This window comes from Quercus robur, chromosome 7, assembly GCF_932294415.1.
Source record: "Quercus robur chromosome 7, dhQueRobu3.1, whole genome shotgun sequence".
In the NCBI taxonomy this organism is placed as follows: domain Eukaryota; kingdom Viridiplantae; phylum Streptophyta; class Magnoliopsida; order Fagales; family Fagaceae; genus Quercus; species Quercus robur.
In genome coordinates this window covers 3,535,747-3,675,553 of record NC_065540.1, presented here as the reverse complement: position 1 = coordinate 3,675,553, position 139,807 = coordinate 3,535,747, and the positions used below count along the sequence as shown (strand labels likewise).

The following is a 139,807-nucleotide window of genomic DNA, read 5'->3' as shown; positions in this document are numbered from 1 at the left end:
TGTAAATATATGCTTGTATTTAATACTAGCGTTGGCTGCACGTGCAAGGCACGTGCTACCCCAGTGAGAAAATTAATATAAATTTTGTGTGTGAAATCGTGAATTTTGGCTCACCTAATTTGATTATATTAAAAAAGAAGTTTAAGAATACAACAAAATATCACAATATTTTCACAATATCTTCATTTTTAAGATCCGAATAGATTTTTTTTTTTTTTTATTTGAGAGAAATGCTACATTCTTAACATTTTTAGAACAAATTCTAAATGACAAATTATTATTGGTTTTAAACTAATAACATTGTTATTGTTATTCTCAAAACATTTATTTTCAGTTATGGTTGGTCACAGCCTCATATTTTATTATTTTATTTCAATTTGTAAGAAATTGATACTTCAATATTTGTAAAAATATTGTGATATTTGTTGTGTTAGTATAACAATATATATGCCAGCTTACATAAATATTTAAAAGAAAAAATAAAAAATAAAAAAAAAAATAAAAAAAAACAAACCGATTGCTAGAAAAAAAAAAAAAAAATTAGGCACGGTAGAAATTAATGTTAAAATGTTGTGGACTTAGCATTTTTTTATTTGATCTATAAAAAACTGAGATTTCAACAATTGTGAAAATATTGTGATAATAATAAGTGTTGTAACATTTTCTTAAAACGTTTATTTTCAATTGTGGTTAGTCATAGTCTCATATTTTATTATTTTATTTCGACTTGTAAGAAATTGACACGTCAATAATTGTGAAAATATTGTGAAATTTGTTGTGTCAGTATAACAATATATATACCAGCTTACATAAATATTTCAAAGAAAAAAAAACACAGACCGATTATTGGAAAAAAAAAAAAAAACTTTAGGCACTGTAGCTATAGTGCCAGTTGAATAAACCAAAAGCACTGTAACTCCAATGCTATTCATCAATAATAGCTTACCTATGATTTGTTGTGAAATTAATATTAAAATGTTGTGAATTTAGCATTTTTTTTATTTGATATATAAGAAACTGAGATTTTAACAATTGTGAAAATATTGTGATAACAATAAGTGTTGTGACATTTTTTTAAAAACATTTATTTTCAGTTGTGGTTGGCTACAACCTTATATTTTATTATTTTATTTCAATTGGTAAGAAATTGACATGCCAATAATTGTGAAAATATTGTGAAATTTGTTGTGTCAGTATAACAATATAAATGTCAGCTTACATCAATATTTAAAAGAAAAAAAAACACAAACCGATTACTGGAAAAAAAAAAAAAAAAAAAAAAAAAAAAAAAAAAAAAAAAAAAAGAGACTAACTAAACCAAAGCACTGTTGTAGCTACAGCGCTGCACAGTGCAAAAACACTGTATGTACAGTGCCAAGACGTTGTGCGCGCATTCACACTTTTATTATAAACATTTATTTTTAGTTGTAGTTGATCACAGTTTCATATTTTATTATTTTATTTCGATTTGTAAAAAATTGACACATCAATAATTGTGAAAATATTATAAAATTTGTTGTGTCAGTATAACAATATATATACCAGTTTACATAAATATTTAAAAGAAATAAAAAAAATAAAAAATAAAAAAACACAAGCAAATTATTTTTTAAAAAAAAAATTAGGCACTGTAGCTACAGTGCAAAAATAATGTACTAACAAGTGTCACAACATTTTCACAAAACATTTATTTTCAGTTGTGGTCAGTTTCATATTTTATTATTTTATTTTAACTTATAAGAAATTGACACCTCAATAATCATGAAAATATTGTGAAATTTGTTGTGTAAGTATAATAATATATTAAAAAAAATACAAACGGAAGACTACCAAAAAATGCAACTACTGTAGCTACAGTGCCAAGCAACACTGTAGCTGCTGTGCAAAACTTAAACAAAAGGGTTGAAAAAAAAAAAAAAAAATGCAAAGTGCCTCACCAAAGCACTGTTGCCGCTACAGTGCTTGCACAGTACAAACACTCTGAGTGCACAGTACCGAAGTACTGTAGCGGCATTGGCGCTTTTATAATATAAGATATATTTACGTTGTGTTTGGAAGTAATATTTAATCTTTTTTATATGGATTATTTATATTTTATTTTTTTGTATACACTATTACCCTCTCCTAAAAAAAACTTATTTCTCTCTTTTAGCACTTTCACTACTATCCATTCATTTATCCCTCATCTCTTTCTTATGAATGTCAAAACCACCTTATTAGAGATGGTAAAATACCTTCAACCCGCCTACCCTTGACTTGCCTCACTTCTTTTCCTGCCTGCATTGGCTTTCCCCACCCTAAAAGGGGAACAGGACACTTTTGATTTAATCCTACCATGTTGCCATCCCTACCTCTAGTGTCACCCTTCAGCTCTCTCTCTTTGCCATGGGGTCACTCTCTCATCAATTATGATCTATGATCTCACAGTCACACTCTGTCTTGTCCACATCTCAACATGTTGCCTTCAAAGTTCAAACCGGCCTTCTTCAAAGCTTGAAAGCCCAATTTGTTTTATTAGACAAAACAAAAAGGCCCCAACCTAATGATCTAACCTAAATTAATTTGATTATTGTGAGTTAGGTTTGGTTGGGTTGGTTCAATAATTGAAATAGATTGTGTTGAGTTGGGTTAGAGATTTCATAACTTGAAGATGTCAAATAGGGTTGAAACTTGAAAATATCCTAAACCTTAATTCCATTCACAGCCTTCAGTGATAAAGGGGAGGGGGAAGAGGAAGGATGCCATTGAACTGTAAGCCCATTGGCAAGAAAAGTTAAGATTACATTATACATTTGTTGTCAATTTGAAATTCACCAATAGTGTCAACAAAAGAAAAATAGTCTAATCTATGGATGCAAAAGATATAATTTTAAATTAGATAATTATTGTATTTGTAAATTAATATGAATTTTTTACTTAATATTAAGATGGACTTTCAACTTTGCTTAATATATATTACTCAATATTACTTAATAATATAATGTAAATTTTTAGTTTTGTATGTTCTAACACTTTGCATCAATCTTACAACCCAAATGGAAATTAAATAATGATAATAGCTCCATTAAGATCCCGATGATATATGTGATATTACTCATTATCTTCACATCACGTGGTGTAGGATCGATAAGTCTATACCAGAAAGACAAAAACCCCGTTTTTCATTATAAAAAATAATAATAATAATAATAATAATAATAATTAATTAATTTTAAATGCTAATTAAATTCTCTACCTATTAATGAAATCATTGAAAGTCATCAAAGTTTGCATGAGTTTCATTTACTATATACCTAAACCTGATTACTACTCCACATCATATAAGTCGTGATCAATAATATTTTCAATGATGATCAGATCCTAATCGATTCAGATTTACAAGGCAAACAACATTTGGAAGACGGCACCTGACTACTTGTACAGAAACATCATTTCAGCTATGGATTGTGAGTTGCCTCTCTATATCTCCAAGTAATCGATTTATATTTCAGTTTTAATGCCTTAACGCTTTGGGTTGTGAAATGGGGCAGAAATGTTTCTTCAGACAGTTCATTCATTCAGTAGCAAAGGTTGATTATCTCACTTTGAGACATGGTTTCATCTCGGTAATGAGCTTTCAAGTTCCAACTTTTAGTAATTTTATGAATAATTACACACACAAAAATAAAAATAATATAGGACCAAAGTGCTTCTGCCACTTACACAAGGTGTATATTGTTCAAAAAAATTTCAGGCTCACTTATCAAGCAGGCTTGACAACTTCAATTTCAAAAACTATATACAGCGATCCTTGGAAGAAGATTTCAAAGCCGTGGTCGGCATCAGGTTGTTGATTTTCTAAATATTATTGTTCACAAAACAACTAAATTTTATGGAACAAAAATTGTACATTACACCTTTGATATGTATTGATTATGAAATTGCTTAATTTCCCTCCACTAACGTGTTCTTTTTGACTTAACAGCCCTCTAATGTGGTTTCTGGTTGTTCTCTTGCTGCTCCTGGATGTGTACAGTAAATATTGTTCCCTTTTGTTTCTTTTTTTTTCTCTGAAAGTCAATCTAATTTATCAATTACTAAAAATAAATTTTCATTGAAACTTGTTTGGACTCAACCAGATTGGAATGTATTTCTCTGGGTATCCTATATTCCTCTCTTGGTAAGCATTTTGCAACATAGTAACCACCTTGTGTTGCATCATTAATTTCCGTCTGATTCTTAGTTTCATTCCCATTCCAATTGCTTTTGTAGATTGTACTCGTTCTAGGAGCCAAACTTGAAGTCATTGTTGAAAGAATGGCTCTTCAAACCAAAGATCAGAACAATGTAATTATAGGAACCCCTCTTGTGAGACCAAATGATGGCTACTTCTGGTTTGGGCAGCCACGATTTGTCTTGACTCTTATACATTATACTCTATTTGTGGTAATTCCTCCTCCTCTTCCTCATGAAAGCAAAGTAATAATATAAGAAGAGTAGAGATATTATAGATACTAAATTTTCTTGACCTTCTCAGAATGCATTCGAGTTCGCCTTCTTCATTTGGGTTACAGTAAGTTTTCTTTCTTATTCTTTTTCATTTTCCACACCATATAGTTTTGAACTTTGAAGATCTGGTTTTGGAAATTTTTGTGTGGCAATATCAGATGTCTAATATATTTTTCTTTTGGTTTCAATTCTATTTTCCTTCTTTCTCAGATACAGTTTGGTTTCAATTCTTGTTACCATGAGCACACTACGATCATTATTATCAGGATTGTGCTAGCGTAAGAACAGCCTATCACTTATTTAGTAACCTGTGATTTACATTTTGGTAACTTCATAGTAAGTAAAGTCAAGAACAACTTTTTTCATTACTTGAATCAAAACAACATCACTTTCACTTGAGTGAATTAGTGACATTAATTTTATTATGTAACAACCATATCATGGGTTTATTGGTAATTTAGTTAAGAGACAAGAACATGTTAGAATCCTTTGTTACATCATCTTGATTCCAACTTATGAATGATTCACAAAAGCCCTTGTAATTCAACTGATACCTCTTTTTGTTTCTAATAGAAATGTCTAAAAGTTCAAATCCTTATACCCAACTGTCGAATTATAAAACAAACCTATTAGTGATTCTAATTTCCTTTTATTCTTCAGGGTGATAGTTCAAGTAATTTGCAGCTACATTACTCTTCCTCTCTATGCACTTGTTACACAGGTAACCATTTTAAAAATAGTTCCCATGCTGGTATTTATGTAGCACACTTTCTTGACATCTAGCACATATATAACAAATTGCAAGTGTTTGTTCACAGATGGGATCTAACTTCAAGAGTAAAGTACTAGAAGAGCAAATGGCCAATATTATAAAGCAATGGCACACTGACGTAAGGGAGAGAAGGAGGAAGCAACAACCATTCTTGCAATCTCCTGGCACTTCTTTGTCTGCAGAATGGAGTCCCAGAAGCGTTAGTGCCTCTGAATTTTCTTCTTTCCCAAGACCCACATCTGTACCAAGCGACAGCATTAGGAAACAGGAAATCCTAGAAGAAGTAGAAGAAGAAGAAGAAATAATGAGAGAAGAGGCAGCTGGCTCATCTACACGTCCATCCCGGCCTGTCACTGTAGAACTCTCGACCGTGAGAAGAGAGTAGATTATTGATGACTGGGAGATCAGCTTTTGTGTGTGTGTGCGTGTGTGTGTGAGAGAGAGAGAGAGAGAGAGAGAGAAAGCAGTGTTTTGTAAATTATAATTCACCATACATGCAACTATATTTTGTGTGCCTTAACCGTGATTATATGAAAATGGGAAGACAACTATGTTTTGTGTGCCGTTTTTCATACCTGCAAAATATATTTAAACCATGTTATCATAACCAATAAGTCTAGATAAATTACAAATTTTACAATTATTGGGAAAGTTAATTGTAACAAGTACACAATAAAAATGAAGTAAAAGATGGTCTCAAGTAAAAGTGATGTTACATTAGTCATGATCTATAACTTTGACATATTGTAAAATTTGTTATATCTTTAGTATTTTTGTATGGTAACTTGTCTAATGTAGTGTGCATGGTTGTTCATCCTATATAATTGAGCTTGTGTGTGTTAATTTTTTCTCTTCTCTATTGTGTTTGATCTATTTTTTTTCGTTTTATATATACATATATATATATATATATATATATATTTATATAAAATTCAATTGTTGGAGTTGTGAAGATTTAAAATTTAAATGTCTTAATTAGAGACATCAAGAAGTACAAACTAATTGAGTTACAAGGCTTTTGACTATTATTTGTCTTTTATTTAAAGAGGGGAGGGGGAGCCCCTTTCTAAGTTGCTACTGTCAATTTTGAAATTAACATATTTTAGGAATAATGGACTTTCAATAATGCGATTGAATATAAAGTTTTGTCATTAATGTTCTCAATGGCCATTCACATAATGAATTTGTTCACTTACGTTCCATTTCCTTCCTAGCAATGGGTCTTGTTTTTGTCGTGTACGTAACTGGGGGTATAGCAATTGATCGAACTTAACCAACTGTAAATGTTGCTGTAAGGATGAGTTTAAAAAAAAAAAAAATGAATTACCTAGCTACATTATAGAACTTAATTTATATAGGCTTTGTGGAGATGGTCATGGAGGGACTTACATTTCTAGGATCACTTGCTGTCGAGAAGGGTGATGAGTTTGTGTTGTATACCGGAGAATGTATCCCATGCATCATTTATATGGAGCCTTACTCTTATATAAAATAGATGAGTATCAATCCGATCATGTAATTTATACTATTATAAAAGAAATGGTGCATATATTGGATGAAAAAGAAAATTATTGACCATATATGAGATTGTGCTCACAATATTTTGGGCAAGATAGTCATTTAACATGTAAAAGATGTGGAACAAAGGGAATCAAGACTCAAGGCCACATTTTTAATCGCCCAAATGTTGTCCCATTCTACTTTTCATTATTAATTTCAACAACTTGTGTATGTTCGTTTCTGAAAAAAATTATAGATTATAAAAGTCATTAGACAACAACCACATCCCCTACACATTACAGAGATTTGGATTCTCAGTCAGTCACTTCTTTAAGTTCTCTCTCATCCATGGCCAGTTACTACTCTCTATGTCTTGTAGGAGCCATGGATCGTCTTTGGTTTCACCAAATTATTCTTTTCTCAGAAACAGTCTCAGACCAAAAAACCCCTGAAACTTCTAAGCCCAACACAGTGTCTCTTGCGTATTCGTCTCTTCTAGATGAGGGAGTTTCATCAGACATATCACTCCTTGCAGATGAAGAAATCTTGTCAGACTCATCTCCAATCTCTCCAACGGTACTAAAACATATACTTGTCTGTGTGTGTGTGTGGTTTTTTTTTTTTTTTTTTTTTTTTTTTTTTTTTACTTTAGGCTTACACTTACCTGACTGTGTTTCTCTTCTTGTTGCTGTGACAAGGATGATTCCAACAATGAAGACACAGAGAAAAATACCAGCCAGAAGGAAAAACCAACAAGATTGAATCGGTCACAATCATCATCACCATCACCATCAACTCAAAAACGTCCTAAACGTCTTAGGAATTCGGGCGCAAATGCAATAAGGAGATTACAAAAATCCATGAGTTGCAAGACCTTGGGGGATCTAGAACTTGAAGAAGTAAAGGGGTTCATGGATCTTGGTTTCATATTCAAGAAAGAACACTTAAGCCCACGAATGATGAGTGTAGTCCCAGGCTTGCAAAGACTTTCACACAAAAATAAACAAAGCAGCAAACTCACTAATGATGCTGAAGTAGCTAAAGATGATGAAACTGAAGAAGGGAAAGAGAAGAGAGTTACGAGGCCATATTTATCCGAAGCATGGCTCATAAACAGACCCGACTCTCCACTTCTAAATTTAAAGATTCCAAGTGCCTCTACAGCTGATGATATGAAGAAACATATCAAGTTCTGGGCTAGAACTGTTGCATCAGTAATTCATGAGCAGGAATCTTAGTTCAAAGTTGTTCAATCCCACAAACATCATAGAAGTATAGTGGAGGGAGCAAGCACCAAAAATTGAGAGCAGATTGCATTTCACCGACAGCTGCAACTGTAAAAATAGTTTTTTTTTTTTTTTTTTTTTTTTTTTTTTTTTTTTTTAATGATATGTGTGTATGTATAAGAGGTGTAAAAATATAACATACCATTCTCACTGTTTTATCTCGGAAAAATCTTGTGACGCACTCAATATCAATGTACACTCCATACACATCATATTAAGAATTGCGTGCATAATTTTCATTACAAAGATCTACAATAAAACGTGAATAGTAACCATATGTATGGACAATATACAATAAGTATTATTGTACTGTTCATTTGAACTTTCCTTAAATTAAGGAGGAGAGAAGTAAAATTTCATTTTTCTTATAGAATTACGGGCTTTAAAGTCTTTTCCTTACATTTAAGAAGGAGATAAATTAAATTTCATTTTTCTTATAGAATTACGGGCTTTAAAGTTTTTTCCTTACATTTAAGAAGGAGATAAATTAAATTTCATTTTTCTTATAGAATTACGGGCTTTAAAGTCTTTTCCTTACATTTAAGAAGGAGATAAATTAAATTTCATTTTTCTTATAGAATTATGGGCTTTAAAGTCTTTCCAATGATTGCACTAAAAAAACAAGATGAAAGAGATAAGGCAAATGGAAGATGAGTTCAAGAAATGAGAATCGGGGCCTACCATGATGTGGGTTGAGGAAGAATAAGTAGAATATGGCTTTTAGCGAAGAAGTGTCCTAAGAGCCACGTGATGGTATTCCATGCTTTAGTTAGTTGGTTTGTCTTCATATAAGTTTATGTGCATTATGATCATGTGTTTTTTTTTAGGTCACTTATTTTGAGTTATGAATAGTTGAACACACATTTATTTGTAGAAAAGAAAAGCGGTTGTGTGGCCATTGGAAATCATGGTTTTGTTTACCCAAAAAAAAAAAAGGAAATCGTGGCTTTTTGGGCCACTTTTTATGTTGTTCTCAATGCTTGGGCCTGTCCAAGTCTCTTCTGGAACTGGGTTCTCGGGTCCCCTACTCCACTAAATAAATTTAGAGTAGCCTCCTCGAAGTCTAGTCAAATTACTGAATTAGAATTTATTTTAAATTTTAAAAAAAATGGAGACACAATAAAATTTATAATCTATTAAACTAGTAGATTGTGATGACTGATTAGTAGTTTAGTACAACATTATTTTAACAAGATCATCATTGATATTTTTTTAATTGTACATCAATCCCGACTTGTTGCCTCAACATTATAAAAATATTTTTTGATATTAGACTTTTTTTCTTTAGTTGAAAAAGTAAGAAATATATATATGTAAAATAATTAAGGGGCATTTGTAGTTTATATACATTTAAAGGATGTTCTTAAAAAGGATGTATTTTCTTATGGTTTGTACAAGATACAAATACAAAAATGAGGGGACCGGATTATTATAAGCATGAGTTTTATAAGAGAATTCTGCCCTTTAGTGCCAAATGATCAACACAAAAGTTTGCTTCCTAGTATGTGTTTAAGAAAAAGATTTAGGTTTACGGTCTACCACACTCTTCCAAGTAGTTTCCTATAATCAACTATAAGTACTAGGGTTTTCCAAGGGATCGGAAAAATCAACTCACCCGAGTAACCTGACCGGGACCAATTTGAAACCAATCCAATCTGGTGGTTATGACAATCATCGATGGGTCAACAGCTTCATAATTGGATCTAGTGGGTCGAGTTCAGTTTCTCTCCTCCAACACCCGAACAAACTGGCCCGACCAAAAACCCAACCAAACTCCAGTAAAATATCAACCAAATCCAATGAGATCTTACCAAAACTAGTGATTTTTCCACTATATTCAGCGAATTTTGGCTAATTTGTTGAGAGATCTTGCTAGATCTGGCAAGATTTCCACCAAATCCAACAAAATCTCACCAAATCTTTATCACTTTCCATTGAAATCGAGATCACTGCCACCTCTATTGATTTCAACCAAAACTGATATGACATGGAACAACCGACTCGATCCAACTCATTAAAGTTATCGGTCGACAGTGGGTCTTCCGTTCTACCACCTGCCAAAATTTGGATAGTTCGGGTAGAGCCCAAACTTGACCTATGGACAATCCTAATAAGCACAAATATCCATGGGAGTGGCAAAATGTGTTTAAGCATATAATTTATATACATGTAAATGCTAGATTGGACCAAGTTCTAATATAATGTTCCTATAAGCTTATCCCAAATAAGTTTAAATTTTTTTAAAAGAGAATGAAATAAGTTATACTACACATAATATACTCATTTAAGTAACGTGAGATAATTATCTTCTTCTTTTTTAAAACACACACATGAGAGAGAAGGGACATTGTTCTAAATTTTAACACAAAAATAGAGTTTGCGGTATATCTTTGTATTAGAACCTCATTCCTCTCCCTCCTCTCTATGTGTTTGTTTCTCAAGAATTAAAATAAAATTAAATAATAAAAAATAAGAAGAAAAAAAGAGAGTAAAAATCATTGCGTAGCCCACAATTCGACAAAATATTGGTGTAGTCTAGCCTTTAGAGAAAACCTACCTAGCTAGTTGTGGGCTTAAATGATTTCCAATGAGATCGGCTGCCCTGGTGGACCCTGGATCACCCCCTCGAAAGCCTCATGGTTTTCTTTGAACTTTCATCAATATTAATTTTCACATGTCCCGTTGAAGGAGGTTCTCAAATACCCAAAGGGACAACATGATGGTAGCTAGCTAACCATAGGTCAAAATAGAAATTTTCAAGGTATAGAGTATGATCATTTTTCTCTTCTTATGTTTTTATTATTATTATCAAAGCTGATTTTTTTTTAGGATAAACTTTTGGCTGTTTGCATCCTAAAAATTAAACAATTTAATTTTTTGTCAAAATTGTTTTAGAGTAGAACTGCCAAAATATTATTACGAAATTTTACATCATGGTGAGTGTGGGGGTAAAATCCGTCAGTCGACGTTGGGCCATAGTACATATACTAAGCCCAACCACGACAAGAAGAAAGGGCATGGGCATAGGATATCCCAGCCCAACCATGTTGGGCCGGGCCTGCTTAGGGGCGTCCGAGGAGGAGTACCTCCTCGGACTCGCCAAGTGTGTGTCCGATTCACACCCTATGCATGGCGAAAAGTCATCCAATACGAAGGAACAGTGCATGACGTTCAGGGAGGGGGGCAACCACGATTGCCGCATTAAATGCCAAGAAGCTACTTTTCCAGCCGCATTAATGTGGAAAGGACAGGAGCACAGAATTATCTTGGCCAGTGCAACTCACAGAAAAGAGGGAGGATGTCCTATGGGACAAGCACTCAAGTGGAGGCCCAGATGATTAACAAGTGTAGGGTCGTGATCTTAGGAAGGATGCTATATAAGAGAAGGAGATCCCCATGGCCAAGGCATCGCAAGCAGGAAGAAGAAAAAGATAGAAAAAAGAGAAAGAAGTTAGAGATAAAAAGCAGAAGATACAGCCCCACGGACTGTTATTCCAAAAGTTTGGAGGAATATCCCTACGTCCAACTGGCTGCATGGCTTGTTCATAACTACGTTTCCTCTGTCAAAGACCTAGTTCTGTAACCTACTCTCTACAAATTCATTGTTGAGGGACTTTTGGGCCAGAACCACCCGCCTGTTGGGCCTGAGCCCCAAAAAGCGCCCCTACAATTGGCGCCGTCTGTGGGGAGAACTTGTGTCTCGACAAGCGAAACAGTAAGGGATGGAAGGATCAGGTCCGCGCCAAACCGGACGTGCAGAATCTCAACGACAGGACAACTTTGTAAACCTTGAATGAGCGAAAGACCAAGATAATCAACAAGAGGGCAGTGTGAACACCTCTCACACGAGTAGAAGTCGTTCGAAAGGGAAAGATCACGCGTCCCACCAGCACAACGAACGGAAGGCTCTACAGCAAGAGATTGATGATTTGAAGAAGAAGCTGCGTCGAGCCCAGCAAAAACATCCTTCGCCCATTTCGGATACTAGCAGTGGTGAGAATGATGAATACAGACGAAGGACGAGAACCCCTCCAAGTGAGACGTTCTCCTATGAGGAAGAGCGGCCTCACAAACGCGGTCGCAAGAGCCCACCTTACCAAGGCCTGGTCAATGACGCCATGAGCAAGGCCCTGGATCGAATCTCCCAGTCGCCATTTACCCGTAAAATAGAGAGGGCGGTGCTTCCTCGGCGGTTTAATCAGCCAACGTTTACCCTATACAATGGTCGGACTGACCCAGTGGAGCACGTGAGCCAATTCAACCAAAGGATGGCCATCCACTCCAGGGACGAGGCATTAATGTGTAAGGTGTTCCCATCCAGCCTAGGACCCCTGGCCATGAGATGGTTTGATGCCCTCCCACCGAATTCCATAGACTCCTTTAAACAGTTGACGCAGGCTTTTGGTTCCCGCTTCATCACCAGCACTAGAGTCCCTCGGCCCCTCGACTCCCTCTTATCCTTATCCATGCGAAAAGGAGAAATGCTGAAGGCCTACTTGGACAGATATTGGGAGACGTACAACGAGGTAGAAGGAAACCACGATGACGTCGCCATCAGTACCTTCAAAAGGGGCTTGCCGACAAAGCATGGCTTGAGAAAGTCTCTCACTGGGAAACCAGTCACCAGCGTGCGACAACTCATGGACAGGATAGACGAGTATAAAAGGGTCGAAGAGGACCAGCAGACTGAGAAGGGAAAGGCGAAGTTTGTCCCTCAAGAGAGAAGGGACTTCAGGTCGGACCGCTTCAGTAGCAGTAATAAGCCGAGAAGAGATTATACGGAACAATCGGGATCCACAGGGGCTCAGGTAGTCCACGCTGTGTTCCGAGAACCATTGCACGAGATCCTGGAGAAGATAAAGCGCGAACCCTTCTTTCAATGGCCGAATAGGATGGCAAGCGACCCCTCAAAACGCAATCAGAATCTATATTGTGCGTATCACCAAGAGCCTGGTCACGTCACTGACGAATGTAGGAACCTGAAAAACTATTTGGATCGACTTGTCTGAGAAGGAAAGCTAAGGCATCTGTTGCACCGCCCTGAGCAGTCAAATGTCGATACCAGGCAAAGCGCCTTGAGGCCACCCATAGGCACGATAAACGTCATTCTTGCCGCACCTGGGAGAACCGGTTCCGGCCCGTTCAGAGTAATGTCAGTGGGTAGGTTCCCGACAGAGCCAGGCAAAAGGGGATCCAAGAAAGCCAGAGAGAGGGCCCTGCCATTAATTGGGTTCACGGAGGAGGATAAGGAGGGAACTATTCAACCCCATGAGGATGCCCCAGTCGTGACGATCAGAATAGGAGGTTATGATGTGAAGAGGGTGTTAGTTGATCAGGGTAGCGCCGTGGAGGTGATGTACCCAGACTTGTATAAGGGGCTGAATTTGAAGCAGGAAGACCTGTCGCCATACGATTCACCCCTGCTTAGCTTTGAGGGAAAAATCGTCATCCCGAAAGGCATGATTAGATTGCCTGTGCAAACAGACTCAGAAGTGGTGGAAGTGGACTTCATCGTGGTGGACGCATACTCCCCCTACACAGCTATTGTGGCACGGCCATGACTTCATGCACTAGGGGCTGTGTCATCTACACTGCACCAGAAAGTGAAATATCCGTCAGAGGGCCGAATCAAAGAGATAGTAGGGGACCAAAGAATGGCCAGGCAATGCATGGTATCGGCAATTGCTCGACAATTAAGCAGCGGACCCTCCACTTCAGCCGAGAATAGCTTATAGCAATCAAGGACCCCGGTCCTAGCTACGGGTAATGAAGGACCGGCCATAGAGGTGAGCTGTGAAGAGTTGGAGAAAGTGCTCGTCGGATCAGACCCCGAGAGATTTTTCCAAATTGGCTCGGAATTACCAGCACAGGAGAAGTCGGCGCTAATTAATTTTCTAAGACGAAATGAAGACGTATTCGCCTGGGATCCTTACGAAGCCCCTAGGGTTGACTCAGACCTAATACACCATCACCTTAACGTTAATCCGGCTATTACCCCAAAGAAGCAGCCTCCCCGGCGCCCGTCAAAGGAGCATGCGGACGCTGTGAGAGAGGAAGTCGCAAAATTGAAGAAAGCTGGGGCTATCAAGGAAGTATTCTACCCCGAATGGTTGGTGAACACAGTCGTGGTGAAGAAGAAGAGCGGGAAATGGCGGGTCTGCGTGGACTTCACGGACTTAAACAAGGCCTGCCTAAAGGATCCTTTCCCGATGCCGCGGATAGACCAACTGGTTGACGCAACTGTCGGGCATCCCCGAATGAGTTTTTTGGACGCTTTCCAGGGCTACCATCAGATATCCTTGGCCACCGAAGACCAGAAAAAAACTGCTTTTGTCACCCCAATTGGCAACTATCATTACAAGGTGATGCCTTTTGGCCTGAAGAATGCCGGGTCGACCTATCAAAGGATGATGACTAGGATGTTTGAGCAACAGATGGGAAAAACTGTCGAGGTGTCTATAGACGATATGGTAGTAAAGAGTAAATTGGTGAATGACCACATCAGAGACCTCGACGAAGTGTTTCAAATCCTGAGAAGGTACAAGCTGCGACTGAACGCATCCAAGTGCTCATTTGGAGTGGGATCGGGGAAATTCCTTGGCTACATGGTAACCCACCGGGGAATCGAGGTCAACCCTGACCAAATAAGGGCCATTCATAGTATGCAGCCTCCTCAGAATCCCAAAGATGTCCAGAAGCTTACCGGCATGATAGCAGCTTTAAACCGTTTCATCTCCCGCTCAGCGGACAGATGCAGACCTTTTTTCCTCCTATTGCACAAGTGGAAGGGTTTCGAGTGGACTGAAGAGTGTGATTTAGCATTCCAACAGCTCAAGGAATACCTCGCCCGACCACCGATCATGTCCAGTCCCGAGGCCGATGAGGTGTTGTATGCATACATCGCAGTCGCCGATCATGCGGTGAGCCTAGTACTAATCCGAGAGGACAACGGCACGCAGCGGCCCATGTATTACGTAAGCAAGTCACTACAGGAGGCGGAGACCCGGTACCTCCCCCTCGAAAAGGCAATATTGGTTGTCGTGCAAGCTACAAAGAAGCTCCCCCACTATTTTCAGGCACATACCGTGGTTGTGCTAACCCAGCTTCCATTGAAATCAGTCCTCTGTAGCGCCGACTACACGGGGAGAATAGCCAAATGGGGAACCATCTTGAGCGCCTTCGACATTAGATACATGCCTCGCACCGCCATAAAGGGTCAAGTCCTCGCCGATCTGGTAGCTGAATTTGCGGAGCCTACCTTGGATGGGGTGGAAGTGTCGGGATCACTGAGTGACGATAGGAGACTTGTCAGCACGATTTCTCTGCAAGAACACGATAAGTGGAGAGCATACATCGATGGTGCAGCAAACCAAAAGGGCTCCGGAGTGGGGCTCGTTCTAATCTCTCCCGAAGGTATAACCTTGGAAAAGTCGTTGAGACTGGGATTCCCAGCAACGAATAACGAAGCCGAGTATGAGGCACTACTGGAAGGGATATCCATGATCCGGAGGTTGGGTGGGAAATGCGCGAGCATATTCTCGGATTTGAGACTCATAGTGGAGCAAGTAAGCGGGGAATTAGAGGCGAAAGATGAAAGAATGCAACGGTACCTTGCCCGAGCTAAACGCCTACAAGCCCACTTCGACGACTTCCGTTTAACGCATATACCCAGAAGTGGGAATTCCCACGCCGATTCTCTGGCAACACTGGCCACCTCCTCGGCTCAGCCCCTTCCGCGGGTTATTTTGGTCGAGGACCTCTGTCGCCCCACGGAAGAGAAGGCTAACGGTATTCGGGTACACAACGTCGGTGAGGGGCCAAGCTGGATGGACCCTCTTGTCCGGTTCTTGAAGTACGACTCCTTGCCGGACGACAAAGTCGAGGCTGACAAAATCAGGAGGAGAGCTCCTCGATTCTGGTTGTCCGAGGACTCCAAGCTTTACAGACGTTCATTCTCAGGGCCATACTTGCTGTGTGTGCACCCAGGGGCTACTGAACTCATTCTGGAGGAGTTGCACAAGGGGATTTGCGGAAGCCATACGGGGGGCCTGTCCCTCTCCCACAGGGCTATGACGCTGGGTTACTGGTGGCCGAGCATGCATAAGGAGGCTCTGGAATATGTGAAGAAGTGTGACCAATGCCAAAGGTTTGCTCCGAATATACATCAGCCGGGTGGGGTACTTAGCCCATTGTCCAGCCCTTGGCCATTCGCACAATGGGGCCTAGACATAGTAGGTCTGTTCCCCATAGCTGCCGGGAACAAGAAGTTTCTTCTCGTCGGCACCGATTACTTCACGAAATGGGTCGAGGCTGAAGCGCTGGCAAACATTAGGGATGTTGATGTCAAGAAGTTTATTTGGAAAAATATCGTCACCAGGTTCGGTACCCCACACACCCTAGTCTCGGACAATGGCCTCCAATTTGATAGCAAGGCCTTTAGGGAATATTGCAGTGAAATGGGGATTGTCAACCGATACTCTACACCAGCCTACCCGCAGAGTAACGGACAAGCAGAGGCCATCAACAAAACCATAGTGAATGGGCTGAAAAGGAGGTTGGACGACGCGAAAGGGAGGTGGGTTGAAGAACTCGCCCATGTCTTGTGGACGTACCGCACCACGCCCCGCCGATCCACGGGAGAAACCCCCTTTTCGTTGACCTACGGGGCCGAGACCGTCATCCCATTAGAGATAAACTTTCCATCCCAGAGGACTGCTACATTCGACCCCATTGCTAACAACGGGCTTCTAGAAAAAAGCCTGGATCTCCTCGAAGAGAGAAGGGAATGCGCGATGGTGCATCTAGCTCAGTATCAACAAAAGCTCAAGCGGGGCTATGACGCCAAGGTGAAGTCGAGACCCTTGACGCCCGGGGACCTAGTGCTGAGGAAAGTCCTGGGCAACGCGAGGAACCCTGCATGGGGAAAGCTTGGACCAAACTGGGAGGGCCCATACCGTATCACATCGGTGGCTGGCATTGGAGCGTACTTTTTGGAAGACTTGGACGAACATGTAGTGCCACGTCCGTGGAATGTAAATAACCTGAAAAGGTACTTTTATTAATGAAAAACACTATACTCGATATCGTTCTACTGTACAATTATTTGCAATAAGTGTTAAACAGAACCCAAGTCCTGCATGGCTCCTCGGACCACAGACTTGGGGGAAATTAACCACGCAACGATTCTCAATAAGTGTTAAACAAAACCCAAGTCCTGCATGGCTCCTCGGACCACAAACTTGGGGGAAATTAACCACGCAACGATTCTCAATAAGTGTTAAACAGAACCCAAGTCCTGCATGGCTCCTCGGACCACAGACTTGGGGGAAATTAACCACGCAACGATTCTCAATAAGTGTTAAACAGAACCCAAGTCCTGCATGGCTCCTCGGACCATAGACTTGGGGGAAATTAACCACGCAACGATTCTCATTAAGTGTTAAACAGAACCCAGGTCCTGCATAGCTCCTCGGACCACAGACTTGGGGGAAATTAACCACGCAACGAATCTCAATAAGTGTTAAACAGAACCCAGGTCCTACATGGCTCCTCGGACCACAGACTTGGGGGAAATTAACCACGCAACGAATCTCAATAAGTGTTAAACAGAACCCAAGTCCTGCATGGCTCCTCGGACCACAGACTTGAGGGAAATTAACCATTGTGCGATTCTCAATAAGCGTTAAAGGGAGCCCAAGTCCTGCGCGGATTCTTAGCCACGGACTTAGGAGAAGTCAGCATTGTAATCGTTTTTGCCCAATTATAAAGTATCGATCATTCTAACGTATTCATTCATTATTGCTTGACTTTCAGCAGTAAAATGGCAAAACCAATATCCATTCATGATGAAAACAAAATAGAATAAAACAACGATATATGAGATGAAATAACTTTTGTCATATAATGTTCAAAGTAACTCAGTTCAGAAACATTAGCAAGGATCAAACAAAACGAGGCACAAAAAGCAAAACAGACGAATTCCTATACTACGTCCCTAAGGGCCCTGAGTCGGGGCAAGCTGATCATCCGCTGCTGGGTTCTCCGGGGCGATCTCCTGGGCCTGGGAAAGGATCTCGCTGATGCGAAGACTATCCTCGGGTGACTGGCCCTGCGTAGCTTGCTCCGTGCCCCCAGTCTCGGGAACAGAGGAATCTGCTAGAAGAGGCTCAGTGGAGGCGACCTCGCCAGGAATCTCACGTATTTCTGCAGGGAAAAAGATGTTCTCAGCTTTCCTGAGATCAGAATCTGCGGGGACGGCTGCCCGATCCATGGCCTCTCCCCAGGTCGAGGTGACGTATTCCCTGCAGACGGTGGCGACTTCCTCGGCCAGTCTCTCCTCAGTATCGTGAACTCCACGTTCATACGAAGCCGCCACAGCCTTCTCGGCAACCTCCCTGGACAAGCGAGCTTCCTCCTTGGTCCTTGCAAGCTCAGCTTTAAGCTCCGAAACCGCCTGTTGCTCCTCGACCAGTCTCTCCTCAACATGACGGAGCTACTTGCGCAACTCGTTAGCTTGCTTTTCAGCATTTTTCAAGCCAGCCTCTGCACTCGCATTAGCCTTCTTCACCTCCTTGAGCTCATTACCCTGACGATCAAAATCTCGTTTGAGATCGCCAGCGGCCCTCTCAGCTGCAGAACGGGACTGAGCCTCCTTATGCATATCCTCACGGGCCCTCTTGGCCCACTCCTCAGCAATATAAATTTGTTGAGTGACCTGCGCTCGGACGGAAATGAAGACGATATCAAAACAAGACGATAAGAGGGTACTCAGTACAAAGACAAGATAGAAGATTCCACTTACCACGGCCATATCCCTCTTCAGTGACATGAAAAGTTCTGGCTGACGAATCTTCCTGAGGCCCTCCATGTCACGGGGCAGGAGAAGAGGCTGCTGCAGCGCCTCAGCCAAGAACGAAGCCTGCTCTCGCTGGGATTCCCATAGTGTCGCATCCCAGAGGACTGGAGCGCCGTCTAACTCGATCCGAGGAGACCACGTTCGTGGTACCCTCAGAATGGCCGACTCATCTCGGCTCTCAGTGGACCTGGTCCTTTTCTCTCGGAGCTCTTTCGTTTCCTTGCCCTTCTTTTTAGGCTCGGCCTTCTCACGGGAAACTTCTCCCTCCTCCGTCTCTTCTACAGGCCTTTTTCGCCTTAAGTTAGGCATAGGCTGCAGCGCCGTATCCGATGAGGGAAGGGGAGGAGGAACGGGAGCTTTGGGGACGGTCTGTCCTTTCGAGACTTCTTTGGAGGTTTGCCCCTTGGACCTGTTAGATAGAAGACCCCTAAGGCCAGTCCTCGGCTGGAGATCCATTCCTTCTTCTTCTTCTGTATCTTCGCTGATATCAGGTTGTGCGATGACCAAACCAGTACCAGGAGCCGCTGAGGCGCGGTCTAAATCAGCGTCAGAGTCGGAGAGCTCTACTACCCTGACCGAAGCCTCCCCTTCCTCAGTAAATTGAAACTGGTCTATCTGATCCTCTAAGGATGAATGTGAAGAGCCAGCCTCCTCCTCTGGGATAACTACTGGGGGAAAGGCACGTTGGGGAGGTAACTGAATAGGAGGCAAGTCTGTGGCAACGAGAAACCCTGGTATGGAAACGTCAATGCGTGCCAACCTCGGACTGCCAGCCCTTATAGCTTGTCCGGCTTCCACCTGGGCTCGAGTGAGTGGAGTGAAGTCCAAAATCAAAGGAGCCGACCGTAGTTGTCCGTCCTCGCTAACGAAGATCTCGGACCTCAGGAGGTAATTTAGGGCCGGGATATTGATCAAGCTCAGCCGAGGGGACGTTCGCTCCTTGTCTGCGAAGGCCGTTAAAAGGTTTATGTTAGTCCGAGGAGACATGCAACCAAGCCAACAAGTTCAAAATAAAAGAAAAAGGAGGGGGAGGAGCTTGAAACTAAAGTCCTCCCCACGGAATCTAGTACTACGACACCCCACCTGGCGTTCCCGCCCTAGTCGAACAGTGAGGGTCGTCATACCATGGTCCGGAGACGATCAAATGGTCGTCCTTCAAGCCTTTGCTGGACTTCGGAAGGCAGGATATCAACCTCACTTCGTCAGTCCTGGACTTTAGATAGTACGAGTCACCGAGCCTATGGCATTCATAAAGATGAACCATGTCATGCCATGAGAGGCCGAGGTTCATCTGATTGTTCAGGGTTTCGACACACCCCAGGATCCGGAATAGATTAGCGGTGCATTGATGGGGGGCCAATCTATGACCACGTAGGTAATCCCTAGTTATTCTCCCCATTGGAATAGTCATTCCTCCTTCCACGAAGGCTATCATTGGAATTGCGACTTCCCCTGTACTCCGCTTGAACAAAATGTCCTCCAGATGACAGTACTCTAAACCTACCTCCGGTGGGATACGATACTTCGCCCTGAAGCCCGCCATACCGACCGGAGAATCTACCATTTTCTGAAGCCTACCCATCCCCTCTAATCCTAAAAACAACTTGAAGGCAGTATGATTAATGAAGAATAACGGAGAAGAAGCGCGCACTTACGGGTAAAAAGCTCGAAGGAGTCTTCAAGAGAATGGCAGCGGAAGTGAGAACGGACTGAAGGAGAAAGCTCTGAGACGTTCTGAATATTGGAATGCTCGTCAAAAGTGAGGGACAACTGCCCTCAAAACCTATTATACTCGGAAGAAGTTGAACAGACGCACTTACGTCTAAGGCGAGTGAAACGCTGTCCACCGTAGATCCGGCCTTCAACCGTTGGATTGGACGAGTGTAAAACCTTGAAAGCTGCGGTTACTTTCCCCTGGGTCATTAAATGCCCTCAACATTAATGAGGCACGTGAAGGCATGCTTCCCCCCCCCCCCTTACACGTGTGAAGCAGTGATTCACCACGAACTGTCTAGTGAGTATCAAAATCCCGCCTTTTCTCCTCGGACCCAAAAAAAAGCCAGGAATTTTGAGGGGCTATTGTGGGGGTAAAATCCATCAGTCGACGTTGGGCCATAGTACATATACTAAGCCCAACCACGACAAGAAGAAAGGGCATGGGCATAGGATATCCCGGCCCAATCATGTTGGGTCGGGCCTGCTTAGGGACGTCCGAGGAGGAGTACCTCCTCGGATTCGCCAAGTGTGTGTCCGATTCACACCCTATGCATGGCGAAAAGTCATCCAATACGAAGGAACAGTGCATGACGTTCAGGGAGGGGGGCAACCACGATTGCCGCATTAAATGCCAAGGAGCTACTTTTCCAGCCGCATTAATGTGGAAAGGACAGGAGCACAGAATTATCTTGGCCAGTGCAACTCACAGAAAAGAGGGAGGATGTCCTATGGGACAGGCACTCAAGTGGAGGCCCAGATGATTAACAAATGTAGGGTCGTGATCTTAGGAAGGATGCTATATAAGAGAAGGAGATCCCCATGGCCAAGGCATCGCAAGCAGGAAGAAGAAAAAGATAGAAAAAAGAGAAAGGAGTTAAAGATAAAAAGCAGAAGATACAGCCCTACGGACTGTTATTCCAAAAGCTTGGAGGAATATCCCTACGTCCAACTGGTTGCATGGCTTGTTCATAACTACGTTTCCTCTGTCAAAGACCTAATTCTGTAACCTACTCTCTACAAATTCATTGTTGAGGGACTTTTGGGCCAGAACCACCCGCCTGTTGGGCCTGAGCCCCAAAAAGCACCCCTACAGAGAGGTATGTTTGTTTTCACTCAAATCAAATTCAAGGGAGATAGGAGTAATAAAACAATGACAGAATTTAACTACAAAATTAATTGTAGCCTAAGACTACAACCTTACTTAATAAAATAAATATTACTACATATTTTGAAAATCTAACCGTTGAATTACATGCTATTTACACTCTTAATACACATGTCAAATTTTGTGTCAATTAAATATTATTTATTATGTAATCTATAAGTTTATATTTTATGCATAATTTTAAACTACAAAAACTTGCAATTTAAATAATTTATTGATGACACAGCTATTAATCTTTAATTTTCTAGAAATTTTACAAGTATGGAGAATATAAGAAGAATATATAATCTAATGGTGGATTTGTCAAAATTCGCCTCAAATAAAAAGATATTGAATAAAGTTCTAACTTTAGGTTATAACTAATTTTGTAACTAGACTCTATAAAATAATATATAGATAAGGTCGAGAAGACTTAACCCATTCTCAAAACTTTGAATTCCATAATAGCAATTATATATTTAGATGATTAGTCAAAGATAGGAATGGCATCTACATTTAGAGAAGGATAATGTTATTTAGGAACAACTAATACTTGTTTGACATTTATTTTTCTTCAAGAAAATGCTAGAAAATGGAGAATCCATCTCCCCCCGACTTAAATGTAGAACAAAGTAGAAGCTAAAAAACAAGCAAAAAACAAATCTTGACCCATATATTTTGTTAGGCTGTCTCTAGATCTGTAAGGAGATTGTACGGATCAACTCTCTCAAAATAATATTAATAAGAAATACGACCCAATAACTTGTGGTTAAAGAAGAAGTTATCACATTTTGCATTGACTTCCAATTTTTTTATTAGAAAATATATACCATTAAAACTGAGCTGAATAAGACAAGCCAAAGACACTCATAACCACAACTTGTGATTGAATCGATTATATTTATTATCGAACATGATTACCCACTAATCATATGTGAAACTGTTTCTGTGTTTTCTTATCTCTCAACTACCAAAAACTTACTCATCTAGAAGAAAGAAAAAACTAGCTAGCAACACAAATTGGCCCTGTGTAGTTGAGAAGTGAGAGATCTATTGGTTTCCATATCGATCTAATTATTAGTTCCACTAAGATTTTTATCATTGATCAATGACATTGTACTCCAATTTCAAAGGCTAATATTTTTCCGTAATAACACTAACTTGTAATGAAGCAGCCATCTTATTGCAAAGCTAGCTAATTAATTTTTATTCTTGTGGCAATCATAAAATCTTAGCCCCAACTCAACCTCCCATCACATCTTGCCTAAAATGGACAGCGCAGTGGGGCGGCTGGGCTGGTTAGTCAGTAATCACTTGCGTTGCATATATCTTTTGGGGTCAGCACCACGTTATCATTTCAATATTCTTCAGCCATTACGACTCACGAAACCCAATTTCTATTTTATATTTTTATTAAAGTTATCGTATTTATTTTATTTCTTATATGTTCCTCACTTCCTCTAAATGGATATATTGTAACGCAATTGAATAGTAATAGTAACTATTTAACACTTTATACTATAAATACATGTATGCACAAAAGTACCAAGAATCTTGTAATTTAATTAATTGATATCTCCTCATACACAAAATGTTTGAAGATCTAGAGGAAAAGCATACGAGCTACTATCTCAAAAAAATATATTATATATTGTAAATGTACGCAGCTTAATTAAGCTAAATAAATTATATTAATCTGTTAATGTTCTTCTTTTTTCCAATTTTCTTTTCATTTCCTTTTAATAGGTCAATAATGTTTTTTCCTTTAAAATTTTCCCGGAATAGTTGCTATAGGTAGGGCCATGCGCGTGAGGAATATTTCCGAAAGGTCAAATTAAGAATGTGGCATAGTGGTAGTGGAGTAAAATACTACTAATAAAATTTCATCTTGCACGCTTCAAGAGCACACTGCATTTCTATATAAGACTTTGACAATTTGCTCATAGAGATCACAGAGAGCCTTGGAGTTCGTAGATAATTATAAGAGAGATGGCCACCACCAACAAGCTTCGTTCTAGCCCAAGCTTAATATTTCTTTCATTAGCATTACTCTTTCATTTTTATCTCTGTATGTTCTTGCATTTGTACTCTCAATCTTATGCAACATATGTTCGTAGTTATAGTGTTAAAAATGTCTTATACATCAACAAAATAACCAATGGCCTCATTAGTTATTATTTTCTTAGTTATTCATTATAAATGGAATTTTTGACACAGGTAAAGGTGATCTTCTGCTGAATTACTACTCTGAGAGTTGCCCTAATGCTGAAGATATCATCAAGCAAGAAGTCACTGACTTGTACAACAAACATGGCAATACAGCAGTTTCATGGGTTAGAAATCTCTTCCATGATTGCATGGTTAAGGTATATTGTCATTTAAATATGTACCAAATAATATATATATATATATATATATTTGTATGTGTGTGTGTGTGTGTGAAGTGGTTAACTTATAGAGTTAACTTATAGTATAATTAAGTTGTTAACAAAGTTATTGCTTGTTGGTTGGTGTAGTCATGCGATGCATCTCTGTTGTTAGAGACAGTAGTGAATGGTATTGAATCGGAACAGGCATCTGAAAGGAGCTTTGGGATGAGAAATTTCAAGTACGTTAGCACAATCAAAGAGGCACTTGAGAAGGAATGCCCTTTGACAGTTTCGTGTGCTGATATTGTTGCACTTTCCGCAAGAGATGGCATTGTCATGGTGCATATTTGCTCGTTACTTTCTCTCTCCCACAAAGTCATAATCAATTATATAAACACACACATATATATTGAAACTATAACCTTCCCCTTTATGCTTCATGTTTTTTATCTTCTTGCCAAAACTCTAATATAGACATACAAGATTCGAGATTTTGACAATAATAAATTTTAGTAGTTAAGCTAACCGAAATCCATGCCCAATAGTTTTATTTAACTAAAGCAACCCAACCACTAAACTATTTTATTAAAATAAAACAAACCAATTAACCAACGAATTTTTTTTTTTTTATTAATTTATGTATGATTTTTTATATATATATAAAATCTAAAATTAGTGTGCGTTTGAATACTGCTTATTTTGCTAAAAACTGAAAACAGAAAACAATAAAAAAAATATAATTTAGTTAATGTTCATTAATGAATTTACTGTTTATTGGCCTGATTGCATTATTTTTGTCCCATAAACAGTGCACCAAGCATTGGTCCAAAAAAAAAAAAAAAAAAAGCTGAAAACCAATAAACACAGACGTGGGAAGTGCAAAGGCACCTTATATATAATATTTTTTAAAAATTATATTATTTGAATTTTTTATTACTAATATTTATTAAGTAAATAAGTATCACATATAAATATTATTCGTTGACTTGTAGATAATAAAATAAAGAAAATATTGTTTAATTGTCATATGGCCATGTTACAGTTAGGAGGACCACGCATTGAAATGAAAACTGGGCGGAGGGATAGCAAGGAAAGTTACGCAAATTTTGTTGAAGAGTCCCTCCCTAATCACAACGATAGCATCACCCTAGTGCTTTCTCGCTTTCAATCCATTGGACTCGATGTTGAGGGAATCGTTGCTCTTTTAGGTATGGCATTTTTTTCTTTTCTCTTGGTTCCATCATTTTATTTTATTTCAATCTAGCAATTACACAAACATTATGTCTGGACCGTCTGGTATTTAGGCCTAAACCTTCAGGCTGGCTTTAGGTCTGGGCCTAAGGCTCCTTTAGTCCCAAAAATTTAATTAACTACTAAAATTAATAGCCTTAAGTGTCAAAATATATTAAGCCTCCCTCGTAAACATGATACCCAAAACATAATTGATGGCCCATTGGGTTTGATTGGATGGGCCTTCATAAAACACATAAAATCTTGAAGAATTAAACCAAGAAATAGACCAAATCCTAAAAATAGGAGATGATGTACATAAAATAAAACTTAAGTATAGTATTTTAGATATAGTACATTACGGTTCCCCAATTTTATACATTTTGTATTGATCTATAGGACACAAATAGTGTTTTTTTTTCCAAAGACAATTCAAACTTAATGTACCGCATCTAAGTTTTACCCATATTTTTGTTTATCTAATTACTAGCCTGGTTTCCTATGCAGGAGCTCACTCAGTGGGTCGAACTCACTGCACTAATCTGGTACAACGACTCTACCCCACAGTTGACCCAACTTTGGATCCTCAATACGCCGAATACCTAAAGGGTCGTTGCCCAACGCCAAATCCTGATCCAAAGGCAGTTCTTTATGCAAGGAACGATCGTGAAACACCAATGATACTAGATAACATGTACTACAAGAACCTATTAGGCCACAAGGGCCTACTCATTGTGGATCAACAACTCGCTTCTGACCCAACAACATATCCTTATGTCGAAAAGTTTGCTACTGATAATGGTTATTTCCAAGACCAGTTTGCTAAGGCTGTGCTCTTGCTATCAGAGAATAACCCACTTACAAGAGATGATGGAGAAATAAGAAAGGATTGCCGCTATGTGAATAGCATTTAGGAATGTTAAAATGAAGGATCAATTGTGCATTAATAAAAGAGTGCATACCTAACTGAATAATATTTGTTTGGGGCAATATCTTGTTGATTCTCTTCTCAATATTTTGTTGTTTCATCCCCCATGAACAATCCAAGTAGTCAACAATATTAAAGACACACTTATTTTCATATCTAATTTCATAACTTGCTAACTTGTGTAACTGTGATTGATTGACGAAAAGTGGTATATCCATATAATCAATAATGAAAAAAGTTAGAAAATGTCCACCACTTAATATAGTCACACAAATTAAACAATTTGTGAAATTTAGTGTCTTAAATGTGTTGTAAGCCAAATTGTAATACTAGCCTATTTTTTAATCTTTTATATGAATTAATAAATGAGATTAAATTGGGTCAGGAGCTGGCGTAAAAGGTGTGTTTTATGCCAACCAATTCTGACCCGACACATCAGCAAAATAATAAAAAAACCATTTTCTCTCTTCCTCTCTCCTCTTCCCATCTCCCTCTCTTTTCCAGAAATGTTGAAGGCTTGAAGCAACGTTGAAGGAGCCACAATCCCTCTTTTCTTCATATCTCCCTCTCTTCTGCATAAAAGACCTACAAATTTTACAAAGAAATCCCAGCAAAGGGGCTGTTCACACACCCAAACCAACCATCAATGGAACTCACAGTAAGAAACCCATGCCACAAACTCAAATCCTCCCAAAAGACTAGCAATTTTACTACAATCTTGCAATACCCAAGCCACAAAGAACAACATAGACAACAATATTACTAAAAAAAAACTCAAAACCACAATATAACTTCGCAAGCCTTGCAACAGAAAACCTTCAAATGCATATTTGAATAAAGATAAAAGAAAAAAGTGACCTGTGAATCTTGAACTAAAGAAGAAAGAAAAGGGACCTAAGGAAAAAGACGAAGAAGAAAGAGGTGCTGTGATGAGAGGCGTGAGAGATGAACTAAGGAGTATTGTAAAGAGAGAAAATGGAAGAGAGAGATGAGCTTGTCATGAAAGAGAGAAAAAAGCATCTTGACTTAATTGGCTGATGTGTCAGGTCAGGATTGGTTGGAGTAAAAAACACCTTTTACATCAGCGCCTGACCCAATTTAATTTCTTAATAAATTAAATAGAGAGTACTTCGGCAAATCGACTGCAGTCTCTATTTATTTTATTTTTATTTTTATTTTTATTTTTTTTTGGAGAAAGAATCGACTGCGGTCTTGATTGGGTATAACGTTCAAAGTGGCAAACAGTCAATATTATCATCCAAATTACGAAATAATAAATGACATGCATGCATATATCATGTTCTCTTCTTTTGTTTTTTTTTTTTTTTTTTTTTTTTTGAGAGCTCTCTTCTTTTGTTTTGGTTTGTAGTAAAAGTAATAAAGTATTCATCTACATCCTAATTGCGCCAAAAGTCATTCATAGTTTCTTCTTTTTCTTTTCCTATTTTTGCTGATATTTTAGATTTCTAATAATGGTTGGCTTCTAATTGATAAAATAATTTTTTGAGATAATAAAATGGGATAGGATAGCATTTCCAGATATGAATGCTCTTTGGGGCCAACTTGTAAAATTTCGGGTCCCTTAGGTAATAAATATATAAACAAAAAAATGCTCTATGTCCAACCCTTCAGGCCAAATAAAGTAAAAGCAGTAGTCCCTTATTGCCATATTAAAAAAAAAAAAAAAACAAACAATCAAAAACAAATCTTGAAATCATTAGTATTGTTAAAGAAGCAACTAATTATTAATTGATGATGATGGTGATGTGATAAGCCAATAACCATACCACTCAAATTAATAACTTGACTTCTCTGTAGTGGGTCACTTTCACATGAGACATGAAAAATGTTTTTAGCCAATGCCAATACCAAAGCACAAGTAAAGATAACATTTTTTTTAAGCATGCAATGAGATCGAAGTGCTTAAATGTTCTTGGAAGCCAATAAACTCATTTTCCATTGCAAAATTGCATCATGGTATAGTATTATTGAGTGATTGGAAGCATTTTGGAACATGCATGGGCCTATCGTCGCTGCGTTAAATTGTCCTATACCGACTTATATGGAGTTTTTCCACTTTTTATAAGGTAGAATGCAATTTTCAAATCTTCATGCCCAATTCATCATGATCTTACTTTGGTTGAAGGATGGTAAAAGACACTAATAAAAAATTTTAATTTTTTTAAACACATATATCTACTCATTAATTAGTCTACAAACATAATCATATTTTGTTCACTCTAACAAACTGTGAGACTAAGTCTTTGCAGGTACAGAAGTAGGATTTCATCCTAATTCCAAGATGGACCAAAGCATGAAAAAATAATTACCATTTAAGAATAAGAAGTTTTCAAAGATTCAAGACTAATTATACATGAAAAATATCACTAATGTTTATTCATTATTAACAAATATAAATGAAAGTAAAGATATAATATTTTTTTCTCAATGCATTTCAACTTAATTATATATCAAGATGTTATTCGACATTCTTGTAAATGTCAAAAATTATTTATGACTACTTTTTTATGAAAGTTCTAGCGATTTCCTCAAACTTTAAAGTTAGGGAATACCCTAAATTCTCTTATATAAACAAAATCATGTTGTTATGTTCTATCTGCCACCTAATTAAGAACCCCTCAAAAATAGAAAATAAGAATCAAATTTACATAAGAACGAACACACACGTCGGTTCGAGAACCCCAAAAAAAATTATGAATTATGATAATGAGAGAAAAATATAACTTATTAAAGTGATTGAAGTCTTTAACGCGGTAGCATCACTATAATTTAAGCATTTATTAACTTCTTTTTTTCTTATGGAGTACTATAAATTATAATCGAGTTAAGTATTTTTCTCGCAATTCATGCTCATATGGAGAAATTGAGAGAGTTTTCCTTGATAAGTTGTGCTAATAATCTAATTCAAACGATCAACTATTAGATTGTAAAGTTTTTAATTAGAGATAATTGTTGATGTTGTTATATTATCTCAAACTGTATACTTCCCTAAGCTAAACATTGTAACAAGGACATTTCTGTACTAACAATACGACCTTGTTTTATTTTGGACAATATACTTTTATTAGTATCATCAGTTTTACAAATGCATAAAGGTTGAACTTCATGAATCGATGTATATATTGAATTTCATGGTTACATTCAAGTAAAGTCTTTAAAACACTATAATTGTCATTTCTCATTAATACGCACAAAAAGGGAGTATATTAGTTGTTTTAAAAAGTCTTTTTCTCGTGGGTTCTAGTTAGTTCAACTAGTAAAATCTCTGATATCTTAAATAAGAGATTTGGGGTTCAATCCCCACCTACACCAAAAACCGATTAGTGTATTGGTTTGATGATAAAGAGCTATCATCAGGAACAAACGCCATAGATTGAAACTTTCTTTAAAAAAAACTCTCTCTCTCTCTCTCTCTCTCTCTCTCTCTCTCTACCCCGCTTGTAGGTTTTTATGTTGAAACTTTCTTTAAAAAAAAAAGTCTTCCTCTCTCTCTACCCCGTTTGTGGGTTTTTATGTTTTCACCATTCTGTTTATGGATCTTGAATCGGCCTTGTGGGGTTATGTGTCGCTCTTATTAGTGGCAGTCCAAATCCATGTTAATTTCTTTAGTCTAGATTTGCCTTGGATTGGTTCGAATCTTAACTCCTTTGCACTAAAATGTTTGGATCTAAAGGTTGGATTGATGCTTTTCCTGAGCTTGATGTGTGGTTTTGATTCTAATATTTGTAATTTTCTCTAAGAGTTTTGTTCTCTCTCAACATATACTAATGTTTTTTTTCCCCTACATTTTGATTGTAACAATCAAATTTTATTGTTATTATCATTTATCTCTAAAAAAAATAAATAAATAAAAAATAAAAAATAAAAACTTTTCTATACTCCTATTGTTCTATCTTTTCTTAAGGAGCAAGCTACGAAATTTTAATGCATAAAAAAGTAACAAAACTCCAATTATTAGAAAGTAATTCATACCCCACATAAATTCAACAAGCATAACTTGTCTATTGAGAAGTGTTATATTCATAATATTTTTACAACAAATTTTAGGCGGCAAATTGTTACTGGTTTTAATTTAAATCAACCACTAAAATTACTTTTTTGACTATCCAGAAGTAACAGCCTATTACTTCAAATTTGTTGTGAAAATGTTTTGGGACAATAGTTCTCTTTTATCCATTAGATTGATCATTCATCGAAGGAGCATGAAGAATCTATCAAAGTAGGGTGAAATGCTCTCAAGTACAGAACATCAATGCCCTCCCCAACTATGATCATCTCACCTGGACCGTCCGATTGAACCCAGTAAAGTTTTTATGATTAGATGTCTCCTACATTGTCCACCAAAACATGGGGTCCTAGTAGGATCCCAATCCCCACAACAAGCAATCCCATAAGGAAAAAGGGTCTGATCATCAAGCATACATTAATCATCCATTTTAAGAAACGTTTTATAGGAAATTAAAAAAAGTTGTCAATAGTTTTCTAGTTAATAACTTTTTATTTTTTTTAAAAAAGTTTTCTAAAATGGTTTACTAATATATGTGCTAAAGGCATACATTAATAAAACCCAATGAAAAATGTACAACAATGTACTGTACACACACTACAAAGTGGCAGATTGGGCATAACGTTCAAAGCGGTAGACAGTCAATATTGTCATCCAAATTACCAAATAATATTGAACGACATGCATGCATATATCATGTTCTCTTTTTTGCTTTTATTTTTGAGAAACCTCTTTTTTGCTTTGGTTAGAAATAATAAAATTATTCATCTACATCCTAATTGCGCCAAAGTCATTCATAGTTTTTTCTATTTCTTTTCCTATTTTGGTTGATATATTTCTAAATATGGTTCGCCTCTAATATAAGTTAGAACTTAGAAGTTATTCGATCACTGAATTGAGGGCATTTCATAATGCCTCATCAATTTTATCACAGCTATAGGTCACCCTAACAGGCAGAAACCCCTAGTGACATGCTTTCACTGGGGGCCAACTAGTAAAATTGATCATATTAACAAAAAACGCTCTTAAGTCCAACAGTTTAGGCCCAAGAAAGTAAAAGAAATAGTCACTTATTGTCATTAAATCTTGAAATCCTTAGTGTTAATGGTCATTTTCGCGACAAATTTTACGTTTTCGCAAGACAACTAAGCCCAATTGCTTAACGGGCTCAATCCATGTATCTTACCTATTTTATTTTGTTTTGTCGCTTGGCCCAAGCTCATGCAAATTAACAGTTGGAAAATTGAGTAAGAGTGGTTTAGAGGGTTTGGATTAGTTTTTATCGACATGAGCCCAATCCATATGTGCCATCAAGCGGGCTAGGGACGCTAGAGGCACCTAGGGCCCATGAAGGAGATCCAGTACCCGAAATTTCCACCCTAGAAATGGCTCCATGCTCTGGCTAACTGTGCCCCTAATTTTTGGCTCAGCTCCATTTTCAACACAAAATCATAGCTGACTCTAAAAAACACTGAATAGCCTAGCCCACTCAACCACTCAAATGTAGTTTCCAAGGGCCAACAAAGACCAAAAGTAGTAGTCACCTAGAGCAAACAATTTTGTTTCCAAAATTATGTAAAAAGTAACCAAACCCTTTCCTAATTAAGCATAAAGCAAAATACACCAAATCATAGAAATAGCACCTGAAATATCCAAAGCCTTTCTCCCAACTAAAAAACGGATCATAAGCATCTTCCAAAACTTAATATAAATATTCATCAATAACCCACAAAAGGGAACCACGTTTTCCCACAAACCGGAAACTTCAATAAATGCCCAGACAGCTAGCAAGTATTCTTACAATTCCAAAGCCTGGAGGTGGAAGTACTGGTACAGGGGAACTTTCCCTCTTTTCCTCAAGATCTCTCTCAATTTTCTTCTCTTGTTAACTGTGGGTCGAAACTTCAAACATGTATGTTTTTCTACACTCTCTTGTGTTTTAGTTTGTTTTGATTTTTCTTTCCACAAAACACCATTAGCCTTTATTGTGAATTTTGAGCTTGACTCTCCGCTAACAAACAAATCTAGCAAACCCAAAGGGAGTTTTGAGCTTATTTTACAACTTTGGCCTTTCTCGCAAAACCTTCCCCGACACTTAAGTATCAAAAGAAAAAACAAACAAGCAAACAAAATGGAATCTTGAAATCACTAATATTATTAAAGAAGCAACTAATTATTAATTGACGATGATGTGATAAGCCAGTAACCATACAACTCGAATTAATAACTTGACTTCTCTGTAGTCTGTAATGGGTCACTTTCACGTGGCAAATGAAAGAGAAGAAAATAAAAAAATTTAGCCAACGCCAAAGCCCAAGTAAAGATAACATTTTTTTAAGCATGCAATGAGAAGTGCTTAAATGTTGTTGGAAGCCAAAAAACTCATTTTTCAATTGCAATATTGCATCATGGTATAGTATTATTGAGTGATTGGAACATGCATGGGGGCTTATTGTCGCTGCGTTATCTTGTCCTATACCGACTTATATGGAATTTTCTACTCTTTAACAGGTAGAATGCAATTTTCAAACCTTCATGACCAATTCATCATGATCTCACTTAGGTGGAAGGATGGAAAAAGACAATAAAAATCTCAATATTATTTAAATCAAATTAATTAAAAAAAATATTGGTTTTTTGAAACACATTTATCTATTCATTAATTAATTAGTCACCAAGCCATTTTATTATATGATCATCATAATTTGTAAATGGGGCGAAGCATGAAAAAATAATTACCATTTAAGAACAAGAAGTTTTCAAAGATTCAAGACTAAATTATACATGAAAAAAATCACGAATGTTTATTCATTTTTAACAAAATATAAATGAAAGTAAAGATACGATATTCTTTCTTAATGCATTTCAACTTAATTATATATCAAGATGTTATTCGACATTCTTGTAAATGTTTAAAAATTATTTATAACTAATTTTGTACTAAATTTTTAGCAATTTTCTCAAACTTTAAAGTTAGAAAATATCCTAAATTCTTTTATATAAACAAAATTAGATTTTCATATTCTATCTACTAACTAATTATAAACACACAAAATTGAAAGAAAAAAAAAAAAGAATTAGATTAAGATAAGAACAAACACACACATATACTTAGCTTCGAGAACCCCAAAAAAAAATATGATGAACTATGATAATGAGAGAAAAATATAACTTATTAAAGTGATTGAAGTCTTTAATGATGTAACATCACTGGAGTTGAGGTATCTATTAACTTTTTTTTTCTTTTTTGCTTATGGTGAACTATAAATTATAATCGTATTTTTTTTCTAGCAATTCATGCTCAATGCTCATATGGAGAATTTGAGAGATTTTTCCTTGATAAGTTGTGCTAATAATCTAATTCAAATAATCAACCAATAGATTGCAACGTTTTTTTTTTATTTATTAATTAGAGATAATTTTTGATATTGTTATATTATCTCAAACTTTATACTTCACTAAGCTAAACATTGTAACAAAGACATTTCTTTACTAACAATACGATTTCCTTGTTTTATTTTGGACAATACTTTTATTAATATCATCAATTTCACAAATAAATAAAGGATGAAGTTCATGAATCAATGTATATATTGAATCTCATGGTTACGGTCAAGTAAAGTCTTCAAAACACCATTATTGTTGTTTCTCATTAACACACACAAAAAGTGAGTATATTAGTTGTTTTAAAAAGTCTTAATCTCCACATCAAAAAAAAAAAAGTCTTAATCTCTCTACCCCCGTTTGTGGATTTTTCGGTTTTCACCGTTCTCTTCATGGATCTTAAGTCAGCCTTGTGGTAATGCGTGTCTCTCTCATTAGTGATGGTCCAAATCCATGTTAATTTCTTCGGTCTAGCTCTGCCTTGGAACGGTTTGGATCTAAAGGTTGGAGTTCTAACGCCAAATGGGTTCTTCCTTAGGAGAGCTTTGGTTTTTTTTTTCCCCGATTTGTATTGAAGCTTTTCCTTATTTTGATGTGGTTTTAATTCTAATATTTGTAATTTTCTCTGAGGGTTTTGTTCTCTCTTAACATATACTGATGTTGTTTTTTCTTTTCCTATGTTTTTATTGTAAAAATAAAATAAAAAGTCTTTCCTGTACTCTATTGTTCTATCTTTTCTTAAGAAGTAAGCTACAAAATTTTATTGCATAAAAAAGTAACGAAACACCAATTATTAGAAAGTAATTCATACCCTACATATAAATTCAACAAGCATAATTTGTCTAATAATCAATAGTAATAATAAATAGTGTTATGTTTATAATATTTTTTCAGTAAATCTTTGGTGACAAATTGTTATTGATATTAAGGGTCTGTTTAGTATATAAACTTAAACACATGTTTTTAGTTTTCAAATAACATTACACGTATTTCTATACAGTTTTTCATCCACATGTATTTTTAAAAAAATTAAAAACTATTATTTAAACACACGTACAAAACGGGCTCTAACTACCTACGATTGACATTATTTCAAATTTTTAATTTATTGTGAAAATATTGTCAAACAATGCATGTACTTATCTTTTATCCAATAGATCGATCATTGATCAAAAAAGCACGAAGAATCTGTCAAAGTAGGGTGAAATGCTCTCTCAAGTACAGAACATGAATGCCCTCCCCAACTCAGATCAGCTCACCTGGACCGTCGGATTGAACCCAATACAGTTTTTCTGATTAGATGTCTCCTACCTCGTCCACCAAACTTTGGGTCCTAGTAGTACCTTAAGTCCCCACAACAGGCAATCCCATAAGGAAAAAATTGTCCAGCAATATGCTGTATACACACACTACAGTACTGTACAGCAATCTCTCTCTCTCTCTTCTCTATTCTCTATTATCTAAGGTCCAAAGCAGCAATCATCATTATTCATACACAAACAAACCAAACTCGTAACTTGCAAAACCCTCAAACCCACGCACAAAACAAAAAATTCCCTAGAGGGTGTGCGCCCTCATCATTCCAATGTGCTCACGTGGAACAAAAGAGAAATCTGACGTGGCAGGTGTGCGTATTGCACACTAATCGTACAGTGCATTTTTTTAAATAAAATAAATAAGTTTTCGAGATAATCGACCCTACGTTACGGAACGACAATAAATAATATTACGTGCATGTTATAGTTAAAACTGCTCCTCTACGGGTACAGAAACAAAAACTCTACTATCAAGTTACACACAGGCGTACTGTGTAGTTGCATAGAGGTGCCGACTATCTAGCTAGGCGTAGTATTGGATTTTTGGTACACCCTACATTGAGCTTTGTTGACTAAAGTCACGTGTAATGATACGGTTTAACTCTACTTCGCTGGTTAACGCTTGCCCCTTTTTTGTCCGTTTAGGTAAAACATACCCTCACACTCACGTGAACTCCGTGTGAACACGCTCCTGTCAGGAATAAAATAAATAAGTTTAGGAACACCATTTAAATTCATCTTTAATTTATAGGTTAGGAATAAAAATTAATAAATTAATCTTTTAATTTCCAAAAAATAATCAATTAAATCTTCTTCTTTTTTAAGTAACAAGGGAAATTGTATTAAAAAAAGTAACAAAGGAAATTATGAGGTTTTGATCAAAATAAGAAATTAGACCACAGTTCATTTAAGTGCTAACATTGTGTTTGTGGTTTAATATATAATGATATAAATAAACCGAGTTGTTTAAAAACAACTCAAGAAAAATAAAGAGACTTGTTTATATTTTTTTGATTTAGCATAAAAACCAAACTTAAGTCCAATTTTAGGGTCTATTATAAAATAAGCTAAGTTCAAAAATATTAATATTTTTCATGTACAGGCTAGTGAGTATGAGGATCAATTTAGTATAAATAATGTAATATGTTTAAATGTTTACATGTACAACTAAAAATACTTATATAGTCTTGAAATTGAATTGTATAATTTTATAAATAAGCTCATAAATATCATATTATTATTTGTAATTTTATCGATAATATAAATAGTCAATTCTAATACATGATTGGTGAATCTAATTTTTATAAGTCCATAAACAAAATCATTCTATCTAATTAACTCTCATGATATATTTGAACTATAATTTAGCTATTAGTTATTTACTTAGTGTGTGAAAGAACAAAAAAAATAAAAATGTCTTGATGCTTACCATATATGAAAATAAAATAAGTTAAGCAATTAACACGTGAACAACCTTAATTACTTGTTCAACCTTAATTAGATTCTCAAAAAAAAAAAAAAAAAGAACAACCTTAATTACTTGTTCAATAAAAAAAAAAAAAAAAAATGAACTAGGTTTTACCATATAATTTAGTTTGGTGATGAACTTAAGTTCGGTTAGTGTTTGAAATAAAATTAAATAAATAATCTTGAACTTGTAATACTTGACTCAACTCATATACAGTACTATTAATATTGCTTAAAGGTTTAATATTTTCAAAACCTCAAGGTTTAATTTATTGATTTTTTAAATTACAAGGTTTATTGTCTTACACCCTTAATAACATAGTGTCATTGGTAGACTTTTATAAAAATGATGTTGTACTAATCACAATATATCACTTCCACAAGTTGTGTCCCTAACATTTTTCTTTTAACAACTATTTAAAAATAATAACCCTTAAAGATCTAGAATAAGAGGCTTTTAATAAATTTTTTTAACTGGAAATATAAACTGGATTTAGAGGACATAAGTTTAATATTTGCAGAAAACCACCAACTAATTACTACTTTTAAATTTTAAAAATATAAAATTTATGCTCAGAAAAAACAAAATATTTTTATACATGTCCATTGTCCTTTTTCTCCCATTTTTTAAGTTTTTTTTTTTTTTTTGAGAAGAATTTTTTTTTTTTTAAGTAAGTTTAATGACGACAAAGGCCAATCGCCTAATCAATTATATCAGTTAGGTAGATTGGCTTTTTTTGAATTAAATACATACGATTGATGCTTGAGGAGAAACATGCTTAATTTCAAATCTTTTGACATGGTCAATATGAAGTCCAAATCAATTAGCTAATGAAATCTGAGTTAGGCCAGTAAAAAAAAAAGAGCAAACTTTTAGACTATATATTGAATATCTATAATTTAATAAATGAAACCTTAAGATGCAAAATAATAATAAAAAATCACAAATATCAAATAATGATGACCGAATTGGGATTTCAAAGTGCATCTATATATATATATATATATATATATATATATGTAGGGACACGATTTTTAACGACCCAAGGATGACGCTGAGCTCATGTGTAAAGGGTCCGAACAATATGATTTGTAGAGAGTGGGTTTGGAAAGGCTGGACCTTGGTCGTTGGGCAACGGTTTAGTCAGGATTTTCATGGAAGCTCATACGAAGATGGATTTGGCCTATATTGCTAAGCCTTACACGGATGTGGTTTGAAAGGTCTGACTCCTCGGAATTAATCCGAGGAGCATTATCTTCTCACCATTCTTCCTCCTTTTTCTTCCTTCTTTCTCCGGGGCCCCCCCTTTTTTAGCTCTCTTTTCCCTTTTATACTAGTATTCACTTCCCCTTCTTCATTTACGTGTCATTTTCTCCTTATTTGGGGTAATTACTCGTCCTATCAATCCATACGTCAGAGTGGTTGGGAAAAGCTGGATAGCATGGTATGGAGTATGGGCTTGTCAGGCGCTGGGCTCCACATTATGGTGTTGGCAGCTTTCTCGTTTGTACTGCTCTTGTACTGAGTTTGTCATTTTCCCACAGACGTTTTGTGAGGTGTTGAGCGTGAGATCGTCCTCGGCCACATTTTTGGGCCGTTAAGGGGCTTTCGTCATACGTCCTCGGCAGTAGGCTCCTCGGCTTGTGTTTTGGGCCCTTAATGTGAAGTGGGTTGGGATTTCAAATTTCAGGCCCCACAATATATTTTAGAATACTAAGTACTTTTAACACACATGGAGAGAGAGGAGAATGTTTTTTTAAAGAAATTTACAGTGGTATATATCCAAAAGGGCCTAAGTGCATCAATATATTTAGTTGATCAGATCAAATCAAATTTGTATATATACTATAGTTTGTATATGTAATGCATGAAAAAGTTTCAATATAGTATAATTTGTTCTCTCTCCTTTAGATATAATAGTTGATTCTCAATATATATATGATAGTTATTAATATAATAATTTATTATGATTATATTTGTATGTGAGACTAAATATTCTACAATTAAGCATTTATTATATTTGTGTTTATATATGTAACTATATACAGAAAATCTAATACCACCAAAATAAAATGCACAATTTTTGCCACTAAACCCTTATGTGGCTAATTGTGATTGGTGGAAAAAAAAATAATGTGTCCATATGAAAGTGATAAGTAAACAATCACAGTCTGACACATAAGAGAGTTGTAGCAAAAATTGTAAATTTATTTGTGGCAATAGAAGAATTCAACTATATATTCTACAATTCTAAAAAAATGATGTGTTAAGATTTTAATTTTTTTTAGAATATACCAAGATTTTAATTGAGTGTTTAAATATAAAATGAAATTTAAATTTAATTAAGATAAATATTTTAGAATAATGATGTGTAAAATTTTGTGGCCTCAAAAGCTAATATGGCAAAATATTATGAGGTCAACCAAACGCCAAACATCTTCGGTATTACATAATAAGAAATATATAGTTTTACCTGATATGTAATATATAATATACATACATATTACATAGAAGTATAATAAGTTTAAATTGAGTCTTTTTTGTATTTTCTGAATGTAGATACAAGAATTCGGAAACATAATTAACACTTTGTATATTTTGACAATAACATTTTTTTTGAAAAATGAATCATTTTTCAAAAAGTATTTTTTAGAAAACTATTTTATTTTTCAATGTTTGGTAGCAATTTTAAAATGAGTTGAAAAACTATCTCTTAACTTCTCTTATTTAACTTCATGTGAGATAGAGTTGTTTTCCAAAAAATTTTAGTGAAAAACAACTATTTCTCACGTTAAGCTAGATAAGGGAAGTTAAGAGATAGTTTTCCTTAGACTCATTTTTTCCGATACTCAAACACAAGAAAATGCAAAAAATTATTTTCAATAAGATTTTTCATTGACATAATTAAAATCTAGTTGGAAGGACATCTGGCATGAAATTCAAGTTTAAAATATAGAAATACATGGAATCAAATAATAAGACTATTAGAATGACACTTGACACAAAATTGGTATGCAAGTATAATTTAACCCTTTTTTTTTTTTTTAAGAATCACTTAACTTGAATTCTTAATTGAATTTTCTCAAACTTTCATTTTATTATATTTAACATGATATAATTTAACTTTTGATGTTCCTAATGAGATAGAGTTGTTTTCCATAAAATTTTAGTGAAAAACAACTCTTTCTCACGCTAAGCTAAATAAGAGAAGTTAAGAGATAGTTTTCCTTAGACTATTTTTTCTGATATTACCAAACACAGGAAAATGTAGAAAACTATTTACAATAAGACTTTCCATTGACATAATTAAAATATAGTTGGAAGGATATCTGGCATGAAATTCGAGTTTAAAATATAAAAATACCTAGAATCAAATAATCAGAATATTATGATGATCTTGCTTGACACAAAATTGGTATGTAAGTAGAATTTAACTTGTTTTTTTAAAGAATCATTTAACTAGAATTCTTAATTGAGTTTTCTCAAACTTTAACTTTAGTATAATTAATTTGTATGATATACATAACTTTTGGTGTTTCTAATGAAAACATTTTGGTTCTCCTAATTATGATGTATCAAGAAAAAATCTCGGTTGCATTCTAAAATGGTTATCCATCAATGGATGTAGTTAAATATTGTGTACTTAGATCAAGAGAGAGCCTTTGATAAATTATTGAACCATAGGGTTTACCATAAAGTGCAATTTTTATTAACAATCTTAGAAGCATTCACATCAATTCTTGCAAAAAAAAAATGATGTTTATTTTAGCATAAGAACCTACATTTTGTGTTTTACACAACTACTTCTCAAAAGCACCTATATAATATTATCTATTATACACTAGATTTCATTCAAATATTATTTCTTTATCAATTTTTTATTACTCTAAGATAAATCTATCTTTGTATATATGAGTAAAGAAGTATTAAAAAATATATTTGCATGTGAATAATAATCCTATATATTTACACAATTACTACAACTGTTTTTTTTTTTTTTTTTTTTTTTTTTTTGAGAATCAAACAATTACTATAGCTTGCATCTTATTTCACACAAACTTACATAGACTGATATGGATAATTTATTTAGGTGTGCATAACTTACCTCGTATTCTATTATAGATCGATTGACAAATGTGATTTCTCTTATAAAACCATATATTTATCTAAAATGAGAAGTTCTCAAGTCTCAAACTCTATTCTATTGTGACTAATAAAAGATTAAAACCATGAGCCAATTCAACCCAAGGTACTAGGCAGTAGGTAGCAAGCAGTACCAAGTAAAGCAAAAAAAATCCAAAAGAGCGTGAAGTATACGTGACATTGCAACCACGTGCAAGCAAAGCAAAAGTCCCCGTGTAGTAGTGTATTCGTAAAAGGATATGTGAATTGAAGGTAGGAAATAAAAAAAGGTTTCTTTTATCACCGAAAAAAATAACCGTTATGAAAAGAATACGTGTCGCTCTTCCTCTCCACCTGTCTTTTTCAACTCTCCTTAGGATTCTCTCTCTCTCATTGTGTATTCTTTGTTTCTTAGCTCCGCTTGTTCTGTTTTTTGGCAAAGAACCCAATCCACTCCCATCTCTCTCTCTCTCTCTCTCACTCTCTATCTCTTACAGTGTCTATACAAAGCTCGTGATTCAATCTTCTTTGTGTCTTCCAAACTCTCTCTCAAACACCACTAATCTGAGCCCCACTAAGGCCAAAGCAAGACCCTTAAACTCTGTGTAATGGCCATTCACTAAAAAAAAAAAAAAAAAAAACTGAGCAATGTTGAGACTTTCCTGCAAATTTTCAGGCATTGTCTTTTTTCTCTTTATTACACTTTCGCTTTGCTATTTCAACATTCCCATTACCAACGCCTCCACTGAGTTCGACTTCGGGACCTTAGCTATAAGCAACCTAAAGCTCCTCGGCGATGCCCACATGAACAATGGGAGCGTAAGGCTCACTGGCGACCTCCCCGTTCCCAACTCCGCCGCCGGCAAAGTCCTCTACAGCTCGCCGGTGAAGTTCCGGGAACCTGGGACGCACGTCCCGGCGAGCTTCTCTACTTTCTTCACCTTCTCCGTCACGAATTTGAACCCCTCCTCGATCGGCGGCGGGCTCGCTTTTGTAATCTCGCCGGACGACGATACCGTCGGCGATGCAGGTGGGTTCCTCGGGCTCGTCAACGCGACGGGTTCGCCGTCTGGGTTCCTGGCGGCAGGGCCGGCTCAAGGCCTAGGCAAGTTAGGCCTAGGCCTAAGGCCCCACCCAAAAAAAAAAAATTCCTTAGGAAAAAAAGGCCCCATTTTTTATAGTTAAAAGTCCAAATTTTTATACAATCATATATATTTTCTAAATGTTGTACATTTTTTTTATTAGTGATATACAAATTTTACTATTGGCTTACAAATTGCCATGTTATTAATCACAAAAAACGTGATATAAACATTCATTAGTTAAATTGATGAAGTTTATCAATGAGAGACAATATCACATTATATTTTGAACATTTTATAGTGCTTTTAATTAGCGCATTTTTCTTTTTCATTTCTATTAAGACCCTCAAAGTACGAGACCAATAGAATCTTAACTCAATTGAAACCCTAAAATATTTCAAAAAGATGTTGCAAATGTGTTAAATCATCAATTATAAATTAATCTCCCCTAAGAGTTTGAGACTTTGATTTTTGTAAATTAATATCCTACATAACCATACACCAAATAATATTTATCTCTCTCTCTCTCTTAAAATCAAAACATAAAATTAAAAATTAGATTACAACTTTATTTAACTATGCATCGTCTTATATCCAAAAAAAGTATCTTTTTCAATCATAATATATTTTTATTTCTTTTTATTAATATTTATAATTCAACTATGATATTCAATTCTCTATATGAAATTAACATTAGTCTAGTTGGTATTATTTATGTATTTAATGTATCAAATTAACCTTAATTTGATTAGTATTAAATAATTTTGTTTAATTAATATTTACATATTAAAGGCCCCATATAAATTTTTCGCCTTAGGCCCCAAATTATGTTGGGCCGCCCCTGCCTGGCGGTCGAGTTCGATACCCTTATGGACGTTGAGTTCAAAGACATTAATGGAAACCACGTGGGGTTGGATCTGAACAGCATGGTCTCGACGCAGGTCGCAGATTTGGACGCCATGGATATCGATCTTAAGAGTGGCTATGAGGTTAACGCGTGGATCGAGTACGACGGGTCGTCTGGAGTGTTCAACATATCGGTTTCGTACTCGAATCTGAAACCGAAGGAGCCTCTATTGTCGTTCAGTCTGGACTTGGATCAGTACGTGAATGACTTAATGTACGTTGGGTTTTCAGGGTCGACTCAAGGGAGCACAGAGATTCACAGTATTCAGTGGTGGAGTTTTAGCTGTTCGTTTGATTCGACTTCTGGTTCATCAGTTTCTTTGTCACCTCCACCTCCAACGACTAGTTCCATGAATACAACGGCTACTGTGAGGTCACCACCGCCTTCAATAGCTCCATCTGGGTCCAATTCAGAATCGAGTACTCCTACTTCACAAAAAAACAGTAAGTCTTCTTCTTGTCATAACCAGCTCTGTAAACAAGGCCCAGGAGCTGTGGCTGGAGTGGTCACTGCTGGGGCTTTCGTTTTAGCTCTATTTGCAGGTGCTTTTATCTGGTTTTACTCTAAGAAGGTCAAGCATGTGAGGAATTCTGATTCGCTTGCTACGGACATTATCAAAACGCCAAGGGAATTCAGTTATAAACAGATCAAGTCAGCCACTAAGTGCTTTAATGCCAATAGAATTATTGGTCATGGTGCATTTGGGACTGTTTACAAGGGTATACTGCCGGAGACTGGTGACATTATTGCGGTGAAGAGATGTAGTCATAATGGTCAGGGGAAGAATGAATTTTTGTCTGAATTGTCTATAATTGGAACTCTCAGGCATCGAAATCTTGTTCGGCTTCAAGGTTGGTGCCATGAGAAGGGTGAAATTTTGTTAGTCTACGATTTAATGCCTAATGGGAGCCTTGATAAAGCTTTGTTTGAAGCTAGAACGCCTTTGCCGTGGCCGTATAGGCGAAAAATTTTATTTGGGGTGGCCTCTGCTCTTGCTTATTTGCATCAAGAGTGCGAAAATCAGGTGATTCATAGAGATGTAAAGACCAGTAACATAATGCTGGACGAGGGGTTCAATGCCCGGTTAGGGGATTTCGGATTGGCGAGGCAAATTGAGCATGATAAATCTCCTGATGCAACAGTGGCAGCTGGAACAATGGGGTATTTGGCTCCTGAGTATTTGCTAACTGGGAGAGCTACAGAGAAAACTGATGTGTTTAGCTATGGAGCTGTGGTTCTTGAAGTGGCTAGTGGAAGAAGACCGATTGAGAAAGATGTTTCTACTGCTGGTAAAGTTGGGGTTTGTAGCAACTTGGTTGAATGGGTTTGGAGTTTACATAGAGAAGGGAGGTTGTTATCTGCAGCTGATGCAAGACTTGGGGATGAATTTGATGAGGGGGAAATGATGAGGGTCCTAATGGTCGGATTGGCTTGCTCTCATCCTGACCCATTGGCTAGACCCACAATGAGAGGGGTGGTCCAAATGCTTGTGGGTGAAGCTGAAGTTCCCATTGTCCCAAGAGCAAAGCCCTCTATGAGTTTTAGCACTTCACACCTCTTGTTGAGCTTGCAAGACAGTGTCTCTGACTGTAATGCTATGATTAACATCTCCACCTCCTCATCAGAGAACGACTTCAATGGTATTGATTTAGTATGATCACAAAGTTCATAACCTCAAGGGTTTGTTTATTGGTTCGTATAGTATAAGTATTCATTTGTTTATGTATATTTAATAACACCCATGACATGCACTGTATAAGCAAGCAAAAAGTTCAGTGGGGGCTTGGGGAGGTACAATTTTGTTTATGAGTGATAATATGTATAATCCATCATACAATTAGAGTGGCTGGCTATTAAGAGGGGTAGAAAAAGAGGCAAACAAAATTGGTTATGGTGGATGTCATTTTCTTCCTTTCCTTGGATGGGTTTCTTTGTGGAGAGAGAGAGAGAGAGGTGGGCAGTGGTTGCTTTCTCAAGGAATCCATTAGTCAAAAGTAGACATTAGAGTTTGAGTAGGGATTTGGTAAAGCATAGTGTCAAAAGGAGTGCATATTTATCAGACACTTTTCTGAGAAGTCTTTTATAATTGTGGCTAGTGCGGATAATGTAACAATAATATGAAATTGAGTGCACAAATTCTTCTTTAATAACATATCTTGGTTTCTTATTTAATCCCCCACTTTTTTTCAAGGACGTTTTATTATCTCTTATATCATAGTACCCATTAATGATATATATATATATATATATTTTTTTTTAAGTGTCAATCATTCTTAATTGGAGTGAGCACCCTAAACAAGCACTAATCACAAGAATCTTGACTTATATATTTTGTTTCTTTTGGGAAAAATTAAAGACAGGAAAAAAAAAGAGAATCGAATTTAAAACATCTTTTCTCGAAAGGAAAACTAGTAGGCAATTGAATGGTTATCCTTGTAGAAAAAGACTTGGCATAAAGTCTAAGCTTAAATGTTTTAGCTAAAGCTTAGAGAACAGCAGCCAAAAACTATGTCAAACTAGCTCAATCAGCCAATTCGACCGACGTTTAGAACAAATCATTGGACATTTTTGAACCGAAAAAGACTTTCATTTTCACAATATCTGCAAAAAGATGGAAAGTTCATAGTAGCGTGGTTGGTTGGCGACTTGGCGTATGATGTAACAATGTAGTAATGGACAATTCACACTGAAATTACCACCATGCACATTATGCTACCAGTTTCCTAGTCTTATGGCCCAGATCCAGCACACTATGTCGGTTTCTAGTAAATCGAATGGCCCTATAATTCTGCTATGTTTTAATTCATTGTCTAAAGGTGACTGGTTATAGAAATTATTATGTACACTGTTATACGAAAAATATATATATATATATATATTAAATGATACCACGTTATCCGTATCAAAATTCAATAAACGAGAGACATATATGCAAAAATAACTAGTATATCTTTCAATTGTTAGTAAGTTAGTTATTTTTTACTGATATGTCTCATACTTATTAAATTTTAATATAGCTAACATATTATCATTCGATACCAAATACCTTCTAGTGTTATACACATCTAACCTTTTTTACTTAAAAGTAGGATGGTGAATTGAATAACTTTAACTTTGCCTCTTGCCTTTCAAATGCATTAATTAAAGGGTGCAGACAAAATTTTCTTATATGGTTGTAGACTATTAGTACTAGTGCCTCTTTGTCTATTCTGTTGGGACCCGAAAATTTATATGAGTAACCTGCATTTGTATAAAGAATTCCAACTACAATGATAGATTCTTTTCAGCTCTCATTCATGTACAATAGTTTTCTTGTTGAGGTTGTGGCTTTTAATAGAACACTGCCAAAAATTTCTTATCATGTGATAATGCTATAGTTGGATTAATCAGTTTGCATTATTTTTATCCATATCCAATCAGAGAGCCCAAAATCTTAGACATAGTGAAGCGTGACTGTTCCTGACCTATATATACAACGCATAAGCACGTTTAACCCCAGAATCTTGTCTTGAATCTCTTGATTTAACCCACAAAAAATAATTGTCTGCTACGAAAATAATTGTCTGCTACGAAAATTTTAAATTACATGTTGGTAACAGATTAGGTACACAAGGATGCAATGATATTGTTGGATAGTATAATGGGTTTATACTCGTATGGCAAGCTTGTTTTGGACGGTGCCAGTGAAATGGGTGGCTGCGAATTTAATTGCCAACTTATATGATGTCGGATAAGACATGGGAGATAATTTTATGGTTTGGTCATTTTATATATATAATTATATAGTTTTAGGATTTTAGTCAATTAAATGACTTTAATTTTCTAGTAAAAAAATATTTCTGTTAATATATTCATTGCAGTTAAAAAAAAAATGCTTCAAGACATCCAACAACGGATAGCCTTTTTTTTTTTTAAATCAATAAATCTAGGGTTATAAAAAATTTTAAAAAAATATTTCACAGCTATTAAGGTGAATAATTGTTAACTGTAGATTAAAAAAAATTATGTAAGTAATGAGAAATAAGAACAATTAAAAAATCGCCAACTCAAATGTTGTGAAATCCAATAGCATATTAACACATTCGGCATCTCATGTTGTTTGTAAAGGTGTTAAGGTTCAAATTCCTCTCGAAATAGCAATTTTATTTTAATTAAAATTATTGGGTCTAAAATTACTCTTTTTCGACACTCGACCCTACCTACCTAGTTTTAAACTGGACTATTTGAAGTTTGAACGTCTTAAACCAATAATTTGGGCCTATTAAGAAGGATTTTATTAAACTCACTATTTTTTAGTTGAAATTATGGTTTATCTTGTGTATAAGATCTATTCTTAGCTATTATGTGGCCCAGTGTGTCGGATGTAAACAGCCTAATCTTGAGCAATAAATTTTCGTTTATAGCACCTGGCTTTTCATTCTAATTTAATAGTTACAAGTTACAACAATAGGAAAGAATGATTTGAATCGTGGTCATTCTCATAAAAAAGAACAACTAATACCAATAAACTACAAGACTCTTAACAAAATAATTTAGTTTTTATTTTACGGCCAAGTGATGTTTATATTTTGTACTGGACGAGATGAGATGTTGCAATTGTGAAAACTCCTCTACCAAATCCAATACTCCGTGTTCTCTCTTGGAAACTTGAACTCCAAGCCTTGTCCCTCCTCTCCCTACCCCACAAAAACTTTTTCTTGTGAAGTGGTCATCACATTAAGGGTGCACGGTGGTTATAAAGCATGCCTTTAAACTTTGGTAGATCAAGCTTTTTCAAAATGTTCCCATTTTTAACAATCAATAGAGGAATCCATTAATCATACATCGAATCATGCACATCATCCAGATATGAGAGGAGAAATACTATTAAGACAAGATTGCCAGGTTATCCAATTAATCAGAGTAATAAATTTACAAACCCACAAATTCATAATCATTTATATATTTGATGAAGGCAAGACACATGAACAAGTTATTAAAAAAAATTGTATATTTATTTGCTTTTCTTAAGAGTGCCTAAGACAAGTTAAATTGTTTTTTTTGGATAATTTGAGAGTTATCTTCTATGGTTTGTATGGATGCTTTGTCAAATACAGCTGATGACAGCAGTTAAGAGTTATTTTAGAAGATGTTAAATAATTAAATAGTCAGTTTGCATTTTGCAAATTCGCGTGGGTGTGCAAATCTAAGAATAGTGTAGCGCATGCCCTGGTTAAATGGGCAGCCAATAATAAGGATTTTGTTGGTGCTTTGTTTTCCCGTTCACTCTCAGAGGCTGTGCTAGTTGCTCTGGATAGAGAGTAGAGACCTATGTACTTAATTTTGATGTAAATGAAATGCTCTGTCAGCTACCAAAAACAAATTAGGGGAGGAAGATTTGATCCTGAGCGTCTCTATTAAAAACATCGAAAGTTTTAATTAGGTTTCAATAATCTTGACAAGTTAAATTGTATTTAATATTTTACTTAAACGATGTTTTCATACATATATATATATATATATATATTATATTTTAAATAAAGTCAAATTATGTACCATTATCCAGAAAAACACCCAACTACAATGATTTGTATGTATATGTAGCAATGAATTATGATAAAAGATACTTTTCTTTTTTCAAAAATGTTCATGGCGATTAATAATTGAATGTCTTTTTAAGTGTAACCCACTAACCCCAATATTTACTTTTTTTAACTTTCACGACACTTCTTAATATTACTATTTTGCTAAGCAGGACACTTATTATTATTATTATTATTATTTTGATAAACAGCAGGACACTTCTTAATAGGGTGCGAAGAAAAACTCATAGAGGAATGGGCCTATTTGAGTTTTTGTGGTCCTGGACTTTTTCGGCCGATAATAATGTTTCTGCTTCTAGCAACAGTTTTTAGAGAAAATTCGCTGGCCCGTTTTCAAAATCCAATAATGGCCCAACTCCCGAGCCTAAAGGGAAAAAAAATTTATTGGACCATCACCTTTTTTACTACACAAGACTATAAATTATAGAAAAAAATAAATAATCAATGTGAAAATGATAATCATCCAATTACAATCTGACACATTGAAACAATGACAAAGTTATTAAAGAAGAAGACTTATTTAATAATAACTCGTCTCTGAAAATGGCACAAAGAAATTGAGAAAATTTAGGGACACAAAAAAAAAAAAAATTGATGTATATAGCAAATTGTCATCCATAAAATAAAAAATTGATATCATATAATAATAATAATAATAAGAAGAAGAAGAAGAACTAATAAAAACCTTACCAAACTCTCAAAAATGGTCAAATTTTTTGATGTGCTTTACTCTAGAAATTACACCAAGTCTAATAAGGCAAGCACCGAAATACATGAAAAACCAAGGGCAAATTTAAAAAATATTTTATTTTCCTCAAAACTCACTGCCTATAAAATCAATACACGACCGTTTCTTTTTGACCCTTCTGCAGCTGAGTCCAATTTTGCAATCCCTAAGATCTCAATTTCTGTTCAGTTAAACTCTCTCCCAGGTGCTCATCGCAGAGCTGATCTCTCTCTACCACTGAGTCACAGCCATGGACGAATCGTTCGAGTTCGACGGCAAGGTCCCTCCTTCCTTCGATCGCATGGTACGCAAATTTTTCACTCTAAATTTTTTATTTTTTTACGAGATCTGTCAAAAAAATATTAAATTTTGTATCTTTATGTCTCTAATTCAAAGATCTGCCAGTGTATAATTTTAGATAATTGATATTGATATCGGAATTTGCTTTTGTTTGCCATGCATGTTCAATGGAGTTCAGGAAATTGAAATTCTGTATTTTTTTTTTTTTTTTTTTTTTTTTTTTGTGTATAAACAAACATGGGTAAAGAATTAGTTTTCAGTGAATCGAAATTTTCGGATTATTGTGCTCTTTTTTTCGTTTTGTTTATATTATTCAATGAAGTTGTGATTTTTTATTTTGGCCAAAATTCTTATTCAAATTCAACAAGGTTTGCATTTGGCTTTGGGGATTTAAAATCAAGGGGTTTGAAGAACCGTTTTTTGTATAAATTGATTGATATGAATTTTAGTAACTATGACAGATTTTAGGTTTTAGGATTTTAGTTCATGTTATGAATTTTGAAATAATATATTACGCCTAATCATTTCAAATCCATATATTAATCAAATACAAATTAGATTGGATTGTCGTTTGGTCCCTAATGTTTTGTTTTTTTCATTTTGGTCCTTAAAAAGAAAAGGCATTCCTGTCAAGTTGATTCTTGAATCGTCATTTTGGTCTCTAAAGTATTTTCATGTGTGATATGACAACTGCTTTAAACAGCATAATTAGCACCTCCCCCATGCACAATGTGCTTAGGGATCTAGGGGGGGGGGGGGGGGGGGGGGGGGGGAAGGTTTGAGCTGTAGAATTAGCAGCATATTGTAATTATCTTTAGAAGAAAAAACATATGTGATATGACGACTTTTTTAGGGATGACAAAAATTCTCTATTCCGGGCTTTCCCCACCCCAAAAAGGTGACAAGTCCCCGCCCTGCAAACCATATGTTTTTATTAAATATATAATTAAAATTATTAAATTTTCTATATGTATAATATAATTCAATATTTCTACACATAGATTATCTATAATTTTTTTTTTCTTTTTTTTACATATTCTATAAACTATTCCCTAAAATACTTGCTTTCTCACTTTCATGGTACTCTCACGACTACTACTTCCTTTACTCATTCAACTCTACCACGTTAATGTGGAAAGCACCTCATTAGGGATAGGATAATACCTCCAATTCGTCCTGCCCCCGACCTGCCTTGCTTCCAACCCACAAGGTGGCCCACCCTGAGGAATGGACAGGGTGCCCTTGATCCTAGTCTGCCCTGTCCCTTAGATGTTTTACTCTACTTAACAGAAATTTTATAGACAACAATGGATGAAAGGACCTATTTGACAGAAATGTTAAAGTTTAAGGACCAAAATGACAGAAATTAAACCTTAAGAACAAAAATGACATTTCCCCCAAATTCAAAGGGTGTAATTTGGATTTTGGCCTTAGGTTTAAACGCACACATGAATTTTATCAATAGAATTATTTTTTCTTTCATATTTTATGAATGCCATTTAAAATAAAAAGATCTCAAGCCAAATGATCCTCCATATATGCTAACATTTGAATGAATTGCATTTGGTCTTTTTCGCTTACTTATTCAATGAAAAATGGAAGTCATATATTCATGTACTGTTCATATAAGTTCAACTGCAGACTCCAGTTGATCTGAACCTTTGGAAAACTGCATAATACTTCTGTTCATTTCTCTGTTTTTTTCCCTTTACAATTAATCTTGCATGGTAATTTATTCATTGAGAAATTCCAGTATACATGAAGATGCTCACCTATTGTTTAGTAATCAATTTGACATTTAGCTTTATATCAAAAATGTTCACTTGCCGATGATGTCTGTCTACCCTTCAATAGTGTTTTAGATATAATTAAGTGGTAGGTTATGCACCAGAATCTCTGATCAGAAGTAAGAATAGAACTGGAATTAATCTTAAAGACTGGCCATTTGTGTATGTGTTCAAATTAACTTTATTAGCAAAATATGCAAGCATTATTTCCTTAGAGAATAATGTACTAATTTGATGTTTTTCTTACATATGCTGGATTGCATAATTGTTGTGTGGTGGTCATGTCCTCTCTCAGATTCTTATTTTAGTTTGCTTTCTGATGTGTCAAGGATGCCGAAGCCAAAGGGTTAAACCCAGGATTGATAGTTCTGCTTATTGTTGGCGGGCTGTTGTTGACATTCCTGGTTGGAAATTATGTACTTTACCTGTATGCACAAAAAACCCTTCCTCCAAGGAAAAAGAAGCCAGTCTCCAAGAAGAAGATGAAGAAGGAGAAACTGAAGCAAGGTGTCTCTGCACCTGGAGAGTAGAAACTTAAGACGTGCCTTCTCTTGTTCCTCTCAAATCTCAATGTTGAACTCTTTTGTTCAGAAATTTTCCTTTGGTGTTGAGAGTGTGTGCTAGTTACTTTCATTCTTCCCCCATAATACTTGTTGGATATTTATAAGTTTCTAATTAGAATTAACCCTTTGGGTAGACTTAAGAATTTAGAATGCCTTCTTTGTTTACTAGTTGGAGTTTGCCATTGCTCATTTTCCTCTCATTCACTTGTCTTTTCTGTTTGATTCTGAGGGTATGAAAGGGGGTTATCTGCCATATCTAATTTGGTTGCTTCCATGACCATGTGAAGTAGCCCTCATCGTTGAACTTCAACCCGAGGGACCGGAAACAACCAAATAGCTATTGCTAAACATGACAGTCAAAATGATTAAACATGTTTTAAGGTTGGTTTTACACTGTTACTAAGTCTTCATACCCTACTGCTTTCCAACCTAGCCCCCAGGTATGGCCCATATAAGGTTCAGGCTGTTCAGCTTGTGAGCAGTTCAGACATTGTATCAGGTGCATGCAAGCAACTGAGGCAAGTGAGCAGGGCTTAGCATGTACTGCCACGAGACTGTCGTGCAATTTTTGTGTAAGATTTTTGTGCCTTGGTAAGGCACGTTGTTCGTTTTTATAATTAAGTGGTTGGTTTAGCCTGTTAATGATTAAGTTTATACACTTTGCAATCACACAAACATGGTGTAAATATATGATGAGTTTACTCATTGCATCTACCGTTATACTTATATATGAGCTACCCAATTGGAAAACAACCTCAGAAGCGAACTATATCCAAACTAATTTTAAACAACTTTAATAAATCCGAACCTTATCTTATCCTAAATCTAACTTTATTAAGATAAAGTATAAATCATAACTTAAGGATAAAGTTAATTTAAGTATGACGATAATGTTAAAGTAGATGGTGAGAGAATCAGAGAAAGGAGGACAGGAACAAGAATAAACACCCCAACGCCCAAATTCACTCTCACAATGACCTGGAGACCGCAATTGAGGTAACTCATCCAAATCAAGCCCAATTTTCTCTGTGTGAGCTTGTTTTTCAAATTGGGCGTCCTTCAATTAGGCATTAGACCAAAAAGGGCAGGTTTCATCACTCTATTTTGACCATTCTTAATTTTTCTTAAAATATTTTTTGCAATTGTGTCATAATAATGCCGTTTTATAAAAGAGACAACAAAATTGAGTTTTAACTAAGAGAAATGATATGTTTACAATATTTTTACAGCAAATCCTAAGTGGCAGGTTGTTACTGGTTATTATTGTTAAGGCAAAAAAGTAATCTTAGTATTAGTTTCAAATTTGAACCAATAACAACTAATCACCTGTGATTTGTTGTAAAAATATTGTAGACGTAGCATCTCTCTTTAACTAAATATATGACCGCCTAATCGAGTAAGAATTATTCTATTTTACAAGAGCATGAAATTGTCCTCATTTTAACTATTCATGAACAAAAATCAGACTTGAATTAAATAAAATATCGCGAAATTGAGAAAGCTACCCGACTTACAATTTATTCCATGAAAAGTCAATAGTTACGTAATTTTCTTTGGGAAATATACTGAAATTCCATTAAAAAAAATATGACGCAACTTCCTTGAAAAATTATTCCTAAAATACATTTTTGGATCTTTACCAAGATAAGTATCATAATCCATTTAAAGTGTGCATTAAATTGATTGAAGAAATACTTGATTTTCATGAATTGCGTGTCATTAATTTCATTGGGTCCAATTGTTTTCAAAATAATTCCCATATATGACTATAGTGAATGCAAACAATTAAAATTAGACACATATAATACCAAAGAGCCATGCATGGTGACACATGTTCTCTACATTAAGCCCACACATTTCCTTGAGCATCTACAACCATATGGTTCTCTATAAAAGGAGGAAAGACCATTTGGAAAATAGGATGTTCTCCACCATCACTCTCTCACTTTCTCCTCCTTTTTAATTCTCTTAAAGCTCTAACCCTTTGAGGGAGACTTTCCGGAACACTCTCTTAAACACTTCCAGGTACTCCCTTTGACTTGGCTGAGGTACATTAGGGAAAGGACTCCCTTTGACCAAAGAGACTTCCCGAAGCACTTTCTCAGACACTCTCAAGTACTCCCTCTGACTTGGCTGAGGTGCATTAGGCCAAGGACTCCCTTTGACACTCCAAATTCTACACTCTTTGATCCTATTAGGTACACACTCTAACCTTTTTAGGTAACTTCTATCGAGGACACCCTCCCAATGACTCAACATGTACTTAGTTTCAACAGAGCCTTTTTCAAATAAGAAATTTATTGTAGGAAAGTCAACACAATCATATTTTTACCCACTACAATTTTTATCAAGATACATGTAATTTATTGAAAAGTATTAATTACAAAACATGTCAAGATTTTATCATGGATAAAATAATCTATCGCACAAGGTCAGCATAATTCAAATTATGTCATATACCTGAATTAAAAAAAAAAAAAAAAAAAAAAAAAAAAAAAAAAGATTCAATTATGCATGAACTAATGCCCACCAACATAGTCTAAAGATGATTTTTCTCATCATCAACATAATAATAAAATAAAATAAATAAATAAAAAGAAGAAGAAGAAGAAGATGATGATGATGATGATGATGATTTTCAAATACGCATTTGTGAGTTTCACCATAGTCTATAAAGGACTTTCAAAGGACAATAATTGTGCAAAAGTTATGTTCATTGCAAATTCTTTTTTCTCATCAAAAGGCAAGTCCAAGGGACCATGTTTTTACAAAATCCCATAGTCTAAAGATGATTTTCAAATAGGCATTTGGGAGTTTCACCATATATAAAGGACTTTCAAAGGACAATAATTATGCAAAAGTTATGCTCATTGCAAATTCTTTTTTTCTCATCAAAAGGCAAGTCCAAGGGACCGTGTTTTCACAAAATCCAAATACAAATTTATGAAACCATTCGTAACCATCACATTCTTCATTCAATTATACGCAATAATTTGTTCGATTAACAAATTTCAAATCATTTGTGTTTGAAAAGTATTGACAAAATTATTAGAGTATCCATAGAGTAAGACAGGGAAAAAAAGGAAAAAATCAAATTTTAAAGCAAAATCAAACTTGAGCTAACTAAAGAGAAAACAAGATTCTACTTTATTCAAACAAAAAACTAAAGGAAAAAAAATTTTATAAATAGAAAGGAAGAAATACACCAGATTCTACTTTCCCCAAACGACTTGAATTTGCTTCAAAATTATTGCTAAAGAAGAATCGTTTCACACAATCCTACAATCTTAAATCAATCCCACACACGCATAAGATTTCTTCAAATTAAAAAATAATAATAATAATTATTATTATTATAAGTGGTGGAACTCTAGGGAGCTAAGGGAGGACGATTTGGTAATAACATCATGAACTACATGTGTTGAGTTTGGTTTTAAAGCTGGTCCAATACTGGAGTCTATTGAGTATTGGTCGGTTCTGGAAGCACTCTGAAGCTCAAGTCAAGTCAATTGCTTTTCTTAGAGAGAGAGACCACAAAAGAGAACCCAAAACCAACTGGTCTTCCCTCTTTTTATAGAGAAATTTGTGGTTATAGATAGATAGAGAATTGTGTGATTGTAGTTGTTTTATTATGAGTGAAACCCCCCACAATAATAATAATCTTAAACATACCAATTATGTAAAACATTTAGCTCCAACTCGAAGTAAAAAAGAAAAATGGTCTAATATGCCTTTAAGGCACACATTAATTGTTTATTTTATGAACTTTTTATGAAAAATTGAAAAAACCGACAAAAAAGTTAATCATTTTTTCATTTTTTTTATAAAAAAAATTCTTAAAATAGTTTACTAATGTATGCCCTAACCCCCAAAAACACACGTTAGTAAAATCCAAATAAAAAATAGGAAAAAAGGAATGATAGCTGAGCAAACAAAGACTGGGACAAAGCAAGAAAGCTTGAATTTGCCGACGTTGGCACTGGGCATGAAAAAAAGACAGAAGACAGCAAGTGTCCAATTTGGGATTCCCGGAGGTGGACAAATCATGGGCTTCTCTTATAGCCAAAAGCCTTTCGGTATGAAGAATTATGTCATCACTATGAACAATAAAGATTTTATTTTATTTTTTTGAAAAGATGAACAATAAAGATTTAAATGTTTATTGTTCATTTTGTTAGTAATCCAGTAGTTAAATGTATGGTGGCGTTCACTCATATAATGTTAGGCGTCAGAAGATTTCTAACAAAAATTAACAACATGACCGATGTGAAAAAAGAATCCTACATAAAGGGTCAAAATAAAAATGTTGCAATATAAATAGCCAAAAAAAAAAAACATCCTTAAGCATAAATGGTCAAAATATATGAGTTAATTTATTGCTATATGTGAGGGCCAGTTAATTAGAAAGTATTGTTAAGGCAGTATCAACTGGGCCTATGGCCCGATCCGAGGACGTTAGACCATCCGAGGAGGTCCAAATAAGATTATGAGGAGAATAGAATGAAGAGAGAAGTAGAGACAATATGAGATAGGCCCAATAATCATCCGAGGACAAAAGCCCTCTCGGCAACATGTGTCCGAGATCGATCTGAGTGCCATATCATCACGGACTTGCTTCGGAGTTACATCATCACTAAGGGTTAGACGTCGGCCAAGGGATAAAAAAGGAAAAGGATAACAAATATCTTCAAAAAGCTGCTACCTCCGCATTAAATGACTCCCAACTAATTCTCTGGCCGCATTAATGTGGAAGTGACACCTGAACAGTGATCAAGCAGCCTTACAGCTACTAGTTGATGGTTCTGGGAAGTGCTAGATGGGACAGAAACAAGTTCCCCGAATCTAACATACACGTGTGTGGTAGGGACGACACCAAGGCTGGGATATATAACATAGAAAGACATACTAAAGGGAGAGGGGGAAAAAATCAAATATCAGGACTGGAACTCTTGTACAATTTTATTATTCAACAAATCCATATGATATAAACTATTAGCTATTTTCCGAGGATAGATTTTCTAATCTTACTTGTATCTAACAGTCTTGAACCGTTAAATCTAATCGTTTTTCTTCTAGGATAGATCTAATTCTTCTATCCACGCTCTACAAATTTTTGTTTAGGCCACCGGAGTTTGAGCCCAATCCATTTTTGGGACCAATCCAATTTCAGTTCTTACACTATATATATAAATTAGAAAATAACATGACAGGAGAAAATTACCACCAAACTAATTAAATGTTATTTACTATTCAATCCATAAATTTATTTTTTATATAAATATTTAATTGATAACATAGTTATTAAATTTTATTCTCTGGAAATTTTGCAAACATGCATGATATAATAAGAAAATGTAATATAATAATAGATTTATCAAAATTCTCATCTAATGGAAAGAAATTGAGTGAAGTTGTAACCATTAATTACAACCATGTTTGAGTGAAGTTGTAACCATTCTTTTAAAATTAAAGATAATGTTATTGTGTGTGTGTGTGTGTGTATAGAAGTAGGATCAAAATTGTATAATTTTGAAGAATTTTTCAGCTGAAAGAATTCAAATTCTACAGCTACCGAACTCCTCAAGAAGCAACTTATCAAGCAGAACCTGAACTCCTCAAGCAACAAATTATCCAGCACCTATCATTTAACCAGTTTCGTAAGGCAAGAATTTGCACTTATTCTATCCACTTTACAAACTAAATTACAACAAAACGCAAGAAAGCCTTTTGGTATCTAGAATTATGTCATCACGATGTAATGAAAACAATAGACATCTACAAACATCATGTATTATAAACATAATATATAGGTTAAGTGCACATTCTCTTTGTATCTTATTTATGGGTGTTCGACAAAACAAAGCAGAGAAGCCTAAGTGGCTGAGATAATGCAAATGCAGTTTAAAGAGTTCCATGTTATCATATTGCACTGATGCTACATATAGATAGTAAAACTCCTTCACGCTGAGACAGGAAGCTCTCAGGCCCCACGGCCCATGGCCTGCTCCACTGGAGGAATCATAACCAAGAATGGTTGAGCATTGAACGCAGGATGAGGCATCCTACGACGGATCTCACGACCTTCCTGACAAAGAGAACATTGGTGGCAGAAGACATGAGTCACAAAGTCACATGCAGACTCACATTGTTCACGCTGCACCTCATCCTCTACAAAGCTTCCGCAGCACCCACATGTACCATGAAACGCCTCACAGCTGCCCTGTTTATCATTTAAAATGAATACATGAATCAAAAGCTCTCCTTCATATATATACAAGTAACAATAATTTATTAATAAAATAGATTATTAATGCTCATGATGATGAGCACACCATTACCTAAAAGAATTATGCACAAAATTTGAGAGAATATGTGAAATCTAGAAGGGAGTTACAATTTTCAAGACCGCACACATGAGATCAATCAAACCGTGCACAAATCAAGAAAAACTCCAACTTGGGCTCTCCTTTATAATTCTTATTGTTATTGTTTTATCAATGAGAATACAATTATAATTCAAATAGCTTACGTAAAATAAGGAGAAGCAAAACTACAAAGCCCAAGGATAAAAATGTTGAGAATTGTACACAAACTAACTTTTATTGAAGTGCATGAAAGAACATGACTGAGAGGCATTGTCCATCAAATTTATTAACATTATCAATGTTGATTTTATTGTTTTCTTTTACCAACCAAGCTATGTAGCACCTTTGATCCAAGAACATTCAGAGAGATATTTACCTAGCTATGAAAAAATACATTGATATCCAATGATTCTGTGCACGCGCGTGTGTGTATATATTTGATGGAAAAACAGAGTATTTATCTAAATAGGTTCTGTAAGACAGCCCACGCAAGTTGATGTAGATCAAATATAGAAAATAATCAGAATATATGTAACACCCAAATCTGTGTAGCACAAGACCATGATCACCACAAGAAAATACCAATGAAGGCAGTTGCTTACATCCTAATATGCTAAAAAATGTGTCAATGACAAGACATATACTCTATAAAAACCATATACAAAGAGAGTATTAATCCCAACTCCAACATAAAATGCAATGGACTAACCCAAATTTTAGAAAACATCATAATCCCCCCAAAAAATGTGCTGGAAATTTTTCAAAAAGAATTGCTTCATTAATGACTTAACGAATTCAGTAACCATAACCTGCTAAATGAATTCTGAATTCCCTAATAGCAAACTATAAATGATATATAGAACTATCTGCATCTCTGAATCATTAATAATTTCAGCTTACACAACCAGGTTTAAGTTGAGATGATTTAAGTCTAATGATAAGTAACCAATATTACACTTATCAAAAAAAAAAAAAAATATATATATATATATATATAAGTAACCAACATTACATAATTAAAAGGACACCTTTTGATATTACTTTCCATCTATTAAACATATGACTACCTAAAATAATAGCCTTTTGAAAATTCAGAAACCATATGTTGCTAAAACAATTCTGAAATCATTAATAGCAAACTACAAAATGATATTAAGAACCAGAAGCAAGTCTAAATTGTTATAATTTCAGCTTACATAACTAGGTTTGTATTGAAACTGATTTAAATTTACCGATTGGAATTGAATTTTTTTTTTTTCCCCCAATGACACATTGATACCATTTTCATAGAAATAAGTGATATTTATCAGAACTTTAAGAAAGATAGAAAACTCAAACGAGAGACAACGATTGATACCATGCATCTCATAAGAATATACAATAACTGTCATTGCTCACCTCAAAGGCAGACCAAGACTGCCACTGCTCATATCAGGGATTTTATTTTTTGTTTTTAGAGAGAGAGAGAGAGAAACTTGCCTCAAGATTGAACCTCCGACGAATAGCAGTACGGCTATTATATGAAAAACACGGCGCAAGGCAGTTCCAACCAAAAACAATTTTTCCAATCAAATATAGAGCAGTGTAGGTTGAGCAGTGATTAGCAAAAGTCCCAGGATTAGATCCAAGTCTCTCGGCATTGCTTCCATACAGCACGCAAGGAGCAAAACTTCCAAGAACACCTACCCCAACATCATATCGTTAAAGAAAGAAAGGAAAAGAATAATTGTTCAAAAAAATGGCAGTTGAAAAACATATCAATTTACAAAGAAAATCTCATAATCCAAAACTGTTGACATTCCCAAAGCATCGAAAGATTAAATTGCAACATAGTACCAGGTTCAGAATTTTGTCAAACAACAATCAAGATCAACTCATGTAATGTATTATTAACAGGATTGCAAGCTTTCTCATTTATCCCTACAATTAATCCAGGAATGTCCAATTCTTCATGTTCTTTTCAAAAATATAACATGGGATTTCCTAAAGAATCAAACACAAAGACAAAAGATACAATCCGAAGTCCGAGCTTGATTTCTTATACTTATAACATATAAAAGAAGAAAGGATTATAACAAAAAAAAAAAAAAAAACTGTCCAAGCAAAAATTACGATCGTTGACTCCACAACACTGATTCAAATCCGATTGCATTAAAAAAGAAAGCATTATAAATTTGTTTTTAAATTATAATTTGCCAATATTTTAGCTTCAAAATGCATAATATTTGTCCGTTGAATTACATATTCCATCCATAAATTCAAACATTTTATAAAAGAGATAGTTATTGATCCGCAATGAACATGAAAATTTTGCAAGTATGAAAGACATAACGGGTATTTGTTAAAATTAAGAAAGAGAGACTTACAAACTTCAAGATCGCTGCTACAGAACTCGTCGTTGCGACCGAGGCAACAGCAGAGGCTGGAGTTCCATTGAGAACGGCCCATGGGCTCGCCAACGACGCTGCCGCCGTGCCTTAACGGAAGCCCATCGGCGGTCCAAGCGTACCCGCCGACAAATCCGACTGCCGGGGCCGGAGCTTTCGCATCAGTCTCAACCTTATCAGACTTTTTAGTCTCAACCTTATCAGACTTATTAGTCTCAACTAGCTTGGTGGTTTTCTTTTCATCTTCTTGTTGTTCTTGCTTAGCCAAGAGAGGGCTAGACTCCTCGTGATTATCGTTCTTGTTCAAGTCCTGAGCAGCAGAAGCCATTGGATCTGGACTGTCCCTCGAAATTGATTTCACGGAGAGAGAGAGAGTGGGGTTGATTTTGATTTAAAACCTTAGGATTTGGATTTTTTTTTTCTTTAATAATCAAACGTTTGAAGGATTTGATTTGAAACAAACAAAAAAAGAAAGAGACAGGTGAGAAATCGTCAAAGGTAAGAAGGTTCCGAGAACAAAACAAAGCATTGCATTGCATTTGCTTTTGTTTCTAATTCTTCGGTAGGTCCCGGAGACTCTTCAGCAAACCGCGTACTCTCGTACGTGTCAGTCACGCATTAGTTACCTCTCTGGGACGTACCTCTTAAGTCTTTTGACTCCCAAACAAGCTGTGACAGATATTTTTCTTTTTAGTAAATAATACTAATATAAATATTAGAATAAAATAGAAATACCAGTGACAGAGTCCAAACATGTTTTAAGCGAAAAATTACCTCTGAATTTAATGAGTGGATCTGGTTACACCTAATGACTGGGTAAGGCTCGGGCGTTTTGTGCACTACACCTAAGTTGGAGTCCCGTTACTAGGTTTTCATTGGTGGGCATCCTAGGTGGGAGTTGACCCTCCCACACGTTAGTTAATCCTAGTGGCACCCTGTCCGGGGGTGTAATATAACCATAAATCCCCCCATTTTATTTTACCAAAAAAAAAAAATGGAGTATCATTTTCCGTGTTTCGAGAGGGATTCAAATCCTTTAGATTTCCTAGAGTACTCTACCAGTAGATTTCTTTAAATCCTAACTACTCTTTTATGATTTAAAAGTCTAAATTCTAACATGTCAATATTTCATTAATAATACTCTTAAAATAATAAAATAATGTTGCAAACAAAATAATTAAGAGTATTATTAGTGGAATGTTGACATGGCAGAATCTAGACCCTTAAATCATAAAAGAATGGTTAAGATTAAAAGAAATCTATTTGGTAAAGTACTCTAAGAAATTTACAAGATCTGAATCAATTCCAGGAGGAAAATTATTATGTATTTCTGGAATACCATAAATGTGTACACCCTCCTCTCACATGAATGGTGGGTTCCACAATAAATTTAATTAGTGGGACTCACCATTCATGTGAGATGAGGGAGTATACATTTATGGTACTCCGAAAGTTCACAATAATTTCCCAACTAAGAATTACTCTAAGAATATAGTGAAATAGCGCTATCTTCTCTCACATTTATAGTATACCCAACTACAAATATAATAAGTGGATCTTACCATAAATGTGAGAAAAGAGAGAATTATTTAATGTGATCCGAGAATACCTAAAAATTACTTATTTTAAAACAAACATTTTCCTTTATAAAATTGTCTTTTTCAATTTGGTGGAGAAGTTAACCAGGCTATTCCTATCCTGTGCATGTGATGATGTGAATCTTGTAGGATTCACAGTAATGATGAATGGTTCTATTAAGAGGGAAAAAAAAAAATTGGTTAATAAATTTTGGCATTCATGATATTTTAGCTTTTTTTCTTCTTTTGTTTAATAAATAGCTTTTTGTCTTTACCCATTATGAAAACTGTAATCTATATTTTCTGTTTAAGAGTTGACAGTATTAGAGGTGTAGGTGGAGTTGGAGCCTTAAAAATAAAACTCCACCAAAAAAAACATATAGGTAATTAAAGGCTGTGTATGTATATAGGAAAAAAGTTTAGTTATAAAATTAGTTATAGCCTAACTTTCTCAATAAAATAAATATTGTTACATACTTGAAAATCTAACCATTGAATTGTGTATTCTTTATGTTCTTAATATACATGTCAAATTTTGTGTCAATCAGATATTATTTATTACATGATCTATAAGTTTATATTTTATGTATAATTTTAAACTACAAAAACTTGTAATTCAAACAATTTATTGATGACATATTTATTGGTCTTGAATTTTCTAAAAATTTTGCAAGTATAGAGAAAATAAGAAGAAAATGTAGTCTAATGGTGGATTTGTAAAAATTAACCTTCAATAAAAAGATATTAAGTAAACTTATAACCTTAGGTTACAACTAATTTTGTAACTAAACTTTGTCCATATATATATAAGAAGAAAATAATTGATATTTAAAACTAATAATAAAGAATAATTGAACATTTCAAAAATATAAAAAATCTATTGTCCAAAAAAATGATTTTATAGGTTGTCTTTTTTACCGTGATCAATCCACGGTAGAGTATTATAAAATTCTGTCTTTTGAGAACAAGATTTAGAGACGCAACTTTTGTGCCACTATTTTGTTGTAGTTACAAATTTTGAGTAGTAATATATATATATATATATATATATATACAAGTTCATACATAAATTGTCTACCACTCATGATCAATGACTTCAGCTAATTATAAAAAATATGTAATCCTAAATGAATTGATCTTTAATAAGCTAAATTGATATTGTAGGGACTGACCCAAAATAACAGGTTGGGCATTGGACCCATCCGAGGACCCCAGCCCATCCGAGGAGTCAACGTGACTCAAGCAATCCATATTCAAACGTCACTGGGAACAAAGACAACATGTCCGAGGAGGAATTTCTCCTCGGACACTAAAAATCCGGAGCGAAAGTGCATCCCAACCACCGAAACCCCTCTCCTAAATACGTGAAAAGGAAGGAAACACAAAATATCTAAGCAAAAACTGTCACCACCACATTGAATGCACTACAGCTACTCTCCTAGCCACATTAATGTGGAGAAGACCCCTGAACAGTGCTACCTTAGCTACCGCAACTCACAAGGAACTGAGAAGGGTGTCTGATGGGACAAGTGCTCAAGTAAGGGTTTAGATGATCGACAAGTGTAAAGCCTAGATGATAAGAAAATGCCTATATAATGTGTAGAAGTCCCCGTAAGAAAGGGGGGATGAAAAAGTAAAAAGAAAAATACTGTTACATGCAAAGGAATCCTGTTGCACTAACCTACATCCAGAAATTATATTTTACCCCTATCATTTTGGATGATTTTTGAACACAATGGCTTTTGTTCTTGTTCATGTATTCTCTCAACCCATGCAATATTCCATTTAACTTACTTAAACATAGTTCTTAAATCCACACTCTACAAGAATTCATTGTGTTGGGCTTTTTGAACCAAGACTTGAACAACAAGAACTGGGCCACCAAATTATTCCCCTACAGATATGTTCCTTTTGTTTCCCAGTTAATATTTTCAACAATTAACAACCTAAATCAATAAACTCAGAAATCAATACTTATTTTTAGCTGTAACAGGAATTTAGTGTAATGTTATTGGTGTCTTTTGACAAGCCCGAGCTGAGCATTAGGAATATACTTGGTAAACAAGTCTTTCTTTTTTCTTTTTCTTTTTTTCTTTTTTTTAAGAAAATTTTAACCTATGGCGTCCACTATTGATGATAGCTCTTTATTATCAAATTAAGAAATCAGTCGATTTTTAGTATAAACAAAGATTAAATCTCGGATCTCTTATTCAAATATTAAAAATTTTACTAGTTAGGCTAACTAAAACCCACTTTTTTTTTTTTTTTTTTTTTTTTTTTTTTTTTTTTTTTTTAACAAAACCAAAGTAAACAAGTCTAATTGGGTGAGCTTGAGTATGATTCAATTGGGTATGTATTGAATTGGTTTCGGATTTAAAATGAGTCCAATTTAAAGGGGTTACAAAACTGCTATGATCTTTTCTCAATTTTGACCAGTCAAATCAATCTAATATGACCATTTTTTTCCCATGTACAAAAATCTATATATCTATATCATATAATTTATAATAGCTTAGAAGATAAGGTTGCACTAAGCAACTACTCTCGCTAATTATTAAATTGATTATATATTTTTTGTTAGGATATATATCCTCAGTTAAGGGATAATAGTAACAAAAGTTTAATTTAAGTAAAACTTTAAAGAAATACTATTTTCACAACATTTTCACAAAAAATTATAAGTGACAAGTTGTTACTGGTCGCTATTGTTGAGGCAAAATAGTAATCTTTGTGGTAAGTTCAAATTTGAACCAATAATAATTAACCACCTATAATTTGTTATAAAAATATTGTGGATGTAGCACTTTTCAAAACTTTATTATCTAAATTTACTATATAATAAAAGGTGAGCTTAGAAGTCGTGGTTGCACTAAATAACAATTCTCACTATTCTTTAAAAAAAATGGCTACTCTCACTAGTCACTATTTGTAAATTAATTTTATATTTTTGTTAAAATATATTTCTTTAATTAAGGGATAATATTTAACAACTGTTTGATTTAGGTAAAAGTTTATCGTTTAAATTTCAATAAATTTAAATTCTATTCAAACTAAAAGGCTATTATAAAAAATTTCTAAACTTAAATCTCACACACAACTCACGTTTTCTTTCTTAAATAAATAAATAAAACCTTTTAACTAAGGGATAAGATTTAACAATAATTTAATTTAAATTCTATTCAAACTAAAAGTCTATTATCAAAATTTTCTTTTGTTTTTTGTTTTTCCCTCAAGTTTCATGATTTAACAATGATTTAAAACAAATTTAAATTATATTAAAAAAGGTCTATTACAAAATGTGGGGGTGAAAGGCCAAGGAGCCCATATCTATGTATATGTTGGGCCAAGGGTCCAATCCGGGGAAGAACCCCTCCTCGGCTAGGCAAGGCCGAGGACAAAGGGAATGGTTTGCCATTAAGAGCAACACTTCGGACCATTCCATGGAAGAGGATAAGTATTAAGAAAGAACAGGACAAAGGAAGACATGAAAATATCTAAGAGAAAGCTGCTATTGTCACTTTAAATGCTCTGCAACTAATTGAACCATACTTTTTTGCCTTTACAACCATTCCCAAAGACTTTAGGAAGGGGCTGATGGGACAAATATCAGCACTATCAATCTAAATCTATACGTGGACGGTGGAAATGAAAGGAAGATAGTATAAAATAGAGGAGAAGGGAAAAAAGAAGAGGAGCCCAGAGCAACCTGGGTGCTAGACTTGTAACAAAGTATTAAGAGCAATATTTAAGAATCAACCTCCTCGGATAAAATCCGAGAACATCTTTCCCTAGTAAACTTTTGTTATCTTTCTTTCTTTATCATCAAAACCTATTGGTCGATCATCTAATTTGCAAAAGTCCAGGTTTCCAACCCATTCTCTACAAATTTATTGTTTGGAACTTTTTTGGGCTTAAGTCCGTATCTCTGTTATGCTAGAAGCTCAAAACAAGGACCTTACATAAAAAATTTATAAACTTAAATCTTACACAACCCACATTTTTGTCTTTGTTTTTTTGTTTTTCCTCAAGTTGCGTCTTATTAAATTAATATTTTATTAGGATATTAAGTTACAAAGCTCTTGACTAAGGGATAAGATTTAATAATAATTTAATTTAGATAAATCTTTATCAACTAAGTTTTAAAAAATTTAAATTCTACTCCAACTAAAAGTCTATTATCAAAATTTTCAAAACTTATATATATTTAGCCATTGCTTTTCGATACAATCCTTCTTAACCAATAAGTCGTCCTTATAATTAAAGTCTATAATTTATGTTTTAATCTAATAAACTCATCTTACTTATCGTTCTTTGTTTTTGAATTTGCATGCATGACATTAAGCCAAAGGAAGTTTACTATAAAAAAGCATAACAATGGACTCCCATTGAAGTTATTGGTTCTCTTATATAAGGTTTTATTTATTTTTTTATATTCTCGATTTTTGAACTCTTTTGTGTATGTTTTGATTTTTGGTTTCGGTTATTGTATTTAATTTGTGAGTGTGTTGATTTTTTCAATTAGACCATAACTAGAAAAAATATATATATATATTGAAGAACTATTTTGTTTATTATTTTTTGTACTGGTTATGGCATAGATTAAAAATAACCCAAATGGGAATTGATCAAAATTATTTCGTATCTCATATTAAGAAATTAAAACAAAGCACAAAGAGAATTATAAATATTTTTTTTTTAAAAAGATAAATACCGATATCTAAACTCTAAAAAATATAACTTAAAGTAAATTTTGTTATTAAAATTATTTGCTTATTTTATAATTTTTATTATTATATATTTAATAATTTAGTTTTGATTATTTTAAAAATTTTGAGCTTACATATGAATTTTCATCAAGTTGTGTATTGCAAAGAAATAATACAAGTATATAATTAAAGCCAAAATTGAGAGAAAATCCAATTAGATTCTAAATTGGATTCCAATTGTTGTATAATTTTGCGTCGTGTCCATCAAAGTTTTTTTAATTTTTCTTCTAGGTGAGTCAATGTTGTAAAAAAGACACAGTCTAATATAAGTAAACTATCAAAAACCCAATAAACCAAAAAAAAAAGAAAAAAAAAGAGTAAACTCGTGTGTATTTCTAAACAAAAAACAAAAAATTAAAACTCATGTATATTGATGGTGTCACAGAATCCCCATACCCATAACTCGTCCATATGTCTCGTCCAACGAAAGAAGCAACAATAGGCGGAGAGAATTGCAACCGTACCAGCGACCCTCGTCCGTATATGGACGGGCTTAATACCTCAAGATCTACTCGTCATTTATGGACGACAAGTCTTCCAAGATGATCTCGTCCGTCTTTCACTAAAAGTGGACGAGATCATCCTGGAGGTCTCGTCCATCCTCATTATGGATGGACTAAACGTGGACGAGCTACTCATGAAGGTCTCGTCCATCTTCATTATGGATGGACGAGTTCATCGGCCGTCCGACCTAAGTAACTTCCACAGCGGTTACTCCCAATTCTCCGGACTCCTCGACACTGGGAACGGTTACCAAATAGATAACCGTTCCACACATTATATAAGGCTTCTTCGATGAAGGAAAAAGGTATTCAGACACTTTCTTACTTTTAAGAGAACACTTCTTCGTTACAGAGAGTTCCAAATAACTAACTTGATCATCGGAGGATTTTTGGCCGGTCGACACCGGTCCCCTCTGATTCTGTGTCTTTGGTATTACAGGAGATAGCCCGAAGATCAACGTTCAAGTCTTATCAACCCACTGATAACCAAGGAATCATCAGTTGGCGCCGTCTGTGGGGACGATTGTTTCACAATTTGTTTCTTCGTGACAAAGGGTTGATGGTTCGGACTAGATCACGGGCTACTAGCCCAGGCCATCAGGGTAGCAGCAACCCGCATCGCGATCGCCAGTCTGCGCCGGTCATGCAGTCATCTGCCCAACAAGCACAATCTATGGCAGACGCTATGGCGGAGTTGACTCGCCAAAACCAAGAATTGCGAATGGAGATTAATATGAGGAGGCAAACACAAGAAGAACGTGAAGGAAGACAAACAGATAGTCACGGTGGAAGAGAGAACACCGAAGTTGGAAGTCAGTTCAGAGGCACCACTTCACGAACGGTACCATACTTGAAGGAAGAAATGGACCAAATGAAGAGAGTTATGGAGGAAATGAAGGAGAATATGAAAAAGGCGAATCCGATAGAAGACTTGGTTCACAGGACAGATTCTCCCTTTACGGCTTCCATCAACGGTCACCCACTACCATCAAAGTTCAAGTTGCCTTCTCTGGATTCATATGATGGAACACGTGACCCGTTTGATCATATAGCCACTTTCAAAACCACCATGCATCTTCAAGGAGTGCCTGATGAAATAATGTGTAGGGCCTTCCCAACCACCCTTAAGGGTTCGGCGCGAGTTTGGTTTAGCAAACTACCTCCGAATTCGGTGAGTTCTTTTGAAGAGTTGAGTAAGTTATTTGTTAACAATTTCATTGGAGGACAAAGGCACAAGCGTTCCTCGTCCAGTTTGTTGACAATAGAGCAGGGAGAGAACGAGAGCCTTCGGTCATTTATCACCCGTTTTAACAGAGAAGCTCTCAGTGTGGACGAAGCAGATGATAAGCTTCTACTGGCAGCCTTCCACAATGGGGTGAATTCAGATCTGTTTATACACAAGCTCTATGAAAAAGAGCCCCAGTCCATGGCCGAACTCGTCCATTCGGCTCAGAATTTTATGAATGCAGAAGATGCAATCATTGCTAAGAAGCGGAAGAGGTCCGAGAGAATGGACGCAAATCCCAGTCGTCAGCATGAGCAAGGTACTCGTCCAAAGAAGGGACGGATGGAGGAAAGGAGAGATCGAGAAAGTAAGAAGCCAGGCCCTCCAGTACGGAACCAGCAGTATACCCCTTTAAACGCCCCACTTGAGCAAGTCCTTATGCAAATCAAGGATGATCCTTCCCTGAAGTGGCCAGAGAAGATGAAGGGTGATCCCAACAAGCGCAACAGGAACAAGTATTGTCGCTTCCATAGGGATCATGGTCATGACACGGACGAGTGTTTTGACTTGAAGCAGCAAATTGAAAATCTCATAAGGCAAGGGAAGTTAAGGGGTTTCCTTGGACGAGACCAGAGGGACGAGAAACAGAAGGGAAAGATGGAAGATTCATCGCGACCACCACTCGGGGAGATAAGAGTCATCATTGGAGGAAGTACAACTGGCCAGTCGTCCAAGTCCAAGAAAGCATACTTGAAGGTAGTACAGAGCGTCCAACTTTCTGGACGATCACCAAGAGCAAGATCCACGGACGAGCGGGCAATCACTTTTACGGACGAGGACGCCGACAGAATTCATCACCCTCATGATGATGCCCTCGTCATCTCTTTACTAATTGCAAACTACACAACCAGAAGAGTGCTTGTGGACAATGGAAGCTCAGCAGACATTTTGTATTATCCAGCCTTTCAGCAGATGAGATTAGGACGAGACCAGCTCCGTCCAGTGAACTCCCCCCTAGTAGGCTTTGGGGGGATGAAGGTGCAACCATTGGGAACCATTTCCCTATCCGTGGTAGTGGGGGCATATCCACAACAGATTACCAAGGATGTGAACTTCCTTGTGGTAGATTGTCCATCCTCTTACAATGCCATCATTGGGAGGCCAACTTTGAATAGTTGGAAAGCTGTTACCTCTACTTACCACTTATCAGTCAAGTTTCCAACAGAACACGGGGTAGGACGGGTACAAGGTGACCAACTGGCAGCAAGAGAGTGTTACTTGGCCATGCTGGCCATGGATGAACAAGTTCAAGCAATGAACATTGAAGAAAAGAGGGTTGTAGCAGAACCTACTGAAGCATTGGAAGATATTTCCTTGGATGAAGATAACCCTGAGAGGTGTACCAGGGTGGGGGCAGATTTAGAAGAGAAGATTAAGACAGACCTCGTCCAGTTTTTGAAGAAAAACATCGACGTGTTTGCGTGGAGTCACGAGGATATGCCGGGTATAGACCCTAGTGTCATTACCCACCGTTTGAATGTATGTCCTTCCTCCAAGCCTGTGCGGCAAAAGAAGAGGGTGTTTGCCCCTGAGAGAGATAATGCAATCAAGGACGAGGTTCAAAAGCTGATGGTAGCAAAGTTCATTCGGGAGGTGTACTACCCGGATTGGTTGGCCAATGTAGTAATGGTCAAAAAAGCGAATGGCAAGTGGAGAATGTGCGTGGACTTCACTGATCTGAACAAGGCTTGCCCAAAGGACAGCTATCCGTTACCGCGCATTGACCAGTTAGTAGACTCAACTGCAGGCCACAAATTGCTTAGCTTCATGGATGCCTTTTCAGGATATAATCAGATAAGAATGGACGAGGCTGATCAAGAGAAGACATCTTTTGTCACCAGTCAAGGCTTATTCTGCTATAAAGTGATGCCGTTTGGTTTAAAGAATGCAGGGGCGACATACCAGAGGTTGGTCAACCACATGTTCCGTCCGCAGATTGGGCGGAATGTGGAAGTCTATGTAGATGACATGCTGGTGAAAAGCCAGGACGAAGGAAGACATCTAGATGACCTGCAGGAGACATTTGAGACGTTGAGGCAGTATCACATGAAGCTGAATCCTAGCAAATGTGCCTTTGGAGTATCGTCAGGGAAATTCCTTGGCTTTATGGTATCCCATAGGGGAATTGAAGCGAATCCAGATAAAATTCAAGCAATACTGGACATGAAGCCACCGCAAAATACCAAGGAAATTCAATCCCTCACTGGACGAGTCGCTGCGCTTAACAGGTTTGTCTCTAAGGCTACTGACAAATGTTTGCCATTTTTTAAGGTTCTCAAAAAAGCATTTGAATGGACCGACGACTGTCAGAGAGCTTTCGAAGATTTGAAGGTATACCTTACCATGGCACCGCTGCTGAGTCCATCAGTGGAAGGAGAGGAACTATATTTGTACCTAGCGGTAACCCCACATGCAGTGAGCTCAGCATTGATAAGAGAGGAAGATAAAGTACAAAGACCTGTGTATTATACAAGCAAGGCATTGAAAGGAGCGGAAGGACGATATCCACAAATGGAGAAGTTGGCCTTCGCACTAATCACAGCTTCAAGGAAGCTGAGGCATTATTTCCAAGCACATGTCATTAATGTTATGACAGATCATCCTCTCAAAAAGGCAATGAATAGACTGGATGCTGCAGGACGATTAATCCAGTGGGCTGTGGAGCTAAGTGAGTTTGATATCAGATATCAACCAAGGCATGCCATAAAAGCTCAAGCCCTAGCAGATTTTATTGCAGAGTTTACCCCAAGTCATAACGAGGCAGAGGACAGCAAGAGATGGATCGTCCACGTGGATGGTTCGTCTACACGGCATGCAGGAGGAATTGGTGTGGTCCTGCAGTCCCCAGAGGGAGACAAGCTGAAACATAAAGTCCGTCTACAATACCAAACGACAAACAATGAAGTCGAATATGAAGCCCTCCTCAAAGGGCTAGAATTGGCGAAGTCCGTGGAAGCCAAGTCCATACGTGTCATGGGAGACTCCCAACTGATCATGGGGCAAGTGAATGGGATGTATGAAGCGAAGGAAGGACGAATGAAGAAATACCTTGGTAGGGTGATGCGCCTTGTGAAAAGGTTTGAAAAAGCTGACTTCGTTCAAATCCCCAGGGAGGAGAACGTGGAAGCTGATACTATAGCAAAAGAGGCCTCAGCAGATGAATCATTAGAGAAGTCAGATGAAGTTCAATATATGCCAAGTATAGATGCCCAGGAAGTACAGCAGGTAGATAACAAAGAAGATTGGATGACTCCCATTATATCATATTTGAAAGATGGACGACTACCAGAAGAAAAGGACGAAGCCAGAAAGGTGAGGGTGAGATCAGCTAGATACGTCCTTATGAATGAAGTGTTATACAAGAGAGGTTTCTCTCAACCTTACCTTAGGTGCCTAGCTCCGGACGAAGCAAACTACGTGCTGAGAGAAGTTCACGAAGGGGCCTGTGGCAATCACTCAGGAGCCAGATCACTTGTCCACAAGATCGTCCGTGCAGGATATTACTGGCCGAACATGCAAGCTGATGCAAAAGCATATGTTAAAGTCTGCGACCAATGCCAGCGATTTAGTAATGTCCCCAGGCAACCGTCGGAATACCTCACCCCAATGGTAGCACCGTGGCCCTTCGCACAATGGGGATTGGATATCTTGGGTCCCTTCCCTTTGGGAGTAAGGCAGATGAAGTTTCTAGTTGTGGGCATCGATTACTTCACCAAATGGGTGGAGGCAGAACCGTTGGCAAATATCACACAACAGAATGTTAAGAACTTCGTGTGGAAGAACATTGTTTGCAGATTTGGAGTGCCGAGGGTATTGGTGTCTGACAACGGACGGCAATTTGACAATGCACTCTTCAAGGACTTTTGCTTACACTTTGGAATTCAGAACCATTACTCCTCACCTGCACACCCCCAAGCCAACGGCCAAGCTGAAGTAGCAAACCGATCCTTGTTGAAAATCATCAAAACTCGGCTTGAGGGGGCAAAGGGAATATGGCCAGATGAATTACCAGGAGTTTTATGGGCATACAGGACCACTGTGAGGACCCCTACAGGGGAGACTCCTTTCAAGTTGGCCTATGGAAGCGATGCAGTCATACCTGCAGAAGTGCATATGGCTAATCACAGGGTGATGACGTATCAAGACAAGGATAATGAGGACCAGCTTCGTCTGAACCTCGATCTAATAGACGAGGTAAGGGCAAACGCAGAATACAGGGCAGCAAAGTATAAGAACCTCATGGCTAAGCAGTATGATGCGATGGTGAAGCCTAGGCGTTTCCATATAGGAGATCTCGTCCTGAGAAAGGTCTCTTTGTCAACCAAGAACCCAGCCCATGGGAAGTTGGGCCCAAACTGGGAAGGACCCTATAGAATAATCAACTGTAAAAGGCAAGGATCCTACTACCTGGAGGCCCTGGACGGGAGAAAATTGGAACATCCTTGGAATGTGGAGCACCTGAGGAGGTACTACCAGTAAGAGTGAACCTATGGACGAGACTTGGGTCTTATTTGTCTACTAGCGTACTATTATGAGTGATGCTGTTTGATACTACTATGTTTGGTATTGTTTGTGTGTGAAGTTTGAAACTATGATTTACTTTTTATAGTTGTGTTGTGGTTATGGACGAAGTCATGAAGTATGTATTTATTAAATAAAAAGGCATCAGTGTGCATATGCCTTGTCTGTAAACAATATTTATGTTATGTACAAAATGTTGTGTGAATTCTCCATGATATTATCGTCCAATTCAATCCTCAAGAGGGTTGAAAGATCCAAGACGAACAAAATCTCTGGACGCAGAGATGTAACGTCTAAATTTTCTTGAATAAAAGAAACCACATCCATACTCGTCCAACTCATGGACGAGGTAAAGCCAACTGAAACAATCCAAATTCTGGACGAGACAAAAAGTTGGCAAAATAAGTAGACGGTATGAAAAATTAGTTTGCAAGTCTTAAGACGAATCAAGCTAATTAAAAATACTACCTGCTAAGACGAGTTAGACTACAAGAAAAATATGTATTCTCGACATGGACGAGCTAAGAATAAAATAGCTTAGCAGCATCCGTCCATGCAAAGAAAATGAAATCACTCGTCCATTCAAAGAAAATGAAATCATTTATCCATGCAAAGAAAATAAAACTTCATTCAAAGGGTGGACATCCTACGTCCAAAAACCCTTGATTAGTTTGAAAAGTAGAAATAGTATACTTAAAAAACCCGTCCTAAAACCATGGACGAGTATAATGTATTCTTGTTACATAAAGAAGGTCCAAAAACAAGGGACCAAACACAAAAGTTACAAAAAAAAAAAGAGAAGAAAGAAAAAGCAAAGCTACAAAGTTTAAAATCCCGTCCTAAGAAGGGGGAGCATTCACTGTAGGCTCGTCCTGAGGAGGCTGAGTGCTGGCGTCGTCTTCCACGTTGACATCATCAGAGCCAGTCTGGAGGAGAGAGCTTGTGGCAGCAGCAAGGTTAAGCTTGATTGTGCTGAAGTCAACTTCAGGAAAGTTTTCAACAGCGTCCATTCTGAAATCTTCAAAACCAGCTGCATAATTGCGATCCAAAGTGTCTGTATACTCTTTGGACGACTTGAACTCAGCCACAGCGTCCTCTCTTGCCTTGGAAAGACGAGCATTCAACTCATTGTTCACCTGTTGTAAGTGATCAATGCGCGTCTCCTTCTCCAATGCATCCGTCCTTAGCTCCTCAATCAGCTTGTTATGCTCTTTGACCTCGTCCTTAGCTTTTTCAGCAAACCCAGCCCATTTCTTACAGTCAGCGTTCACCTCCTGAATCCTCGTCTCCAACAAGACTCTCGTCTTGTCCAGCTCCGTTGCCTGTCTAGACGCTGCTATAAACTTCGACATGGCCTGTGAACAGAGAACAACATAAAATGATTAAATGAGGAAAATTTAATAACTAAACAAGGACGAGGGATACTGGCATACCTTGAAAAGGTCATGGACGCCTGAATGCTCAAATTCCTTCAAGCCCATGTTATAGCACATGTTTATATCCTCGTCCTTGACGGCCATCTGGAACCGTTCCCAAGCCAGGTCTTCATTTGCAATAATATTCATAGAAGGCTGGGACGAGCCAGGCATGGTAGATCTGGCCACAGGAGTTCTGGGAGGAGTCTTGGACGGGGTGGACTCAACTGGAGTGGACGAGTCCACATCAACTATTTGGACGGCAGGCTGAGACGAGGGTGGTTTGGACTTGACCACCTTGGACGAGCTTTGTTTAACCCTTTTATCTCTTCGACTGGGGAGCCCATCCAGGTCAATGTTCTTAGGCAAGAACTTTCTTTTGTCCCCAGCCGTTGGACGATCCTGGGCTTGACCCTCAGGACGTTTCCCCTCTCCTGCGATCTCTTTTCCTCGGTTCTCTTTCATTGTTGACATTCCTAGGACGAGATGAACAAATCAGGAATGTATACATAAAAAAGAAAAAGAAAGGAAGGTTAAGTTAAAAACTTACTTCTTCGCACAGTGACTTCGTGGGCTATAGCTTCGTCTGAAGGCTCGGGACCTAAACCCCACTTGGCCAGACGCCTAAGCGTGACAAGGGAATGGAAGCTCCTGTCTGCGTGTAGACGGACCCTGTGGACGCGGTCACGGTGAAATTTGCTCAAGGACGGACGTTTGGCAGCTACAAAACAATGAACAAACAAAGGTTAGAAATTGTAAATGTACTAAATAGAAGAATAAAAGTAGACGAGGGGAAGGGACGTACCTTCTGGACGAAGGTTCCCCAGGTCCCCAGTGTAAGGAGGAAAGGGATCCCTGCCAACGTCCACAGGGTTCCCAGCCCAGAAGCCTGAAATAAAAATAAACTCCGTCTTCCACTTCCTATCAGACGAAGCTAGGGACTTGATCAACCTACAATCATTCCCTCTAGCAGTAAATTGGTAAAAACCTTCAGACTGGCTTATGGCAGAAGGTTTATAACAATAAAGGAACTCGTCCACTGTAAGAGGACGGTCCCTACCAAAAACTTCCCTCCACAAAATTTGCATGGAGATAATTAATCTCCATGCGTTGGGATTGAATTGACAAACACCTAGACCTAATTTGATTAGTAACTCCCTAGCAAAGGCATTTAAAGGAAACCTAAGGCCACCTAGGAAGTAAGATTCATAGACGCCTATTCCAAAACGGGGCTCACAACACCATTCTCCACGGACGGGTAGCCTAGGGTTAAACTCGTCCGGGATTTGATACCAGGACCTAAGGTTACCTAACCTCTGTTCGTCCGTCTTAGAATGGACGCCTACAGCGCAACTGAAGACGGTTTCTACCTCGTCCGTAGGATTGGACGGAGAACCAGCTTGAGAGCCAGAAGCTCTCCTAAGCTGTTCTTGGACGACTTCAATAGGGAGCCCAGGGGCCCCAGAAGAGTAGTTCTCGTCCGTGCTTCCTCCACTCTCAGCACTAGCACTGCTAGAGCTAGACCTATCACTAGTATCATCACAATACTCGTCTATAACCTTATCAAGGCTATCTGTGGACGAGGAAGCAACAGACATCCCTAAGAAGAAACTTAAACCTAAAGACGAGAAAAAGAAGAGTACCTGGCTCTAGACGGAAGAAGACTCTAGACGCAGAGAACTCTTAGACGAGGCTCTAGACGATGGATGTCAAGGAAGAAAATTTCTGGAATGAGGAGGGTCAAGGGAGGCATTCCACTATTTATAGGATGCTGACCTGGGTAATCGAAACGACACAACCAATACAGAAGCAACACGTGGCATCAATCTTGGAAAAATAAATCGACAGAATCAGTCTCTAATAAGAAAAGGACACGTGGTACAATAATTGTTAACCAATTGTGCCCAAGAACGTTCAACCTTTTGGACGACTCACATGGACGAGGGGGCAACTGATGGTGTCACAGAATCCCCATACCCATAACTCGTCCATATGTCTCGTCCAACGAAAGAAGCAACAATAGGCGGAGAGAATTGCAACCGTACCAGCGACCCTCGTCCGTATATGGACGGGCTTAATACCTCAAGATCTACTCGTCATTTATGGACGACAAGTCTTCCAAGATGATCTCGTCCGTCTTTCACTAAAAGTGGACGAGATCATCCTGGAGGTCTCGTCCATCCTCATTATGGATGGACTAAACGTGGACGAGCTACTCATGAAGGTCTCGTCCATCTTCATTATGGATGGACGAGTTCATCGGCCGTCCGACCTAAGTAACTTCCACAGCGGTTACTCCCAATTCTCCGGACTCCTCGACACTGGGAACGGTTACCAAATAGATAACCGTTCCACACATTATATAAGGCTTCTTCGATGAAGGAAAAAGGTATTCAGACACTTTCTTACTTTTAAGAGAACACTTCTTCGTTACAGAGAGTTCCAAATAACTAACTTGATCATCGGAGGATTTTTGGCCGGTCGACACCGGTCCCCTCTGATTCTGTGTCTTTGGTATTACAGGAGATAGCCCGAAGATCAACGTTCAAGTCTTATCAACCCACTGATAACCAAGGAATCATCATATATATCTATGGGTAACTCTTACACTATGTCTAATTTGAATCCATATATGTGTATAATTGTGATTGTTTTTAATTGTACTGCGCATATGCACGGGTTATACACTAGTGAATAAATGATGAGTCTGTTCAAGTTTTGTTCTTTTTTTTTTTTTTTTTTTTTTTGTTAAGCATGCTTGAGTTTGTTCACAAGCTACTTAATTTATTCTTTTATGATATATAATAAGCATCACAGGTAAAATTTTCCATCCCTTCAAAATGGTTTCAATTATGAACTGATAAAAATTAGATTCACCAATAAACTACAAATAATAATTTGATATCTTATGAACTTATTTATAAACTTACATCCAATTTAGATTCTCAAGTCTATATAAGTATATTTTTATACATGTATCCATATAAACATATGGACAAAATTTTATTTCCAACCCTTTACTTGAAGATTCCTAAAGTCGTCATTGTGTATTATTTAAACAAATCACGTGATTCATTAAAAAAATCATGTGACTAAAAATAAATGTTGATAGTTTTATAAATCGTCATGCAGTATGTTGGAGGAATTTTCTTACTTACCAATTTGGAGATAAACTCTGTCCTAACATCCTAACTCCTAAACATATGATATTATGTATATTTAAATCGAATCTCATACTCATGATCTTGTTCACAAACACATTATCATATTTGGACATGAACTGTTTAATAGTCGAGCCTAAATTAGAGCTTAAACTTAGTTCATTTGTTAAATAAACGAATATAAACAAACTTTATTTTGAATTAGGTCCAAATTTTTTGTATACAACTCAGTTGGCTAACTACCCTACCTTCACTTTCAATTTGTATATATCAATAAAGTTAAAAAAAAATTTTAAATAACAACGACATTCAATTCAATCTTAACTCTTTCCCCCAAAAAACAAAAATGTTAATAAATTTATCCATCAATCACATAAACATGCATTAAAGGTCTGTTTGGATACCACTTATTTTACTGAAATTGAAAAGTTATTACTGAAAGTACTGTAAATAAAAGTAAAAGATAATTGAAATAGTAAAATGAGGCCCATAAATAATACCAAAAATAAGCTGAATAGTAAAATAATTTATAATTTTCATCCAAATCCAAACGCACACTAATTTGGAGGGGAATTAACTTTGCTAGCGCAAGTCTTTTGGTCCCTTCCGTAGCCGCCTAATCAACACTAGTAGTTGTATGTTACTATCATGAATAATAATTGTAAAGCCTACTGTCCCATTTACATGTCCGTCACAAATGCAGATAGCCCTAGTTATACGTTTATTTACTGAATGAATTGACATTTCTGATGCGAAGCAAATGAATGCTAAAGAAGAACATGTAGAACACTTCCGTGCTGCAATTCATTGAATAGTTGTACCAGAAATCAAATATATTTGAAGATACTAGAACAATAGTATAGCCAAGCCCAGTCTTATTTTGTGTGCAACCCAAGTCTTCTACTTGTACAGTAAACTTATTAACTACAGTTAGTGAATGATTAATCTAGGATTTAGCCTATTATATACATATTCATATTGTATTTAATATTGTTTATTGTAACACAAGATTTGTACTATATTCATACATTAATAAAAAAAAAAATGTAGCTTTTAAGGGTTTCCTCTATGAACTTAAGTCATTAAACTGAACCACGTAACTCTCATGTGTTTTTGTGTTACTCTATTTTATACTTCCGCTTGTGCATCTATTTTAATTAACATATTTAACAAATAAGATGTGTTAAACAGTTCGATCCTTTATTTGTTAAGATAATTACAATATAGCTACATTGGTAATGTATCTCAATTAAAAAAATTAACTGGTTTTTTTTTTTTTTTCAGACAGAAAAGAAAAAAAAAAATTTAAATTGCTAATGTGATCGAACTCTATCACAACTTTGCCATGTATGAATATGGCAGGGCTTAGCTTCTCTTACAGTGGCCGTGAAAAAAACAAAAGAAGAAGAAGTAGAAAAAGAAAGAGAGTCAAACGAAATCATCTTATGAAAAGAATAAGATTGACTTAATAATGATAGGAATGAAGTTTTTCTATATAATCAAAAGTAAGGGAATGCTAACTATAGATCTTGCAACTTACATTGTTGGTTTTTTTTTTTTTTTTTGGTTGATTAATTTGCTTCTCTCATCTGCATTTCTTTGGTGAGTTTTCTCTCTTACACACTCTTGATTCATGGTTGATCACGCTGCTATTAGGTTAGGTTGATCATGCTGCTGTTAGGTTAGGATCTCCTTTCGTCTTGTTTTTCTTTGCTAGGCTAGGTGTCTTTCTCGAGTACTCCGGTGGTTGCCGTCCCCAAGTAGGTTTATTTGTGTCTCAATAGTGTCCCTTTAGGCCGATTTTGCTTGAGCTTTATCCCTTAATTCGACATTGTCTGATCTGATATCACCTGGCGAGTGAGGTGGTCGAGGAGAGGTTCGTAGGTTCCATGGTAAGGTCGAGTGGGCTGGACATGAGGTTGTCATCTAGCAACGACCATGTGGTATAGAGGAAGGTGTAACGACATCCAGGCCCTCTACTTCTTCTTAGTCTAAGCCTTTCCAGGCTCTAATCGAGGAGTGTTTCTTGGAAAGGAAACAACTAAAAAGTCTTAGAAAGCGTTTCCAATTCTCTGTTGAGACAAAGGTATGTCTCCCTCGTCTAGGGGAAAAGGCTTGCACCTTTGCCCATGGCCATGTGTGTTTATACGAGGTCAATTTTCTTTGTGGTCTTTGTTTTCCTCTCCACCCCTTTATTCACGAGCTACTAAACCATTTTAGGATTGCCCCTGGTCAGCTCGTCCCAAGTGCATGGCGAACAGTTGTGAGTGTCATGTCCATGAGGGTAGCATGGTCAGTCTTGATGAGTTTCTGTACCTTTATTACTTGAAGCCTTCAACCCACTACGAGTATTTTTTAATTTTAACCCTAGGATAGGAACTCTAGGGTCGTCCGTGATTTTCCTTCTTCCTTTCGTGATTGGAAATCTAGGTACTTCTTTGTCTATAGGAAGGGATGGGAAACCGCTTCTGACAAAGTTTGGGGTAAGGTGCCTCCGTTGCCACATACGTGAGAGGTTCCCGCATTTGGTGCGTCTTTTCCTTCTTTTGATTGTCTTCGTTATTTAAGTATTTGCTCGTCCTAACCCCCTTCTTTTTGCTGCGAAAACTCGTCAAAGCTTGAAGAGACGATATCAAGAAAGGGTCCAACCTGTTTTGGACTTTTCTATCAGCATCGAGGATTTTGACGAGTTTATGGATCCTCGGTCATCATACAACCATTATTTAGAACCTGAACCTTTAGCCTACTTTCAAAGGTTGCTTCTTAAGGCAGAGAGGAGAAAGCTTTTGGCTTTGTAACCTACAACTCTCATCATTTTTTTGTTGTTTCTCGTCATTCTTCGTAAGACCTCATCTCTAACCTCATCCAAAAAGTCAACGTCCAACTTACGACTCTCGTCATTAGTTTTCCCATCAAAATGCTCTCTTCTAAGGCTGGACAAACTAACTTCCACTGGGATGACTACTTCTGTGACAAAAGCTAGTTTGAATGGAGTGGTCCGACAATGTCCATTCCCCATGTTGCAAATGGCCATGACGAGGCAATGTTCATCATATTCTCTACAGGAATTCTATGAATATTTCCAAAGTGTTGGCATTTGTCACATTTCTAGACCAAGGAGTATGCATCTTTCTGCAATGTTGACCAGAAATACCCAGCTCTGACGACCTTGTTTACCAATGACCTTGGTCTTGAGTGGTTTCTACAAATCCCTTCTTGAATTTCTTTGAGTGCATAGTCTACTTCTTGTTGGTCTAAGCATCTGAGGTATGGCAATGCATACCCTCCTCTGTATAATTGGCCATTGAGAATGGTGAATCTCACTAAATGGATCCTGATTCTTCTAGCTTCATCAGGATCGTCTGGTAACTTCCCCTCCTTCATCTTAAGTCTATTGCTTTGACGAGGTTATCCGAGCAACCTCATCTACTTCTGAATTCTCTTCCCTTGGCACTTGGACGAACTTAATTTCGTCAAAATGATTGGCCATCTAGATGGCTAACCTTTGGTATTTTTGCATCCGTTTCTCTTTTGCTTCATACTCATGGTCCACTTGTCCGATAATGAGCTTGGAGTCGCTTTTGATCACTAAGCTCTTCTCGTTCAACTGAGCTACGCTGTTCACTACCTAGAAAAGGTTTGGGGAACACTAGGTAGGGCAGATTCTAAAGAAGTTAAGGAAGTCCCTCATAACCCTATCCACAGGGATCCTCATAACCCTATCCACGGGGATCCTCATCCCCCCTGTTGTAAAGGTTTTGCAAGTATGTAGGATACAATAAGAAAATGTAATATAATGGTAGATTTATCAAAATTCTCATCTAATAAAAAGAAACTGAGTGAAGTTATAACCATAAGTTACAACCATGTTTTTGTCCATTCTTTTAAAATCAATATATATATATATATATATATAAAGCAAAGACCTCATATGGGAGTGTATGAGGTCTTGCCAAGTGGCGCTCTAATTTTGCGCTTAACATTTTTTACCTCTTTCATTAAGCTTTTCTATATCAATATGTGCTGTGATGGTTCCAAGCATTTTCACTTTTTCATTTTTCTATTAAAAAGTGAGAATACACAATTTGACCGATTTGCCAATATTTCATACTTTTCTCACAACCCATAATTTTGAGAAAAGTTTGTGTTCTAGAAATTTTCTTAGCACAATCCTTCCGATGGTCCCATTATTTTTTCAAAGAAGGCCTTTCTTAATGCAATCCTTCTATGTCTTCTATGTACAACTCTTTCTTCTTCCCTTTCCCTTCCCTTACTTTTTCCTCTCTTCTTTCTTTTTCATCTCCCTTACAACCAAACAGGACATTAGTTTCCAAATTCAGCTAATAAAAAAAAATGTTTTGAGTATATTAATAAAAAGAGTCTGAATTTGGTAAGAATGGGGTGTAAAATTCATATTTTACACCATCCAATAAGAGACATCACATCAGCTTTTTACTCAAAATTCAGTACATAATACCATAATTAATAACATCTTAATAAACTCCCTATTTGGTTGAATTTTCAAAAATTATTCAAAATTGTTTTTAGTTTTTGTACCAAATAATTCACTTGCTATAAAAATTAAAAAAAAAATTAGATGGGACACATGGCACAAAATTGAACTCCAATTAAAATTAAATTTAAAATCTAATTGAATTTAGACTCTTTGATTTTTGCACCTAATAATTTACTTGACACACAAATTTAAAAATTAGATAAGACACGTGACACAAAATTAGACTTCAATATATAAATGTATAGCAACCTACTATCACTTTATTTAAAACTAGTGTGTAACCCTGTGCATATGCACGGATACATTTAAAAATGATCACAATTACATATATATAATTTAGAATCTAATTAGATTTAGGCTCTTCTATTTTTGCTTTCAATAATTTACTTGCCACAAAAATTAAAAAATTAGATGGAACACGTGTGCAAAATTTAACTCCAATTAAAATTCAATTTAGAATCTAGTTGAATTTAGACTCTTTAATTTTTGCACCTAATAATTCACTTGAAACACAAATTTAAAAATTAGATGAGACACGTGACGCAAAATTAGACTTCAATTTAGAATTTAATTGGATTTTCTCTTAACTTTGGCTATATAAACTTAAATTGTTTTTAGTTATACAAAAAAAAAAAAAGGCTCATAAATATAAAATCATTCAAATTTTTTTTTTATGGTTTATTTATATTGGACTCCTCATGTTTTACACTAAATTAACTCATTTGACACAAAAATTAAAAAACGTAGATTAGATGGGACACATGGCACAAAAATTATATTTTTTTATGGTTTACTTATATTGGACTCCGCTAATTTTTACATTGAATTAACTCACTTGGAGCAAAAATTTAAAAACTTAGATTAGATGGGATACATGGCATAAAATTAGACTCTAATTTAATTCCAATTTGAAATTTAATTGGATTTTCTCTCAGTTTTACCTATTATTATACATATAGATTACATGTTGTTCATGAAATCACAATCCCATAAATGACCCTTTTTTAGGAGCCACTATCTCATCAAAAATACTATCTCATAAAAAAATAAAAATAAAAAAGTATATTTTCAATGTATTTGGAATGGTGAGTCCATCGGTATTTGGAATCAATGTTTTTTTTTTTTTTAAATAAAAAAAAAAACCTTAAATTGGACACATGGCACAAAATTAGACAGTAATTGGAATCCAATTTAGAATCTAATTGGATTTTCTCTCAATTTTGACTTTAATTATATATATAGACTAGTTATTAGTTCGTGCGTTGCACGATTTTTTTTGGTATGATCTTTTTTGGTAAATATTACGACTGGAGAACATTTTTTTGTTATAAAAGCTTCTTTCATTTTTATGTAGTGATTTTAAAAAATATAATGAAGGGTTTTATGATAAATTTTGTTAATTTTATGAAATACATTTATATAATCCTACATATGTTCAACAAATTAGATGTATTCCAGGGATATTAGGAATTCCACTTATGTTTGGCCACACGAGCGATTGGGGAAAAAATTGACAACTCTTATCACCAATATGCTGTGATTGTGACTGTTGCATTTCAAAATCCTACATTTTATATACAATATAATTGCATTTCAGTATACTTAATTTAAACCCATTAGCAACATCTTGATGATAGAAAATAAAGAGTCTTACATTAAAGTTAAAACTCTCATGCATTTCAAGCATACCAAAACCAAATCCCATGGTAGAATTTCCAACCTTGGCAGAATCCTACAAAAGCACAAAATACAAAAGTTAATAATAGTAATAACAATGATTAATTATCCAAAAAAATAAGTAAATAATATAATTATAGCCTAACCTTCTCACAAATTTCCTCAAGAATTGAAGTCTCAACTTGGTTAACTACATTCCCTTCGTTAATTATAGTCTTCATTTTCTTTTTCTTTTCCTTTTCCTTTTTTTTTCTTCACAGCTTGTTCAACCTTTGACATCTTCCTTTTAAATGATGGTCGCCCCTTTTGAGAAACAACCACTGGATCAAGAATTTTTCTAGCTTCTTTTGATGTTACAACACCATTGTCACATGAGGTGGAATCATTCTGAATATCTATAGAAATAGGCTTATTGCTACCACAAGCATTTCCCCCTTCCTTGAGCTCCCCTTTCATTTCACATATTTGTGTCATCACATTCTTATATGCATTTTCAAAATCCGCTGCCAAATTAGCAACCTCGTAACAGGCATTACACATCTTTTCATAGCGACATGCTTCAGGTTTCAAAGACCAATTGTCATAACTTATTCGAACTTTAGTGTGCCTTCTTTTGACATTTTTATTCCATCTATTTAAGATGTACTTGTCTGGTATTCGATAAATCTTCCTATGAATAAACACCAATATTTGATGCCTACATACTATCCCCTTGAACTCAAACAGCCTGCATTTGCAGTTAACTTCACTGTTATCCTCATTAAAATACACATGAAAAATTACGCTCCGCTAACCTTCTCCACGTGATATATCTTCACATACTTCATACTCTGAAAAGTTGTCATGTTCCCTGCATGAAGACAAACTGCAACAAATACTTCCAACTATCTCATTTTGGAAATCTGTAAATTTTTTCAAAGTGTAAGCACTCTGAAATTGTTTCTCCATATCATAAATAGTTATACAGGAAATGCATGAATTGAAAGAATTAAAATCTTCAACAATTTCATTATGCACCTTTGCTACCAAAGCATTCTCATATTGTTCAACAAATTGTTTTAAAGTAGTTTTCTTATTAATGTATTTATCAAAGAAAGCATTCATGCTTTCACTTCGCTGCGTTGTTGACATTCCTGCCCAAAACATATCTTTCAGAAAGGCAGGCACCCAACGATGCCGCTCATCATACAACCCAAGTAACCATTCATTGCTTTCAAGTTGATATTTCTTAATGAATCTGCCCCAACTTTCTTCAAATTCTTCTTTTGTCAATGAATCATGAACAACATTTTTCATATAGAATTTTATTCATTCATAGTCTTTGAACCCTTTAAATTTGTCAGGCAACTTATTCATGATATGCCACAAGCACCATCGATGTCGTGCATTAGGGAAAACAATCTCTACCGCTTTTTTCATGGCTTTGTCTTGATCCGTAATAATTGCATTGGGAGGACATTCAGACATGCACGCAAGCCAAGATTTAAATAGCCATATAAATGAATTTGTATCTTCTCTTAAGATCAATCCACATCCTAGCAATGTTGATTGCCCATGATGGTTCACCCCAACAAATGGAGCAAATGGCATTTCATATTTGTTAACCATATATGTAGTGTCAAATGTAACTACATCACCAAACTCTTTGAATGCTGCCCTACTCCTTACATCAACCCAAAATACATTTTTAACTGACCATCGTCATCAAAATCCATTGCATAGAAGAATTCAGAATTGTCAGCTTGCATTTTCAAAAAGTAATGGTGCATTGCACTAGCATCTCCTTCCCTAAGATGTGAACATCTGACTTTTTCCATGTGATTTCTACAATCCTTTTCTAGAAAAGACAAATTCTCATGTCCCCCTGCTGCAACCACAAATGAATTAAAACTCTTGTTCATTCTAATACCAACTTTGTCGTGTAATTCAAGCTTTTTTTTCACATGTGGTTCTATTATTCTATTGCATTTGTAAAATCTGGTCTTACTAGGACTCAATCCATGATTATGGTCAAGTACCATGGATCTAAGTATCCACTTTCCATTTGGGCATAGAGACAACCTAAGTTGAGCTTTGCAATCTGTTTTTGTTTGAGGTTTCAATTGAATTGGATTGGTAGATCTAGTCCTTTTAATTCCAAGACAATTTAATCTAATCCTTGGCTTTCCAGCATAACTACAAGCAATGGTCACATACCTCACCACCCCATCATTCCCCTTTTTAGAAGTTCTTTTAGCCACCGCAAAACTTTTTTCTTTAGCATATCTTCTATAATATATCACAACATCATCAATGGAGTCAAACATCATTCCCAACTTAGGGTCTTCTGCATTGTTTTCCACACCTTTTGTTTCTACCATTTCATTCAACTCCACTATTTCATTCTCAATTTTATCTTCATTCGACTCCACCTCCACCATATCATTCTCGATATCTTCATTTGAATCCCCCTCCACCATATCATCCTCAATATGATCTTCGTTTAATTTCACATGTGAGAAAACATTTGATATTTCATCTGCCATGCCTATACAATATAATTCATAACACATTATCAAAATATAAAGTCACTTAATCATAAGAAAATTAATAATTCTAAATATTATAATTTATCCTTTCAAAAATTTTGTGCTTCATATAAATGTGTTATTCACATTTATTTTTGCAAAGCAAGTGATGAATTACTTTTATTGTCTATAGCCTCTGGCCATTATTTCAAAAGAAAAAAAAAATCTCATTTCCAAATGCAATAGAAAAATGGAAAACCCAGTTATTACAGGCAACAAATTCACAACTTCAAGATTGCATTTTTTTTTTATATTTTAATTTAGATTTCATTGAAACAGAATAGAGTACAAGGAGAGTATATAAAGCAGTGGAGGACCCTAAAACAAGGAACCTCCCAACAACAATTTAGTTGAGAACAGAACAAACAATTGACAAAGTAAACTAATATCACAACAGTACATAGTGAACTAACAGAAATGCACAATAATTTTTACTGAATGAGAGCAATAATACAGGGGAAAACAAAGAATCAAAGAGTAACAAAGAAATCTAGAGAAAATACTAGGAAAAGCGGAATGAAAAATCACCTCCTTGGATGGCAGATGGTGATCAACTTTGAGATTTGGAAGAGAACTTTTTTTTTTCCACAATAGATGGAGCTGATACGAACGATGGTTTTCGCGGGTTTGGGGAGCAGTGGGTTTTGGTTTTTCGGTGAAGAGGTTATGTTTTTCACGGTTGGGTTTTTATTTTTTGGTGTAGGATGGTGTTTTCCGGAGTGAGTTTTTCATTTTCGCACCGTAGTTCCAATACTCCAGCAACTGCAATCTGTTTTGGCGCTCAAGCTTTTTCACATATGGGTTTTGGGAGGGAGGGAGAAGAAGACTAAAGGAGTAATGTTTACTGTGGAATTTGTTTTGGCGCTCAAGCTTTAAGTGCTTGGGTAATTCTGATGCTATGGTATGTTGGTGGGCCCAAGGAGATGAGGTAGCTTGCCACATGTGAAAGTTGTGCAAAAAGTTGTGGGAGAGGGTGTGGCATTAGAATTACCCACAATTTAAAATACGCATTTGTATTCATTTGGATTTTTTTTTGCTGGTTGTTTAATTATTGCAAGTACTATTAAAGAAAGAAAAATTATTATTGTTATTGTTATTATTATTTTTGGGTGTGGGACCACCAAAAAAAAAACTCAAAAAAGTTCAAAATTTGACCTTTTCTTTGGTTTGATGAACGCTTGAATTTTATCTATTTATTTATTATCCTAATAGATCTTGATTAATTTTCATGTATATTAAACTCTTTTTTGATTATTTGATAATTACAACGGTCAACAAAGAAGGAGAGATTCGATAATTTGATAGTTACAATGTTGAGCTATAAACACTTCTTTTTGGTTTTTTGATCATAATGAATTTTGATTAAATTTCAAATGAATTAATTTTTTATTTTTATAATTCAATAGTTACAATGAGAGAGGGTAGATTTAAATTTTGAATTACAGTATAAAGAACTAGCTGCAAGTCTAAATCGATATCATTTCACCTTACATAACTAGGTTTGTATTGAAACTGATTTAAATCTATTGATTGGAATTGAAAAAATTTCCCCCAATGATATACCATTTTCAAAGAAATAGGTGATATTTATCAAAATAGAGTCAATGACTGATACCATGCATCTCATAACTGTCATGGCTCACCTCAAAGGCAGACCAAAACTGCCACTGCTCATAAGTCATATCAGGGATTTTATTTTTTATTTTTTGTTTTGAGAGAGAGAGAAACTTGCCTCTAAATTGAACCTCCGACGAATAGCAGTACGGCTATTAAATGAAAACCCCGCGAGGCAGTTCCAACTATAAACGTGATATCCCATCAAACATAGACCAGCGTAGGTTAAACAGTTACATGCAAAAATCCCAGGGTTAGATCCAACTCCAAGTCTCTCGGCATTGCTTGCATACAGCACACAAGGAGCAAAATTTCCAAGAACACCTACCCAACATCATATCGTTAAAGAAAGAAAGGAAGAAAAAAAAATGTTGTACAAAATGGCAGTTGAAAAACATATCAATTTGCAAAGAAAACCTCATAATCCAAAATTGTTGACATTCCCAAAGCATCAAGTTCGCCTCATGTAATATATTATTAAAAGGATTGCAAGCTTTCTCATTTATCCTACAATTAATCCAGGAATGTCCAATTCTTCATGTCATTTTCAAAAATATAACATGGGATTTCCTAAAGAATCAAACACAAAGACAAAAGATATAGTCCGAACTTATCCTTAACACATAAAAGAAGAAGGGATTATAACAACAAAAGCTGTCCAAGCAAAAATTACAATTGTTGACTCCACAACACTGATTCAAATCCGATTGCATTGAAAAAAAAAAAGCATTATAATTTTTTTTTTTAAATATAACTTTGCCAATATTTTAGCTTCAAAAAGCATAATATTTGTCCATCCGAATTTCCTGATATTCCTGGGTTCCAGTTAGCTCAACTAGTAAAATCTCTGATGGTTGTATAAGAGATCTAGGGTTCAATCCCCGCCTACACCAAAAATTGATTAGTGTCTTGGTCTAATGATAAAGAGTTATCATTAAGAGCGGACGTCATAAGTTGAAAATCTCTCCAAAAAAAAATTTCATAATAATCGAATGTTATTTACACTTCTATTCATAAATTCAAACATTTTATAAGAGATAGTTATTAATCCACAATCAGAGACGGACCCAGGGGCTCGGGCCCCTTAGGCCAAAAAAAGGATGGCCCCCTTGGCCCAAAAAAGAAGAAAAAACAAATTGGGCCCCTGGCCCAAAGAAAAAGAAGAAAATTTTTAAATGATTATATATATATAGACATACACAGATTTAGAGTTGTGCCTACGCTCTATCTGTTTCAATGTAAAATATTTTCCAATTTTACAATGTTTGTTTTGCAGTAAAATATTTTCAGTCAACCAAATTAACTTAAGCAAATTTATGTAAAATATTTTACACTTAGGCTGCATTTGGCTTTATGTATATCGAATTCCGAGTATAAAATGAATTTATGTAAGGAAAATGAAATCCAAGTGTTTAGTTCTGCAATGGAAAATAGTCCAGAAAACTTTTTCCCGTGTTTGGTAACATTCTGAAAATGCTATTTTCCTACAAATTTTTCACATTTTCTCAGTCATTTTCTCAACCTCCAAACAAATTTTATAACAGAAAATTTCAAAATTTACACTTTAATACAACCAAAAATCAAAATAAAAACATTGAGCAAGAGGAAGAAAGAGTGAGATTAGAGGGAGAAATAGTGACAGATTGAGGGAAAGAGAGATAGATCGGGAAAGAGAGGGATCGAAGTGGATGGAGAACGGCAGCAGCCAGATCAAGTGGGTTTGGGGGTGGAGTGCAGTGGGCTGGTGGTCGATGGCGGTCAGATCGACGATGTTGAACAAGAGGGAGAACGAGATCGGTGTGTCGAGAACGAGCTCGGTCTTGGGTGGGTTGAGAACGAGATCAGTCTTAGGTGGTGACGATCTAGATGGTGGTGCCGATGAGCTTCCAACAGCAACTATGATGGCGACTCTCTCTCTCTCTCTCTCTCCACTTTTTCAGTCTGTAAAATGTGGTTTGAAGGTAAAACAACTAATGAAACGGTTTCAGTTTGACCATATTTTCCATTGGCGCCAAACACACACAAGGGTGTAAAATACTTTCCTAAACCAGTTTTCATTAGCAACAAATGCAGCCTTAAAATTTTGGAAAAACATTTTACATTTGCTTAATCCTTTGCACCCCAATACTTATCACTCCCACTCCCGCACTTTCACGCTAAAACTCTCCCTTTCATATATCTCTCCAAAAAAATCCAGCCACTCTCTCAGATTTTTCTCCAAAAAACCCAACCACCTCCAGTCCCCTCTCCTGCCAATCTCCAGCTCCAAGGTCCAAGGCACCACCAACCATCTCCAGCTTTCACCGGCGCCGCCCATCGCTGGTAAAACCAGGTACTTTTCTGCCTTTTTAAATTAGATTTCTCCTTTTCTTTTCTTTTTTCTTCATCTCTAACCCTTCTCTGGTTTTTCTTAGGTTCAATCTGTTGTTTTATTATTATTATTATTATTATTATTATTATTATTATTATTATTATATATCTGTGTGTGTCGCATGGTCTTGTTTCATTTTGGCTTTTGTGCTTGCTACTTGTTACTGGGTTTTTGGTTTTTGATTTTTAGTTAATACTATGTGCGTGCCTATTTGAATTTTTCAATCTAAAAATGGATTGGTGATCAATGGGATTAGAGTACAATTGATTTAGGCAAATGGGTTTTTTTTTTTTTTTTTGGAAGCATTTATAATAGAAACATTTGCTTCCATTTATTCTTTGAGTTTGTACGTTTTGTTAGCAACTAGATATGTGTTATACAATTGGTTTTGCATTGTTCTGGGTATGGTTGTTAAACTGGATGATTGCTTGATTTTGGGTTTGCCATAAGATACAAAGCTAGTGGTTTTTGTAACAATTCTGAGATTTTGGGTTTTGCTATATGATGTATATGATTGGCTACAAGAGTAGGTTATAATTGATTTGTTCTTAATGGCATAAACTTCTCTCAACTGTGGTTTTATGTTCATTTCTTGGTAAATATATGTAAGGTGAAGGATTCATTGGTTAAGGGTAATGTGGTTGTGATATTTTAAAGGATATAGGGCCATTACAAAAATTATATGGAATGTTTCATACTTGATTCTGATATATTTTTTCTTTGTGTGTGTGTGTGTGTGACTACTTCTTTTTGCATATTTGCTTTGTGTGCCAGACCCTTGTTTTAGTCATTGATATGGTTATTAAAATATGTAATAGATCTGATATGAATTCAATGTTTGATTCCCTTTGAGGCCATGTTTGCACTTTGTTCCTTGGATTAAAGGCTGTTGTTCATATTTTATACCAACCAAAGCATTAGCTAAAATAATCCAAAATAGGTCATATCAATCAGGTGGGTCTAAGTTAATCCATTGTTTATATTTTATACAACCATAATTAGTGGTTAATTAGTTAGTCCTTAGTTTAGGGCTACTTGACAATAAAGCAACAGGGTCAGTTAGAGTATTTTTATACCTCAACTTGTTGAGTTATGAAGTTGAGAGAGTATTCTGATATATGTGTTTTAAGCTATACCAACTAATAACTACTCATGTAGTCAATAATAATTTTAAAAAAATAATTAAAAAAACTTAAAAATCTAGAACCACTCACCTTTGATCCCTTATTTTATTTTATGTTATGTAAACAATTGTAATATACAATCTGACTAGAAGAATACAAATGCATCTTCTTCATTGTGCTAGCCTCTGCTTTTTGGTTGTGTAGTTGGCTTTTTCTATTTTGTTTTGGTTTTGTGTGGCTAAAGAAAAGTTTAAAAAAACCCCATTATCTTGGTTTTGTTATGTAGATGGATAACCAAAAAATCCGAGCAACAGTTCTTGCCATAGTTGCATCTGTCCTTGCTGTGGGAGCTATAATATTAGAAGATATTAGGTCTAGGAGATTTATAATTAGGCAACCTCGTGTGAATCGGGATGATTAAAGATAAGGTTTTATAGGTGATATTCTTCATCGAGGTGATGCATGTTGCAGTTTTATGATAAAAAATGGGACCTGTAGATTTCTATGAATTATGTAGAATTCTTGTTGAGAGAAACTTGGTACGTGAGACTATCTACATGCCTATTACAAGCAAGTGTTGATGTTTTTGCATACTATGGCCATAATGTTAGGTTTCGAGTTGTTGCTGCCAGGTTCCATAGATTGACTGAGACAACTCATCAATATTTTAAAATTGTCCTTAAAGCAGTTTTGCAGTTATATAGGCATGTTGTTAGATTACCTGACAACTCTACACCCCTAGAGATAAGGAATAGTCAAAGGTTTTATCCTTATTTAAAGGTAAACTTTTCAAAAAAAAAAAAAATTGTTGTTTATTTATTTGTTAGGTGATTTTTGAAATGAACATTACTTAATATTGGTCATCATTAGGATTGTGTAGGAGCAATTGATGGAACTCATGTCCGTGCATCTGTTCCAATTGAAATCCAAGGAAGGTTTCATGGTCGAAAGGGGGGGACAACACAAAATGTGTTTGCTACAATTACGTTTGACTTGAGATTCACCTCTATGTTAGCTGGTTGGGAAGGCAGTGCTCATGATTCTCGTATTTTAAATGATGCACTTAGTAGACCAAGGGGACTTAAAATACCAGAAGGTATTATATAGATAACTAGCCTTTATGTTTGGTTTTATGCTGGAATTTTTCTTTTTCTTTTTTTAAATTGATTTATAAGTAGGTAAATATTACCTTGGTGATGCTGGTTATGGAAATAGACCTGGAATCTTATCTCCTTATCGAAGTGTTCGATATCATTTGAAAGAGTTTAGTGATCATCCACCTGAAAATGCAAAAGAATTATTCAACCTTCGTCATTCTTCTCTGCGAACTACCATTGAGCGAGGGTTTGGAGTTATAAAAAAACGTTTTCGTGTCTTGGATGCAGAACCATTTTGGTCTTTTAATACACAAGAGGATGTAGTTTTAGCATGTGGTGTTATTCACAATCACATCATGGGGGTTGATCCCAATTATGCAAGCTGAAACTTGTGAGACAGTCTAGTGATCAAGTCCAACCTAGCCGACGCAAAGCTATAGTGGAAAGTAGAAAATGGAATAATAAGAGGGATGAGATATGTCAAGCAATGTGGGCTGACTACATAATTACGAGATATACATAAATTTATTCAGTTATGTTTTTTGGAGTTATTTGTTGATGGTGTATTACAGCTTTCATTGATTATGTGCTATCAACTCTATTTGGCTTTGTATTTGGTTGCTAACATAGCATAAGTAGATATGTTGTACACTTTTTAAAATGCAATAATTGTTTATTTTTGGGGGCAAACAATTAAAATTGTTATTTGGTTCCTCAAGTTCAAGTCAACATAGCTTTGCATTGTTTTTGGATGATGAATTTTTTGTTCCATCGTTTCAAGTTTTATTTTTGTAATAATGTTTTATATTGTTATTATCATAATGGTTGTGATTCATTAGATTGTCCTTTTGGCTATAGAAATATCCAAGAAGAAAGGGAAAGAAGTTTTGAAAAACAAGGAGAAAGAACCAAGATCTCAACTTAGGTGGACACAACCAATGTGTGACATTCTATTTAAAATGTTGGTTGTTGAGGCTGAACAAGGCAACAAGCCCTCAAACAAATATAAGCCTTGATGATACTGAAAACAATACCACCAATGAGTCGCACGCTCCTCACTCGATCGCAAATGGCACCTGCACAACGAAAAGGAATAACCTAGCAGAGAGCACCGGTGTGGTACCGGCCGAATACCCTCCGAAGGTCAAGTTAGAACTATTCTCACTACTCTAGAGTGCTAGAGAGGGTAAAATTACGCGTACCTTGGATCACGAGGGTGTTAAGGTTTTTATAGTAGCAAGGGTCATCCCCCTTTTCCCTTGGAGTAGAAGTCTTTTCCTTATAGGAGTCCTTTTTGGGCGTATTTTTCGGGATCCTTTCCTTATAGGGGTTTCTTGAATATTCTATAGCGTGGGAAACAAGTCAATCCCTTACTTGTAGCGTGGGGAGCAAGTCATATTACTTTGTCCGTCAGCCTCAATTCATTTCCTTCAGCTTTTAGACCGTCAGCTATTAAGACCGTCACACTTAGAGATCGTCTGCTATGGCTCCGTCTGCTTACGTATGGAAGGTCGCACAGAACCGTCGGTCCGAGGCCAGACTCCTTTTTATCCTTATCAGTTGCCCCCTACTCTACATGTTCGACGCTTTCAACCGTCAGCATGTTGAGTTGTTTTTGAAACAGAAAAAGAACTATGAATGCCTCCTCGAGCTGCGAGCTATTTAATGCAAGGTTACGTGGCGAGCGGTCGTTGGCCTCGTTTCTGGGCACGGACGTCGCCTCGCATTCCGTGCGTTTTTCCCTTATATAAATATCACGCTTTGCTTCATTTGGTCATTTTAACTTCGCAGATCTTTTTAACAGAGAAACCGTCACTCTCGCTCACGCTTTGCTCCGTCAGCTCTTACCAGTACTGTCACACTTTGTTCCATTTATTCAAGATCTATTTCACCTGTAAGTTCCTTTTCCTTTCTGCTTCCTTTTTATTTTTATTTTTGCCCAAGAATTTTTCTTTTATTGAGAACGTCAGTCTAGGAACTTAGGGTGTATCCGTCACTTGTAGGTAGTCAGATGTCAAGTGACGCGTCGAGTGATCAGTCGTCAGTCCGCGATGGAGCGGGCTACGACGAAGTCTTTGGCTCAGGTCAAGAGTCCGACGGCTTTTTGGAGTCGTCAGAAAGAGAAACATCCGCCCAATCCCTTAGTATTGGCGCAGAGGACCGTGTTGAGGGAGTCAAGGAAGAGGTGTTAAGTGAGGTTGAGGTCGAGAGGATCGACAAGGAAGTTGTTGACGACGGGAACTGGGAGGAAGGTGACGTAGAGATCGATAGTGGTGAAGATAGGGATGACGGTAGCGAGGTTAGTAGTGACGGTAATGAGGATGAGGATGACGAAGAGTCCAGTGAGGGAACTTCAGGGAGTTCCGGAGGTAACCGTCCCTTCATCCTTCCAGAGGAGTGGGCCGTCAATAAATTTCTCCCAAAGATGAGCAACAGAGTTTTTTCTGAGTTGCGTATCCGTTTTCAGATCCCAGATCACATTCCCCTCCGTCTTCCTAAAAAGAATGAGAAGTGTTATACAGGGAGGACGGCTGATGTGGGGATGTATGACGCCATGTTTGCAGCTGGCCTTAGGCTCCCACTGACGGCTTTACACCGTCAGCTGGCGGATTTCTTAGGGTTGTCCGTCAGCCAGATCTCTCCGAATGCCTGGAGGATCTTTATTGGAGCTGAGGTTCTTTGGGGTCGCTTGAGTGGGGGGAACCGTCAACTTTCGCTAGACGAGTTCTTTTACTGCTACAGACCCCAGTACAAAGTATCCGCCAAGGGGACATATCACTTTGCACCTCGTGAAAAGAACTTAAGATTGGTGTTTGATATGCCGGATTCAAATAGGAATTGGAAAAATAGATTTTTCTTTGTTAAAGGGACGGACTGGGTGTGTCGCCCGGATGAATGGGATAAGTTGCCCGGGGGTTATTTTGATAACACTTGGGCTTATATTAAGGAGTCAGGTTGCCCCCGTCTCTTTCTTTTTACCGTCGCTTTTCATTTTCACCGTCTCTTTTTAACACCGTCTGTTTCCTTTTGTTTCAGCCATCACTCGTCCGGAGATGTATGACGAACAGAGGGATTTCATCCGTCGGATACTCACCATCTCACTCGAGCAACGTAGGTGTAGGGACTTGATAACCCTAGACACTCTACATTTGTATTGTGGTGGTCCTGAGCCGACGGTCGAAGCACGGAAGTTGGAAGAATTTTCAAGAAAACGTAAGTAAATGCGTTATTTGATCCGTCTGCTACTATTCATCCGTCAGATTACTTATCCGTTAGCTTTCTTTGTGCAGAGATGGAGGCTGCGAAGCAAAGGGTGAGGGCCGCTGCTGCCCGTAAGAAGGAAGAAGATAAAGCTAAGGGGAAGGATGGAGCGTCAACTCCTCATTCCTCCTTGAAGGGCTCAATTAAGAGGAAATCTGACGGAAAGGATGATCCTCCTTCTAAGAAGGTGGCCGTCACTCCTACGGACGTGTCCTCCCAGAAGTCACCTCCCAAGCTTAGTCACGGTGCTGGGAAAGGAGTGATGACTTCCTCTGGTCCCGTCATTGAGGGGCCCCGTTGCTTGCTGACTCACAAGGATCACGCTGTCGAGAGTCTGGAGTCTCTTATCAAACAGACGGATCTGGATCCTTGTGATCAGCTTGGGACGGATGACCTGGGGGCGTCAGCCTTCTTTGATATTGCACGGGTATGTTTCCTACTTTGATTAATCTGATATTTTTCCTTGCTTAATATCTGATGGTTGTGTTTTCTTCAGGCCTTGGTTCGTGTCAAAGCACTTCAAGACCGTTGCATGGCCAAAGAAGGCGTCGTCTCTCGGGTGAGGAGGCACAATTCCACCCTGATGGATCAGCAGGCGCAATACAAGGAGGCCGTCCGTCTCTTGAACACAGACCTGAAGGACGTGAAGGAGAAGCTAGGAGAAGCAGAGGGTGAGCAGAAGAAACTTGAGGAGGAGGTTTCGTCTCTGCGTGCGCAGGTGGTGACGGCTGGGACTGACGCAGTTGAAAAGTTTAAGACAACTCAGTCCTTCATCGACTCTTGTGCTGATTACTATGGCGCAGGCTTTGATGATTGTCTGAAGCAAGTGTCGTTAGCTTATCCGGAGCTGGACCTGTCTGGAATCACCATGGACACTTCCGTTCCAATGACTCCTGCCGCTGACAGAGATGACGAACCCCTCAGTTTGGATTCCTTTCTTAATGATGCTGGGGTTGTTTTGGCCCAGCCTGCTGTCGCTACCCCTGATGGGCCTTCAGATCAGATTGTGAAGGATAAAGCTGACGGGGTCTCTAAGGACGCTCCTGCTTAATCTTTTATTAGTTGTAATTTTTGAACAATGTCTTCAAGTGCCCGTCTGTTTGTTGGGTTTTTTGTTTGTAATTCAATCTATCCCTTGTTGTCCGTTACTTTGAACATATACACTTGGCTTTTTATTGTTTGACTGATTTTAATGAGATCGCCTATTATTTTTGTATTTAGCCTTTTTGATTAGCTCGTCATCTTTACAGGCTTGTTGGTTTGAGAAACTTATTTGTAAGTAGTCTCATTTTTTGGTAAGACCGTCAATAAGTTGACCGTCTACCATATAAACTTTTCATCTATTGGACCGTCAGTTTTGAGGGCCCGATCCATATGAGAACTCTATTTATTGGACCGTTAGCTTTTAGCTTTAGCTTTTTCGGTCCGTTATTTTGATGGCCATTCAATGCCTTTTGACCGTCAGTTTTGAGGGCCCGATCCATATGAGAACTCTATTTATTGGACCGTTAGCTTTTAGCTTTAGCTTTTTTGGTCCGTTATTTTGATGGCTATTAGCCTCGATGCCTTTTGACATCTCTGTTGGTCCGTCGGTTTTGAAGGCTCGATCCATATGATAACTCTATCTGTTGGACCGTCAGCTTTTAACTTTAGCCTTTTCGAACCGTTATCTTTATGGCCATTAGCCTCGATGCCTTTTGACATCTCCGTTGGTCCGTCGGTTTTGAAGGCTCGATCCATATGATAACTCTATCTATTGGACCGTCAGCTTTTAGCTTTAGCCTTCTCGGACCATTGTTTTCTTTGGTTTTTTTTCTTCTTTTTTTTTTTTTTTAGCCTCGATGCCTTAACATCTTTCATTAGTCCGTCGGTTTTTTCCTTAGTCCGTGAGTTATGGACTTAGTCGTTCTTGGGTCGTAAACTTAGTGGACCGTCGGAGGAAAAATATACTTCAGTGATTTCTGAATAAAACTCCTCTTATTGCCATGCATTTAAATAGAAGTAATTAAAACCAAACCCTGCCCCTTGGGCTTAAAAAAAGTATTGTTGCCAAAAAAACTAAAGTAAACGATAAATCTGAGGAGTTAAACTATAATTTGCTGAAAAATAAAAGAAGTTGGTCTCCATGCTGCTGCTTTTATTGGTAATACTTCCGTAGGTGCTCGGTGTTCCATGGATGTGGTAGCTTCTGTCCCTCCAATGTTTCAAGGTGGTAAGTGCCTTTTCTCTGCCACGACGAGATTCGGTAAGGACCTTCCGAATTGGGGCCGAGTTTCCCTTGGGTAGGGTCCCTAGCGGCGCCCATGACCTTCCTAAGAACAAGGTCTCCGACTTGGAAGTCTCTGTGTCGGACCCGAGAGTTGTAGTATTTGGCCATGCGATCCTGGTACCTAGCGAGCCTTTGTTCTGCTGCTGCCCTGATCTCATCCACTAGGTCGAGCTGTAGTCGCATAGCTTCATCGTTTTTGCCTTCATCATGGTTGTGTACCCTATAGCTTGCGAGTCCGACTTCTGCCGGGATGACTGCTTCGCTTCCGTACGTCAGGCGGAACGGTGTTTCTCCTGTTGGTGTTCTTGCCGTCGTCCTGTATGCCCATAGCACACTTGGCAATTCATCGGGCCATATACCCTTTGCCCCCTCGAGCCGAGTCTTGATGATCTTGAGCAAGGATCGGTTTGTGACTTCGACTTGTCCATTAGCTTGAGGGTGGGCGGGGGAGGAGTAGTGGTTCTTTATTCCCAACTGTGAGCAAAAATCCCGGAAATGGTCGTTGTCGAACTGTCTCCCGTTATCCGAGACAAAGACTCTAGGAATGCCAAACCTGCATACGATGCATCTCCAGACGAAGCTCCGAACGTTTTTCTCCGTAATCGTGGCTAAAGTTTCAGCTTCCACCCATTTCGTGAAATAGTCGATGCCTACTACCAGGAATTTCAGCTGCCGCATAGCTGTAGGGAACGGTCCCATAATGTCTAATCCCGATTGTGCGAACGGCCATGGGGCTGTCATTGGGGTCAGCTCTTCGGTTGGTTGTCTAATAATATTGCTGAACCGTTGGCATTTGTTGCAGGCCCTGACATAGGCTTCGGCGTCCTTCTGCATGGTGGGCCAATAATACCCTGCTCGTACAAGCTTGTGTACCAATGATCTGGACCCTGAGTGGTTTCCGCAGATTCCTTCATGTACTTCTCTCATGACGTAGTCCGCCTCTTCCGCACCCAAGCATCTCAGATACGGTCGGGAGAAACCTCTCTTGTATAGGACGTCTTTTATCAGGACGAACCTTGCCGCCTGGATTTTAAGTTTCCTTGCAGCTTCCTTCTCGTCCGGTAAGACCCCGTTTTTTAGGTACGAAACCAACGGCGCTGCCCAGCCGCTGTCAGAGCATATTTCCTGCATATTGCTGAGATCTATTAGCGGGGAAAGCTGTACAAAGGAGAGTACATTACCAGGGACGATCATTCGTTCTGCTGAGGCGGCCTTCGCGAGACGGTCTGCTCGCTCGTTTTCCTCTCTGGGAATCTGGACGATTTTGGCTTCTAGGTCGCCCACTCTTGTCCTTACTTCGTCAAGGTACTTCTTCATCTTTTCGCTCTTGCACTCGTAGTCTCCATTTATCTGGTTGGTGATGACCTGTGAATCGCAGTAGACGACTACCCTTGCGGCTCCTGCTGCTTTGGCGAGGTCGAGTCCTGCTATCAGTGCCTCATATTCTGATTCATTGTTGGTGGCGGGAAAGTTTAGATGGACCATACATTCAATGGTGTCTCCTTCAGGTGATAGTAACACAATGCCGGCCCCTGCGGCTTGCCTGTTGGATGATCCGTCCGTATGTATGCTCCATTGAGGGGACTCTGCTGCCCCCTGGTCCTCGTCATGGGTGAACTCAGCTATAAAGTCGGCGACAGCCTGTCCCTTGATGGCGGTCCGCGGACGATACTGAATGTCAAATTCGCTCAGCTCGATCGCCCATAATGCCAGTCGGCCCGTGGCCTCGGGGCTGCTCATTGCTCGCCGTAAAGGCTTGTCAGTCAGGACATTTACCGTGTGAGCTTGGAAGTACGGTTTGAGCTTTCGGGCTGCCGTAACCAATGCGAAGGCAAGTTTTTCCATCGGCGGGTATCTTTCCTCGGCACCGCGAAGCGCTCGGCTTGCGTAGTATACGGGTTTTTGCACTCTTTCTTCTTCTCTCATCAGGGCTGCGCTAACAGCTGCGGGGGAGACGGCCAGATATAGAAAAAGCTCTTCTCCCGGCTGCGACGGGCTCAACAACGGTGGAGAGGAGAGGTAAATCTTCAATTCTTCGAACGCTTGCTGGCATTCGCTGGTCCATTCAAAGGATTTTTTCAATGTCCGGAAGAAGGGCAAACACTTGTCCGTTGCTCTCGACACGAACCTGTTAAGTGCCGCTATTTTTCCATTTAGGCTCTGCACCTCCTTTATACTTCTTGGCGGTGTCATTTCCATAATGGCTCGGATCTTATCCGGGTTCGCCTCGATTCCTCTTTGAGACACCATGAATCCCAAGAATTTTCCTGCCGTTACTCCAAAGGCGCACTTCCCTGGGTTGAGCTTCATATTGTAGGAGCGGAGTGTATCAAATGTTTCTTTGAGATCTCCCAGATGATCTTCCTCCCTCCGGCTCTTAACTAGCATGTCGTCCACATAGACCTGGACATTCCTCCCAATCTGTTGTGCGAATATTTTGTTCATGAGCCTTTGGTACGTTGCGCCTGCGTTCTTTAGGCCGAAGGGTATGACCTTGTAACAGAATAGGCCTTGGCTGGTTACGAACGACGTTTTCTCCTGGTCGGCTTCGTGCATTCGGATTTGGTTGTATCCCGAGAAAGCGTCCATGAAGCTCAGCAACTGGTGTCGGGCCGTGGAGTCTACTAGGACATCGACCCTGGGTAGGGGGTAGCTATCCTTGGGGCAAGCTCTGTTAAGGTCGGTGAAGTCCACACACATCCGCCATTTCCCGCTCGCTTTCTTCACCATTACTACATTTGCTAACCAGTCGGGATAGTACACTTCCCTGATGAAGCTTGCTTCCCGTAGCTTTCTGACTTCCTCTGCTATGGCTCGGTCTCGCTCCGGGGCAAACACCCTCTTCTTTTGTCTGACGGGTGAAAAGGCGGGCGACACATTCAGCTTATGCACCATGATTGAAGGATCTATTCCTGGCATATCTTCATGACCCCATGCGAATACGTCTCAATTTTGCCTAAGGAATGTTATGAGCTCTTGACGGGTCGTGGGGTTAGCGAGTGTTCCAATTTTGGTCGTTCGGCCAGGATCGGAACTGTCAAGGGGTATTTCTTCTAGCTTCTCAACCGGCTCCGTTACCGTCCGGTGCTCTTCTATACTTAAAGTCTGAACCTGATCCTCCATTTCCACCATGGCTATGTAACATTCGCGCGCGGCCATCTGACTCCCGCGCAACTCCCCTACTCCGTAGTCAGTTGGGAACTTAATCATGAGGTGGTAGGTGGAGGTTACTGCCTTCCATGAGTTGAGCGTGGGTCGCCCGAGGATTGCGTTGTAGGCTGATGAGCAATCAACAACCAAGAATGTCACATCCCTGGCTATCTGTTGGGGGTAATCACCCACAATTACGGATAAGGTGACCGCGCCCAGTGGGAATACTCGGCTCCCGCCGAAGCCGACTAGCGGGGCATTTGTTGGGATCAGTCGCCCCCTGTCGATCCTCATCTGCTGGAACGCGGTGTAGTATAAGATATCTGCTGAACTGCCATTGTCGACGAGCACCTGGTGCATATTGTAATCTCCTACATGCAAGCTGACGACGAGTGCGTCGTCATGTGGATGGTGAAGGCGTCGTGCGTCTTCTTCTGAGAATCCGATTATGGGACCTTCTCTTCTTGCTATCTTCGGCACGGCTCCCGTCAGTTGAACATTCTGTATCATCCGGAGATAGGTCTTACGGGCCTTCTTGGATGACCCGGCAGCGGTCATCCCTCCTATGATCATCCTTATATCCCCAATTGGGGGCCTTGGTCGCTCATTGTCCCGTCGGGGGTGCTGGTCTTGTGCGGGGGGATCCGCCCTCTCCTTGCTAACGAATCTCTGCAGCTTTCCTTGTCTAATAAGGGCTTCAATCTGCTGCTTGAGGTCATAGCAATCTGCTGTGTCGTGGCCGTGGTCGCGGTGGAATCGGCAGTACTTATCTCGGGAACGTTTGTTGGGGTCACTCTTCAGCTTTCCTGGGAACGTCAGCGATTCCTCGTCCTTGATCTGCATAAGGACTTGATCTATCGGGGTTGTTAGCAGAGTGAAGCTTGTGAACCTTCCCCCCGGGGGCTTAGGGCGTCTCTCGTCCCTTCGGTCCGCGGTTCTTGCCTTCTTTCGGTTTTGGTCCTGCCGACCGTCTTCCTGCCGTTCTCTTTTTCTAGGCCTCTCTTCCCGAGCTAAGAGTGCATCTTCAGCGTTCATATACTTTGTGGCACGATAAAGCACTTCTGACATGGTTTTTGGGTCGTTTTTGTATATGGAAAACAAAAACTTGCCCTTCTTCAAACCATTTGTAAATGCCGCGACAAGTATCTTGTCGTCAGCTTCGTCGATCGAGAGCGCCTCTTTATTAAAGCGGGAGATGTAGGCTCTTAGAGTTTCGTCTTCTCGCTGCTTCATACTCATCAAGCAGGCCGTAGACTTCTTGTACCGATGGCCTCCAATAAAGTGTGCGGTAAACTGAGCGCTGAGTTCTTTGAAGCTGCTGATGGAGTTTGGGGCCAGTCGACTGAACCAAATTCTTGCTGCGCCCTTTAGCGTTGTAGGGAAGGCCCTGCACATGATGGCGTCCGCTACTCCTTGAAGGTGCATTAAGGTTTTGAAGGTCTCCAGGTGGTCCAGTGGGTCCTTGACCCCGTCATAACTGTCTATTTGCGGCATGCGGAACTTACTTGGCAACGGGTAGGAGTTGACGGTAGTGGTGAACGGTGAGTCCGTTCGGTTGACAAGGTCGTCAAGGTCGCTCGATACTCGCCCCTTGAGAGCATTCATCATAACCTCCATTTGTTCCTTCATGGCTTGCATCTCCGCGAGAACGAGGGGCGGAGTGGTTTCCGCAAGGGAGGGGATGCTCGTGTTCTGTCGTTCATGTTTGCTCGGGGCGTTGCTGGCCTGGGGTCCTTCCTGGTTTCTCCTGCCAGCGCTGGTTCCTTCCTGCTCCGCTCCTTGGTTGTTGGGAGCTGCATTCTTCTGTCTCAGTTGCTCTTTTAGGTCGTGATTTTGCTTCGTGAGGCGCTCCACGGCGGCGGCGAGCGTCCTCACCTGTCTTTCAAGCGCGGTTGTAGGAGTTTCTTCTTCTTGAATGTCGTTGTTGGTCGCCATTGAGCGAGTGAGTACCATGTAACTCTCTTGTCTTGAAAGCGAGAACGTGCTAAAGCGGTCCCCACAGACGGCGCCAACTGATGATACTGAAAACAATACCACCAATGAGTCGCACGCTCCTCACTTGATCGCAAATGGCACCTGCACAACGAAAAGGAATAACCTAGCAGAGAGCACCGGTGTGGTACCGGCCGAATACCCTCCGAAGGTCAAGTTAGAACTATTCTCACTACTCTAGAGTGCTAGAGAGGGTAAAATTACGCGTACCTTGGATCACGAGGGTGTTAAGGTTTTTATAGTAGCAAGGGTCATCCCCCTTTTCCCTTGGAGTAGAAGTCTTTTCCTTATAGGAGTCCTTTTTGGGCGTATTTTTCGGGATCCTTTCCTTATAGGGGTTTCTTGAATATTCTATAGCGTGGGAAACAAGTCAATCCCTTACTTGTAGCGTGGGGAGCAAGTCATATTACTTTGTCCGTCAGCCTCAATTCATTTCCTTCAGCTTTTAGACCGTCAGCTATTAAGACCGTCACACTTAGAGACCGTCTGCTATGGCTCCGTCTGCTTACGTATGGAAGGTCGCACAGAACCGTCGGTCCGAGGCCAGACTCCTTTTTATCCTTATCAAGCCTCAATCCCTTGACAAAGTGGCAAAAGAAATTTGTGTGAAGTTTAATATAGAGTGTCATGCATCACATGTGCATAACCGTCTTCATACGGTTAGAAAAGATTGGAAATTCATTCAAGAGATTAAAAAAAAAAGTGGATTTGGTTGGGATGATAATTTGAAACTGATCACATGTGACAAGCAAACTTATGATGCTGAAGTGCTAGTATGAAATTTATATAAATGAGCTTCATTTTTTTTTTTTTTTTTTTGAGGATCAATAATGATTTATACATTTATTATATTAAGTCATCCAATTTATTGACATTGTCATATTTCTTTGAACAGGCTCATCCCGCTCATGCGCCATATTTAAATAAAAAAATTGAACAATACGATGAGATGGCTATTGTTGTTGGTAAGGACATGGCAACTAGTGGCTTTTCAAAGCAATGGAGTGAACGTTCTCCATTGGTTGAAAATGAGACCCCACAGAATGACATCTAAAATCCAAAATTTGAAGGTGACTTTGATACATTGCCAAAAGATGCCCATGAAGCTTCCAATGGAACTTCATCTAAGGGAAGGAGCCATAGAAAGAGAACTTATGTAGCTATGAATGAACATAGTCCTTTTAGTGAGATGACTGAACAACTCAAACAGATTGCAGTAGTTGTTACAGCTCTTAGTCATGGCCCAGTTAATACAAATGAGCTTCATAAAGTAGTGATGAATGTTGAAGGCTTCGAAGAAGACATGCTTGATGAAGCTTTTGATCATTTGGTTAATGATGAAAAGGCAGGAAGGGCCTTTATGGCTAAAAATGATAAGATGAGAAAGCTTTGGTTGGAGAAATTTTTCAACAAAACCTTCTAACTTGAAGTTGCTGGATACATTGTGTGAAACATATTAGTGGTACCATGGTATTGTTTAGGTTATTAATAATTACGAAACAATGATTGACATGTTTTGGAGTTATTATGGAATAATGTTATATTTTCGATTCATTAGTATTTTGATAATGTTATATTTTGTCCAGATATATTTTGCAGGTTCTACTGTATTGGTTGAGTAATATTCTGCAGGTTCTTTCATTTTGAAATAGGCCATTAAGGACAAGATACTCTCCTTGGATTACCAAACTATCAAGTTGAAATATTGACTACTGATTCTCAACTTTCATTTAACAATGGGGTGATTGTTAAATGAAAATACTAACAAATTCTCTCTCTCTCTCTCTCTCTCTCTCTCTCTCTCTCTCTCTTCATTACTACTGCTTTATTAATTTTTGTAGACCATTGAGTTGGTTGCAGAAAATTTTCACAGATTGTGGTTTTGGTGATTTGGCACTTACCTTCTACAAAAGTAGTGGGAGGAAACCTTTTTGGAGGGGCTTGTACCTGGAATGGAATGCCTTTGCCAAGCAACAATTATATTGAGTTGAATTCTGCTGGTTCATGGTCTGTAGACTGTAGAGTTAGTATTGAATAGTATTATGGTGTAGGGGGTGAAGGTCGAAACTGGAATGGAATGATTGAAGTAGTTTGACTTAAGGGTGGGAGTCAAAACTCAAAGGGATTTTAACTTTTCCCTTCCGTCTTCTCTTATCTTACCAAAGCAGTAGGAATAAACATTGTTCCAGAGGCTACATGTATTGGAATTATGCCAAAGTGATGATTTTGCCAAGTTCATCATGCAGAATAGCAGCTGAACTTTGCCACTTCCGCCTTTAATCTGGGGAAATCAGGGTTTGGGTTTGGGTTTGATATAGAAAGGGCTAGAGACAATTACAGTTTGCTAGTGGAAGTTATCCATAATAAAATTAAGAGTTTAATTGACTTATAATTTATTCACAAAACTGATTTAATATAATCTTTAGATTGATGAGAGACAGAACGATTAAAGGGGGCAAATCAGAGTAATAGAGAAATGGTAAGGAAATCATATGATACCCTAAGTTGTCAATTCTCAATAATCTATCTACCACATACAATCAATTACCTTGGAGGTTTATTGGACCAAATAGTCTTATTGAATTGAGTAGGGGCCAAAAGACTAGTTTTGGAGTACAATTATACATAATTCTTCTCTGACCAGCCTATTGCTACAGAATCAGTTGAGTTGGACTGTTCATTTTTTTATAAGTATAGAATTTATCCAGCCAACTCCAATTTCTTATTGTTATACCACTCAAATAAAAAATGTGGCTAGAATTATGATGATGCAAGGATCCAACAGTTAATGGTCATTGTTTTGATTATATGATACAAACTGGATGCTAGCCTGAAACTTATACATTTTTGCCTAAATCAATGATATAGATATATATATATATAGATATATATATATATATTCATTGAAAGGTTAATTAGTGATATGCTTAATATAATTGTGTGCTTGTCTCCTTGTTTTGATCAATTGCTTATTGCACAAAATTCTGTGCACTAGCTAATTACACGTTTTCTCTACACAGCTTTCTAAAGCAAAAGAAGTTTACAAGATGATTTACAAGCTTCAACTAAAGCTCAAAGAAGTGGTACTATAAGTAGATTAACCTTTTTAACCATCGGTGATATCTCAGTACAATTTATCATAGTATCCCTTAAACAATCATAATCAATGTTATTCATTATTTTGAACTTGTATAAGTAGATTCAACCTTAGCCATTGCTAGTGGTGTCTCAGTACAATTTTAAATTTTTACCAGTTTTTTTTTCCATTTTAGGTTGCGCCAAGTCAAACATGATAAAATGAAAACATTTTACATGTAAAATATTTTACCTTTACAAATATTTTACACCAAAACAAACGGTTCGTAATTCTTCAAAAAATTCAGCCTTCTTCTCTTTTAACAAAACAAAATTTTAAAATAAAAAATCTCGGTCATTAGAGTATTTCAAATGCTATATATATATATATATAGAGAGAGAGAGAGAGAGAGAGAGAGAGAGAGAGAGAGAGAGATTAAATTCTATAAGGATGGGGTGTAAAACTCATGTTTTACACCATCCAATAAGTGATTGCCACATCAACAATTTACTTAAAATTCAATACATCCTACCACACCTAATAACACCTCAATAGATTCCCAATTTGATTGGATTTATATATGGGTATTAGAATTGATTGAGTGTGATTGTGTTTATTCTTAAATATGTGATAAGATTATGTGGCATGTTGGGATTAGAGGGGTAAAACATGGGCTTTACACCACATCCTTATAGAATTTAATTTCATATATATATATATATATATATATGTATATATATATATATCTTTATTAAAGTAGCGAAAGTTGTTCAAGAACTCATCGTTGCGACCGAGACAAGCGCAGATGTTGGAGTTCCATTGAGAACGGCCCGTGGGCTCGCCAACCACGCTGCCACCATGTCTTAACGGAAGCCCATCGACGGTCCAAGCATGCCCGCCAACAAATCCAGCTGCCGAAGGCGGAGCTTTCGCATCAGGCGTAACCTTATTAGACTTATTAGTCTCAACTAGCTTGTTGGTTTTCTTTTCATCTTCTTCTTGTTCTTGCTTAGCCAAGAGAGGGCTAGATTCGTCGTGATTAGCAGAAGCCATTGGATCTGTTCTTCGAAATTGATTTCACAGCGAGCGAAAGAGGGTTTAAATTTTTTTTTTTTTTATAACCTTCAGATTTGGATGTTTTTTATATTTTGATTTATAGAGTTTTCCAAGGTAAACAACAAAAATATAGAAACAAAATAAAGCATTGCATATGCTTTGTTTTTAGTTCTCGGTAGTTCCAGACTCTCAAACAAACCGCGAAAACTGCATACTCTCGTACGTGTCTGTCACACGTTAGTTACCTCTCTCTAGGACGTACGTACGTTAACTCTTTGAGTCTTTTGACTCACAAATATAATTGTTCTTGCAAATTGCTGACGGATTTAATAATATATTCAAAATAAAAATTTTTTGATAAAAAAAAGTAATTAATGTTTTAACAGTTTTTTTTTCATTTTTCATGAAAATGATTTCAAAACTTTTCTAAAATAGATTGTTAATCATTACCTTAAATACACTCGTTATGAATATGAAAGGAAGGAGTATCATTTTCCGTATCTCGGGAGTACCTAAGAATTATTCTAAAAATATAGTGAAATAGTGCTCCCTCATTTTACATTTATGGTAAACCCAATTATAATATAATAAGTGGATTTTCATAAATGTAAGAGAAGAGAGAACTATTCACCATGATCAAAGAATGCCTAAAAATTACTATTTTTGGCTGAATGCCTAAAAATTACTTACTTTAAGCCAAACATTTTCCTCCGTAAAATTGTCTTTTTCAATCCGGTGGAGATGTTAACCAGGTTATTCCTATCTTGTGCATGTGATGACCTACTATAAGCCAAACATTTTCCTTCTTAAAATTGTCTTTTTCAATCGGGTGGAGATGTTAACCAGGCTGTTCCTATCTTGTGCATGTGATGATGTGAATCTTGTAGGACTTACAACAATGATGAATGGTTCAATTAAGAGGAAAAGTTAACTGCTTTTAGGATAATGCTAGGAACACAAAAAATCTCATAACTATTGTCACAACTTGTCATATGACAAGCTGTAAATAGTGGAGGTCAAATGATGGGTCCACGCCTCCACCACTCATAACTCGCCAAATGATGAGTTGTAGCAAAAGTTATGAAATTTTTTATATCCCTAGCATTGCTCTTGTTTTTTTGGTTAATAAATTTTGGCATTCATGATATTTTAGCTCTTTTTCTTCTTTTGGTTAATAAATAGTTTTTTGTCTTTACCTATCTATATTTTCTGTTTAAGAGTTGATAGTATTAGAGGTGTAGGTGGAGTTGGAGCCTTAAAAATAAAACAACACCAAAACAAAACATATAGGTAATTAAAGGCAGTGTATGTATATAGGAAAAAGTTTAACAAAAAAATTGGTTATAGCCTAAGATTATAACATTTCCCAATAAAATAAATATTGTTACATATTTTAAAAATCTAACCAATAAATTGTATGTTTATTATGCTCTTAATACACATATGTCAAATTTTGTATCAATTGAATATTATTTATTATATGACTTACAAACTTATATTTTATGGATAATTTTAAACTATAAAAACTTGTAATTTAAACAATTTATTGATGATATAGCTATTAATCTTTAATTTTCTAGAATTTTGCAAGTATGAAGGATATAAGAAGAAGATGTAGTTCAATAGTAAATTTGTAAAAACTTACCTCTAATAAAAAAATATGAGCAAGATTGTAGTACTAGGGTACAACTAATTTTATAACTAAACTTTGTCTAGAAGAAAATAATTGCTATTTAAATCTTATAATGAAGAATAATTGAACATTTAAAAAATATATAAAATCTATTGTCTAAAAACCATAACATATTCTAACATTCTTTTAGAAAAATTAAATAATTCCATATTCATTCACTAGCTTTGGCAAACGAACGTGGAGACTGCTTCGTTTGGCACTTTCGCCTATTAATAAAACTAGTCGCAAACCCGTGCGATGCACGGGTAACTTTTAACTCAAAATGTTAACATGTTCAAGTTTAAATATTTATCTAATTTCAACTATTTTAAAGTTAAATCATCTCCAATATGAAATGGAGAGAAAGTAATTAAACATCTCGTATGACAAATTGTCAAAATTTTAAACATCTTTAAAAATGAGAAACATCCAAATTTTATATAGTAATATATTACATAGTCGCTAACCCGTGCGATGCACGGGATTGTTTTAAATCAAATGTTAACATGTTCAGGTTTAAACATTTCTCTAATTTTAATTATTGAAAGCTAAATTAACTCTAATATAAGATGAAACATGTAATTATGATGAAACTATCAAAATATTACACATAAGATAAATACAAATATTATGAAGTAATATATTACAATAATCATAATGTGCTCTTACATTTGGTTGAATAAGCATTACAAAAGAACCAGTAAATAGAATAAATATACAATTGTGCTTACATCTTTAAGCTTTATCCAATGCTTTTCAAGAATCTATTTCCTCCCTTTCTTAGGCTCTTCTCTTTTCTCAACTTCTTCAAGCTACTTTATTTTTCACCAAATTAGTATCAAGTATAACACCAAATTATACCAATTCATCAAAGATTTACAATGTATAACCAAACACTCTTAATGTCAATAAATTTCATAATAACCCCACCCCAACTATTGAATTATTAAAAAAGTTCAATACGTCTATAATCTTCATGAAAATAAGTATTCCATTGGTTTTCATCATGAAATTCAAAAATAAATAACAAAATAGATTGTTCACACACAAAAAGGTATTATCTTTTTGTGAAGCATTTTTAAATTGTACCTATATGGTTTTATTCAAAAATTAAGAATACAAAAGCCACAAATCTAGATATTTATGGCATTTAGTTCAAGTGCCAAACCAAAACTAAAGGCATGCCTAAGTACCGTTCACAAAGGCTTTGTGGCATTGCACAATGTAGGGATGTATGATTAAATAATGCATATATATTTGTATGCTTCAATAAGTTGCAAGGGTACCAAACAACAGTGATTTATGAACAACACACTTGGTTGCATTCTAGCAGCAGTAGTAGCAGGAGTAGTATTAGCAGTTGTAGCTCTAACAAACTATAAGTACAATACACATTCACACACCAGATATTTAAAACATTAAATACAAGGCCCTAGATGGCACAACAGCCCACATATTTGGTATGAAAAATGCTTCTATATGGAGAAAATGTCATCTGATAATTCACCTATTTTTAACTTCCAAACTGTGCATTGGAAGATGGAAATTAGGTATTACAGCTGCTTGTGGAGACCTCCACTTTGTGTTCCTACCTCATAGCAACAGAGAAAATGAAATTAGCAAAATTAGCAAAACAGAGTTTTTGGCAAGAAGACTTGGCCCCTTTCTCAAGTTTCATCATTTGCTTAATTACTTGGAAAAAATAGAAAGAAAACTAAACTAATGTTCCTTCTTTAATTTTCGCTTCCTTCGTTTTCTCAACAACCAAACAAATCAAGAAAGAATCACATAACAGATCTACATTCTACAACCACATATCCATTCCATGAATTCAATTCTGCTGAAAGAAACAAACAAAAAAACACATTCTTTATCCTCAAAGAGAAAATTAAACAAAAGCATAAGAACATCGAATCACAAATTGAAACAAAGAAGAGAGAGAGAGAGAGAGAGAGAGAGATAATACCTTAGCGAGATTGACATAGAACAAGAGTGGTTTCTTGGTGTTGGAAACCTGAATTCGGTTCTTCTTCTAAGGCTCAGTGGGTGTAGTTGATTGAATTTGCTAAAATATGAAAGAGAGAGCAATGCAGCTAATAATTGAAAATAGCACTACCGGCTCCAAACCCATCAATCTATGCTAATCACTCCCAAACGTAGCCCTAAATCATACTTAACAGCCAAAACCAATAGAACAAAACCCAAAATCAAAACCACAAATTTACTCCAGATAAAGAGAATAGGTAAGGGGGAAAACCTAAAATTAAAATAAAAACCCAATTGCATTCTAATCTATAATCTTGGGATCCAATTCAACAATCTCACAATTATTCAATCTTCCTCTAAATATTTACTCAGAATAAAACAACCCCCAAGTTGCTAACACAAGCTTGACAATTGAATTCACCAACATAACCATCATATCATAAATGCAAATATCTTAATAACGTGATCCAACATCAAATTCCACACGGCATTGCTTCAAAGTACAAAAAAAAAAAAAAAAAAAAAAAAAAAACCTAATTACCCACAAACTGACCTGATGGTATCCAGGCGATAAGCCATAAACAGTTTGAAACACGTTATCACAATTCTCAACGGGCAACATCGGCACAAGCTGAGCCCACCTTCACAAAAACAAAAGCACTTCCAATTAAGCACTTTTTCAATAAGTAAAAACTAAACTAAACTAACAGAATTCTATAACAATCAAATAAAAAGTGAAAAAATAAAACCAAAATAAAATCAGAGACTCACTGAGTGAAAGAGCCACAAAGAAAAACACTGTTTCCACCATGTCTCCAAACGAACCGCATTGGAATTAACACTGTGCTTGGAACTGCAGCTTCTTTTGGCACAGAATTCATGTTCGGCGAAAACATTTACCCCTGAATTTTTCAACAAATCAACTTTCTTCTTCTTCTTCTTCTTGCTTCTTTTTTTTTTTTTTTTGACACACAGCTCGCTTTATCTATTTACCATAACAAAACCCCAAAAAAAAAAAAAAATCAAAGCAAATTCGCTACAATTCAGTACAATCCCTAAAAAATACAATAACCAAACCCTAAAAAAGTTCAAAATTTTTCAAAAGAATGAAAAACCCCAATCACTGCCTGAGGCTCAGTGGGTGTAGTTGATTGAATTTGCTAAAATATGAAAGAGAGAGCAATGCAGCCAATAATTGAAAATAGCACTACCGGCTCCAAACCCATCAATCTATGCTAATCACTCCCAAACGTAGCCCTAAATCATACTTAACAGCCAAAACCAATAGAACTAAACCTAAAATCAAAACCACAAATTTACTCCAGATAAAGTGAATAGGTAAGGAGGAAAACCTAAAATTAAAATAAAAACCCAAAAGTAGCCCTAAATCATACTTAATAGCCAAAACCAATAGAACAAAACCCAAAATCAAAACCACAAATTTACTCCAGATAAAGAGAATAGGTAAGGGGGAAAACCTAAAATTAAAATAAAAACATCACTAACCATTCTTTAAAATGCCAAGAGATGAAGCCCATGTAGAATTTGATCTTCCATTGGGTTTCCCTAGGTTCAACAAAGCCAACATCGTTCAAATCCTCAGTAGACTGCCTTTCCGTGGTGGCGGCAATCCGTGGTGGTGGCAATTTGTGGCGGCGGCGGCGACGGTGGGAGAATCTGAGTTTTGGGTTTTGATTTTACATCGTTCAAATCCTCAGTAGACTGCCTTTCCGTGGTGGCGGCAATTCGTGGTGGTGGCAATTTGTGGCGGCGGCGGCAACGGTGGGAGAAACTGAGTTTTGGGTTTTGATTTTGGAGGAAGGAAAGGGTGAGTTTTGGGTTTAGGGGAAGGAGAAGTTTGCGTCTGAGAAGAGAAGAGAGAGGTATCGGTTTTTGTAAGGTTTTGTAACGTGTATTTGGTTAGGAAAAATTAGATTTATTTTAAATCAAATTTAATAAATTTAAAAAAAAAATACTGATGTAGAAAATTATGGAAGTTTCAAAACCTTCGATTTATTATATATATACTAGTTAAAGACCCGTGCGTTGCACGGTTTTATCATAAACTTATAGAATATATATTTTTTCATATATAGGAAGTGTGTTTTTAAAAAAAAAAAATTATAGCTAAATGCTAATTTCTTGAGATTTGGGGGAAGGGGTAGCACATATCTTTAGGGTAGGGTGCATCCAATGGAATTTTGACCATAAAACATTGAGTACTTGTAATATAAGTATGCAATCTGTAACAATTCTTAAAGCTAAAAAAAAAAATACTATTATTAAAATTTAATGATATACAAAATAATAGAAAATTTAATGATTGATAAAAGTCATCAAATTTATTTTAATATATGCTTAATAATAAGCTAAAAAGAAGATTGTTCTCTAAATCAAAATTGCGAGGATGAAAGTAACATTTCACCATTGAACCCGTGTCATAACACACACACAAAAATCATGTCTAAGCATATTTAATGATTGATTCTCAAATTACAACCATATAAATTGGATAAAACTTTTAAAAAATAAAGTTAAACAAAAGACAAAAAATACACAAAACCTATTCAATTTCATGGAAAAAAAAATTGGAGTAAACAAATGATTCACTCATCAAAATTTGTTCTTTTAAAAGTATTAATTAAGAGTATGTTACTATTTTAGGTCTTAAATTATACCTAAAACATCATTTTTTTTCATGAGTAATAAACTTTTATTAATATTGTAGATTATTAATAACTAAACGAAATACAAAAAATTATGGACGAAATGGAAGTGATTCCATAAAATCTATAAAGAGTGTTGCTATTTGTAAGACCCCACACAATGAGACCTATATCATGAACCATACAAATATGACACAGACACAACCATACATCAATTCTTAAACACACACATGTTTATCAATTAATGGCTTAAATACATGTTTAGTCAGTAAAGATTAGAGTGATTATGTTTAAGACCTCAGATGACGTGGTCAAACTAAAAATGCTCCATAGGGACTAAAAATAAATCGTAATTAATATCAATCACTTTTTAAGTTTTTTAGGAACTAAAAACAATAGCTTTAAACTTTAGTGAAGTACTAAAATCATTTTTGGCCTAAATAAAAAAGATATTTTTAAAAGTATAAAGAAAATAAATAAATAAATGAAGCCTAGGCAATCACACTCTTATCGAATGCAATATATATGAATTTTGACAGAACAACAAATAAATAAACATTCATCAATCACTTTCTTTTTTCCTTTTTTGGATTAAAAAAAAAAGACTGAGAATAAAGATTAAGAAATTAAATATGATAATAAAAATAAGAAATTTAGTGTGAAGGAAGAAAATTACAATTTATTGACAATTTTGTGTCTAATAGTAGGCGTAAGTTGAGCTCTCCAATCATCGTTCAATGGTGCGGTGGGTTCGGTTTTGATTGTTTGTGACCAATATTCTCCTTCATTTTTCTAAACCACCAAAAAACAACCTTAGCTATTTTAAACTTTTAAGGGAAGAGTTTTCAAAACAGAAAACGAAAAACCAAAATAGTAATAAAGGCCTAATGTGTTATTGAAGAATCCAAAAGCAGCCAAGGAATAAACAGAAAACAGAAACCTTGCTTACAGCTTTATTTAGATTTTTGCCCTGTAATTTTTCTTCTGTTCTTCTTCTTGTTGTTGTTCGGGGAAGAGTAGAGAGAGAGAGGAAGTCGAAGAGTTCACAGTATTGGAATAAGATTATAAAACGCTATTTGAATGTTTTAAGGTTTGGCACTTTGCTTTTGTGCCGAAACTGGAAATGTGTGCTTTTATAACCTTAGCTATTGTTGCACAAAGTTGACTTGCACACGGCCCGTGTATTGCATATCCATCCCACGCACATTGTAATTCTCACTAATCCAAACTTCAAGTACATAAGTAGCGTAAGCAAGATTGTTATTAGATTTTTTTTTTTTTTTTTTTTTGAGATAAACTACTTAATGATAAGAATGAATTAGAGTCATGGTAGTATACCCTCACTTTTATATTAGATAATTTTAAGTTGTGAAGAAGTTGATAACTTGATATGAACAAAAAGAAAGAGGAGCTTACCCAATCATGAAGTTTAGGTATATTTTATTCCAAAAAAATAGTTAACGTTATTAGCTAGATTGTTGTTAGATTATTTATTTATTTATTTATTTTGTTTACGTTTAAGTTAATACAAAAAAGAAGAAGTAGTTTTTTTTTTTTTTTCCTTAGATAAACTACTTAATGATTGTTTTTTTTTTTTTTTTTGAGATAAACTACTTAATGATAAGAATGAATTAGAGTCTTGCTAGTATACTATTCCTTTTTAGTTCTTTAAAATTCTAAAAATTTAATAAACTTTTTGCAATTTGGTGAAGCCACTTGGCGCAACCACGACGTCTACGCCCAACTTTTATTATATATAATATGATATGATATGATATATATATATATATATAGATTATTTATATTTATTAATAATATACTTTTCACCGTTTCTCAAAAAAAAAATAATAATATACTTTTCACCGTTTCCATAACAGTTTAATAATTTTATTATAGGTTGTCTTTTTACCGTGATCAATCCGCGGTAGAGTATTATAAAATAGCATTTTTTGAGAGATTTAGAGACACAACTTTTGTCCCACAATTTTATTGTGGTTATGGCTTTTAAATAGTAGAGAAAAAAAATTATAAATTCATATATAAATTATTGTCCAATGGCCACCACTCATGATCAGCGACTTCAGCAAATTGATAAAAAAATATGTAATCCTAAATGAATTGATCTTTAATATGCCAAATTGATACGTTCCTTTTGTTTCCCAGTTAATAATTTCAACAATTAACAACTTGAATCAATAACCTCAGAAATCAATCTTTATTTTAGCTGTAACAGGAATTTGGTGTCATGTTATTAATGTCTTTTGACAAGCCCCAATTGAGCATTAGGAATATACTTGGTAAACAAGTTTTTTATTTTTTTGAGGGAATTTCAACCTATGTCATCTGCTCCTGATGATAGTTCTTTATTATTAAACACAAACACCAATCGATTTTTTGTATAGAAGGGGGTTGAATCTCAGATCTCTTATTCAATCATAAAATTTTTTACCAATTGAGCTAACTAGAACCCACTTTTTTTTTTTTTTTAAGAATCATAGGAAAAAAATCTGGGTGAGCTCAAGTTTGATTCAATTGGGTATGAATTAAATTGATTTCGGATTTAAAATGAGTCCAATTCAAAGGGGCTACAAAACTGCTACGATCATTTCCCAATTTTGACCAGTCAAATCAATCTAATATGTCTAGTTTTTTTCCACATACAAAAATCTATATATCTATATCATATCATCATATATACCATATAATAGCTTAGAAGTTGAGGTTGCATTAAGTGGCTACTCTAACTAATTATTAAATTAATTATATATTTTTTATTAGGATATATTTCCTTAATTAAGGGATAATATTTAATAACGATTTAATTTAAGTAAAACTTTAGAGAAATACTATTGTAAGGGCACGATTTGGGGCCCAAACCCAAAATATATGGAGTCTTGGTCTAATGAGCCCAATACAATGAATTTGTAAAATATGGGTCAAAGAACTAGGTCTTAATGAATTGGGCAACGGCTAATGTTGAATTAAAAGACAATCAAGCACAAATAAGAAATATTGGTGTCAATGGATTTTTAGTTCGAGGAGGCCAAAGTTATTGTATACTGATCACAGTTGAATATTAAGATAATTTTGTATGCTATAGTGTTCTCTCTCTGTTTTTCACCACCCCCTTCTCATGGGGGTTCTTCCACATTATATAGCTCCTTTCTAATCATCTAGACCCTACACTTGTTAATCATTTGGATCCCCACTTAAGTACCTATCCCATCAGACACCCCTTTCAGCCTTTTGTGAGTTGTGGTAGCCAAGGCAGCACTGTTCAAATGTTCTCTCCACAAGGCGGCCAGAAAAATAGCTACAACTTCCTTTTATTGTGGGTACCTTGGATGTACTGATTTTTATCCTTTAGCTTTTACACAGCATCCTCGGAGTCCCACATCGAAGAGAACTTCCCTCATTTTCTGCCTTATAAGTTCTGAAGCAAAGGAGTAGTGTACCATGTAAAAACCAAAGACTAAAAATCAATACATCCAAGGTACCCACAACTATGTCTACAATATTTCACAATAAATCATAAGTGATAGATTGTTACTAGTTGCTATTATAGGGTCAAAAAAGTAATCACAGTAGTAGGTTTAAATTTGAACCAATAATAATTAACCACCTATTATTTATTGTAAAAATATTGTAGACGTAGCACTTCTCTAAACTTTATTATTTAAATTTACCATATAATAAAAATTGAGTTTAGAAGTCGTAGTTGCACCAAATTGCTACTCTCACTAGTCACTAATTAGTAAATTAATTTTATATTTTTGTTAAAATATATTTCTTTAATTAAGAAATAATATTTAACAATGGTTTAATTTCAGTAAAGTTTACCATTTAAATTTCAACAAATTTAAATTATATTCAAATTAAAAGTCTATTATAAAAAATTTCTAAACTTAAATTTCACACAACAACCCATGTTTTCTTTCTAAAAAAAACAACCATTTTGACTAAAGGATAAGATTTAACAATAATTTAATTTAAATTCTATTCACACTAAAAGTCTATTATCAAAATTTTCTTTTGTTTTTGTTTTTTCCTCGAGATCATGATTTAACAATAAATTAAAACAAATTTAAATTATATTCAAATTAAATTCTATTATAAAAAATTTATAAACTTAAATCTCACTCAACCCACGTTTTTGGCTTTGTTTTTTTTCCTCAAGTTGCATCTTATTGAATTAATATTTTATCAAGATATTAAGCTACAAAGCTCTTGACTAAGGGATAAGATTTAACAATAATTTAATTTAGATAAAGCTTTATCATCTAAGTTTTTTAAAAATTTAAATTCTACTCCAACTAAAATTCTGTTATCAAAATTTTTAGAATTTATAAACATTCAACTTTTCGATACAATAATTCTTAACCAATAAGTCATTCCTATAATTAAAGATTATAATTTATGTTTTAATCTTACAAATTCATCTTACTTATTGTTCTTTGTTTCTGAATTTGCATGCAGGACATTAATTAAGCCAAAGAAAGTTTAATATAAAGACGAAAAACAATGGACCCCCATCTAAGTTATTGGTTCTCTTATGTAAGTTTTTATTTATTTTTTTATATTCTAAATTTTTGAACTCTTTTGTATATGTTTTGATTTTCGGTTTTGGTTATTGTATTTAATTTGTGAGTGTGTTGGTTTTTTCAATTAGACTATAACTAGAAAGAAAAAAAAAATATTGACAAACTATTTTGTTTATTATTGTTTGTACTAGTTATGGTATAGATTAAACATAACCCAATTGGGAATGATCAAAATCATTATGTATCTCATATTAAGAAATTAGCACAAAGCACAAAGAGAATTTTATTTTATTTTTTTAAAGATAAATACTAATAAAGTCTAAGCTCTAAACAATCATAACTAAAAGTAAATTTTTTTATTAAATTTATTTAATTATTTAATAATTTTTTTATTATTTATTTTATAATTTAGTTTTGATTATTTTAAAATTTTTGAGCTTACATATGAATCTCCATCAAGGTGTGTATGCATGGAAATAATACTAGTCTATAATTAAAGATAAAACTAAGAAAAAATCCAATTAGATTCTAAATTGGATTCTAATTGTTGTATAATTTTGTGTCATATGTTCATCTAAATTTTTAAAATTTTTGTTCTAGGTGAGTTAATGTTGTACAAAAGACAAAGAAGTTTTTTTTTTTTTTTTTTTTTTTGAGAAGGAAAATACAAAGGGTATAATATAAATAAATTATCACAACCCCAATAAACAAAAAAAGAAAAAGAAAAAAAAAAGAGTAAATTCATGTGTATTTCTAAAAAACAAAAAAAAAAAAATTAAAAATCATGTATATATCTATGGGTGGTAACTCTTATACTATGTCTAATTTGAACTCATATATGTGTATAATTGTGATTCTTTTTAATTGTACCGTGCATATGCACGGATTATATACTAATAAATAAATGATGAGTCCGTTCAAGTTGTGTTCATTTTTTTGTTAAGCGTACTTATGTTTGTTCACAAGCTACTTAATTAACTTATTCTTTTATTATATATAATAAGCATCACAAATAAAATCTTCCATCCCTTAACAATGGTTTCAATTACAAATAATGATTTAATATCTAATGAACTTATTTATAAACTTACATCCAATCTAGATTCTCAAGTCTATATAAATATATTTTTATACATGTATCTATATAAACATATGGACAAAATTTTACTTCCAACCCTTTACGTGAAGATTCCTAAAGTCATCCTTGTGTATTTTTTAAACAAATCACATAATTCAATGTTAAATAAATCGTGTGGCTAAAAATAAATATTGATCTTCTCAAAATAAATAAATAAATGTTGATAGTTTTATAAATCGTCATGCAGTATGTTGGAGGATTTTCTTACTTATTTAGAGATAGACACTGTCCTAATGCCCTAACTCCTAAACATATGATATTATATATATTTAAGTCGAATCTCATACTCAAGATCTTGTTCACAACACATCATCATATTTGGACATGAATTGTTTAATAGTTGATCCTAGATTAGAGCTTAAGCTTAATTCGATTGTTAAATAAACGAACATAAACAAATTATTTTCCGAATTCATGAGTCCAAATTTTTCGTATACAACTCAGTCGACTTTCTACCCTACCTTCACATTCAATTTGTATATATCAATAAAGTTAAAAAAAATTTAAAATAACAATGACATTCAATTCAATCTTAACTCTTTACCCCAAAAAAAAAAAACATGTTAATAAATTTATCTATCAATCATAGAAACATACATTAATTATTTGGAGGGGAATCAGCTTCGCTGGCGCAAGTCTTTTGGTCACATCCGCGGCCGCCTAATCAACACCAGTAGTTGTATGTTACTATCATGAATAAACATTGTAAAGCCTACTGTCCCATTTACATCTGTCACAAATGCAGATAGCCCTGGGTATACGCTTGTTTACTGAATGAATTGACATTTTAAAAGCTAACATTTTCCAATGTTTCTGATGCAAAGCAAATGAATGCAGAAGAAGAACACGTAGAACACTTCCGTGTTGCAATTCATTGAATAGTTGTACCAAAAATCAAATATATTTGAAGATATTAGAACAATATATAGTATAGCCAAGGCCAATCTTATTTTTTGTGCAACTCCAAGTCTTATACTTGTACGGTAAACTTATTAACCACAGCTAGTGCGTGATTAATCTAGGATTTAGCCTATGATATATCTTTATATTGTGTTCGATCAATATTGTTCATTATAACATAAGATTTGTACTATACTCATACATCAATCAAAGATGTAACTTTTAAGGATTTTTTACGTGAACATAAGTTATTAGACTGAATCACATAGTTCTCGTGTGATTTTGTGTTACTCTATTTTATACTTCCACTTTCGCATTTATTTTAACATATTGAACAAACTGCATATGTGTTAAACAGTTTGATCCTTTATTTGTTAAGATAATTTCAATATAGCTACATTGGTAATGTATCTCAATTAAATAAATAAATAAATAACTGTTTTTTTCTTTTTTTGACAGAAAAGCAACAAAAAAAAAAACTGCTAATGTGATCGGACTCTATCACAACTTTGCCCTGTATGAATTTGGCAGGGCATAGCTTCCTCTTGCGGTGGCCGTGAAAAAAAAAAAAAAAAAAGAGAGAGAGAGTCAATCAAAATCATCTTATGAAAAGAATAAGATTGACTTAATAATGATAGAAATGAAGTTTTTCTATATAATCGAAAGTAAGGGAATAATGCTAACTATAGATCTTGCAACTTACATTGTCTTTTTTTTTGGTTGATTAATTACATTGATATACAATACAAACTATGGCTATTAAGCTAATTCTTCTTAAAGCCAGAACTACATAATAGTAGTTACAATTATCAAACTCCAAATAAAGACCATCACATGGTTTCTCAAAAATGAAATAAAGATCACACAACCCTCATTTAAACAAATTGCTATATAGGTAAAGCATAACAGAAGATTGCCATATATTACATTCCAAGCTCATTCTCAACTGAATGTAAGAGAGAAACTGAGCTGTTTTCAATTTGACCAAAACTAAAACAACCTCCCTCACAACTTATTATCCTTGAATTTTATTGACCTGCAACAAAGAAACAATAGCATAAGAAATGGTGAAAGTAATTTAAAAGCTACTAATTATTTACCACCTCCAAGATCCACAGAACTAGTGAAATTGTGTGAATTAGTCACTGACAAAAGCTGTACATTGAGCCTCTCTAGAACCCTACCCTCAACATGATCCACATGAAATTTTTTGTATAAATTTTTTCCAACTAATTATACACAAGTTTGTGTAAAAAATTCACGTTTTCATGTATTTTGGTTGCCAAACATTGATAAGTCAGAATTAGTGTTGTGCCACAAGAGAAAACCTCCATTATTGCTCATGTATCACTACATCGAGCTCATTCTTTAATGATAAAAACCAAAAGAGAAATTATGCATCATGTGGACTTACTTTTCTTCCTAGACTACCACCCTTTAAGCCCTTAGATTTGGGAGCTGCCACAGCAGTTTCTCGATGAGTCAAAGGCTTAACGTGATGATGATCAGGCGGAGGAGTTGATGAGTGGGTCTCTGGACCCCTATAATCGATTTGGTACACCTCCAAATCCAACCGATCCGATTCCCCTATCATAAACCAATATCAAATCATTATGTCACATAATTCTTTTCAATCTTTGTTGTACTATGCAAGTATTCAAGAAAAAACATGTTGAGAAAGAGAGCGAGAGAGAGAGAGAGATGCTAACCTCTTGATAAATAGGGCACAGTGAAAAGGAGGAAGAGAAAAAAGATGGTGGTGGTGCTAGACTTGAGCTCCATGGCATGCCAAAACTGAGTTCGTCAAATGCTAAATCTCAATCATTCATACATGTATATATATAGAAGGAATGAGAGGGATAATTTATGTCATAAAATTCATGAAGTGTTCATGAAATAAGCAAAAGGGCAGGTGAGGTGAGGTGAGGTATTTTTCAGCTTTTGGCAAGTGAAACCGTCGCCATCCACACAACAATAAGTTGCAGGGAACCGATGTGGAAATGTTGGGTTGGAATATTTATGTTAGTGTAACCATGTATATGTAACTTATACCTAAACTTTTTAGCTTTTAGCTTTTTTGATTATGTGTTATTCTCTTGCTCCGGACAGCTCCATGTGTATATAATTGAATTGTCCTTTAGAGGGATGTCCCATTTAGCTCACTTGGCTGGATTTCAATTTACTTACACCTACTCTCTTTTATTTTGTTTCTTTTTTCTTTTTCTTTTTTTGGTCTAGAATTGATTTGGAAATTTCAAAAATAAATTATGGAATTCATGTGTACCCACTTCATAGCACAAGACAATGGGGAGGTTGTGCCTGTTATATCTTGCAGGGAAGAGAGAGAGAGAGAAAAAGAAGAAATTACTACTAGAGTCCTAGACACACACCCTTTTTTTATTGTAAAAAATGTGCATGATCATTAATCCTCTAGGTCTTGCATACAGGCATACAGCATGTTATTCAAAGCCACTGTGCAAATCCAATCTAGGAGAAATTATACAGTTTTCTGGTGGATCACTTCACTTATCCACCATTTTACTAAAAGATTCCCATTTGTTTAAAATTATTGAGTCAGTAATCAATTTTTGTTTCAAAAAAATTTCTAACTCAACAATTTTAAACAAGTGTAATTTTTTTAGTGGAATGGTGGACCATGCCACTTGTCCACCATATGAACCTTATATCCAAACCTCTTGAGTAATGTCAAAGGTCAAAAATGTAAGCTGTCAAGCTTTTCGGAAGTTTGCCAATTTTGAAAACCCCAGATAGATCTATAGACTTCCCAGAAGGGGTGATAACACAAATAATAATTAACATTTTGAGGCTCCACAGAACATGTTGTGCCTTGAATGCTAGAACTGCTATCAATTTTACTACAATAAAAACTTATAAATGACGGGACAATAAATGAGATTGGTCCATCTTCAACATAATAATAAATAAGTGTACAGACTTTTTTTTTTCTTTTCTTTTTTTTGAGAAGATGATTAATAACGTATTAGTTTAGAAGAAAATTTGTAGTATTCCTCATATCACAAATTATGTCGGCCATATATCTTTCTTTTCTTTTCTTTTTTTCTTTTGTGAGAGAATCGGCCATATGTCTTGATAGCCATACAGCGAGCCTGGCATTTTATTGCCAAAGTATTACGCTTTAAGTCTAGTTGTTTGAGTTAACAAATTCTTTCAGTGCCAAATCTGTTGGCAAGCTTAATTTAATTACACTGCATCCTCAATGATTTTGGAGTGAACAATGCCTAGCATAGTCCAAATGCATATTCTATTAGGGAAAAGTTAACCAATGCTCTGAGGGCATTAGTTTAGTGAAAAAAAAAAATACAAAAACAAAACAAAACAAAAAGAAAAAAAAAAAAACAACAACTAATTTTTTTACCGTCTTTATAATTTTTATAAAATTTATATTAAAACTTTCCAAAAATGGTCAATTAACAAATGCTCTAAGGACACCCATTAACCGAACTCATTCTATTATAACAAATGTCATTTGTGGTCAATAGCCTGATAGCTTAATTAGTTGGCCCATTTTAGTATTTTCAAATTTCAAAGAAGCATCCCGTGTTCAAATCTCCCCTCTTAAATTATTAATGTATAAAAAGAGTCATTTGTGAAATTTGCACAATATGATGTTCTGTTTGTTTCGATGAAAAAAATTTTATATAAAAATAATTTTTCTGTGTTTTCTTGTATTTAGTAGCATAAAAAATGAGTCAAATAAAAATTATCTTCAATTAATAGATAATGTATGACTTAACTAAATAAAGAAAGTTAAAAAATTATTTCCTAACTCATTTAAAATTGTTATCAAACATAATAAAAAAAATTTATAAAAGATATTTTTTTTAAATAACTTATTTTCTAAAAAAACATTTAAATTAAAAAAAAGCTAAATATAGTTTATGACACACATGTAAAATCAATCATGAAATGGCTCACGCAATCATGAAATGGCTCACGCACTCATAAATGACACGGTCATGCATCTTATCAGCCAGATAAATTGTCAGCAACTCTGCATCACAGAACACTATTCCCCAACATTAAGAGTGGTCACAACTCACATGTGAAGGTCCAATCATTTTCATGGGATTTATTAGGGGTTCTATATGTTCAAGATGCAATGCGATCATTAATTGAATATGGATATTTTTGAAGATGGGTATCTCTGGTAGTAATTTCCAAAGATATTGCAAGATTGCTATGTAGCTTGAGTGAGGCTTAGTGAGTTCAATATTATAGAGCTTTAGAGGTCAAGATTGCCAACAAATTTGAACGTGGATTGCACTACACTTGCTCACACTGAGCAAACAAGGCCATGTATAAGTGAGATACTTGATAGGGTGACATCTACAATACCAAAATTACATATTATCATTTGATTGAAGTACTACTAGGTTACAATATTATTTGATTGAAAATTGTTAATATATAAACGTAAGAACAAGAAACAATTTACTATTCGTTGACTAAAATGTTTAAACCCATTGCCGATATGATATTGGTGATGTATGAAAACTACATGCCCATATGCATGTTACCATTCATGGGTGTCCTGTTGGGTCCAACATCAACAGCTGTCGTAGCTGGACTGGAATGGGGTCGTTCTAGAGTTTATGATCAGCAGATTGCCATTTGCCAGTATGACTGGGACACTGACAACAAAGCCTCAAATCTTTTCAATTCCTGCAGTAAAATCGCAGACAGCGGCTTCAAGTGCCCATACTACTTTTAAGTGTGTGTGTGCGTTATAATCACTTGCTTTTCCTAAATCTGATCACATTCATTATAGTGTTAGAATTTTCATATTTCTACTGTGTTCTGTTGGCATTTGGGCCCGTAGGAAGGTCCAAATTGGCGCTCATGTGGGCAGTCTATTGCATTAGGGTTTTTTGATGTGCACATATATAAGAGCACATAATCCCCAATTGACTAAAGAAAAACATCTTCCATAAAAAAATAAATTTTTACAGATTTAATCATTCAAAGATATAAACATAAAAATCAAACAAGCATATTAGAACCCTAAACACTAAACTAACATAAAGAAAATAAAACAAACATCAATATAAACAAATAAACATGAAACAAAACAAACAACTATACTAAACTAACATTAACTCAATAAACATGTCAATCTTAAGAGGAATCATGGGAGAATGAACTAAAGAAACAAAAGAGAACAAAAATAAAATATACTAAGCCACGGTCAGATCAATAAACAAACAAAGATCATAAATTCAAATAAAATAAGTAAGAACACTTAATATAGTATTAAGCAAAGAATGATGTGAATCCTATGTAGCAAAGTGGAAAATCATGGAAAAGAGACTCACCTTGCTTTAGAATCACAGATTTGAGATTGTTTAACCGACCCCTCAATGCCTACAACACAAAAATTAGATGAAGAAGACAAAAATAATCAAAGAACACCACAATTGTTAGTAATCACAACTCAAGAACAAAAAGTTTTGAAAAAGGTTTTGAGAAATCAATTTAGAAAAATAGTTTCTGCCTTAAAACTAACTAAAGAGAGGTTTTTAATTATGTAAAAAATGTGCTAAGGTGCTGCTCTAGGAGAAATTATAGAGTCCTATGGTGGACTACGTCACTTGTCTACCATTCCATTAAAAAACTTCCACTTGTTTAAAATTGCTGAGTCAGTAATTAATTTTTGTTTAAAAAAATTTTCTAACTAACAATTTTAAACAAGTGGAAGTTTTTTAGTGAAATGGTAGACCACATCACTTATCTACCATGTGGATCTTATAATTTCTCCTGCTCTAGGGTTTTGAAAAGAGAAAATAGGGTTTTAGAGAAGATGAAAGCAAAAAAATAACTTTCTCTAGTTAGGGTTTTAATTGGAGACATAAAATAAGTATTTATAAGTTAAAATTAGGATTTTTAGGGCTTTTTAATGATCTTTGGAAGTTTTCAAGGGTTTATAGGCCGGCCCACATCAAAGCATGATGTTTTGGGCCCTTAAAATGAAGTTTTAAAACCCAGAAAATTAGACTGCCCAGTTTGCCCAATTTCAGATGGTCATAACTTACTCGATATAAGTATAAATTAGGCAAAATTAGTATTCGAATTGAAGCCCAAGATGTCTACTTTCCAATGAAATAAACCTTACTCAACAATTCTTTGTGGATAAAATTTTATGGACAAAATAGTGAGCAAAGGTCATTTTCCAGTATCGATTTCAAAATGATTTGAGTACTTTTGATTTGTGATTACTTTCAAATTATTGTAAACTCTTTAATTATCCTTGATTGACATATGTCAAACTCATCATTGGGACAAAGGACCAAAATTTATTAACAGGATACAAAATGAGTTGTGTACAGGTAGCATCTCCTTTTTTTTTAAGTTCCTTCAAACATGTTCTTTGAATTCTTTAAAGATTTCAATAGAGTAACAGTAGTTTCTCCCAAAAAAAAAAAATTAGAGTAACAGTAAATCTTCAAATTTTCCTTGAATTCTTCAAAGGAAGTGACAGGTGGGGCTTCCTTTGAGTAAGTTACTATTGAGAAAGTCATGAATCGACAAAAATGATCGGCATTGACCTTTGTGGCTTTCTTCAATAGATCTTAAAGGATTCTGGTGTGCTTTGCAAATGAGCCAGGCTCTTTCTATTTATAGAGGGAATAGATGGCCTTGGGATTAAGTTAGTATAAGTATAAAACTCTTACTTGCTTAATTTTCATGCACATATGTTGATAAGGTTGTGCAATGCAAGATGGATAAGAATTGGAATCAGAAAATTGAATTAAGTGGCTGAATTTTTAGCTTTGAACATGTCGTAGTATTTTGAGATGATTTTAGTGCGGTTTTAAATATAACTCAAAAATCTATAATTTTGACAGAAATGTTGGCTTCCAAATTCGCAGATTCTATGTCGAATCACCTCACAATGTGAACCTAAATTTTGAAAATGATTTTCTACAATTTTGAATAATATAAGTTTTTGAGTTCCATCCAACTCTGGGGCCTAAAATTTAGCCATTTTAGGATTAGATGAAGCTAGTGGATATTTTGGAAGTGACTTATTTTAATTTAAACACTTATCTATAAGGGTTTTAACTAAAACACTAAAATTAAGACTATTTATCCATTAGAATTAGCAATCTTATGTATGATAGTGCATCCCTGTTCTAAACCTACGCCAATGGGATTATGACACACCATTAATCAAATTTAGTTATTTAAATGACCAATCATAATTAATTAACCATAATCACATGTGTCTAGCCCTAGACAAATATGAATGCTTTAATAGACTAAATTAGAGTCTTGTGATGGATTGGGGGAATATTGTTCAAGGTTTTCAAGAGAATAAATTGGGACACAACTACAAAAGCTAGTCAAGCCGCTAACTCCCTTACTTGAGAGATAATATCTTATAAGATAGTCTCGTAAGATCACCATCTCACAACATGTGGAACCTACCGTTGTATGACTCCCACATAAGACGGTCTCATAAGATATTCTTTGTTTGGTAAGAAGGAATGTGTTATCAACTGGAACCTTTTACCATCAAGACAAAACTACTATTCAAACTTAGTAGGGACTAAAATTCTTTGATTGAGGTTTTTAAAATTTTGGATATCAATACTAGAGGTTATGAATGCAGTATTATCAAAGTTGGTTTTTGAATTATTAGTAGCCCACTCTGCCACTCAGTTCAATTCAATGCATCAATGAATCCTTTATTATCTAAAAGGATCAAAATTATAAATAAATAAAATATTGATGGTGGACATTTGTTTTTGGTTATAGACTTATTGCTTCAAAGACTAACCCCATCGCGGCCCATGAGTTGATGGATCACGTGGACATAACCTTGGACAACTCTCACCGACAAGTCCAGAAAAAAGGCTAGCCTTTTTTCAAACAAAAAGCTGTGCACCTGTTTTTCTCATGCACCAAAATCCAAATCCTTTTTTCTTTCCCTGAATGTTTTTACTGGTGAAGTCCATCCCTGGTTCCACTAGATCCATATTTTAACTTAAAATGATTGCACGATCTGTCTTCTGGGAACACTGAACACTAAAACACTGCTTTGCAGCAAGCAGCCTTTTAATCTAATGGCTCACTTTTTGTACCATCCACAATCTCAGGCCAGGATACAACGTTATATATTATAGAATGTAAAATTTAGATTTTACTTGAGCTGTGACAATCTGATACGTTATATAGTATAGAATGTAAAATATTTCATATTTGGTAGCACAGGCATCAGTACCTTTTTTTTCTTTTCTTTTTTCCATTTTTCATTTTTTGAGTGGAAAAGTGACATGTGGGGGTGCTGTGAATTGTGATTTCTTCTGGGTCCTACTTTCCCGAAAGCCTGACCATTTAGTGCAATAGCTAAGGCACTAGTTTTGTCCAGCACTACTTTCCCCTGGTTCCTATGCAAAACTGCCTCACCATCACCACCACCACAACCACAACCCCCTCCCAAAAAAAAAGTGTTTTTCTTTCAAAAATCTGTTCAAGGAATACCACATACATTTACAGTACAGATTTCTTTTTCTGAATAAAAAAGGAGTTTGTGTATTCATCAACCCCACACTACAATAATTGTAAGATTAATATCACGTATATCACTGGGATTTTGATGACGCTATTGTTGAGGACACAACACATTTGTTGAAACGCTACTACTTAAACTACTAAACTTCTACTCAGTATTATGTGTGTTGGGAAATTGCCTCAAATTCCAATTGTGACTTGGAAAGTCAATTAGGTTTCCTAGTTGAAGAAGGAAAAATTAATTTGGGTTACCTTGTTATAGAAGGAAAGGTTATTTCTTAGTGTGGAAGTAAGTCTATTCCTTATTAAAGAGGTGATGTGTTCCTATTCCAAGAGAAAATAGACTCCTTATTAAAAAGGTAATGTATTCTTAGTCTAAGAGGGAATAGTAAAAGGGTCCTATAAATAGACAATACTACAAAAAATTTGATGGTTTTGACCCAAGAGAAAGCCGTTTAGAGAAAAAGAAGACAGCCAAGAGAGAGCTGTGCGTGGAGAAGAAAATAAAAAAGGAAAGAGTAAAGTATTATCGCCTTTGAAAGAGATAATTAATGCGTGTGTGTGAGAGTAAAGAAAAATGATAGAGATTTTTCTTTAGTCGTGAGATATACACAAAAATTAATGTAATTGATTTGATAATATAATAAAATTATTCGAAATTTGTCTTGTAATTTTTTCCCTTAAAAAAGAAAAGATTTTTCACATAAATATTTATATTATGGTATATAATTGTTGTTTTAAACTGCTAATATTATTAATAATATTATTTAAGATCCACCAATGTGAAGCACCAGGCCACACCCACCCAGTACAGCTTCTTGATAAGATTACACGTTGTGTTGCATTAGTAGAGTTATTGTGCTGTTGCTGTGACAGGGCAGTAGAGTACGAGATTTATAAACAGATAAACGTGATCGCATGGGGTAATTTGCTATTTGGAACCATTTATCGTCTCTCCTAACCACTTAATTTTTCAATTTCTATGCGTCCATGATTTAAGGGGCGAAAAATTGGACTGCAAATGATGAGATTGTTAATGGCCAAACTGAAAATGACAAGATCGGATAGAGAAGTCAATGGAGCCTGCAACCTCCAGCCTGACATGCCGTGCGATGGGTCCCATATGGACAGAATGTTTGGTAGTAATACACTGCTTATACCTCAAGCTAATCTAATGCACTTTTGTTTAGTGAAAATCTATAGACCACAAGCAATTTGAAAAACTTTTCACAACTGCTGTAAAGCAATATCATTTGTAAGAACTTCTAAAAGCTTGTTAACCCGATTATCGTAAATGCCAACTTAATTATTGGGAAAAATACTGTTTATGTGTGAATGTTAACTCAATTATTATGAAAAACATTGTTTATGTAGCATTGTGGGTTAAATCCACGGTTCACTTTGCCAAACTTACTGAGTTACCATAATTTGAGTCCCAACATTGAGAAATTAGACTATCCTCTGGATCATGTTATTTGTCTATCATTTCACCAAAAGACTCTTACTTGATTAAAATTACTGAGTCAATAATCAACTTTTATTTAAAAAAAAAATTTAATTCAACAATTTTAATTATAAATTTTTTAGTAAAATAATAAACCACATCACTAACTTACCATGTAACTTATAATTTCTCACAGACATTAGCCTAGTATTTCATCTTTCCAAGTCCATAAATGCACAGAGACCCTGTGTGCCTGAAACTTGGCCCAAGTGGCAGCTTCTTTAAATATTTCGGTGTAAGTGTGCTTTTGGATAACACTGACCACTGGACAGGTTGCTATGGGGCCTTGGTTTCAGAAAATTGTTTGCTTAAAGCAGATCAGGCTAAAAACCATGCTCAATTACATTAACTAGACAAGCTCGGGGTAAGGACCACACTAATAAATGTCCTAGTTTGTAGTCATAGTGAGAAAAATTATTACAATTTCATGAAACGAAGTTCTCATAACATAACATGTGGGTCTCATTAGTTTGAGGGTATAACTCATGAGACAGTCTTCTTAGCCACTTTCTACACGATGCAGTAGCTGTAAATTAACCCTCTCAAAAACCATGCTTGTTCAACACAGGTTTAAGTACTTGTTGGGCTTAAAAAATAATTGTTGAAATACAATTTTAATTTTTTTTAAAGTAAATTTAAGATAAATAGATGTCCCCACGCTGAATAAACTTTTAAAATAAAGTAAAATAAAATAAACTTATGGCAAACATGCCCTGCACTAGGTTTCAATTATCTCAACCTAATCTTTGTCAAGTGGTCTGAATCAAAGAAATTTAGCTCAAAAGAAAATTTTCCACCCTATATTTCTTATCTAATGTGAAATGGATGATGGATTATGTTCCCTAATCATCCTGAAATGAAATGTCCAAAAGCTATAAGACAATGACCTGTTCATGTACCTTTCACATTTTAGACATTAATCATGTACCTTTAGACCATACTTTTTGATCAACAAATCTTTAAAAGTTGAAAGTAAACAGTTGGTCAAAAATCTTAATTGCAAATCTCTGAAAAAAAAAAAAAAAAAAAAAAAAAGAGGCAAAGTGGCAAAACTAGCCCCCCATTAAAAAATTTAGAATCATGTTTAAAAATTATTCTTTATACTATAAGATTATCCCCTATATATCAAATAGTCAGAGATATATTACAATAAGATGTGGGGTCACCTCATAAAGGTATTATACCAATAGGCTTTCAACCAATATTGAAGTTGGTCAGTTAAAAATTTTAGAATCATGTTTCATATTTATTATTCTTTATACTATAAGATTATCCCCTATATATCAAATAGTCAGAGATATGAACATGTATTATGTGGAGGTCACCTCATAAAGGTATTATACCAATAGGCTTTCAACCAATATTGAAGTTGGTCAGAGTATCCAAAGATACTTATTATATTAATCAAAATCCCATTACCCCAAGCCAGTCCATAAAGCAAAAGCAGAAAACACTGAGAACAGTCCCAAACTTCTCGTTCCATGAAATTTGTTGAAAAACACAGACTGATTTAAATGGCACAAACAAATAAAAAGTAATAAATACAGACAGCTACCCATGAGGAGTGGCAGAGCAAAGCAGAGCAGATAGATAGATATAGATGAACACAACTATTTCATTTCTTTCCGCTTTCAGCGTACGACCAAACTTAACTTTTTTTTTTTTTTATATTACCATAGAAACATAGAGATTCTCTCCTCTATATATATATATATATAGCTCCACATGTAATTTTTTTTTTTCAATATATAAAAAAAAAAAAAAAAAAACAATTCAATTCAGCTGCCCAAAAATATTTTCAATTCAGTAAAAAAATAAAAATAAAAAGGGGTAGAGATTATAATAATGGATTTAATCACAAAACAGGTTGTGAGTTTGAACTAGTGAGACCCAACCTTCTTCTTTTCCAGAAATTATATTCTGGAACAAGCTTCTCTCCGGTTCTTGCTGGTTCTGATTTACACCTTGTGAGTATAAGAGGCCCTACAGAGACATCTACAGCTTTCAATTCTTCAACGTTTGAGGAGCTGAGGAATCCTTCTTTAATTGAACCTTCGAATTCTTTCAAAAACTCCAACTTTTTCTCGGTTTCGGGAGCTATCCTCGATTCTTGATCCGAAATTGACTCGCTTGCCGATGTGGGTTTCGCTGTATGCTCCGCATGTTCCTCGTCTCTGTTGTTTTCTTGCTCTGTTCTTTTCCTCTGTTCCTCTATTTCCTCTGTCCCGAGCGGTGATTCCCAGAATCTACTGGCCAGAGATGAAGATCTGTACGGAGCAGATCTGCACCTAGTTAACAAAAAAGCATTCTTTGGTGGTGAACATGAATTAGACACAAAGACCTTAGCTAGAACTTCTTTTTCAAGATCTTCTTGTTCTTGTTCTTCCTCTTCCCCATCTTCTCGCTCTGAAAATTCAATTTTATTCCCAAATTTCTGTTCAGATTTTGGTGAATCTTGTCGAGTTTCGCCTTTTCGTCGAAATCCCACTTGAAAAAACAAGACCCACTTGCGCCAAGCCGGCCCGCAACACCTTGTTTTCCTATTCAAGGCAATATGGCGGCATAACAGAGCATTTTGGAGCCATTTGCACCTGCGTCTTGTCTTGGCTCCGACACGGCGGTTCCGAGCCTTGCAGGGTTGTTTGTTGGAGGAGCGGCGGACCCGGACTTGGCCCATGCATGTAACCTTTGGAGAAGTTGGTTCTTGAGTTTCAATGGCGGCGTTGGAGTTCCTTTTGTTGCGAACAAACATTGGGCTTGAACGTGCCCTGCCTCTGCTTCTGCTCCCCACATTGGTCCTCAGAAACCTCATCAATGGTGGTGGAAACTTCTCAGTCCGACCCGGACTCGATATGGGTTTTGTGGATAGCTTCATTTTCAAACAAACAAAAAAAACCTCTCTCTATTTCAGTATTTCTCTCTCTACCGGACTCTGTTTTTTTTTTTTTGTTTGAGCTTTGTTTATGGAAGAGAGAAGAAATGGGGTGTCTTAACTCCTATGTTATAGCTGTGTGTGGCTTTTATCTCTCATGTGTTGTGCACTGCGCTTGTGCCAAAGAGATTTATCTTATTTTATTTTATTTATATTATTTTATTTAATCTTTGCACGGATGGGTAGGATCCACTGTTAAGATTTTATCTAATATTTCGAGGTTGTAAAATGAGTCTTGTTGTGTTTGTTTTGTTGTGCAGTCTTCTGTTTGGCATGGCTGGCACTTGTGGTCGGTTCTAGACTTCTAGTAGGAAATTTCTTCCAAAATTGTTTACCTCCAAATTTAGTTTTCCTTACTTCTAGTTATTTAATTTTTGACCTGCGTTAAATTCACAATATTTTTATAATATTTTTATTACAAATTATAAATGATATGTTGTTATTGGTTTTCATTTGAATCCAAGATTTAAATTATTTTGTTACCCACTCGTAATAACTAATAATAACAACTCACCACTTATAATTTATTGTAAAAATATTATAGAAATAGATTTTTTTCTCTTTTCTTTTCTTTTTTATTCGAAACGTAAAATACGTTAAGAAAATGTCAATAAGTTGAATTATAAGACTCTTATCTATTACGTGATGATTTAATCTTTATACGAGCATCTAGGACCATTTACACATTATCTACTTATCCCAAAAAAAAAAAAAAAAAAAAGTAGATAGTGTGTAAATAGACCAAATTGGATTAATATTTTAATAATCTTATGATTTAGTGTCTGTTTGGTAAGATTATTTTTGTCAACTTATTTTTTTCTACTATTCATGGGTCTTACTGCACTTGTTGGTACTATTCATAAGTCTCATTGTACTATTTCAACTAACTTTTATCTTTATCTATAATACTTTCAACAAAAATTTTACAGTTTCAACAAAATAAACAGATCCCAAACAGACCCTTAATATTTAAAAATTTAGACTTGCTAAAAAAAAAATAGACTTAAATGGGAAAATTAGACTTATAAGTTTCACCATAATTCATTTTAGTTTTATGAGTTCCAAGTTTATTCAATTAAGACATTTTCAAATTTATTTAATTAATATCTTTTCATCATCTTCAGTTAAATTTTTTATTAAAAATGTTTTGAAAATATTTTCAATCATTAATTGGACTCTTTTTTAAATTTGAAGAAAAAAATTAAAAGTTTGGACAATTAAGCAATATTAAACAAAATTTGATTGAGAGACCTTAATTGAATCTACTTAAAACTTAGAGGATTAAAATAACCAAAAAAAAAATTGAAATAAATTCTATTTATATTTTAAGTGTGAGTTTTGTATTTTAGCCAAAATTTTAATATACTTGGAATTGAATTTTTATAATTTGAAGAAAAAAATTAAAAGTTTGGACAATTAAGCAATATTGAACAAAATTTAATGGAGAGACCATAATTAAATCTACTTAGAACTAAAAGGACTAAGATGAATGAAAACAAATTTTGAATTAAATCCTACTTATATTTAAATGTAAATTTTACATTTTAGCCAAAATTTTAATATAAATGGAATGACTAGATTGGTATGAAATCTTTATTCAGAAACTGCAATTTTGTTTTTATTGTTTTGAAGCACAGTTACTGACTTACTGCTATTCTGGGGGATTTGTTGTAGCGTATGGAGTAAGGCAATTGAATCGAGTAAATATTGTCGAGAGAATAACTGTTAGATCCTTTTGATTTTGTTTGGGTTTTTTGTCGGTTTTATTTATAGCAATAGTAACAGTGATACCATTTTGAGCCTAGGAAAAGTGACTGATTGTCAACTTTTTTTCAGGCCTCAAGAGTCAGACTCTGGGTTTGTCCACTGAGTCACTCAACAATCCATGATTGGTTTGTGATTGATGCACTTCTGTTACTACGTCATGAAGTAATTAACTTCTTTAATCTTTCTTCAACAAACTAAACTGCGTCTCGCTTAATCAAGTAATATGCTCTTCTTTTTCTTTTTTAATCAAATATTATTTTTAGCCATCATATTGAATGATGTTAATTTACCCAACCTTCTTGAGTTGAGTCTGAAAGATTCTCCTATAATCCATTTATGTAAATGTTTAAGGTTGTTTGGGAAGAGATTTGTAATAATGTTATTTAAGTTTGAAAATATGTGTGAAAACATGTGTTGTATTATTTAAATAACAATTTTTGTCATTTAAACACCATTACTTAATCAAGTAATATTCTTTTCTTTTCTTTTTTAATCAAATATTATTTTTGGTCATCATATTGAACGATGATAATTTACCCAACCTTCTTGAGTTGAGCCTGAAAAGATTCTCCTATAATCCATTTATGTAAATGTCTAAGGGTTGTTTGGGAAAAGATTTTTTGTAATGTTATTTAAGTTCTGTAAAAATTTGTGTGAGTAAAAATATGTGTTGTAGTGTTTAAATAGCAATTTTTTGTCATTTAAACACCGTTACTAAACAGGGCCTAAGTTCCCCATGGAAGAAAATCTCACTATTTTAGTAAGGAAATGCTAATGAATGTTCTTAAGGTAATGATTAATAATCCATTTAAAGAATGTTTTTATGGAAAAAAAAAAGTAATTAATGTTTTGATAACTTTTTCTATTTCCCATAAAAGTTGTATCAAAATTTTACTAAAATGTATTGTTAACCATTGCCCCAAAGGTACTCATTAGCATGACCCATTTTAGTATTACAGTGCAATATTATATTTATATAATAGTATAAAATAAAAGAAATTATATTTTTTTACCATTGGAATTGTTTTCATTTAGGTCCTAAGACCGATTCTTATGTTAACCCTTAGGAGGAATTCAAAATATAAATAAAAAATTATTTTGTTGACACTTAACAATTATTATTATTGAAAACAAAGACAAACTTGAAGAGCAACAAAAAAAAATAAATAAATAAATAAATAATCTCAAACTTTAAAGGTCAAGTTTAATTTATTCAAAATAAAAAAATATTTTATATTCATTTAACTTAAAAAATAAAAAATAAAGTAGTCTATAATATACTAAAAATAAAAAGAAACTCACATGCCTCTCTCTCTCTCTCTCTCGCTCTCTCTCTCTCTCTCTCAATGTAGCTCTCGCAAACCGATCACCATAAAACCACTTAATATGCATTTACTTCCTCTCTTTAACCATTACCATAAAACCACTCATACATATACTTCTCTTTCATCATTGTTTTCACTCTTACTTATAAAATCATTTGCATCAATCACATTTAAAATAAATAAGTTTATTTCATTTTTTTTTAATATATGTTATGCTTTATATACAATTTATGTGAACAATTCTATTAATTGATTCTAAGTGAATATGTCTTTAATCATAAAAATTAAGAGTATTGAGTCATTTTATTGTTAAACTTTTTACTAATAATAAAAAATTAAAATCTCACAAATAAACATAAAATATCACGCTTTCACCTTAACTTATCAATTCATGGTCAAAATCCAACTCACTTCCCTTAAAAATTAAAAAAAATTTAAAAAAAAAATCCAACAATTAACTCTTGAGCTATTTAAGTTAGGTTCTCATTAATATTGACCCACCTTATTCAGGAAAGAGTTAAAACTATTGTTTTTTATATAAGTTAATCTAATATTTCTTTTGAGATAAGCAGAATTATAAAAGTTCTATCCACTTTTCTTCTTCCTTTTCAAATTAATTCACAAATAAAAAATCTCTTGAGCTATAACTTGACTAAATAAGTAAATAGTTTGGCAATTTCCTCAACAACAAAAAAAAGTAAATAGTTTGGCAAGTTCAATATGCAGAATTTATTACTTGCTTGGATAAATTTTATTTGCTACCTAATTTTATTTATCAGTTTAAACTTCAGAGCTTTAAGTGAAGGCATTAAAATCAACAGTTAAGACTCTTCCCTTCTACTCAAAAACAGCAGTTGCTATACCTACAAGGTAAAAGCAGTGGTTAAGTCTCATAATGGTTCGATCAGTGCCCAACAAGCTAATTCATTTTTGCTTAAGATGTGGGTCTTGCCAGGGGGTCATGCTGGGGTCTTCATTCGTCAATGATCATAGGTTGAAGGGTACTAGACTACTAGGGTAGAACCTAATTGGTTAAAAACCTTTGTGTATGTTTAGTAAAGCCTAATTTGATGAGAGTTTTAAACAAATAAATTAATTGATTTGATATCTCAATTAAATTGCAACAAACGGCACCTTACCACCACTCATTTGTAAATTTTTTACTTTTTTTTTTTTTTGGTTTTTTGTGTAGGTTTAACTTTTAAGTATCAACCAGCATATAACTCGTGTATACGCTTGGAAATGTTGAACAATATTGATAAAGAAGAACAAAAAATGGAATAATTTTATATGTATTCATTTTGAATTTTTTAAAATTTAAATTATTATTATTATTCAAGGGAAAAAAATGTAGATTATTGTTCTGAATGTTGGATAAGGAATTTGATCGCGTGAAATACTATGGTTGATAACAATCTCTTAAAAAAAGTTTTGAAGTAATGAAATTGTTTGTTTATCAATTGGGATTTGAAATAAAAACAAAATTGAAATCCACATTTAAAAGTATCTCATTCCTGGTAATGCTAAAGTTTTGTATTATGTTTATGTATGCAGTGATGAAAAAGTGGTCTTAAAGTCTTACATATGAATTACTTATAGTCATATATTAATGTTAATGTTTCTACAATTTGTTGGATCTATTATTGTAAAAGAAAAAAAAATATAGTGTCGCATCTATTAATCAGAAAAAGAAAATGTTATAGTGGAATTATATTGAATTATACGAGAACTTGTTGCATCTATCAATTGTAATAGCAAAAATGTTATGGTGGAATTATATTAGATAACATGATGTTAAATCACAAATTTGCAAGTTATCTTACCACTCATTCTTAATCTCTTGTACACAATTGCAATGTTTGAATTTCCCCCTTTACTGAGGAAAATAATATGAATTAAGAGTTTTCTATCTAATTCTATCTGACATGTGATCTGTTTAGAATGTTATGGATATTTTATCAAGCCTTTTTTATTAGTTCCCTCAATTTTAGCGTGTAGTAAATACCTATGCACCAATTTTTTTTTTTATGAAACATGGTAAAAAATTAGACCACGATTGAAATTCAATGGATTTTCTCTAGAAAAGAATAGATTTGATGTTCTTATAAAAAATTATAGTTTACAACATGTATCTAGAAAAAACCACTTGCTTTTGCAAAATCTAAACATTCATAAACTTTAATAAGCTAATATATACAACAAATAGCATTACAAAACAAAATCATTGGTTTTTTTTTTCTTTTTTAAGAAAAGAAAACAAAATCATTAACAAACCAAAACTAAACTTAACTAATATAACTATTATATGGATCGATTGAGGTGAATAATCACTGTCTTTCTTACTTTTCAAAAACCAGAAGAGAACAAATATTACATATATGGGTTGCTTTTTATCTACTCTAACCTCTATTACCAAAGTGTCAGACCACAAAAACTTTCATAAATACAATAGATAAAGTTTAAGCCAAAATAAGATTACCCATCAAGAATTCTCTTAATTTTTTCAACTTCTCATTTATCAACATCCCAACCAAAGGGTATAATGAATATATATATATATATATATAGAGAGAGAGAGAGAGAGACACACACACACACACACACACACACAAAATTAAACTGAAATGAAAGAGAACAAACAGATAATTATAGAATAATTTTCTAACTCGCCTAATAAAGTTAGAAATGAAACGATTTGAGGACAATCATAAATACAATACACGGATACACAAAATTAATTTAACCAAAATACCCAAAACAAAACTAAAAAAGGTAACAACCCAAAAACCTTAATCAAAACCAAATCTGTTGAAGTGATACACCATTACTTTCAAATCTCATCCAAAACTAAATGAATGCCACAATAGCAAAAACAATCAAAATCTGATTTTTTTTTTTTTTTTTTAATAGTTGATGGATTTGCTGTGGTCGAAGAAGAATTAGAAGATGCAATTGGTCTCTTTCAATTCAAAGATGTTCCACCTATAGATGCCAACCTGTAGGCCCAAATCAATGTGATGTTAATCTAATAATCAAACTCAAAAAAAATTTATGTTCATGACTTTGATTGGATGACTAGTCGAATGCAATAAAAATATTGTATAATAAAATATCTTGATTGAAGAACAACTACCAATTGTGTGAAGAAATCAACCGTGGTAAATTCTGATGGCTAGCTAATCCCTAAAGTGCATTCATCTCTAGAGACATTTGAGTTTTCTTCAATAGAGGAGTAAATTTGGGTTGAATCTACCACTGCATTCGCTTGTTTATAAAAGCAAAGCCAAGAATTAATAGGGGGTTTAGGAGTTGAGAAGACGACCAAGTGCAAACTGCCTAAACGTCAAGGTCATTGAGTCATAAACATTGTATTGAGATTCAAAATATTGTATTGAGATTGTACAAGAGTAAATGTTATCTTATTATGTTCACCATCCTTATCTGCTCTTCCAAGACAAATCCATAAGTGATTTATTCATAATGGACACTTGGAAGGATAATTATGGTGTGGTCTCCACAT

General features: G+C 35.5%; 12 protein-coding genes across 12 annotated transcripts in view; 8 read left to right on the top strand and 4 right to left on the bottom strand.

Annotated features, from left to right (window-relative positions):
* LOC126691799 (MLO-like protein 3) overlaps positions 1-5,824 on the top strand; it is a 9,856-nt gene extending 4,032 nt beyond the window's left edge. Inside the window, exons 6-15 of the mRNA XM_050386961.1 lie at positions 3,358-3,446; positions 3,531-3,605; positions 3,734-3,825; positions 3,965-4,014; positions 4,119-4,159; positions 4,252-4,425; positions 4,517-4,552; positions 4,699-4,766; positions 5,149-5,209; positions 5,307-5,824. Coding sequence (XP_050242918.1) covers positions 3,358-3,446; positions 3,531-3,605; positions 3,734-3,825; positions 3,965-4,014; positions 4,119-4,159; positions 4,252-4,425; positions 4,517-4,552; positions 4,699-4,766; positions 5,149-5,209; positions 5,307-5,645 — 1,025 coding nt within the window. The 3' untranslated portion in view covers positions 5,646-5,824. The remainder of the gene's footprint in view (positions 1-3,357; positions 3,447-3,530; positions 3,606-3,733; positions 3,826-3,964; positions 4,015-4,118; positions 4,160-4,251; positions 4,426-4,516; positions 4,553-4,698; positions 4,767-5,148; positions 5,210-5,306) is intronic.
* A 1,154-nt stretch (positions 5,825-6,978) lies between these two features.
* Positions 6,979-8,306, top strand: LOC126691798 (uncharacterized). Its single transcript, XM_050386960.1, has 2 exons — positions 6,979-7,336; positions 7,459-8,306. The coding sequence occupies exons 1-2, from the start codon at positions 7,109-7,111 to the stop codon at positions 7,996-7,998; spliced, it is 768 nt and encodes a 255-aa protein (XP_050242917.1). The 5' UTR covers positions 6,979-7,108; the 3' UTR covers positions 7,999-8,306.
* A 4,206-nt stretch (positions 8,307-12,512) lies between these two features.
* On the top strand, positions 12,513-13,055 carry LOC126690794 (uncharacterized). Its single transcript, XM_050385922.1, has one exon. It carries the CDS (start codon positions 12,513-12,515, stop codon positions 13,053-13,055), a length of 543 nt encoding a protein of 180 aa, XP_050241879.1.
* Positions 13,056-23,685: 10,630 nt separating this feature from the next.
* Positions 23,686-26,361, top strand: LOC126691797 (peroxidase 21). The gene is made up of 5 exons (XM_050386959.1): positions 23,686-23,829; positions 23,979-24,127; positions 24,278-24,469; positions 25,173-25,338; positions 25,868-26,361. The coding sequence occupies exons 1-5, from the start codon at positions 23,751-23,753 to the stop codon at positions 26,272-26,274; spliced, it is 993 nt and encodes a 330-aa protein (XP_050242916.1). The 5' UTR covers positions 23,686-23,750; the 3' UTR covers positions 26,275-26,361.
* Positions 26,362-40,982: 14,621 nt separating this feature from the next.
* LOC126691796 (L-type lectin-domain containing receptor kinase VIII.1-like) lies at positions 40,983-44,766 on the top strand. The gene is made up of 2 exons (XM_050386958.1): positions 40,983-41,682; positions 42,533-44,766. The coding sequence occupies exons 1-2, from the start codon at positions 41,254-41,256 to the stop codon at positions 44,249-44,251; spliced, it is 2,148 nt and encodes a 715-aa protein (XP_050242915.1). The 5' UTR covers positions 40,983-41,253; the 3' UTR covers positions 44,252-44,766.
* A 4,204-nt stretch (positions 44,767-48,970) lies between these two features.
* LOC126691795 (DNA-binding protein S1FA-like) lies at positions 48,971-51,696 on the top strand. The gene is made up of 2 exons (XM_050386957.1): positions 48,971-49,207; positions 51,320-51,696. The coding sequence occupies exons 1-2, from the start codon at positions 49,154-49,156 to the stop codon at positions 51,518-51,520; spliced, it is 255 nt and encodes an 84-aa protein (XP_050242914.1). The 5' UTR covers positions 48,971-49,153; the 3' UTR covers positions 51,521-51,696.
* Positions 51,697-57,327: 5,631 nt separating this feature from the next.
* On the bottom strand, positions 57,328-60,821 carry LOC126691794 (cell number regulator 8). The gene is made up of 3 exons (XM_050386956.1): positions 60,285-60,821; positions 59,398-59,600; positions 57,328-57,773 (listed from the first exon to the last, which is right to left on the bottom strand). Exons 1-3 carry the CDS (start codon positions 60,631-60,633, stop codon positions 57,534-57,536), a joined length of 792 nt encoding a protein of 263 aa, XP_050242913.1. The 5' UTR covers positions 60,634-60,821; the 3' UTR covers positions 57,328-57,533.
* Positions 60,822-69,669: 8,848 nt separating this feature from the next.
* On the top strand, positions 69,670-72,260 carry LOC126690793 (uncharacterized). The gene is made up of 3 exons (XM_050385920.1): positions 69,670-69,880; positions 70,721-72,156; positions 72,231-72,260. Exons 1-3 carry the CDS (start codon positions 69,670-69,672, stop codon positions 72,258-72,260), a joined length of 1,677 nt encoding a protein of 558 aa, XP_050241877.1.
* Positions 72,261-73,754: 1,494 nt separating this feature from the next.
* On the bottom strand, positions 73,755-74,853 carry LOC126691793 (uncharacterized). Its single transcript, XM_050386955.1, has 2 exons — positions 74,391-74,853; positions 73,755-74,312 (listed from the first exon to the last, which is right to left on the bottom strand). Exons 1-2 carry the CDS (start codon positions 74,844-74,846, stop codon positions 73,797-73,799), a joined length of 972 nt encoding a protein of 323 aa, XP_050242912.1. The 5' UTR covers positions 74,847-74,853; the 3' UTR covers positions 73,755-73,796.
* A 20,813-nt stretch (positions 74,854-95,666) lies between these two features.
* Positions 95,667-96,811, top strand: LOC126690790 (uncharacterized). Its single transcript, XM_050385918.1, has 2 exons — positions 95,667-96,187; positions 96,257-96,811. The coding sequence occupies exons 1-2, from the start codon at positions 95,792-95,794 to the stop codon at positions 96,809-96,811; spliced, it is 951 nt and encodes a 316-aa protein (XP_050241875.1). The 5' UTR covers positions 95,667-95,791.
* A 24,061-nt stretch (positions 96,812-120,872) lies between these two features.
* LOC126691792 (uncharacterized) lies at positions 120,873-122,225 on the bottom strand. The gene is made up of 3 exons (XM_050386953.1): positions 121,916-122,225; positions 121,621-121,793; positions 120,873-121,242 (listed from the first exon to the last, which is right to left on the bottom strand). The coding sequence occupies exons 1-3, from the start codon at positions 121,986-121,988 to the stop codon at positions 121,222-121,224; spliced, it is 267 nt and encodes an 88-aa protein (XP_050242910.1). The 5' UTR covers positions 121,989-122,225; the 3' UTR covers positions 120,873-121,221.
* A 9,633-nt stretch (positions 122,226-131,858) lies between these two features.
* Positions 131,859-133,292, bottom strand: LOC126691791 (uncharacterized). The gene has a single exon (XM_050386952.1). It carries the CDS (start codon positions 133,136-133,138, stop codon positions 132,119-132,121), a length of 1,020 nt encoding a protein of 339 aa, XP_050242909.1. The 5' UTR covers positions 133,139-133,292; the 3' UTR covers positions 131,859-132,118.
* Between the last annotated feature and the right edge of the window lie 6,515 nt (positions 133,293-139,807).

Bases quoted from the DNA above. Each gene is read 5' to 3' on its own strand.
- LOC126691798 (XM_050386960.1), top strand. From the start codon at position 7,109: ATGGCCAGTTACTACTCTCTATGTCTTGTAGGAGCCATGGATCGTCTT. The intron at 7,337-7,458 runs GTACTAAAACAT...TGCTGTGACAAG, and splicing joins CATCTCCAATCTCTCCAACG to GATGATTCCAACAATGAAGA.
- LOC126690794 (XM_050385922.1), top strand. From the start codon at position 12,513: ATGCGAAAAGGAGAAATGCTGAAGGCCTACTTGGACAGATATTGGGAG.
- LOC126691797 (XM_050386959.1), top strand. From the start codon at position 23,751: ATGGCCACCACCAACAAGCTTCGTTCTAGCCCAAGCTTAATATTTCTT. The intron at 24,470-25,172 runs GTGCATATTTGC...GCCATGTTACAG, and splicing joins CAAGAGATGGCATTGTCATG to TTAGGAGGACCACGCATTGA. The intron at 25,339-25,867 runs GTATGGCATTTT...TTTCCTATGCAG, and splicing joins GGGAATCGTTGCTCTTTTAG to GAGCTCACTCAGTGGGTCGA.
- LOC126691796 (XM_050386958.1), top strand. From the start codon at position 41,254: ATGTTGAGACTTTCCTGCAAATTTTCAGGCATTGTCTTTTTTCTCTTT. The intron at 41,683-42,532 runs CTGGCGGCAGGG...GGCCGCCCCTGC, and splicing joins CGGGTTCGCCGTCTGGGTTC to CTGGCGGTCGAGTTCGATAC.
- LOC126691795 (XM_050386957.1), top strand. From the start codon at position 49,154: ATGGACGAATCGTTCGAGTTCGACGGCAAGGTCCCTCCTTCCTTCGAT. The intron at 49,208-51,319 runs GTACGCAAATTT...TGATGTGTCAAG, and splicing joins CTCCTTCCTTCGATCGCATG to GATGCCGAAGCCAAAGGGTT.
- LOC126691794 (XM_050386956.1), bottom strand. From the start codon at position 60,633: ATGGCTTCTGCTGCTCAGGACTTGAACAAGAACGATAATCACGAGGAG. The intron at 59,601-60,284 runs GTAAGTCTCTCT...ATGTTGGGGTAG, and splicing joins TAGCAGCGATCTTGAAGTTT to GTGTTCTTGGAAGTTTTGCT. The intron at 57,774-59,397 runs GCAAGTTTCTCT...AATGATAAACAG, and splicing joins GTCGGAGGTTCAATCTTGAG to GGCAGCTGTGAGGCGTTTCA.
- LOC126690793 (XM_050385920.1), top strand. From the start codon at position 69,670: ATGGATGAACAAGTTCAAGCAATGAACATTGAAGAAAAGAGGGTTGTA. The intron at 69,881-70,720 runs GTATAGACCCTA...TTCTCAAAAAAG, and splicing joins GAGTCACGAGGATATGCCGG to CATTTGAATGGACCGACGAC. The intron at 72,157-72,230 runs GTGGAGGCAGAA...CATTGTTTGCAG, and splicing joins TCGATTACTTCACCAAATGG to ATTTGGAGTGCCGAGGGTAT.
- LOC126691793 (XM_050386955.1), bottom strand. From the start codon at position 74,846: ATGTCAACAATGAAAGAGAACCGAGGAAAAGAGATCGCAGGAGAGGGG. The intron at 74,313-74,390 runs GTATGCCAGTAT...CTCTGTTCACAG, and splicing joins GCGTCCATGACCTTTTCAAG to GCCATGTCGAAGTTTATAGC.
- LOC126690790 (XM_050385918.1), top strand. From the start codon at position 95,792: ATGGAGGCTGCGAAGCAAAGGGTGAGGGCCGCTGCTGCCCGTAAGAAG. The intron at 96,188-96,256 runs GTATGTTTCCTA...TGTTTTCTTCAG, and splicing joins CCTTCTTTGATATTGCACGG to GCCTTGGTTCGTGTCAAAGC.
- LOC126691792 (XM_050386953.1), bottom strand. From the start codon at position 121,988: ATGGAGCTCAAGTCTAGCACCACCACCATCTTTTTTCTCTTCCTCCTT. The intron at 121,794-121,915 runs GTTAGCATCTCT...GGTTTATGATAG, and splicing joins TGTGCCCTATTTATCAAGAG to GGGAATCGGATCGGTTGGAT. The intron at 121,243-121,620 runs GTAAGTCCACAT...TCTTTGTTGCAG, and splicing joins GTGGTAGTCTAGGAAGAAAA to GTCAATAAAATTCAAGGATA.
- LOC126691791 (XM_050386952.1), bottom strand. From the start codon at position 133,138: ATGAAGCTATCCACAAAACCCATATCGAGTCCGGGTCGGACTGAGAAG.